The sequence below is a fragment of the Candoia aspera genome, chromosome 4 (assembly GCF_035149785.1).
Source record: "Candoia aspera isolate rCanAsp1 chromosome 4, rCanAsp1.hap2, whole genome shotgun sequence".
NCBI classification, from domain to species: Eukaryota; Metazoa; Chordata; class Lepidosauria; order Squamata; family Boidae; genus Candoia; species Candoia aspera.
The window spans coordinates 21,260,292-21,404,470 of NC_086156.1; the positions used below are offsets into that span (position 1 = coordinate 21,260,292).

Sequence of the window (144,179 nt, forward strand, 5' to 3'; positions counted from 1 at the left end):
CAAAAATAAGGGCTAGCTTCCTCATTGCCCTAAATCACGATGTGTTTGGTTTGATTTAGCATATGGTAAGAACCCAGCTATTGTGGCTTGTAAACTGTAGTTTAGGACTCAAGATTTTGTGCCATGCAAATAATGGTGGTTTACTCAATACAATATGCTTAAACCATGGCTTTGCACAATTAATTCTATCACTGTGAAGTGTTAGAATTCTACCCTCTGGGTAGAAAGAGTTGATGATGATGATGATGATGATGATGATGATGATGATGATGATATCTATTTGTTCCAGACAACAACATGAGGAGAAACAGAAGGTAGAGAGATGGATTTGGTCCATAAACAGGTACTTTTGTCTGCGGGAGAGACAAAGAGGTGACATTTGCCTAAATATATGATCTATAACAGTATTTCTCAACTTTGGCTCCTTTAACATATGTGGATTTCATCTCCCAGAATTCCCCAGCCAGCCTGGCTGGCTGGAGAATTCTGGGAGCTGAAGTCCACATATCTTAAAGTTGCCATGGTTGAGAAACACTGATCTGTAGCCTCCTTCCCTAACAGCAGTGGCCTTGTTCTGGCCTCAGCATGATTTATGCTGCCTTAAGCTGTTTTTCTTCTGCATCACAAAAGACAAGAAGAATGCAAGGAGAGCCAGGGCAATGTATCATTTTGTTTCTATTGGTGGGTCTTTCTATTGCCCCAGGAAGAGCTAGGTTCTGAGAAGACCACTCATGAGAAAAAGCTCAGATGCTGCTTCGGTCAGCAGAATGTCTTTTAGCTTCAAACAGAAGCCATCTTGCACCATTTGAAAATGATGCATGCACCCCTGGATCCTCCTCCATTACTTTAGTATCACAGTTCCTAAGAAAGCACTAGTTCCAAGACAGTCATGCATACAAACACCACATCGTGGAGATCACAAAACAAGAGCTGTGTTCGGGCCTCAGAAACGGGACATTTAGCACATTTGAGGAAATGAGAAACGTAAAGTTGAATACCACTGAGTTAAAGAAGATAAAAGCAAACTGTGGCTACAGGCATAGGAAGAAGAATGAATAAATGCAAGACCTTCATACCAGGATGTGAAGGAGAAAGCAGCATTGTGCAGAAAATAAATCAAAAAGGGAACCTCTACTGAGAATGGTAGACTCAGATCCACAGTTCTTTGAAACAAAACCAGGGTTTTTCATCAAAGCTGCAGTCTGATCAGAAACAGAAAAAGCAAACACTTTTTTTTTTTTGGTCTTGTTAGAGAACAAGGAATTAGGACAAGTTGAAGAAAAGAGGAAAAACCCTCAGAAATTTAAAAGGAACCTTCTGGCACTCAGAAGTACAAAAACAAAAATGAATGCTAATATTGTTGATCAGTTTTAAATGGATGAATTTACCTTCCAGGGATTAGATTAGATTAGATAAGATTAGGATTGTAATGGAGGATATTCCTTTTCCAACAACCTAAGAGATGGCTTTATACATGGACTTCACCAGATGGACAACACCGAAATCAGATTGATTACATCCTTTGCAGCCAAAGGTGGCGGACATCTGTACAGTCGGTAAAAACAAGACCTGGAGCTGACTGTAGTTCAGATCACGAACTTCTTCTTGCACAATTTAGGATCAGACTAAAGAGATTAGGGAAGACCCACAGATCAGCTAGATATGAGCTCACTAATATTCCTAAGGAATATGCAGTGGAGGTGAAGAATAGATTTAAGGGACTGGACTTAGTAGATAGGGTCCCAGAAGAACTCTGGACAGAAGTTCGCAGCATTGTTCAGGAGGCGGCAACAAAATACATCCCAAAGAAAGAGAAAACCAAGAAGGCAAAATGGCTGTCTGCTGAGACACTAGAAGTAGCCCAAGAAAGAAGGAAAGCAAAAGGCAACAGTGATAGGGGGAGATATGCCCAATTAAATGCAAAATTCCAGAGGTTAGCCAGAAGAGATAAGGAATTATTTTTAAACAAGCAGTGCACGAAAGTGGAAGAAGACAATAGAATAGGAAGGACAAGAGACCTCTTCCAGAAAATTAGAAACATTGGAGGTAAATTCCAGGCCAAAATGGGTATGATCAAAAACAAAGATGGCAAGGACCTAACAGAAGAAGAAGAGATCAAGAAAAGGTGGCAGGAATATACAGAAGACCTGTATAGGAAGGATAACAATATCGGGGATAGCTTTGATGGTGTGGTCAGTGAGCTAGAGCCAGACATCCTGAAGAGTGAGGTTGAGTGGGCCTTAAGAAGCATTGCTAATAAGAAGGCATCAGGAGACGACGGCATCCCAGCTGAACTGTTCAAAATCTTGCAAGATGAGGCTGTCAAGGTAATGCATGCTATATGCCAGCAAATTTGGAAAATACAAGAATGGCCATCAGATTTGAAAAAATCAACTTATATCCCCATACCAAAAAAGGGAAACACTAAAGAATGTTCAAACTATCGAACAGTGGCACTCATTTCACATGCCAGTAAGGTAATGCTCAAGATCCTGCAAGGTAGACTTCAGCAGTTCATGGAGCGAGAATTGCCAGATGTACAAGCTGGGTTTAGAAAAGGCAGAGGAACTAGAGACCAAATTGCCAATATCCGCTGGATAATGGAAAAAGCCAGGGAGTTTCAGAAAAACATCTATTTCTGTTTTATTGACTATTCTAAAGCCTTTGACTGTGTGGACCATAACAAATTGTGGCAAGTTCTTAGTGGTATGGGGATACCAAGTCATCTTGTCTGCCTCCTGAAGAATCTGTATAACGACCAAGTAGCAACAGTAAGAACAGACCACGGAACAACGGACTGGTTTAAGATTGGGAAAGGAGTACGGCAGGGCTGTATACTCTCACCCTACCTATTCAACTTGTATGCAGAACACATCATGCGACATGCTGGGCTTGAGGAATCCAAGGCTGGAGTTAAAATCTCTGGAAGAAACATGAACAATCTCAGATATGCAGATGATACCACTTTGATGGCTGAAAGCGAAGAGGAACTGAGGAGCCTTATGATGAAGGTGAAAGAAGAAAGTGCAAAAGCTGGCTTGCAGCTAAACCTCAAAAAAACCAAGATTATGGCAACCAGCTTGATTGATAAGTGGCAAATAGAGGGAGAAAATGTAGAAGCAGTGAAAAACTTTGTATTCCTAGGTGCGAAGATTACTGCAGATGCTGACTGCAGTCAGGAAATCAGAAGACGCTTAATCCTTGGGAGAAGAGCAATGACAAATCTCGATAAAATAGTTAAGAGCAGAGACATCACACTGACAACAAAGGCCCACATAGTTAAAGCAATGGTGTTCCCCGTAGTAACATATGGCTGCGAGAGCTGGACCATAAGGAAGGCTGAGAGAAGGAAGATCGATGCTTTTGAACTGTGGTGTTGGAGGAAAATTCTGAGAGTGCCTTGGACTGCAAGAAGATCAAACCAGTCCATCCTCCAGGAAATTAAGCCAGACTTCTCACTTGAGGGAACAATATTAAAGGCCAAACTGAAATACTTTGGCCACATAATGAGAAGACAGGACACCCTGGAGAAGATGTTGATGCTAGGGAGAGTGGAGGGCAAAAGGAAGAGGGGCCGACCAAGGGCAAGGTGGATGGATGATATTCTAGAGGTGACGGACTTGTCCCTGGGGGAGCTGGGGGTGTTGACGACTGACAGGAAGCTCTGGCGTGGGCTGGTCCATGAAGTCACGAAGAGTCGGAAGCGACTAAACGAATAAACAACAACAACAACAATGGTCAACTTTTCAACTATCTTGAAAAGCTAGTCAGATCTAGTTAGGGGGGAGATCACAAGAATTATTGAGAGGGTAGCCTCAAAAACCAATTAATTAATATCCCCAGGTTGGACACTAGTCCAAAAAATAAATAAATGAAAAAGGACACCACACCTTGGAAAAAGAAAATGGCAAATAAATTCTGTATGTTCACAAAGAAAAATACATGTACTTGTCTATGAAGTCACCAGGAATTGAACTTATTTGAATGAGACTTTATCAAGCAATGAATTACCATGTCCATATTTGGGCTCATGTTAGCAGGACAGAAATGAGAGAGAAATAGTATCTGCTTGATCCATGATTCCTTCCTAGCTATTTTTAAAAACTGGTTTCCTTGTGCATCTGTCTGCTTCAACAAGACTGGGGGCTTATTTGTATCATGCAATTGCCCAGTTATCAGAATGGACAGGCAACCACTTCTGCAGGACATAAATGGATAAGGTTTCTCTCTATTTATACCACCCCCCTCGCTGTCAAAGTAACCTCACAGCATGATTTTCTGCTCCGTCTCTCATGTACACTGCTATATCATTTTGATACTCTTATCCATTTAGCATAATAAAGTCCAGCATTTGATTAGTTACTTTACAGAGGAAGGAATGCTTCTTCAACTGAATCAATGGTTATTCTGTACTGTTATACCTTCTATACCTCCCTTTACAACAGTGCTGAAATAGCACAGTAACTATGATCCTTGCCTAAAATATAGAAGGTTACTAGTTTGAAACCAACACCTCCCCTTTTTAATTACTTTTCTTTTTTTGAGTTAGGTAGTTTCCCCCCTAGGTTTGTTTTTATTTTGTTTTATTTTTAAGTCTGGATATACACCATTTTATCAGTACCCTGAGGCAGAAGAGCTTTACCATTAGCTCCCAAATAGCCTATAGATTTTGCACTGGCAACCTTCTATAGGCTAAACAAAGATCATAACCATTGTGCTATTTCAGCATTGTTACAGAGAGATATAGAACCTGGAATGGAACTGGGTGGAACAAAGGAACACTTTTTTAAGATAGATATTGTGCCAGTATATGCATGCACTTTGATATTTTTGTCCTGTATATGTAAATGTAAATGTAATGTCATGTATGTATGTATCTGTATATATTTCCACAATAGGGAAAGCAATTGTCCAACAGAAGGATGTAGTTGGCAAAATATCTCAGTTCAGACAGGATTTTCTTAAGTCATCTTGAAGTCAAGCCAGCATGAGCACAGGATAGGACAAGCTTAAATGGTAAATGTGGATATGCTCTTCAGTGACCATTCAAAATTGTGGTGGTGCTGAACGAGTGGTACTTATGACCAGTGTTCAAACTTCCGGCCATTGCAGCACCGCCATGGTCACATGATTGCAATTTGGACACTTGGCAACTGGCTCACACTTATGACAGTTGCAGCATCCCACAGTCACGTAATTGCCATTTGCAACCTTCCCTGCCAGCTTCCCACAAGCAAAGTCAATGGGTGTCAGGCTCTCAGGGTAAACCAGAATCTTGCAAGTCTGAAAGTACAATTCTCCCCACCTTCTGTGCAGCCCATGAAACTAGGGAGGATGTCTTCTGAGCCTCTTGCCCCACCCGCTATCCAGCTACGGGCTATGCTATCTCTTATCTGACCATTTCCTTGGCAGCATTTCTTTGCCTAGTCTCCCAAGGTCTTTCCCACATACCATTACAATGGGGAAGCCCCCCCCCCCTTCCTGTGCATCATGCTGTGATCTCCTTCCCCGGGCCTCCCTGCACTTGCATGTATGCACCCATGCTCTCCTTCCCTGAGCTTCCCTGTGCTCATAAGCATGCACCTGCACCTGCAGCTCCCCCTCCCCAATTCCTGTGCAGGTTGTGCTGGGCCTCCCAGGGCCTCCTCCACCCCCTGCAACCCTGGGCTTCTTGCCTGGGACTCGCCCCACTTCCCGCTTAATGACCCATGCATCTTGGGGTTACAATGGCAATTGGGACTGCCTGGATTGTGGTTGCTAAGTGGTGCGGTCACTTGACATCATGCTTTACAATCACATTGCTTAGTGGTGGCAATCCTGGTCCCAACTGCAGTTGTAACTTGAGGACTGTCTGTGCAACTGCCATCTATTGGTTAAGCTGTTTCATAATGTGTGAACACATTTTCTTAAAAAACAAACACCAGTTTTTAATGCTATAATAAGGAAAATAAATTAAAGGGATATCTTGTTGGATATTATTTCCAGGTGCTTTGCCTGATACAGGATTGAACTTGGGCCTCCAGAAATGCACAAGGATGTTGCTGAACAATTACTCACAGTAAATCCAGCCAGCACAGCTGATAGTGAAAAATGCTTTCTAGTTCAGTAATGTAGTTCACTATTGCTGGCCTAAATAATACAGTTTTCTCTCATGAACCCCCATGAATTGTAAATGTCTGCCCAATTCAGCCTCCTCCATTCTAGTGTCCACCAGTAATGCTAGAACTACAATTAGGAGAATTCTCAGCCAGCTTGGCTGGTGGGAATTTGGAAAATTTTAAGAGATGTCCATTGGAAAAGTGTGCCATAATATAATATGTTGTATAAAAGAAGCAGTATCTTTGCTCAAATCCTGAATTGGGCACACTTTTAAAAAATATAAACAAAAAGCCCTCACTGAGTGTTTCTGCTCCAGTATTTGGCTTTATTAATTTCCTATGTCCTTCCAAAATGTATTCCCGCACCTTATGTAGAAAATGTGACAATGTGGTATCCTATTTCAAAACAGGGCAGGATGCATTTGTCTTCTAAAGTTTGTTTTGCCATAACCTATGGACAGGCCGCTTTGATTTAACAGATCTACAGCTTTCTTTAGGGCAGTGTTTCTCAACCTTGTCAACTTTAAGATGTGTGGACTTCAACTCCCAGTATGCTGAGAAACACTGCTTTACGGACATCAGTTTTTTTTTCCCATGAACAGTTGGAAAGTCTTCATCAATCATCAGATATGACCACAGGAAACAGGGAAAGAGTCAAAAGAATCCTTACTGAAGTCTTAATCCCAACTGAGTTCTCCTTCTGCCATTTCCTCCCAGGCATATATTTATGACCTCTTCACTCTTCTCCTGATAAGCTGCAGCTATGTTGGTGCTAGGCTTTGCCCATGCCTATAATGTATTTCCCACAAATAAATATCCTACTTCACTATCATAAATCCTACTTCACTATCATTGCTCAGGTTAGATTCCCATTCCCAGGAATGTTCACATGCACAAACAGAAGGCCTCCCCCTCCAACACACAGAGGCAATCTCTGAGGTGGTTTTGAAGAATCCCAGGACTTCAACATCTCTATCAAAATGCAGCTGTTCATTTGGTTCTCTCTCAGGACTTCATGGTCACCATTGGGTGTCTCAGAGTGTTATAGGCCCAATGCATATTGCAGGCCATATTCTCATTCTGGCTGGGGTTGGGGTAGGATATCTTTCCTTAGTTTCCTTCTTTGCCAGGTAAAATTTCTGGTTGCTCTATTCTTAAGGAAGCTGTTCTACCTCCTCCCCAATCATTGTAATCCTTGCTTATTTCTTAGCATCAGTTATAACACGGATGTTAGGACATCACTTATGGATATAAATTTGACAATAGTTAAATAGAAATAGTAATTAAACCACATGCAACTGTTTAGCCTTTCTATTTGCTCTCAAGTCTGATGAATACATTTAGGAGCCAGGAACAGTAGTATACTGTTAAGCAGGCAGTACACCCCAAACATTATCCACAAGATGTCACTATTTAGTTCCTAATGTATGTTGCTGAGCCTTGGTTGAGCTTAGAAGCTACACAGGGTCACTCCTGATTAGTACTTGGATAAAAGACCTCCAAGGAATTCCAGGGCTTTAGGCTAGACTATGAACGTGAAAAATATCTCATAAGATGACAGTGGTAAACCACTTCATTACTAGTGCCAAAAAAACCTGTATGAGTGTATCCATGAAGTAATCAGGAGTTGAACTCAACTCATAGGGTGCCTTAATTTTTACCAGCTAGTAAGTACTCCCCAAATGTGGACTTCCAGACCAAGGACAGGCAACTTGCTATCTTACAGATTTCTTGAACCACTCAAATCAACCCAAGTTTCATGTTGAATGGCAAGGATTCTACAAGCTATAGTTCAAAAAATAGGCTACCTGGGTGTCTATTCTTATTCTAGTCTCAGTACTATTTGAACTGGAATACAGTTACTCTTTAGAATTTAGACTTACTTGAACACTGCAACATGGTTTCCTTCATGCATATAGAGATATTAGGGGAAAGCATTTTAGGGAAAAGCAGGCACAATATTGAGTATGTTACTGAAAAAAGTACAGACCTTTTACAAAAAGGAAAGCTACCTTCAAAAGCATATCATATAAAACACTTCTGTAGAAAATGCATATAATTAGGAAAAGCACACATGGATTTGTACTGAATTTTTGTGAGCACTCTGGAAATAGGATTGAACTGAAAATTGAAAAAGGAAAAAAACCAAATTGATTTTATCCAGACAGAAAAGAGGGCTTTGTATAATAAGAAGTCATATATAGTGACTCACATGTTCATTCTTCAAGTTTCTTTGCAATTGTACTATTGCCATTTCTTAACAGCTGTGCCTTCATGTGCTACGTTCCTGACTATTCTCCATACACTGTATTTGATTCTTCAAGATTTACAGATAAACTACCAAAGAATCCAGGGTATCCTGGAATTTACTTCATGATCTGCTTCCCTGTATCTGGATACATAACCTCATGGATAAATGGGCATGCAGTTTCCCTCTCTGGATTAGCAGCTGCAGTCTTTTTTGAAAGGTAAAGTCCTGACACGTGGCTCTTCAGGGTATAGAAGGGGGGCAGATTGGACCCTTCTCCTTCTCCTCCTTAAACACCAGTAACCACTATTCACTGGAATTTTAGCTTTATTAAAGAAGCTACAAGCATGAACAGGGTGATCATGAATCCAGAATTTCCAGGCACACGGTTTTGTCCTAGTGATAAAATCCAGGAAGGAATGTTATCCTGAAATGTTTGAGATTGGGTACAGCAGGGCCAGGCAGAACGTTCGGGGTCCAGGAATGAAAAGGAGGGGCTGCTTCCCTTGGATTGTCGCTAGAAAAGAGCACCACTCCTGTTGCACCCTGAGTAGTGTATGACGGGAATGCATGTGGCCAGCAAGAATGTAAATGGAGGTGGTGCTGGCTGTGAGGCAGCAGAGTCTTTATCTGGGCATTGAGGTAGACTTCTTTGAAATGTATTGAGACAGAAGGAAAGAGAGAGATCACTTAAACACCTGTTCAAGGGGCTTTTGATTCCATACACAGCAAACATGGGTTTAGTAGTAGAAACTTGTCATTTCATACCTCAAACACTGGTTTAGGTGCAGAACTTTTAATTTTGAAACCTCATGTAAAGTTAGGAGATGGGGCAACTGATGGGGTCAGTCTGATGGGGGCAACTAAAGGAATCATAACTAATTTAATGAACCATTTACCATTCACTGTGGTAGATGATCTTCAGTAAAGACATAACTTTTGTATACTGTTTCTGAAGTATGCAGAAGAACCTTGTCTATATCTTCTTTTTTGAAAATTGAAATAAGGTAAACCTAAACCTAAACTGTCTACTGAATTCTCACAGCCCCTTGGTTGCCAGTGAATTAGGAGATGATCCTTATTTTTTTTTTTTTAAAAACTTTAATTTGAAAATATACTGTACAGAATATGTTTTTACTCAGTAACTGTAATATATTCAATACTTTTCATATCATGGGTCTGGCCAATACATATTATTGATAGGGTCTAATATTTTCCAAATATTTTAAAGTATTGATTTATTAACAGTGCAGTTCAGTACCTTGAATTTTGAATGTATTGTGTCCAATGGGCTTTATCCTCAGGTAAGTTGCCAGTTATATTTGTTCATTTAATTCTTTTTTGTCTATAAGAGATTGTGAGTCATTATGAAGAATAACCACATTGTCACTATACAAAGAATTGTCAAATCCAGCAGAGACTTGTGGTCTGTTTCTTCTTTTGAAGAAAATATAGGCTGCGATTCCTGCACCGATGAGTATGAAGATAACTGGGATAACTACCATCACAACTGTGCCATGTGCTGATACAAGTGTCTTTTTTTGCTGTTCTAAAACATCAGAGAGAAGAAAAAGCATGGAGTGCGTGTATATTATGACGAAACTCTGACTTAACGTTCCTTAAGTAAGAAAAGCCAAGAGAGATTTCATGCTCATCGAGGAGAAGCCTAATAAAAGCAGCACTAACTAGAGTCAACAACCAACCCCAGAAGTTTGTCAGTGGCAACTCAGTATAAGCAGGTAACTGCAATACTCTGCTCTTCCCCATGCCATTAACATCACAGATTCCAAAGGAAATTGATGTGTGTTGCCTACTGAAGATAAGGACTGTATTAATATCAGTCTTTTGATATGAAGCTTGATGTTAGGAATGTGAGTTCTTCTACAGCAAATATAATTACAAATTGCTATCACTATAGCTTATGGATTTGGCAACAGAAAATCATAATTATTTAATAACATCCACTGAAGAAGGTGGATTTTCCAGACTTGGCTTCATAACATATAAATATAATGAAATCATCCAAATAATCTCATCTATGGCAGGGGGAGTTGGGAATACAATTTTGGACTTTGACAGTGTGTGGAACAAATTTCTTAAGAGATTCAGTGAGGCTTTATATTATCTTTGGCAGGCTTATTCTTAAAAAATCTTTTCTCTCTCTCTTTCTATGCTGCAACAGGGCATGTTAGAGAGGCTGCTATTTTATTTTTTCCCAAATGTGTAAAGCTACGGTGATTTGAGGATGTGTCTCTAAAAATATGGCAGTTTATGATTGACAACTGTTATATTTGGGTAGCAGCTGCCAAATTTCTCTCAAGGTTCTCTAGAATACTATTATCTCCAGTACATTCTGAGACAAAAAGAAAATGGCAACTGGCAGCCACCTCAAGGATCTTCATGGCTTCCATGCCATTAATATAGGAAAAATTACATAAAATAAAACTTAGCTATTGTAACTTAACAACTTATTGTAGCCAAAGTAAGTCTTCACAATATCTCTTAAGAAATTCTGCTGTCATCCAAAATCTTTTAATTTACAAAAGTGTGTTCCTCTATATTTGAGCTATATATTAGAATTTTCAGCTCAGAGCTATGGAAAATTTATTACTGAACTTTTAAAATAACATTCTTATCTCTTTTAAAATAGCATTCTTACCTGGTAATTCTGTAGACTTCATAGTTGACTCTTCAATAACTAGAAAATTGACAAAAATGTTTTCAGTATGTAATTACTGTTTATGCATTACTATACACCACTAAGGTGACAGTGTGGAGGGATACGCAAAGCAATTTTAAAGCATGAATTCTCTGATTCACAGCAGACCTTTATGAGTTCAGAAGAAATTATACACCTTAGGACAATGTCTGAAAATATTTTTTTCACAGATATTTGGGTTTCCATTAGAAGTTGATATTGTTTGGGTATGAATCTGAGTTCATTGGGGTATCCATTAGCTTAATGAAATTTTCTTGACTGCGTTTTAAGTATCTATCAGGAATGATTTAAGACACAAAAAGTGAAAGTAATATTTTGATCTATGGGTAGAGTAGCCAACTAGAGATACAAAATTTCAGAAGTAATAACAGATACAAAGCAATCCAAAGTTTCCTACTTCAGACATTTGTCTAAAATGTTTTGAAATAAACTTTGGGTAGCATCATCCTTGGCTGATATTCAATTTATTCAGTTCTGTGTCCTGTGACATAAAGGATCAATTCATTAATGCCATAAAACAGTTGACATAAAAATTAGGGGGCAGCAAATGATGGAAAGGAAACTTTGCTTATTAAACCTTTATCAACTGCTAATAATATAATAAATTATCAATATTAAAAATATGTCATTCAATCACTAATAGGAAAAATCAATATACTTTGCCATTGATTCTATTTTTACTCCTTTTATTTTACTTCAGATAATGCATTATTTGAAACAGAAATACACTGAGGAGAAAAATAAATAAATAAATAAATAAATAAATAAAAGAAAAGAAAAGAAAAGAAAAGAAAAGAAAAGAAAAGAAAAGAAAAGAAAAGAAATGTCAGTAAAAAGGAAGCGAGGGGGAAAAAGATGACTTCTGCTCTACAGCAGGTAAATTTTAAGAACAGTCTAGAAAGACTGTCATAAGAACATTGAGAATAACAACAAAAGGTAGTAAGGATAGGTCAAGATGAGGTCTTTTAAAATATGTAGGTAGAAAAACCCTCCATCAAGATATTAGAAACACAGGAAAACTATCCTTGGATATATTTAAAAAGTGAACAGATAATGACATGCTAAGAATAATTCCAGGGAACACCCATCTAGGCAGAAAACAGAGGGACTAGGGTATTTTAGGAAACTGCAAAATAATGTTTATTCAGTACAAAAATATTATTTTCAATCTAACATGATAATAGTAATAGTAATAATAAAGCTTACTTTTGTTTCTTTTACAAATAAATCCTTTTAAGATATAAGATCCACAGGACGCCCTGAACCATTCTCCAGAAAGACTGTTCATGAAAATGCAGTGGTCAAGAAAGTTCTCATTGCTCTCTTCACTGCCATATTCTCTGTGACCATCTGAGAACTGTTCTTCATTCCAGTTGACAAAAGCAACTTCACTTTTATCTTGCCATATCCATTCTCCTAATGATAAAACAAATATATGGTATAATGATTAAAAAGGGAAAAAATGCACTGTGATGAAAAGGTATATACTATGGAAATATCACTTGCACTGATGATGTTATCTAGCCGGGTAACAAAATGTCTGCAAGAAAGCCAAGCTCAGAGAGCACCAAGGACTCCACAGTTCAACCCTGAGCTACAGATATTCTCTTCTATTGGATTAACATCTTTACTGAATGTTTTTTTCCTTTCAAGCCTTTTCAACTGGTTAAAAAAAATACAATCAATCCCCTTTATAATACTCCGATTAGGTAAAGGTAAAGGTTTCCCTTGACGTTAAGTCCAGTTGTGTCCAACTCTAGGGGGCGGTGCTCATCTCCGTTTCAAAGCCGAAGAGCGGGCGTTTGTCTGTAGACACTTCCGTGGTCATGTGGCCGGCATGACTACATGGAACGCCATTACCTGCCCGCTGAAGCGGTACCTATTAATCTACTCACATTTGCATGTTTTCAAACTGCTAGGTTGGCAGGAGCTGGGACTAGCAACGGGAGCTCACCCCGTCACGTGGATTCGAACCGCTGACCTTCCAATCGGCAAGCTCAGCAGCTCAGCAGTTTAACCCGCAGCGCCACCGCGTCCCTTCTCTACACTAATAATGTAAGCAGAGTCCTTACATTTTCTGCTCATGAAAAGTTCCTGTGTAGGTCAGGGATTCCATGAAGAAAGTTTATGCATCCCAAAGAGAATGAGTAAATTAATTTCTATTTTCTATTTTCTCTGTCATCCTCATTGTATCCTCATTAGTTATTAATGATTTCATATTTTTATCAATGTTATAATCACCATCATCATACCTCTCAACATGATATTCATGAAAATATAATGTAGTGTTGTGGCTATGTAGCGCTTTTTCCATTTTTTTGCCAGTGGGGAATGTGCCTTCAAGTCAGTCTTGACTGCTGGTGACTGCCTGTACTAGTCTCTGCAGATTTCTTGGCAAGATTTTCAGAAGTGGTTTGCCATTGCCTTCTTCCTAGGGCTGAGAGAGTGACTGGCCCAAAGTCACCCAGCTGGCTTCATGCCTAAGGTGGGACTAGAACTCACAGTTTCCCGTGGTTAAGGCAACTCACTGATGCCTTAACCACTAGATCAAACTGGCCCTCTTTTTCATACTTGCTAGTTTATTCCTGTTCTGACACTGCTCTCATATTAGTGTCCCTGATAGACAGCCCGACTGATTGCCCCTCAAATAACAAATAACAAAACTTTCCATTTTGTTATTTGAGCCACAGGGCTGGTGAAGCTGTGTGTGCGCGTAGTCTTGGTCTTACTTTTTTTTGGAATGTAGATTCTGTGAGTGTGTTACTTACTTTCAGCCCTTTGAGGTCAGGCAGGTCAGGAAACAGACACCATAAATATTAGAACTTTGCTTTATTGATATAGACCAGTGTTTCTCAACCTTGGCAACTTTAAGATATGTAGACTTCTACTCCCAGAATTCCCCAGCCAGTCCACACATCTTAAAGTTGCCAAGATTGAGAAACGATGATATAGACTATAGTAACAGTTTCCTCTTCCTAACCTTTTATACCAAAAAGAATCAAGGCAGGCAAACCTTAGTTTCTTTCTCATGCTTTTTTGTTTTCCCAGGCTAAGTTCCTGTTTTATTAATGGTCAACGCATATCTTTTCCAAGGCCATCTCTGTGCTCTTCTATACTTGCACGCACACAGTTATTAAAAAGAAGGAAATCTGCAGGATTGGTTTCAGCTGCCCCTGGTTGACAAGGCATGAAAATAGTCACAGGATTTTTGTATGTTTCCCCATGCCAGTCAAACCTTCCTTTTTGGTAGGGTTTTAAATTTATTAGCAGGGGTATTAAGGGAATGTGATATTATATCAGTGTGATATAATGATAAAAGCTCCACCCTTAATACTTATGTGTGACATTATGATGCATGTACAAAAGAGGTGGAGTCTGCATTGAGACATCACACACACACACACAGGTGTTTATTTGGGCAATGCTAACTGGTGATTTCTTGTGTAGAAAGCAGTATATTGGTAGGTTTTATTCATGGAGGGTATCATTCAAATTTATTTATAATTTTAGGAGGTTACAGCACCACACAGTTTAAGAGCTACCTGACTTCCAGGTGCAGTTTTTGAACTCACATAGCGCATGGTCAAAGCCACTGATTACCAAAAAGTTCCCTTAGGGAGTCTTTGCTAATTGCTGTTAGTTTTTTTCCCCTTTTCTTAACAGATGTATTACACATTCTCATATCTGAAATCTCTTCTAGAAAGTTCTTTTGTAAAAAGCTCTTTGTGAAGTCTTTTTAAAACTCAGCTGTTTCCTTATTTCTTCACAGAATGAATCTTGCTTATTAAAGAGATGCATTTTCCTAAAAAGCTCTTTTATGTTTCTAAGAGTGCTTACTTGGCAATAGCACAGTAAGAAGACTTTTGTCAGGTTTATGAGAAGAATTTGGGATAATAATGTATTATTTAACTAATCAAGTTGCAGGATGAAACCGTTTTACATTTAATTTTTCATATTTCATTTACAAAAATCTGACATATTTATTTTACATTTTAAATAGCTGCATTAAGCAACTTTGCATAACAAAAAGCAACATCAGGAAAATCTGTATTATTTTATTTGTATTATTATTCAAATTTATGTTAACATCTACATAATGTAAATGTCACAAAGGAAGTCTTTGTACAGTAGGAAAAATTATGAATACAAATAGATAAGAGTGTTTAAGGTATCCCTTTAAATGATCTGGGAAAAATCTGTGTTACCCATTTACTTTGTTTTGAAAAAAATGGAAAGGGCATATTATTATTATTATTATTATTATTATTATGCATACTGCTATATGAATAAATATTAGTTAAATAATTACCATCTACATTGCGGTACAATCCTAGCCAAAACTCTGTAGATTCAAGTAGTTCCATTCGTTCCTTTAAGAAATGTAATTCAGCTGAATCTTTGATTGAAGTCAAGGTGCCACCTATGAAACATGAAATGAGTTGAAGAAGCTCATTAAAAGTTTCTTCCCCCACCACCCCAAAACTAGGGGCCACTTCATAAGGCAAGACCAATGATTCACTACCCAACCCAAGCAACAATTTCAGATTCGAATGCCTTAAAGAAGCATATAATCTTGTTTCAAACAATTATTAGATGTATATTGCTTAATATGTTCATGGTGAAACACCATTGCAGCTTATTCTTTGGGTATAATGATAGAAAAAGTTAAACTTGGTAATTTAAGCAAACATTCTGCAAAAATAGTATTTTGCACAGTGTATCAAAAGACAAACTCCTTCTCTTCCAAATTCTCGATAGTATTTCAGAGGTCCCACCCAAAAGAATCTAAAAGACATTATCAAGTCTTCCAAAGTAGCTTATATTTCAAAATATTCTATATTTATATGGTATTTTTTTTAAAAAAAGCTTCCAAAAGAAAGAATTATTGCTTTTCAATATCATATATGCTATTCTCTCATAAAAGCTATAAAAGAGAAGATATTAAAATGAATATCAGATGCAATTTGGTGGATGCATGTGTCATTAGCTATAGAAATAGAAGAAGGTGATGGCAAATGATAAATGAAAAGCAGGATACCAGGCACATTCTGTGTGTTGATGAGCAAACCATCTCTCTGGATTCACTCCTTGAAGCTGATCAGCAGATGCTTGAAGGCTCAGCCTAGCTGGGTCAAGGTCCTCCTTTAGCTGGGTGAATGTGAACATGCCCAAAAGATATTTCTACCAGGTCAGCTAGTATGATGAAGCCACTGCCACTTTGCACTTCTGAACTATCATGTGCAGATGTCTTCTAGACATGTCCACACATATCCAAAAGACTTCAGAAGGGCCTTAATCAGCCATACCAAGTCTCAAATGACTACAGCTGCTGTTTGGCTTCAAGGAATGGATCCAGTGATGAATGCTCCTCCCAACATTATCTTTATAATAAATAACTTTCTAGGCTTGTATCATGAAAATCAAAGAAAGTTTCTGTGTGGTGAACTATGTCGTTTTTCATCCCACCAGAAGGTTTTGCTGAGTCGAAACCTTGCTTTTAGTAATTATTTTCAGTGAACATGAAAAATATAAAGGTACTTATTTCTCTTTATGTTGTATTCATTCTACATGGCACCTTCCTACATACTCGTTCTGTTCTTTCAACAATTTTGTAGGGTAGAATATAATATGTTAAAAGATGGGGTTGCTGGTTGAATTTGACACAGATTTGTTTATTCAAAATACTGTAAATGTAGACCCTAGCAAGGTTTTCACAAGCATGGAAAATTGCAGTTATTATTACATGGCTCAAGATGATACTAACCTAACTGAGCACACTTCAGGGATGCTTGAGGCCAAGATTCCATTAAAGGGTAAAATCTGTAGCAATGGCCTCTGAAAGGAATCCAAGATAATTGGCTGTCTTTGGAAGTTGGGCATCTTCCTGGCAATTGTGGAGTCTCAGTTGGCAGTATACCTGTTATGAAACAAATAGGTTTCATTCATTCATGTACATATACATATACATATACATATATTGTATATATATAAAATTTATATATAATTATAAATATAGCAACTAGCTACTAAGAAAATTAATAATAGTAATAATCATAAGCCATATATGCAATAACTACAACACAATAATACAGTAAGATATAAACTAAATTTATCATTTTATGTTTGAAACTTATTAAACATCTATTGTTTTTTTAAATTTAGCTTATCACTTCGTTGATATAGTTTATAGGTATACTATACATATAGTTTGCCACTTTTAGTAATTAGGGACTAACTAAAATTAAAATTAAAACGCAAACTCTATTAAAATAGACATATTTTGCTTACCATAATATTTCTCGCAAACAGAGAAGTACTTTTCACTGCAATTTCCTGTTTTCCAATAGCCATCAGTGTCTAAGTAGACACAGGATATTTTATGCTTTGGTTCTTCAGCAGCCCAGTTAGTGTACACTACCCTCCAATTACTCACCCACCTGTACGTAGCATCACTCTAAAAGCAAAGTGCATAAAATAATAATTACAGGAAATGCAAGAAAAAGTTTTATTCCTTTAATTTCACTACAGGTAGTCCTCGCTTAATGACCCTAATTTGGACTGGACTTTCCATTGCTAAGTGAAGTGGTCATTAGGCGAAACATCACGTGACCACACCACGTAGCGATGGCAGTCATGCGGTGGTCCCGGTTGCAGTCTGAGGCCAAGACCTCATACTGCTACCCTGCTGTGCTCGCCTCTGCTTCAGCTCCCCCCACCTGCCTATCTGCACCTCCCTCTCTGCCCTTTTGGCCACCCGCACTCTGCCTACCCCTGCCGTCCCCCGCTGGCCCCCGCTGACCTTCACTGTTTTCTTCCTCCTGCTGCTGCCAAGGTGTGCCTGGCCAAGGCAGCTGCTGGCCCTTCATGAAGCCTTTGCAATGCCCATCTATCTCCCCACCCGCCCTTTCGGCCACCCTGCACTGCGCCACCGCCACCTGTCCCTGCCAACCCCACTGCCCCTAGCTGACCTTTGCCTTCTTCTTCCTCTCACCGCTGACAAGGTGCACCTGGCTGAGGCAGCTGCTGGCCCTTTGCAAGGCCCCCCTGAGGACTTGCGAGGCCTCCACAATGCCACACAAGGCTTCCGCGATAGCCTTGCAAAAGGCCAGCAACTGCCCCAGCCAGGTGCACCTCATCAGCAGTGAGAGGAAGAAGAAGGCAAAGGTCAGCTGGGGGCAGTGAGGGGTGGCAGGGACAGGTGGCGGCGGTGGCGCAGTGCAGGGTGGCCGAAAGGGCAGAGGGGAGATAGACGGGGAGGGAGTTGAAACGTATGCTGCAGTCCTAAATGTGGGTGGGCTGCCAAGTGCTCAAATTTTGATCACATAACTGTGGGGGCACTGCAACAACTATAACACGAGGACCAGCCATGACTACCATTCATTCAGCACATCAAAAATTCAAATGGTCGCTGAACAAATGGTAATTAAGCAAGAACTACCTGTAGCCCTTTTTCATTCCCAACTAGACCTCATGTTCTCCTTCCTTAACTGTAAGAAATTCTATGAAAGCATTTAGTCTTCAAGGTCCATTTGGAAAATTGTCACATATGTGTAATGTCAGATACAGGTGGTCCTCATTTAGCGACTGCCTCATTTAGTGACCATTCAAGTTATGACAGTGATGAAAAAGTAACTTTATGACCAATTCTTGCATTTATGACCTTTGCATGTCTGTAAAGCAAAGAGAAGCTGAAGTAAGATCATTAAGCACAGTCCCAGTTTCACTTAGCAACCATTTCACTTAGTGACCAATTTGCTGGTCTCAATTGTGGTCTCTAAATGAGGGCTACCTGTACTCATTCTGCTTTCTGGTCTTACAAAGTCCTGTTCTTGCATTCCTTATCTATGTGACAATATTTTCTAACTATGCCATTGTGAATATAGGATTTCATTGTGAATGAAATAGATTATATTCTTACCACTTTGCTGCTTAGTCCAATCCATACAGGCTCCTTATATCTGAGCACTTGTAGCCATATGAATGAGTCTACGTAGGGATCTATAATGCTGGCAAGTTTTGAATTTTCAGACTCACATTTCTTCTCTGCTTCTTCCCATGTCATTTTGGGACTAAGAATAGAATAGCTGCTATTTCCATAAGTGAGATAGCCAGAAACTGGAACAGTTGTTTCAAAGTAAGGTGATGGACCTATTTTTTTAAAAAGTAAAAGTATATAGTATATAATAAAATATAATAAAAGTATATATCAGTCAAGACTGTACACAGTCCTAAAATGAATATTGCTTTCATTTGATTCTGAAAACCCTTAATATTTAATTCCTACTTTTTCTTAGAATATCCTCCCAATTCCATATCATGACCAAGGTTCATACAAAAAAATCAGGAACACATTGAACGAATAAAATATAAAGTACAATGAGCCACTTTAAGGAGAGCCTCTTGAGGTATTTTATTTTATTTTATTTATTTATGTTATTTATTTACTATCCTACCGTTATTATTTTTATAAATAACTCAAGGCAGTGAACATACCTAATATTCCCTCCTCCTCCTATTTTCTCCACAAATTTTCTCCCTGTGAGGTGAGTTGGGCTGAGAGAGAGGGACTGGCCCAAGGTCACCCAGCTGGCTTTCATGTCTAAGGCAGGACTAGAACTCACAGTCTCCTGGTTTCTAGCCTGTTGCCTTAACCACTAGACCAAACTGGCTCTATTCTTGGCAGGTAGGCTGGGCTGAATTAAATGTATATATTTGGTAGCCCCAAGTATGTGACTTCATGAACTGAGGACATCCATTGAATGTCAGTAAAAAAATAAACTTGAATATTAGGGCTATATGAAATTTCAGTCTAGATACTGGTTTCAAAAACAATTTGATTGACTTCTTGCTTCATCAAATCTCTAATACAATAGCAGGATAGAGCTTCTCTTTGGAGAATACATTTGGCCTTTTGGCCGAATAAGTGATTCAATGGTACTAAAAGCCTTTATTTTGAACTTCAGATATTTGGTATTTAGGCAGTTTTCTTGAGCACAATTATGTTTGCTAGTTCACTACATTTCAATACTTACAGGTAGTCCTCGCTTAACAACCATTAATTTAGTGACAGCTCGGACTTATGACGGTACTGAAAAAACCAGTTCTCACACTTATAACCGTCGCAGCATCCCCACAGTCACATGATCACGATTTGGGCATTTGGCAACCGGTTCACATTTATGACTGTTGCGGTGTCATGTGGTCACATGATCGCCATTTTCAACTTTCCCAGCCAGTTTCTGCCAAGCAAAATCAATGGGGAACCACGGATTCACTTAACAACCATGTGGTTTGCTTAACAACCACCTCAAAAAAGGTCATAAAATGGGGTGGGATTTGCTTAATGACCACTCCACTTAGCAACTGAAATTCTGGTCCCAGTTGTGGGACCAGTCCATTAAGCGAGGACTACCTGTACTGAGCTTGATGGTACTGTGATTTAAGGTTACAATTTCTATACAGTCCTTCACAAGCCACTTTCTTGGTTAGCACATCTGGCTTGTCACAGACTTAATTGGCTCAAACCTGTTTATTCACACAAGTTTTTCTTAAGCATCTTTCTGAAACTTACAATCTCAGGTCAATAACACTAATAGAATGCTCAATCTACCTTCATTCCATGCTGTTTTTTCCTCTTGGCAATGGAAAGCCTGGCACCCCTGTCAATCCCATAAAGGTATACAGGATTTTTAATGGGATGTACATGAAGAACAGGTGGCGCTTTGATCACATCATCTTGAGTTTTTTGACCATACTGTGCAGACACCCTTGACCAGAAACATTCCAAATGTTTGTGTCGTGGTGCTGTTTTTGCCTTTTCCCTTCCCCCTTAATGACTTCCTGCATAATTTCAATACTGGGACATTTCATATTGATTCTCCCAGGATGTTTTCCTAGGATATACTTTTCTACCAATTCCTCTTCCTCCAGGATTCTTCATACCAAGCCTTTTTCATATTATTTCTGCCCTGCATGCTGTAAAACCATCCTACCTGCAGGTGATTAGTTAGTTTCAAAAGCTTGTGTATTTCTCTTCTGCTTGTGGTGGCAAAGATGAGGAGACAGAACAGACTTTTGGCCTATTGGTCATTAAAGGGCAGCGATACTTCCAGCTCCAAGCCCTTGCCACTAGTTCTTTGCCTCGTAGACAGTAAAGTCAGGGAGTATATGCGGTTTTGATCAACTGCCTACCTTGCTTCATAAAGATCTATGTGGTGCCCCCAGAAGATAAGTAGATGGAGGTTGGAGGAAAGGGATGGCTTCTAGAAAGTGCTTGTTTGCATGTTTGTTTTCTTTCAACACAAAAAGAGGATTTTTCCATTCTTAAATCAAAGCAGTTACAGTATGTCTGCTGCCATGTATTTTTATACAACTTTTTTTACCCATCTGTATGCTTTAAGGTGACGATGTCATTTTCTCTTTGGCCTAGAAAACTGATATTGAGCTATAGAAGACAATCTGAATTATATGTCTTATTTTCCAAAACTTCTAAACACTTACCAGTGTTTTTTTGGCAGATGTAGGTTTTCTCAGCAGAGCAGTGTTCATCTCTCCAACATCCTGCAAACTTTTCAGGTTTCCTCGTCATAAAAACACAATCACCCTACAGTGTTTAAGTACAGCAAGAAAGCCAAATAGAGTCATTGGTATCATAACTGGAGCCATCTTTCTGGAACCCATCCTTTATAGTCTCAAAAGAGAAGACACGTTTTTTTTTTGGGGGGGGGGTCTCTGGTAACTATATAAGATGACCCACATATGAGTATCTGTCATTTGTCATTATCTCCTATAGAGCCTAGCACAGACTCCTGCAAAGAAGCATATTGAGGCTCCATCACTGGATGACATCGCTTCTTTAAAGGAAGATGCTGCTGCTGGCTATGGTATAGGAAGAGATGAAAGGAAGTCAGTGGACTCTGAAAACAACCTGAAACAAACAGTCTTAAGGCATCTTTATAGATTCCTTTGAACATTAACAGATCACATACTAAGGCTGTACAGAGCATACGGTCATAGGCACAGTAGCCACTTAAACATCCATCTCTTCCCAAAAGTCTCACTGAGGCTACTTTACTTCTTTGGCAATCCCAACAGAAGTGATATCTGCATATATATGGACATGGAGACAAACTGGAAAAGCCTTCAAAGATGTCACACTGAGCCTTCCAGGCAACAAGATGGAAAAGGAGGGATCTACCTACCTACCTACCTACCTACCTATCATATTTTTATTACCGCCCATCTCCCCCGCTTGGGAGTTATTTGCTCATGCCACTGAGCTTTGCCCTTTTGGATGCTGTGCACAGCCTATTGCATGTGTCAAAGATAAGCAACAATGAGAAGCAAATAACTTCTGTGAATTTGAAGGCTATAGCAGGCTTTATCTATCGTGCATCCCACACTTGGGCAGGGCCATTTTTTCCCCATAATTATTTTAATTTTATATATTTTTAAGTTTTAGTTGAACTTTTTTTAAATTTCATTTTCCGCATCGTTAAAGCAATGGTGTTCCCCGTAGTAACATATGGCTGCGAGAGCTGGACCATAAGGAAGGCTGAGAGAAGGAAGATCGATGCTTTGGAACTGTGGTGTTGGAGGAAAATTCTGAGAGTGCCTTGGACTGCAAGAAGATCAAACCAGTCCATCCTCCAGGAAATAAAGCCAGACTGCTCACTTGAGGGAACGGTATTAAAGGCAAAACTGAAATACTTTGGCCACATAATGAGAAGACAGGACACCCTGGAGAAGATGCTGATGCTAGGGAGAGTGGAGGGCAAAAGGAAGAGGGGCCGACCAAGGGCAAGGTGGATGGATGATATTCTAGAGGTGACGGACTCGTCCCTGGGGGAGCTGGGGATGTTGACGACCGACAGGAAACTCTGGCTGGTCCATGAAGTCACGAAGAGTCAGAAGCGACTAAACGAATAAACGACAACAACATCACCGCCCATCTCCCTCCCAAAGAGGCAAGGGCTTGAGGAGGAGACCTGGAGCTGGAAGTATCACTGCCCTTTAATGACCAATAGGCCAAAAGTCTGTTCCGTCTCTTCATCTTTGCCACCACAAGCAGAAGAGAAATACATAAGCTTTTGAAACTAACTAGTCAGCCTGCAGGTAGGATGGTTTTACAGCATGCAGGGCAGAAATAATATGAAAAAGGCTTGGTATGAAGAATCCTGGAGGAAGAGGGTTGATATTCTCCAAAAAAATAATCTGTATGGCATATTTTTTCATTCATCAGTAGAGGGAAGAATAACACTGATTTTTTTTCCCCAGTGTTAAAGCACCCTCTATTGATGAGGAGAAAGCACATCAGACTTTTCTTATCTTTTAAGACAGAAAACCTCTGATATATCACCATAAAGGATAGGTCTGAGGGCCTATTATTTTATATCTTAAGGTATGCATTTTGCCTCTTAAAATGCTATAGAAGATTTCAGATGGGGTGCTGGTAAGCTGCACATTTTGCCTCCTTTGCCTAAGACAAGCTAAACACTTGTGCTAAAGAGAAGTACTGTATAGTGTGTACAGATGCAGTACCGTTGGGAAGGAGGGAGTTAAAACTGAAACTTGATAAATTCTCCTAGTGAAATTCTTATCCCATTGGCAAAACAAAAAAAGAGAAGAAAAATCTCTAAGATACTTTTGAGAGCAACTTTGCAATTCCAACCTCTTAGCTTAATTAGCGCGTTTTGATGTTTAGATCTAATTCTGAACTCACTTGGTTTCAAATTACTTTTTCCCCAATAAGGGCTCTTTGTAAGCTCTTCACAATTCTAATTCTTGTTCTAGATCACATTCATTTATTTATCCATCCATCCATCCATCCATCCATCAAATTTATATGGCCGCCCATCTCACAAAAAAGTGACTCTTTTGCATATATATTCCATTTCATTGCAGGAATTCAACATCAAGGACATTAATTATACCTTTGTGGGGAAATAGAAATGAAAAAACCCGAACAAGTTGGACTTACATTGCGTATATGAGGTGACCCTTTAGCCCAGTTTGTAAAATAGACCCCACTTCCATCAGTCCAGAGGAAACGGCTTTCCCAATTCTTATCATTCAATCCAATCCAAGGATCGGCAGCAGCACTTTTTAAATGCACAGTGAGAAAAGCTGTGGAGAAATACAGATATGTTTTACAGTAAAATATTTGGCAGGCCCTTCGCTCATTATATTTTGTCCATCTTTTTTTAAAGGTTATTTTGATTAAACCAGTTTTTAAAAAGTGCCTTGCTGTACCAGACCAAACACTGCTCATATATCATATTTAAGACAGCCATCATTTCTTTTTTCCCATCTTAAGAACATTCCAGGTACAATTTGGAAGGATGTCAGGAGAAAAGGTAGATACAATTTTGTCCTTTCTGAGATTCAGAATCATCTCATTTTTCCAAGGCCTTTGGTGCTTTAAACTGCCACCATAAATTGGGTTATCCAGATTGTAGACTCCATCTTGTGTTCTTGATGCTTTAGTAGCCAAGAACCGTGTCCTCTCCACTTGGCTGCCACTATTTTGGGGTAAGAGTTGTTCAGAGGCTGGTCCATGGCGTGGCTAATATATATCTCTTCCCTGCATGCTAGTGATGTAGGGAAGGGAGCTCATCCCATAAAAAAAGTCATCTGACCTCCCTTCTCCTTGCCTTCTTTCTCCTCTTTGCTGTGGCAAAATCCCCTTTGCTTAAGCAAGAAAAAGCAGTTGCTTTTCAGAACAAGAAGGATTGGTATAAAAGTATTTAAATTATAGGCTGAAAACAAGATAAGGCTAATGATTTTTAAGGGGAACTTTGGGGCTGCAAAGGTGATATGGTCCTACTATAACCGGCAGAATACAGTCTATGTAACAGTCTATGTAGACAGCTTTCTCAGAGTTGACACATTTGTTACGGTACCAGGCTTTTGTGTACTGCAGTCCACTTAATCAGATGCATGGAACATTACCTCTTGTTGAAAAAATGTATGTACATCTATGTGTTGGTAGGGCAGGGGAAAGGTAATAAAAGAGGTCAGATAGAGACAAAATATTAATGGTTTGGCATTTTGCTGTACTGTAGCTATCTTTGAAAAAAAATGAATATACATTGTAATATACATATATATCAAATTGGTTTGATTAGCTTAGGTGTATAGGATAAGTGCCTCTTTTCCTCCTATAAGCTGACAAGTCACTGGATATCTCTAGAAGATGCAAGTGCTGTCACTATCAGATGCCCAACTGTTTAGCAAAGTTGGTTATTTTAGTTATGTTGTTGTTATGGTTGCCCACTCCAGCAGACTTGTCCTTGACCAAGGGGGGCCAAATAGACAAACTGCCATAGCCACTAGTCTTGTCAGGAGTGAGCTGAAGTCTGTTCTGCCCCACCCAGGCTCAAACAGCCTCCAGACAATGGGTCAGTACATCAGTAGCTTTGCCTGTGCAGCCCAGGGTTGAATATAAAGCTGGATATCATCAGCACACAGTACTGACGATACTGTGCCCTGAACCAGTGAATGACCTCACCTCACCACATAGCCCATATGTTCTGTGTAAGTTCCAGTTATCTACAGGATTTTTTGTTCTTCTTCAATATGACTGTTAAATTAAATAAATAAAATGAAAAGATATGTGCTGCTTCCAAAAAGGAACGTTTTACCAAACTCTGTTTGAAAACAATCAAGCTAGGCTCTTGTAACTGCTCTTAAGTAACACTTAACCCATACATTATTGCCAATGCACACTTTTTATACTATTGTAAAATTACTTTGGGATCTTACTGCCTTTTTATTTTCAGCATAGCAACCTTTGCATCGGGAATTGGCTAATAACTGCCCAGAGTACCTCCTTTTGCGGGGAGATGGGCGGTGATAAAATTTGATAAATAAATAAATAAAATAAAAATAAAAATAAGGGACATGGAGTCACCAATACCCTATGGATTGCTGCAGCATTTTCATATCCTCCAGCTCCCCCCAAGTGGCCAAAGCCTATCATATAAACTGGAGGTTAGGAAAGAAGATAGGACATAATAACTCCTATAAAAGTAACTTGAGAATAGATACTGGATTTAAAAGAAACATTAAGCCTATATATCAATATGGTTTAAAGAAGTGATTGTACCTTGAACAGCTTTGTTTGGTATAGAAGCCAGGTTTCCTTGTAATTTTTGGCAGTGATCCCGTGCAGCGCTCCAGTTTTTCCTCTCCTCTCCTTTGGATATTTGGAAGCACTAGAGGAATAAGAAGCCCTCCAAAACTCCATCAATCAAGAAAGGATTAATTAAATAAAAGATAATGGAAACAACAATAGATAATCATCAATCATGAAATGAAATCACAAATCTTTAGCAGAACTTATGAAGTAATTCAGTACTAATAAAATCAAATTCCCCACTTTCTTCTGGGAAAAAATGTAATCAGAGCAGTAATAAAAGATAACATTTTCTGAGTTAATTATATGCTGATTCACTGTCTGCTTTTTCCTACATAACTGACTTCAACATATTTTTCTATTAATGATAGTTATAGAGCCAGGTTTGTCATTGCCCTCCTATTTCTGGTGACACCCAGGAGAGGGACTGATGACAAAAGAAAGCGCAGCAATCTTTGAAAGTCTTGGTGGCATTTGAGATACATTTCAAGGGAGAAAGACCCTTCAGATGACATTGCTTATAGATGTTTTCCCCAAAACTGTAAGTTAATAAATATTAATAAAAGTAGGAGGGAAAAACAGTGCAAAAACATATTTAAAATTCCATTTAGATTTTATCGCAGCAGATGCAAGAATGGCAGTTACCTGAAATGCTAAATCTATTTCTAAAAAACATGGCTCTTTTTGTATTGATAGCATTTATATTTTTCATTTTTACTCTTACAGCTATTTCTATTTTGTAGCACTGCACTATTACTCTATTCAAATATTGTACCATATACAAGAGATGTGATTTAGACGGGATGTAGCATCATGAAAATATCTCTCCCTGAACGGCCTGTGTTCACTGGGAGATCTAAAAAGACCACTGACTACCTGTGGCAATCTCCATGTGTTCAGCATACATATTACCCACAGGATATTTGAACAAAGATGGTATAGCAATATATTTACAATTACTACATCAGTTACCTTGTCATTAAACCAAAGCCAGCCTTCACTGCACCCTTTCTGAGGTGCAGGTAATGTGGGGGCTGCAGTTGTACGAACAGAACTGTTGTGTCTTTTGCAGATGAAGCCATTCTCAACACCACAGTTTATATCATTCCATACACCTGAACAAAGAAGTTATATTGTCAACTAGGAAGATTAAATTATTCTTAAAATAAATACCAGCAGATCAGATGTATGTTGCAGTTGAAATGATGAGGATGAGGACAATAATGATCAAGTACAACATACTGAAATCCTACAGTATTTCTGAAGCAGTACAGGTAGTCTTCACTTGTAGTCTTCACTTATTGACCACTCATTCAGTGACCATTCAAAGTTATGACAGCACTGAAAAAGGAGACTTAGGACTGGTCTTTGAAGCTGCAGCCATCGCAGTGTCCCTGCAGTCACATGATTGTGATTCGGGCAGTTAGCAACCAGCGCACATTTATGAGGGTTGCAGCATCCCACAGTCACGTGATTGCTGTTTGTGACCTTCACAGCCAGCTTCCGACAAGCAAAGTCAGTGGGAAAGCCAGCAGGAAATCACAAGTCATGGTCACGTGACATGGAGCTTAATGACTGCAGATGATTCACTTAATGAGCACAGCTGGAATTGCTGCCATAAGTAGGGTGCAGTCACGTGTCTTTCACTTTACAACCACATCGTTTAGCAACAGAATCACTGGCTCCAATTGCGGTTGGTAAGTGAGGACTAGTGTATTCTTATTTTTGTAGTCTGTATGTCAATAATTCCAAAATATGGTTTTAAAGAGGAGATTGGCAGGTGACTGTCCAACTATTTTGGAATGCAATTGCCTTAATCCCTGACCATTAGCTAGACTATTTTGGGTTTATGAGAATTGCAAATTGCTTTTCCCTGGGAATGATGATACAATAACTAAGTTAAGTAGGATTGGATCTGTGGATGCAACCTTTAAGTTCTTGATTGGTAATTAATAGGCTATAACACTATTAAATATTTTTAAAGTCACTAATTTATTAAAATACAACCTAAATTCAGTCTTCAGTTTGTCAGTGTAACATTTCTCAAGAGGTTCTTCCAGGCTTTCACTATTATTCACATAATATTAACATATTAATTAGAGTTATAAAATATAAATTTTACAATACTTTAATGATGGAATCTATAATAATGTGTGCTAATTAGCCCAAATTAAATGATGCCATGTCTTATCTTGAACATATACATACAGAGATCTGTTAAAAAACCTGAAGTTTATTCTACTTGCCTGAATCATAATACATAACTACACAGTTTTCATCATCATTTGCAAAGTTGGGTTCACCAGAGCTCCAGGCTTCATATGTCACTGGAGTTCCATCCATCCATCTGAAGAAAAATATTTGACAGTCATCTACAATGCATGTATTTATTAAACTGAAGTTTTTTGCAAGGCTTCTTTTTAGCCAAAGAGATAGCAACTTGAGAAAAAAATGTAGCTATTGAAGTGTCATGTGTAAAATGTTTGGAACTTTAAATATCCTGAGTTAATACACATATATCACTCAGTTATCCTGAGTGATATATGTGTATTTTGATCCTACCAGGTGTGCCCTGAAGCTGTTTCTGACTATTCTGGAAATATTCTAAGTTTTGGAAAAGTCCTGTTTTAAACTGAAACTTCAAAATCCAAACAAAGCCATTTCAGAATCAGAGCAATTCCAAAATGGTTTCCACGGTGATAAAACACCCTTCGTGTGGTCTGAATAGGTGCTCTGAATTCAAAACAACTGTTTGAAGCTCAAGAAGAGGTGTTCTGAGCTAGGACACTTTGAATTTGAAATGTTTTGTGCATTTCCATTATTCAACCTCTATGATATTTCAAGACAAAATAACCCCACCAAGTGGACAATACTGACAATGTAAAACAAAGGTAACTGAAAGAATGTAACCAAACTGGTATGACATGCTTACAAATATTGAGAAATTACAAAAGCATATTGGATTGTCAATTATCTAGATTTTTTTAAAATATAAATTATGGGGCTCTAATACCTAGGATTTCCTAGTAGTATGGCTACACTATATGGGATATCACTGGAATTTTCTTTAGGGGAATATTTATTTTTGGCTTCCCATTTCAGTGAATGGACTTATGAACAAGCCAATTATGAAGATATTTAAATAGATTTTTGAGAAAGCTCTTTTGCATTGAATGTGTTAAAGGTAAAGGTAAAGGTTTCCCTTGATGTAAAGTCCAGTCGTGTCCGACTCTAGGGGGTGGTGCTCATCTCCGTTTCTAAGCCGTTAGAGCCGGCGTTGTCCGTAGACCCGTCTGTGGTCATGTGGCCGGCATGACGACACGGAACGCCGTTACCTTCCCGCCGAAGCGGTACCTATTGATCTACTCACATTTGCATGTTTTCGAACTGCTAGGTGAGCAGGAGCTGGGACTAGCAACGGGAGCTCACCCCGTCGCACAGATTCGAACCGCCGACCTTCCGATCGGCAAGCTCAGCAGCGCAGCGGTTTAACCCGCAGCGCCACCGCGTCCGCTATTGAATGTGTTAGGAGCTAATAATTAGTTTATATGCAATCAACTATAATTTATCATAAAGAAATATAATAGGTTAAGTGCTATATGTAGCACCAGCTGACAAGCTCTTGTTCTGTAATTTACAACATGGATAGCAAGCTATTGCAGAAAGCCAAAAAAGTTTTATTTAGGCTGCTAGTAACATAATCTCTATCATACATTTTTCCTTGCATAGCCTAATAATATTCAAAAGTTTGAAGTATCACATGGCAAAGTCCATTATTGGATTGAGTTAAATGTTTGTGGAAATGTAGTAACTCCAAAAACTTGTTGTTTATTCGTTCAGTCGCTTCCGACTCTTTGTGACTTCATGGACCAGCCCACGCCAGAGCTTCCTGTAATTTTTATATTGTTTTTGTCATTTTCTTGAAGTTATATTGTGTGCCACCCAAAGTTGTAATGGAGTTGGGGGGGCTATACATTCACAAATCATCACAAATACCTAAAAGGCTCCCTTTGTCTTTCAGACCTAGTTGAGCAGTACAAACATCTGGAATGGTATTGCTATGGTATTTTGTGGTTACTCACAGGCAGACATTCTCTGTGATGACATATTTATTCTGAAAGACCTCTCATTCAGAAAACATCTAAATGAGAGGTTTTCTTCAAGTCAAGATTGACTTGCGACTTAATGGACACATCCAGATAATATTCTTGACAACAGTATGAAAGTAGCTTGCTTTTGGTTTCCTTTGGGATGAAGCCTACACCTTGGTACTCCCTGGTAGTTTCCTATCCAAATGTTTAAAAGGCCCAGTTCTGCTTAGCTTCCCAAACCAAAGTTGATCAGGTGCCACTTGCACCTTTTAGGTACCTCTTGAGGATCTTTATCTTCACTGAGGCCTTCCCTGTATGAATATTGGATGGATTCTGTTTGGTTAGTTTACCTCCCATCTACATACCTTTTTGATAAATATATTTTGTAAAATATTGTTTTAATTTATTATTTTATTAGTGTATTTTAATTTTTTATTATAATTTTTATTGCATTCTACACAGTAGGTTTTGATGCTCAAATACAAGCATCTCGGGGAAAATTTATTTTTATTGCCATGGTAATTTTTAAAAAGATGAATTCTCATCAATATTCTGATAATCTATGCAATTATTTTTACAACATTAGGTGCAATATACATTACTCTAATGTTTATAGCTGGATATTGTGAGAAATATGGCATGCAAAAGGTGTAATTTATTTTTGGTAACTACTTGGTAAAATGTTACTATAATATATTGACGTAAAGTCCAGTCGTGTCCGACTCTAGGGGGCGGTGCTCATCTCCGTTTCAAAGCCTTGGAGCCAGCGTTGTCCATAGGACACTTCCGGGTCATGTGGCCAGCATGACTCACGGAACGCCGTTACCTTCCCGCCGAAGCGGTACCAATTAATCTACTCACATTTGCATGTTTTCGAACTGCTTGGTGTGCAGAAGCTGGGACGAGCAACGGGAGCTCACCCCGCCGCGCGGTTTCGAACCGCCGACCTTCCGATCGACAGCTCAGCGGTTTAACCCGCAGCGCCACCGCGTCCCTACTATAATATATAGTATAGCTATATATAATACAAAAATTCAATCTAAAGTAAGAAATATGCAGACTCATATATAAACCATTGCCGTACTTATAACTGAATCATTATTTGTTGTTGTTTATTCATTCAGTCGCTTCCGACTCTTCATGACTTCATGGACCAGCCCACGCCAGAGCTTCCTGTCAGTCAACACCCCCAGCTCCCCTAGGGACGAGTCTGTCACCTCTAGAATATCATCTATCCATCTTGCCCTTGGTCGGCCCCTCTTCCTTTTGCCTTCCACTTTCCCTAGCATCAGCATCTTCTCCAGGATAACCCCAAAAACTAATGCTAGTTTTTTTTTTCCTAATGGCTGGAATTTATTGCCAGATCTGTAATGGTATGTTGAGAGCTTGAGAGATATTTTTTATTTATTTATTATTCAAATTTTATTACCGCCCATCTCCCCCAAAAGAGAGATATTCACAGCCTGCCTACCTGCACATTCCTTGGTGAACCTCCTCCTTGCTGGTTCACAGATAGGCTATTAGTAAAAAAAACTGAAAAAGTGTTTATCTTAAGAAGCTGAGAAATAACTTGTGTTCCAAAGTGAAAGTGTTGCAAAGAAAGTTGAGATTTTTTAAAATCTTATTGCTTTCCCTTTCAATACATTTTGTTAAAGAAAACCCTGGCAAAATCTTGCTTTCACGAAAAGTTGGCTGTCAAGAGCTTAACAAAATCTTTCTTATTTATATTTATTCCATTTTATTATAAAAAATAATTTAAATACAAAATTATGCTGCATACTGCAGAATTTGTTAATCAGTTTTATGTAATTTATTCACTTACCTAAACTTTTTGTCAAGACCCAAGATTAAACCAATATAAGAATCATCATGAAGTCCATAAGTAACAGCCTAAAACATAAAAGAAAAAATAGGAAATAAAAATAGTTATTTACTTCCATATATAAAGTAATAAGATAGTCTACCAATGAATCTAATTCAATTATTCTATAGAGTTGCAGACCAAACTATGCAATATTGGAAACAGTTTATAATGTTGGATAGAATCTTTCATAGCATGCTTGTGTTTTTTCAAAACACAATTACTATGTGTAATTAAAAATATTCTTTGCAAATCATGTTGAATAGAAGCAACTAAACATAAAATAAATGACATTTTGAAATATGCTCTGCGTTTTAACAATGTCATACTCTTCTCTTTGAAAATTAATTCGAGTAAAAAGGTAGCTTCTAACTTACATAAATAATTGGTTTCCAACTAACTTGGCTGCACCAAAGTTCCACTGTGGTTAATTTAATGGCCATCAACATATTATGCATTTTATCCAAAATGGATGTATATCACCACAAAAGCTAGAAAGAAATTCTTCTGTCTCTGAAAATTTGTGGTGTGTATATAATACACACACATATACATATGTGTATGTATGTGTGTATTATATACATACACATATACACCCTTTGAAACAAGTTATTTTGGATATGTAATTATTGCATATATTTCTTACATATTTCCACAAGAACACTTTTTCATGTTTACTCTCAATGGTGGTAAGATCACCACCATGTTGTTTGCAGAACTTCCGGGCTTTTTCTGCAGGCAGTGTTGTATTACTGAAATAGTACTCATTGCTTTCAAATGCAATCCAGCCGTCTTCAACTGTTTTATAACTATAGTCTGCAAAAGAAGAAGAAATAGAAGAAACAACTTATATGTCTATGCAGTCCCTCTGGATCCATTCCACAAAACCATGAAGCAAACAGAACCACTTGAAGATCCTGTGCTGTACTTTGGGGCAAAGTTTTTCCTTCCAGTCTTCTGAACATGAATGTGCACACCAAAAGACACATCCATTGTAATAGCTGGCAAACGGACCTCAACTGGTTGCTTCTAATAGCTGGAAGAGGCTTCTATGCAAATGTTCCAGAATGCACAGAGGTCTGTTCTGGGTATTAGAAATGCTTTGTTGAGGATGCAAGACAAAGCAATGTAAAGCAAAGCAACGAGGAAGCCACTTTACTTTGCTTTCAGAAATGGGTGGAGGGAGAAATGGGTTGTTGCCTCATGGAACTGCTTAGATCACTTGATTCAATCAAATCACTGTCAGATATAACCACTTCATCAAAACTTTGTATATTTGGGAATGTTTTCTAAAATGTTCCAATGATTGCTTATGGATATTCAAAATAATTCAGTGCCCTACTTTTTAGTAACTCTTCTTTTGTTATAGCCATAGTTCTATGTATGGTTGGGAAGCCCCTAGTGAATTATTGCCTATGAAGAGAAAGTCAATCACTTTCTTTCATTTAAGGCAAAACACAATGTCTGTTCTTCTACAATGGCCAAAGCCAGAGTCTGGCTTTCTACAGTGCTCTGAGGAACTGGTTTGCTTATAAACTAAACCAGCACGCATCACATTTTAGGAGTGCTTCTTTATGTCATACAGCCAGATTTGGCTCAAAACAGCCTCATTCAAATCAGACTAAATTCAATGCACAGTCATAGTTTCTAGTAAAGATCACATATATTATAATATTATTGACATTAAATTGCCCAACATACCAAAGTTGTTGGTTGGTTCTGGATTTACACGTGAACCTGCAAAACCAAATATTTTAATTACAAGGAATTCAAGCATAACCTTATCATATTACATTACTCCATATTGCAAAAGGCAATCCACGAAAAGAGAAATGTTGTACTAGCTTAATGTATTTCCACATTTACAAGCAAATAAAACCATAGGAAACTGGATCCCAGTTTCCCCCAAGATCCAGGTGGCCCCACTCTGGTGTTGCTTAGAAGAGCCATGAAGACCTGGCTCTTCACCCAGGCCTTTGGCAAAAGAGAGTGAGTGTCAGATCCCCCGATCAAAGGTTTTACAAAACCCCTTATCAGAGAATCTACCATCATTTCCTTCTCCAAGGAATGGACTCCGTGTCGCCAGATGGGAGGGGGTGTGAAGTTAGAGTGTGAAGTGGTTCATTATGGCTATGGCAGACATCAAGGACACGGGGTTGAGATATGCCAGGAATACCATCTGGATGGGAGGGGGAGTGACATGGTTTCATGGGAAAGGGGACTAACTAAGAGAATGTAGTTTTTAAGTTAGGTTTGAGCCGGAACTCTTTATTCGCAGCTTGCCCTCTGTACCGTTCATTACACTTCGTTAAAACAGTTAAAGGAATCCCAGCCTCCTGACTGTGATTGTGTGAATGCTCGAATGATCAGGTGCTGACAGTGAGATCCCTTGTTTCATCACAGTTGCCATCTTTTATCTTTATCGTTTGTTGATTTTATTGTAATTTCTTTGAATGTTGTGAGCTGCCCAGAGTCATTGAGAGTCAGACAGCATACAAGTTTAATAAATTATTATTATTATTATTATTATTATTATAAAAGAAAAGTGTTGGCATCCATAATGCCTTCAGTGTACTAAATTCTTGAGAGTCATACAGATATTTATATTTGACAGTGACTGTGTTACTTAAGTAGTCATATATAGGAATTTAAAATCTGCAATGTTAAAAATAAAAGAAAATTGTATTTAAGACTCCCAAATTCCTCTCCCAAAAGAAAGGAAGACCATCATGTGAATGCTAAAAAAATAGATTTACAAGTTGTGCAATAAATAAAGTCTCTGTTGTCTGTACAAATAAACTAGTTGAGAATGAAAAGCATATTACCTCTTGTAATTTGACAAATCCAGTTAAGTAACCTATCACATCTTGCTGAGTTCCAGAATCCAATATTTCCCCATATGTTTTTGCATTTTTCCATAGCTCCATGCACTGAAGACCAATCAAACAATGGTTCATAGTTTACCTTCAGTAAAAAATAAAATGTACTTACATATTTACTTTCAAAAAGCCATGAGTTTTAACATTTGGAAAAAGAAACAAATGTACCATAATTACCTTTTAATTATTTGTATCTGCATGTTTGATGGGCTGTTAGCAAAATTTTGCCAATGTGGTTCTGAGTACTGAAATGTGAGGGAGTGGGAGCTGGAATGTACTTTTCATATTAGCCTGATCCGCTGATCCAATATTTTTATATACAGCTTTGCATATTTTAACACAAAAGATGTCATAACCCTAAAAGAGGAGTTAGCAATACTTGTAACTTTTACAAGTTAGCTTTACCCTGGTCTTGTTCCAGAAGTCCTGGGATAGGATGCTTGTGGAACATTGCTGATTGTGCTTTGAATTATCGGAAATACGTTTGTCCGGATACATGGGATTTTTAAAAATTGTTTTCTATTTTTAGTATAAGTTGCTCAGACTCATTCTGGAGTCAGGCAGCCTCTAAATCTCATAAAAAGATAGGATAGGATAGATAGGATAGGACAGGACAGGACAGGACAGGACAGGACAGGACAGGATCCATCAGGAGAGGAGGGGACAAAATGAATGGTGTTATATTTTCAGGTACTGGACACGAATGACTTAAAACTTTTGAACAAGAAAATATTTTTATAACAAAAACTATTTACAGTTTAAATGTGATTACTGAACTTAGTTGTGAATTACTATATACTGTGTTTTTTTATGTATGTACCTACGTGTAGTAACATATGCAAACTTCTTAACACAATTTCTAGAGGTTTAAATGGTTAACTAAAGGTTTAAATTAACCATGCTTTGTTACAGTGCTGGCCTTGGCTTGTCTCTTTCCTCTGTCTTGTTCTGAAATAAGAAGCTTTGTTTATTTCATGTTCTCTTAAACTGCTCTTAAAATGCTACAGCTTGCAACACAGTGACAGAGTTTATTAAGCTGAGGCTTGACTTTTTCAAGCCCTTTCTGACTTCCCACTCTTTTTCTTCTGTCTGTCTGTCTGTCTGTCTGTCTGTACTTACATGTCATTCCAGTCATAACCAACTGAGTGGCTTACATACCCAGTTCCATAAAATAAGGTTAAAAATGTACATAAAAATCAAAGTAACAGAGAATTCACAATTCTATGCCAGGGACAATAAACAAATTCAATTCAACAGAACACTACTTTCTGAGAGGGAATACTTCATAACACTTCATCAGACCTGCAGAAAAGCCAGGTTGTAATCACCTTTCTAAAACCAGTAAGGCTCAGGCCATATGGATCTCAGGGGAAATGCTATTCCAAATAATTTTATTAATAATTATAAATAAGAAGAATAAAAGTCAATACAAACAAAAAAAATACAAACAAAAAAGGGGGAGGGGATGGAGTGTAGAAAAGGAAAAAAGGGAAGAGAGGAAAAAGAGAGAAAGAAAAAAAAGAAGCAATTTCTCCCTTCATCCCAGCAAGTAAAAACAATTTTAGTGCCTTATCACCATCTCTGAATAAAACATAATCTCTCTTCTCCCCATAACTTATCTCTTAAATGAAAACAAAAAACAAATCCAAATGCTTTGTCTTTCATTCTTTGTCAGCAAAAGGACAACCAGATATAACTATTTTCTTCTTTTACCCCTGGTCAAACAAGCCAACCTTATAAATCTTCCCTGAATTTTTAAAATTATTCTTTAAACCCTTCAAGAAAAGTCCCAGAGGTAATTTGCTGGTCATCTGTGTATCCAGGCAAAAATCCTTCAGACCTTTAAGATGTTTGTATGTCCATTAGGTAAAGTTTATCCTTTTGTTTGTCACTTCTAAAAAAAGTCTTTCCAAACCTTAGCAAAGCTCTTTTATATATCCAGAAGAAAAAAATTATCCACATCAGTTTCCTGGTTTGATGTCTGTTCATCTCCTTTAGGGAATAAATCATCCATCAGATCCATTTGTATTACATTTAAATCCCCCTTCAAATTAATTTCATAAACATCCATTAGAACTTGTTCTTGTTTTACTACTTCATTAGAGCATATTCTGTCCAGTTTCACAAGCAATTGATCCATTCTATCCAATAATTTAGCTGAGAGGTATTCAAAAGTTTGCACTAAGGATTTCTGCTCCATTTTCTTCATCCTCTGGCTCCCTGTAAAGTCCAACCTTCAAGGTCTCCTTATCATAAAAATGCCAAAGCAATTGCCATTTTCCCATGAGAAGATACCTTCCATTAATTCAAAACATAATTCTAAATCCCTCTGGCCCCTTCATCCATAATTAACTTACCAAAATCCATATACTAAGCACCCTTTTGCTGCATAGTCCAAAAAAATTATATATTTTCAAAACTTTTAAAATCAAATTTACACTATCATCTTTTAAGGAGGCAGAGACTCACCCGATGAATACAGTAAGACCTTGCCAGCATGAAGGGTCTTAATCTCTCTAATATACAAGAAATAAAAAAATTAATCCAAAAAAGTGATTAAGATATAAGGCTTGGTCGAGCTTAGTGTCCATAAGGCTGCTTTGTGAGTGTGAGCTTGATGTAATCCTGACTCCCAGTCACTCCATTCATAAGCCAACCGTAAAATGGCAGTTTCCATGGTCTATTCACAAGTAGCAGCTGTCCAGAGTCACATGGATGCTCTCAACGATCTCTCCTTTGTTCTGGAGAGATTACACCAGCCTGGATCCAGCATCCAGCCCCGGTCTCCCTCGCAAAAGCTGTCTTGCTAGTGAGCAAGCCAGCAAGACGTCAGCTCACCATGGGTCTCCCAGGATGTCCCCAGGGGGAATACTATTCCAAAAAAGGGGAGAAGCAGTTGAAAAGGCCTGTCTCCAAGGTTATTGAAGGCAACATTCCCTGAATGAAGGGATCCAAAGGGACCCTGTTCTACCTGATCTTAGCAGACAGGCATAAAGAACCAGAAGAAAGGAGTCCCAAAGATACCCACGGTTTCAGCCATGCAGGCCTTTAAAGGTGAATAACCAGCACCTTGGATTGCATGCAGGTAGTAACAGTGCAGCTCTCAGAGTACAGATGTTATATGAGTGAATCATGACATACCCATTACTACCCAAGCTGCTGCATTCTGGACCAACTTTAGCTTCTGTGTGGTCTTTAAGAGCAACCCCATGTACAGCACATTTCAGCAGTCCAAATGAGAGATCAAGATACGTGTGATTGTGAATGATGTCTCCCATTCTTGGAAAGGCTGTAAATGGCACACTAGGTGGAGCTGTGCAAAAGTCCCTTCTTGTTATAATTGCCACTTGTTCGTCAAGCAAGAGTCATGAGCCAAGAAGAATACCTGGATGACAAACTAGTTCAGAACAGGAGAGTGTGATCCCATCTAGAACTAGAAATGGAATTTCTTAACCAAAAGCTGCTCCATCTTGCTGGGATTAAGCTTAAACTTGTTTATCCCCATCCAGACCCTAACATCCTCCAGACATCAGGAATAGGGCCTCAACTGCATCACCTGTTCAACCAGGGATTGAGATGTAAAGTTGTGTATCACTCACTGATGATACTTAACCCTGTGTTAAATGGATCACATCCCCCACCAGTTTCTTGTAGATGCTAAATAAAAGTGGGGAGGGCATCAGGCCCTGAGACAACCTATTATACAGGGCCTAGAGTTGGATCTTTCTCCAGAGCAACTGGAACCACCCCTTCAGAAAGAAGAATCATGGCAATAGAGTGTTCCTCATTCCCAGTCCTCAGAGTTGGTCCAGAAGGATAGCATGGTTGATGGTAATTGAAAGCCACTGAGAAGTCAGGTAATATCAACAAGGCTGCAATCCCTATTGCAAAATCATCCATAAGTATGAGTAATGTGATCTCGGTTCCACTCCCAAACCTAAAGCCAGACTGGAAAAGGTCCAGGTAATTCATTTCTTCCAGAGCTCTTTGCACTGTAGCAAAGAGCTAAATAAGGAAAATTGGAGATAGGTTAATAATTGTCTGATATTTCTGGGTCAGTCTATACTTCTGCAAGGGTATAACACACCACTACCTACTTCAAGGCATGTGGCACTGGTCCATCCCCCAAGAATGCATTCATCGCTATTCTAGCCCATGTTCTTGTCACCTCTCTGTCACTTCCCTTTTGTCCTGCATACTGATGCAGTTTCTTCTGCTAGCAGGGAGAAAGAATTGGATATGAGAGATTGGGTACTTAGAAATGTTGCTGCTATTCTTTAACTTGCTCAGTTCATTCCTTCCTCCCCAAGCTGGATCTATCTTCCTTGCATTGGTCCTATCTCTGGGTCACCACCACCATGATGAGCTTCCATCTACCTCTTTGATCTCTCTGGATCTCTTCTGCTCTTCAATTGCTTTGGAGTTTTTCAACCTTTTCTCCAGGGGCTCAGACAATATGATGATACTTCATCAGGCACCATGCCCTCTGTTTTTTTCTGCTCTTCAGATGCTCTGGAATACTATCTTCTTTATGTAGCAATAGCATCAGCAGTAACAAATGGCTCCAATGGTGATCAACAGCAGTAACAGCAGTATACACAAACATAACACATGAACTGCCATGATTTCCTGTATCCCACCTTATCATCCCCCACTTGTACCTTCATGACCATTAAGTGTACATGCCATATTGGACAACCAACTCAAGCTTTCAGGTGCTAGCTATTACCCAAACATGATACTTAGGGAAAGGACCACCCAACTGTTCTTAATTAGCTGGACATCCTCTCACTCCAGCAAAAATGGATAAAGGAAAAATTAGCAGGATGTGGAATGAAGGTTTTCAAGTAGTTTGTCTGCTTTTATAAGAGCAATGAAATCAAACTGTTTTCAACAATAGCCTGAGGTAACTCCAGAGAAACTGTCAAAATAATCTGAATCAGATCAAATATCAACATCATATTATATTAAGATTTTTACTACTTGGTTAACACTTGGCTTAACATTTAGAATTAATGTTATATGTCTGAGAAACTTCACTAAAAGAAATATTACTAATGCCTATACTCCATTAAATATTGTGAATACCAGCAATTTCAGTTACTAGTTATATAAGGCAAGCATGTTAATCATTTACTTACAGGAGACCCATCACTCCAAGTGAATCCTGTGCTAGTGTCCAAAGATCTAAAACCAATCCAGATTTCTTCTCTTCCTGATCTAAAATGTAACAATCAAGAAATATGTTAAAATGTGTTTTATGCATGTGTCTTGCTTAAATACAGCACTGCATTTTTCTCTCCCTGTTTTCTTTCTCACACACAAACATAAGCATGTCAGCAAATGAATAACCTCAGAAATATCCAGGCCCTTAAATATGGCATACTGCTTTAAGGCTGCAATATGATACCCACTCAAGTGAGAATAAGTTCTGATGACTACAGTGGAATTTATTTATTTATACTATAAGCCTTGTTACTTTATTGAGATGATGATGATGATGATGATGACTGAATCTACATTTCTGACCATTCATTATTATTTCTGTTGTAACCACTGAAAGAGTTTTGTTTGTTTTTTTTAATGATGATGATGATCATCATGATCTTTTTCTTCTGCATGCAGTTATTGACATAAAATTAAGCATTGGATCTCTAAATCTAACTAGAATGCCCTGAGAGAAAACTCAACTACATGCAAAGTACTTCAGAATGAATATATCTAGGATTATGAGGTTGATACTTATTTTATATTCCCTGAAGATGTATTCAATGCTCCGATAAACCTTTTGCCAGAAGTGTTTCTGCCTTGAGATTATGTTAAGAAATAAGCAGTTTATTAAACTCACAGTTGGTTTATTAAGATTTGCTCTTCTTCACTATGAACAGAAGTCAGGTCTCCTCCAATTGATTTACAAAAGTCATATGCATCATACCAAGATTTCTTTTCAGCTTTCTTCTGTATATAGGCCTAAATGCATATAAATGTATATCATCACAAATGAGCTTTAACTCTGTAGTTGTCTGCTTCCCCTCTTGGCTCATGTTTAATTATCTTTTTAATCAAGCCTCTAACTTTCATATTTGATTCTTTCACTTTTCATATTTTTCTAATCTATACAACAATTCTTGATGTTACAGAGAAATAGGAGAAGTTAAAGGGTGAGTTTTTTTGCTGCTGCCATAACTAGAGCTATTCAAATCATATGTACAAGAACATTTGCTGGCTTTTCTGAGAGAATATCTATAGATATTTCCCCCCACCCCTGGATTATGATTATGATTACTTTATCCTGCCTTTTTTATATATAACTCAAGGGGGAGAACATACCTAATATTCCTGTCTCCTATTTTCCCCACAACAACAACCCTGTGACATGGGTTGGGCTGAGAAAGAGTGACTGGCTCCTGGTTTCTAGCCCAACACCTTAATCGCCACACCAATTGGTTCATGTGTACTTCAAACATATCTTTAGATAAAATCTGATGCTTCTTTTAGTTGTTATGTGAAAACTGGCACTCATGAATCTCACAGTGGAAACTGTAATTTATACAATTCTCCATTTTGGATGAAAAATTGATAGGAGGTAATTGATAATAGGCTGTATTCAAATGTAGAGCAAGTTTAATGTAGTGGTTAAGGTGCTGGGCTAGAAATGGGGAGATTGCAAGTTCTAGAGCTGCCTTAGGCCAGCTGAGGGATTTGGGCCCGTTACTCTCTCCCAACCCAACCCACCTCACAAGGTTGTTGTGAGACTACAGGAGTCAGGAGCTTTAGGTATGTATGCCACCTTGAGCTGACCAAAAATAAAGGTGGGATAAAAATTAAAGTTATCATGACTGAACAAGCAAGAGAACAAATCTCCCCCTCTCCATCCCTGCAACCCCTACACCCAGTACCTGACACTTTCCTTAAGTTTTCCCCAGATGTTATTTATTTTTTAAAAAGTTGATTACTTTCAAATAGCACACTATCTGTTTTAGGCTCAGGCTAAGCCCCTAAATCAGGGGGCCCCAAACTCTTCAGCTCATTGACCCCTTCATGAAGTTTCAGATTGTTCATTGACCCCCCCAAACATTTATTATATGAAAATAATTTAATAAATATTACTTTAACTAATAGTACTACAAATGATGATGATGATGATGATGATGATGACGACAACAACAACAACTCAAGGCCACTCTCAATAGTGGCTGACCATCCAACTCAGGGTACCCTGTCACCACTAGCCACCTCATCTTCAGGACTAGGGACTTGTGTGAAGCTCTACAGAGACCCCAAAAAATTAATTGACCCCAATCAACTTTCCATCATTTATCAACCACCAATTGACCCCCAGACATTTACTGACCTCCTTTTGACTACCAGACATTTATTGACCCGTAGGAGAGACCCATCAACCCTTGGGAGTAGATATTGATTACTTTGGGGAACCCTGCCCTAAATCAATTCGTGATTTATAAAAGCCATATGTTTGAATAATCCCCCACCACCCACCCACCCAGTGGCCAACTGACTACCTAATCAGATTGTTTCCTCATGACTTCTCCTTTGGAATATACTTTCAAAGGAATCTAATCCCTTCCTTTACTACAATTCAATTAAAATTCAAGGCAATAATGTCAGTTCCTGTAGCTTACCTTTAAACTAGTCTAAAAAAGAGTTATGACAAATCCACACAAATACAGTTGTGAAAAGCTAAAAAAATATATGAAGCAGAACTGCTTCTTGGATGAAGCAAAGACGACTGCAGTGACTGCAAGAAAAATGCCAACTTCTAACCATTCTTCTAGGGCCATAACTTTATTAAACTAATTCAGTAATAGTCGTCATCTTGTTTGGATTGGTTAGACCAAGATTTTTTGGGGCACGGTGCCCCAGGGTGTCTCAAAACAATTAAAGGGGATTTCAAAGAGAGGGTCAAAGATATGCTGGCTGCAAAGGAACATGACCCAGTTTTTAGACTTCTATATGATGCCTGAGCATTTTTGGTTATTCCAAACATTATATTTCCCTTTCAGAGAAGGGTTAATCATGGCTGAAGGGCACCAAGCTCCCTCTGAAGGGGAAGGGAGAAGGGGCTGTGATGCCCCAAGAGCCCCTGCTGCAGTGTCTGCCTCTTGACCCGGCCTGTCTCGAAGGGCTGACCCTGTTTGAGCAAGTAAATGCTTTGACTCTGAAACCGCCTGACCCACTTTGAAGCAGACATTCCTCGTTGGACTTGCAGCCCATCCTCTGGGGCACGGCAATGAGGGCGTCGTTCTCGGGATTGGGGGAGGTGTCACCCCTGCGGCCAATTGCTTGCAGAGGAAGGCGGCCCTCTCCTCACAGGGCACAACATCCCACAGTCCAGCCGCATCTCCTGTTCTCATGGCAACGCAGCCAGGATTTGGGCCTGGCAGGATGGAAGACAAGAGCCAGTTAAATTTAATGCATCTCCATATACAGGCTAAACAGGGAAAAAGCTTTCATGCCAGGATATATTTGCTCCAACAGACTCCATACCAGGCATTTCTACGTTCCAGTGAGTGAACTGAACAGGGTCTCCATTGGTCCAGTTGAAAGTCCCCGGATACGCTACATCTGAGAGGCCGATCCAGAAATATTTTTCAGAACGGTGTCCAATCTGGCTAGTCAGGAAGGCCTGCTCAAATCTGTTATAAAAATAATTCAGATCAGGATGGTCTCTCATTTACTCAGTTTTCAGATTCTGCAGATGGTTTATCTTAGGTCCGATTTGCAGCCATTACCAGGCCAACTCACCTCACAGGGTTGTTGTGGGGAAAATAGGAGGCACGAGTATTAGGTACATTTGTCTCCTTGAGTATATATCTATATATAAACAGGTGGGATAAAATATAATAATAATAATAGTAGTAGTAGTAGTAGCAGCAGTAATCCTCTCAGACCTGGAAGTACAGCACCATCTTACAAACTCCTGATCAGGGCTAAGGAGTCTGCTCCTATAACATTTGCTAAGGCCAGCATGACTGGAGTTGAAATCTTTCTTTCAGCAAAGACTATGGGGCGGTGTTCTCCTGGAGGTTGAATTAGTTTAAGGATAAGGGCAGGCCTCCATCTTGCTGAGGCCTCTTAGCAAATGCTGCCTGAGGTGACTGGCCAATGAAAGGGGCTGCCCAATCCCTGCCATAAATACCAAAGCCACACGGTAGCTGTCTCAAGACCTAGACCGCAATTGTACCATATCGTTCTCTAGAGCTGTTTTTCTCAACCTTGGCAGCTTTAAGATGTGTGCACTTCAACTTCCAGAATTCCCCAGCTGGAGAATTCTGGGAGTTTGAAATCTACAAATCTTAGAGCTGCCAAGGTTGAGAAACACTGCTCTACAACAGTGATCCCCAAACTTTTTTGATTGTGCAACCCTTATCAATAGAAAAATTAAGCATGCACCCCAATATATCTATGTTTATTTATTTATTTTACTAGTATATTATGTACATTATAAAACATAATCCCTGAAGTATATTATGCTCTGTATATTCTTCATATTAAGTCTTAGTATAGCTTTTTAATTATTATTTTTGAGAAACTAAATATAAATAGACATCGTAATATTTTCTTCTTGCACAACAATGGATCACTTTTTGGATCCCACTATGATGTATGCATCCCAAATTGGAAAGCACTGCTCCAGAGGATTCTTCATAGCATAGTAATACACATATCTATCTGGAACACCTTAAAACAGGCTGCTTTAGAGCAGGTGTTGCAGAAAGTGCTACATAGTGCTACATACTCTGAAGCATATTTTGGAGATTGAATACCAAACACTGCAGAGCCAAATTAACATTAAAATACACCCTGGAAAACATGTATTTTGAGATGTTCATTAATCACAACAGCAGTCAGTAAGCCCATATAAAACTCAAGAAAATGAACCAAGCTGCAGATGATATGTCAAATTAACTCATGTAAAATTAGATTGCGTAATTAGACATAATTCAGAAAAGTGAATAATCTTACAAACAGTTTAGAATCCAGGAATGAAATATGTGAAAATGTTTTCTATGCTCAGATAAAATATTTTTCATCTGTCTCACTAGGTCTCACAGCACAGTTTATGTTAAAGGAAATTAATTTAAAAAGCAGATAGAGGCAAGAAATCTATTTAGTCTTTTCCTTGCTAAGTAAGGTGGGAAAAAAAGAGGAACCCTCTGCAAACAGTTGGTCTAATTATCTTCCAGGTGGTTGGTAAAGAAGATAAAGAGAGAGAGAGAAGAGAGAAGAGACATAAAGAGAGAGAGAGAGAGACAGATGATAGACAGATAAAATTATTTTGTTTTGTTCTTTCCACCATATTTTACCTATTCTCCACAGAGATCAGAAATCCTTGGTTTGTTTCACAAGATGTCTTTGCTTCTGAAAAGGTTCCAGGTATCTGTCCAATTAAGTAACAATAGAAACCATATCTTTTCCAGCCCTGTTGACACAGCATACACACACAGAGAACAGCATTAGCCTGGATTTATTTATTTTTCACATTTCTATCCTGCCACAATCCAAAGACTCTCAGATTCACTGTGCTTTGATTACAGTGCAATTTTAATTATTTTATGTTTATATTTTATGTTGTGTAATTGTACTCTAGGAATGTTTGCCTCTGCATAATGATAGTTTGTCTATTCTATAATACCTTTTTGGACCCAGAATCTAAAAGATGCTGTGAAATCAATAAATGTTGATAGATATAAACTCACAACATTCCACTTCTGTATTATTTTGAATCAGTTTAGATCTTGCTTCAGAAAACATCATTAACTACTACTGGAAATAACTAGGTACTTTGGGATGGTTTTTAATAATGAAAATTTGAGTCAGAAATGTTATAAATAAATGAAATATATACAGAATATTTTAGAATAAAAGCCCCATATTATTCTAAATCTAGCATTTGCCAAGTGATTATCCATGTGATACTCTCAGATCCTATAAACTCTACTGACCTTCTTATAAAATTCCTGCCCCTGCAAGAGAACAGAAGTCCAATCGACTCTATGATCAATATTCTTCCAAATAATGGCTGAAGTTGCTTAAATTACACAGACTTGAACCACTCCATTTTCTCCAGAACTCTGGTGTTTTCCTTAAATTAAGAGGTTGAGCAGAAATCTTTGCAGACATTTTTTAAAATGTCTGAATTCTTATGCATCTCCAGAACACTAGCTAATTTCAGAAGGATTCGACTTCAGATTTGCTTAATTTTGTAAGAACATTGCTTCAATTTGGATGTCCAACAAATCTGTCCAGTACAAATCAGCATTATTCAGTTTCAGATTCAGCCAAATCCAAACACATTCCTATTCATAAAAATTAAATCAGAACCTATTTCTTCTGCTTAGCCATTACCTCAGGTAGTTTTTCATTTTTTCATATAGTAGAGATGAATAACTTGTCTTCTTGCAATGCCGCAGAGAAAATCTATCGATGTAGTTGCTAAGAGTTGACACCAATGTTATAGAGAGGGGAATGTTCATCTCAAGGCAAAACCAGCTTTCTGGTTGGTATCTCCAAAATTTCATAAGAGGGAAAATTAACTATTATAAAAGATCAACAGCTACACAATTCTTTAGACTTACTTTTTGGCATTTTGGATCAGCAACATCATCTGTTTCAGGTAGAAATTCTGAAGGCTCTTTTTTACAGATGTACCCTAGTTCCTCTTCACAGAAATTATCTGCCCAGTATCCATTCTGAGGGTGGAAAGGTGAAGAAATACAAACCTCACAGAAAAGGAATCCTTTACTTTTACCCCTTCTAATTTTTGTAATGTTTTATATCGTTTTTGCTTTTATTTTTTTCATGAGCTGAACTACTGCACAATACTTGTTATGTCTGCTTTTCTCTAAAATCTGCAGCCATACTAACATCTTGCAAAAAGATATAAGTATTTAAGTTGTAAAAGGTAAACATAGTTTTTACCCTACAGAAAAGTAAATTATTTAAAAATATAATTCATAGATGTCCCCTCAAGGTTCTAAAGTATAAAATGAAATCATACTACTATTTATTTTTCACCAAGTAAATAGCCAGTAGTACATTTGATCAAAATTTAGCATGCCTAAATAAGCTTTTGTAGTTCAGTCAATGCAGATTAAAAGTTTATGCACAGTCTTCTGAAAAGAAGCTCAGCTGAACACAGGAGAATTTGTTTCTGAGTTTACTTACACAAAATTGGGTAAATATAGTAGAATTCAATAATACATTTTAAAACAAAGTATTAATTACATAGTGGCAATCCTATGCAATAGGAATGGACAATCAAAGGATCTCAGGGCCCATGAGGCCTCTGAATCTATTTATTTATTTGTTTATTTATTTATTTATTTATGTATCAGTCTCCAGAGCCCCATCTGATTACAAAACTATAGAATAAGCAAAAAAAAAAAAGATTTTATATTGCTTTTTTTAAATCAAGATTTTCTCCCCAAACAAAAAATGGCTGCCTCCATGAGTGCAACTAACCCTGATCACTTAATAGAATTAATCTCTTTGCTATAATCTTCATTGTCCCCCCAAAATATTAAGTGATCTCCCTGACCACAAAAAGCCCACCCTTTCAATATAGAGTTAAGTACCTTAAGTATCCATTCCTAACCCTGCATGAGTAATAATGCCTTTACCAAAGAACAATATTAAACAAAAATACAATCATTACAAGTCCATAAAAATTAGCTCAGAACTTAACAGCAACTCAATAAGCAAATATTAACACTAAAAAACCAACACAACCACAATGCATTTAAAACAATATTCTGGGATGAGCTTCAGGATATACACATCTGTAATAATTTAAAGAGCCTCATAATTTAGATAATTATGATATTATTAATATAATTATACAATTAATAGGCTCTAAATTATTATATTATAGTTATATAATCATATTATATAATTATATAATTATAATATAATAATATAATAATTTAGAGCCTTGCGTTTAGCCTCCTCACCCTGCTAGAGTCTGCCAGGAAAACTTCGCAAAAGCAGCCTCCCCCCAAAGGGTCAGACATGACTCGGTGCTTGCACAGGGGACCTTTCACCTTTCACAATAATTTAAAACAGGTGTTAACTTAGAACTGTCAGATAAATTAGAGTAGAACAACCAGTCTTTACACTAACCCACTAACCAAATAAAAAAGCCTTTAACACCCTTTTAAAGGCTCTCAAAATGGGAGTATTATCTAAAGCAGTGTTTCTTAAAGTGTGGTCATAAATCCCCTGGGGGTCCTCCAAGACCCTCTTGGGGTTCCCTCAGGACCCTCTCAAGGATCTGCAAAATCAAAATTATTTGCCAGCCCATGTTGAAAAATAATGCAATCTTAAAATCCAATCCAACAATTGTGAGAAGCAGCAGCAAATGTGTCAATTTTAATTTTTAATATGGTAAATATCTATATATATAATCCATACAAACAAAAGCTTTTTAGGGGTCCTCCATAATTTTTAAAAGTGGAAAGGAGTCCTGAGAGAAAAAAGTTTAAGAAATACTGACCTAAAGTATAAATTATGTTATAGAAGAATAGATTTTATCAAATATATTTGTAGACACAAATTTCACCCAAAAGAGAACCAAAGAGAAAAAAATCTCCATCTGTCAATTAGGGGTTCTTATTGTTACCTCTCCAGTCATGATGACACAGTCTTCTTGCACATTGCTTATAAGTGTGGGTTCTCCTTTCTGCCATTTGATGAATCTCACTGTAGTACCATCACTCCATTCAAAATACGAAGGAGTCTTCTGGTCATTTAGTCCTATCCACAGATTATCTGTTGGTTCTAAGAACATAAGTCCATTTTATTCATTTGCTCCCAAATTTAATGACAGGAAGGTTGTATATAATTTTCCAGCCCAGAACTTTGTGCTATGTTGGCATGGATATAGGAGAGTCTGTATGCTACATAATTTGTTGGCAAATGTCTCTGCTAATCTGTCATGGATGTATACTATGGTTGTAGTGTGATTTAAACCACACAGGCTCAACAGATTTTTTACAAATATTCTGCGGCCTCAATAATACTCTTTTTTTTCTTGTGATGGCAGCAACAGCAATTATTTCTTTTCCTGGCATGCATACACCCACATACATACAGAGTATATACAGTACAGGTAGAACAGGAAGTAAACCTTCTAAATATACTTACTGTAGCCAAGCTGAGAAAAGACAAAGCTGTATTCCTCAATGTTGTGTATACTTATTAAATGTCCACCATACTTTTGGCAGGAGACTGATGCATCCTTCCATGTTTTGCGATCTCTATTAAGATGGTAACAATGCTTTGCATATCCAACCCAGCCATCTGGACATTTAATTGGCTTAAGGTCATCTAAAAAGACAATAATTATATGTAAACCATCAAGAATTGGGGGTCGGGGTGAGGGGAAATCCTGATCTAGTATTATGAAGTAATTAATTCAGTAAATAGAATTTAGTAAAAACAAATATGACAATCCATCTTAAGGATAAGGGTGATGTCCTAACAGCTAGAAATCACGCTGAGACGAGGAGTAGGTCTCTAGTGTTTATTACTGCTACATTAAACAGAATCCTAACAAACTGAAGAAGCATGGGAAAAACCCAGACAGATAAACCTCGAAAGTTAAGGCGGGTCTGATCTGTGTCTCTTTGAATGGCTGCTTAATTCCTCAGTACTACGCATGCATTTTCCCCCCTGGATAGAGGCCCCCTCCTGCTCGCCTCTCATGACAGGTAATTTCTCCATTGCCATGAGGACATTTGCCAGAAGAGTCATCAGGATTTAGTATAATCAAATTTAATTTTTCAATCTAATTTTTCATGGATCAGGCAGGTTCTAAAATAGCACCTGTTCCTGTCCTGTACGATTTTGTAAGTGTTCTGAAATTATTAATGCTTTATTACAGCACATGTTTATTGGTATAACTATTTTTTACCAGATTGTTGCTTTCCTTCAGAGCTTCCATCTACCCCCAAATTTACAGGGGGTAAACTTCCTTGAAAATAAATTTGTGTAATAGTTGCCTATTCTAAAACACTATCAGACTCATGAGCAGGAATTCAAAGATATCTGATTTATTAAAGAATAGTATGCAGGATCACAGAGAAAACTGAGAATGATAAAAGCGCACCAAATGCAAACTAAAAACCCTCGGTGTAAATGAGACCCCTCCCCCTGTAGAATCTTCCCAAGTTCACAATCCCAGGTGCTCCTAATGGTTTCTGATGGTCTGCGGGAAAAGTCCTTGAACAGAGAACATAACCCAAACACATTCCATTGTAATGAACACAGAGACAGAGCTTGGTACAAGGTTTCACAGCAGCTGCCTCCCAAACAGAAACGCGCATCAGCGCCATGGCATGTGAAACATTATGATGTATACTGTACATTGAAACAGTGAACATGACAATTTGTCAGTAAGCCTAAAACTACCCCAGTGAGGGGAGAAATGCATATATAATTCATAAATAAGGATCTCTCCTGTGCATGCATATCTTTAGCTGTGCAGGTCTTCGGGCTTTAGTTCATCTAAGAGGTGAGCTACATTTCACATTAGAATTTTCTGAAATAAATGCAAATATTTTTTTCTATTTCCTCAGGATCTTGGACCAGCAGAACAATGATGAGGAATTACCATAGAATTTAACATTCATAATATTCCATGAATATCTGTCTGAATTTGTAGTATTTCGCCAGGATCTATTTTGCTTTTGCTTGTAATTCATTATATTCAATGCTTATCTATTTATTTAACTGTACTCTGGCATCACTGGCATCACCTTGCCAGTCTCAGAGTAGCTGACATACATAAGTAATCAAACAACATTGGAAAGCTATGGTACAGACTATAGAATTCAAAATTGGTCTAAACCTCATCTGGAAATTTTATAATTATTACTACATCCATTCTGTTTCCCCACCCCCGCTCCCAGGCTAGAATGGTAGATGTGTACATAGGATTTCTAGGCTGCCTTGCATCCTGCCACTGAGTAGACCATTTTGGCCTAAGCAAAATTGTTTTTGCATACTGTAATCTGCATTCAGAACCTGAGTTTCTGCATGTTCTCCGCCTCAGGCAGGTCTATTCTTTCACATTACTCTACATAGATTGCTCTGGAATCAAAACTATCACTAGGAAAAGAATGTAAAAATGTTATTTGGGGCATGAGTGCCATGCATAACAGTGCAATAATATTTATACAGTTAACTTAATTTCCAGTTTGCAACCTACCTGAAGGAGCTGCAGAAGCCTGTCCTGAAGAGTTCATCCTTTTACAAATGTATCCATATTTCTTTGCACACTTACTATTTGTCCATTTGCCATTCTTAGCCTGCATCAATCCACAGTTTTTTCCTGTTTCTGAAGATGGGCTACCTGTAAGAGAGAGTGAGCCAGATTAACCTATCACTGCTTGATGTCCAAGATGATAACATTTTTATCTGAAAACAAATCAAAACTCTTTTTCTTCCTTGTTCTTCAATTGTATTTCAAGAACACATGTATCAATATGTATGAGCTTTCCTATATCTGACTATGGGAAGTCTCTCATTGTCACTGTACACTTTCATTTGGGCATGACACTGGATATTCTATCCGATTAGCCATTGTGTGATTTTATGATTTATGGTACTAATACTGACATGTGATAAGTGCCACTTTTCGTATTGCTATAATGCTGAATATTAGGGCAGTGTAGACCTTTGAAAGGACACTTCATTTCAACAAAGCTTCAGTGCAGTCCTTCAGAGCAAGACAGTCAACCAAAACTGAAGGTACTCTCCTTCAGTGAACTGGATTGTAGTGGCTGCCTACCTTCAACCAGAGACCCCTTTTTATCTGATCAAAGGAGCCAGACAGATCACATCTGTGCTGAGGCAGAACAATTTTCTGAGTCCAGGCAGGGCTTCCAACTCAACTGTCATGACAGTTTGGAGTGAAGTGGCACTTCAACATGGAGTGGAGCCACCTTGCACAGGCCTATTAACCCTACCCAAGGGGAATATTACCACATGCAGCTAAACACAGCTACTGAGTCTCCTTTTAGAGTTTTCTGTCAGCATTGGGCATCTTCAGGGGGATCAAAAAAGTGAAGATGGCAGTACTGTGAGAATCAACTTTTTATATAATGTACATGATATAAGAAATGCCAGCACACTTCTAGAGAAAGTGTTGATTAAATCAAATATATAATATATATTTTAATGCATTATATATGTATTAATTGTTACAAGAAGACTACAAAGTATTGTTTCTATATGCTACTTCAACCTATTTAAAATGAACTATTTTGGGTAGGACAATAAGAGTTTTCAAATATTCTAATCTTAATATCCCATAAATCTTTACATTTCTGTTTATGAAATACCAATGGCTTTCTAACTGTACATATTTACTCACCTGGAGCCCAGTTTAAATATCTTAAAGGTTGGTCAATAGTCCACTGCCATCCATTGCCAAAATCTGGATTATTAAGACCAATCCAGTGGTTGGCTTCTAAAATACTTGTTAATCCTATTTGAGAAAGAAAATTCACATAATGTTCAATTCTGTATGTCTGAGGCTGACGAGAAAAATAGACAGGCAGACAGTGCAATTCAACCTGAAGTGCAACCATCATCTTTCTTTTGGTCTGAAGCTATACCTTTAATAATTATACAGTATGTTAATGACAAATCAATCAGATAAACTTTCCTCTTTGGAATGCAGATTCAGATGATGAATTGCAGTTTGATAAAGGCACAAGAAACATGTCAGAAAATTCAGTTCTTGGAAGCGGATTATTCAAAGTGAGATTGTTTGAAAGTGTCAAATATTTTTCAGATTAATTCATCTAGCGAAAAAATGATACTACTTATATGAAGCTTTCAAAATTGCTCTGTACAGATGAGAAAATATTTATTATCAGTAATGTCTTTAGAAGCCTTTTAAGAAATGTTTTGTTACGTGATACCTGTCAAATATGCTTGTTCATGTAGTTCTGTGATGCTCAATAATTCTGCATTTTGTTGCTGACAGCTTTTTCTTGCTTCACCCCATGTTAGAGCTGAGGGGGAATTGATCTGGTAGAGATCTCCTGTCCAGTGATTTTTGATCCAGAAAAAGTCATCATGTTCATCTGTAAGCATTATTAAAAAGAGAGTCAGCTCATTAGTAGCAAAAATAAATGCAGGAGATAGATAGATAGATAGATAGATAGATAGATAGATAGATAGATAGATAGATAGATAGATAGATAGATGGATGGATGGATGGATGGATGGATGGATGGATGGATGGATGGATGGATGGATGGATGGATGGATGGATGGATGATCTATATAGGTTATATCCTATATCTAGGATGTGAGCATCTTAGACCAAGCTAAATCCAAAAATGCTAGGGAATTCCTTGAGGCTTGGCACTTAGACAAGTCAGCCATCAACAGGCACATAGAGGTAAACCACATTTACCTACCATTCAAAAGAGACAATAAAAAAGCTAAAAGGGAAACAAAAAGACCAGAACACCTCCTTGCCAGCAATCAACATCCAGATAAGCAAAGATTAACACCAGGATTAACACCAGACAAACAATCAAGCATTAAACAATACCCTAATCAAGGAACTACCAACTCAGACAAACAGTCAAGCAGTAAATGACAGCCTAATCAAGGAACCATCAAGGAGAGAACAACACCCCCACCAACACTGTCAGGGCAATCTACTGTATATAAACAGAGAGCAAACTCCACTCCCTCCTAGCACTGAAGATGTTGCCTAGTAGGGCAATGAAACATCTTCAAGAAAACAACAAGGCTCAGAGAGCACCAAGGACTCCAAAGCTATATATGATGAAAGGTGAAAGGTCCCCTGTGCAAGCACCAAGTCATGTCTGACCCTTTGGAGGGACTCTGCTTTCATGACGTTTTCTTGACAGACTATAGCGGGGTGGTTTGCCATTGCCTTCCCCAGTCGTCACCTTCTCCAGCAAGCTGGGTACTCATTTCACCAACCTCGGAAGGACGGAAGGCTGAGTCCACCTGAGCCGGCTACCCAAGAGAGAATCCAGCTTCCGCTGGGATCAAACTCAGGTCTTGGGGAGAGTTTGGGTTGCAATGCTGCTGCCTACCACTCTGCACCACACAAGGCTCAAAGCCATATACAGTTATTGAATAATAGTGACACTTTTCTAAACAGTAACTATAACCTGTACAGAGTTTATTTACATGAAGACTGTTTACTCAGACAGAAATAGGGTGAAGTGACTGATATGACCAATTAGATGATATCCATTCTGGTCCATGACCTCCACACATTAAATGTTACTTAATCTCACTTTAGGTGGGGGAAAGCCTACATGTATAAGTCACAGCACATACAACTTTACCAATACGTGTGGCTATGTTCAAATCAAGGTTCCAGGTGCCAAGAAAATCTACGTCTAGTTGTATAGAGTTTAGACATTACTGTTTTCACAACTTTGGGGTCAGCTCTGAACCAGACTGAGTTTACAACATCTATTTTGGAGAGGCTCATATTCCACAGTACTCTGTTGTGCCTTATGGCAGCTATCCCCAAACATGTTTATGGAGAAGACTTCTTTATGTCTTAGAGTGCTTACAGTGGAACTGAAGTCTAGGAGTAAAAGGTGATACTACTATAGACCTGCACTAATGTAGAACTATCTGTGTTTATACAGTGAGGCTAAAAGAAGATAGCCTTGATTATATTGTTATAGTACTGTATTGGAAGTTGGTGTTAGGGAATTGGAAGACATCAAGCTGATTGAAACAGGAAAAAGGGACAGGGACAGGGACAAGGAAGAATGTCAACAAATTAATTAGCAGTGGTAATTATGATTTGATCAAGCTTTAGGCCAGGATTATAAAACAAGAAAAGAACAGTTAGTTGCAGCACAACAGTTGCTAAATTGTAGTTATTTCCTTTAGAAAAGGATAGTTGAGGGATTACTGTGAAGGTCTGGGCTTCCAGAAACTTGCTGGAAGAAGAACTAGAGAACAGGGAGCTAGTGTTTAATGGGAAACTTTCACAAAGAGACCTGAAAGAATAAATCACAGCAGAAACCCGTATTGACAGCAAGGACTTAAAAGCAGAAAACGGTTACTAGACGGGCTGTGAAGGAACTGGCTGAGATGAAGCCAGATTGAGCTCTGGTTTGAAGAGAAGACAATTGAAAGCTTATTTTTAGGGGAGATACTCTTAAATAAAAAAGACAAAACTGAACATGTAAGAGATAAGTACAGTTACAATTTGTTAATGTTTTACTCTTTAAAAAAACCATTAGCTAATTTCCTAAATTCCGTTAATCTAGAAAGGATCCAGTTGTGATATTAATTCTATGCCTCTTCCTCAGTTTACTGAAATTCAGTCAGGTTAAGAGAAGCTATTTTGGAACATTTTTTTAAAAAAAGTTCAGGTCTAGGTGGAACTGGTGACAGGGAATTATCTAGGGGTCGCCATAACTTACTGCTTCAGAAATTGAGGATCTTAGCCAGGCTTTCTCTGACTGTTGCCGATATCAAAGCAGATATTAAGCAGATTCTTTCTGATTCCTGCCAAGTTATTCTGCAAGATATTCGGAGCATTGTGGAAAGTATGTGGTTTGAAATGTGCCATCTGGTTGGGGATGATGCGGATGAACCTGAAGAATCCAACAGCAACGGAATTACCTCTCCTAAGAGTGAGATTCGGGCTTTTGTTGAAATCCTGGGTGAAATTGGCAATGCTGAACTGAAGAACTTAAACAGAGAAATTGAGCTGCAAGACATGAATGAATTTGACTTTCTGATGGAAAGTTATGGAAAAGAAGGGGTTATTATGTATGGGAGGTATTTTGAAGAGAAGTCTGTGTTGGTGAGGGGAGCAGTTGGGCTGTTTGATTTCTTTAAGAAAATAACTCTGTGCCTATTATGGGGATGTGTAAATGTCTTAGTTTATTTTGAAGTGGGTTAAGGGACCAAAAATATTTATTTGGATGGTCTCATGGCTTTGGCTTACTTTACTTATCATTAGTGATTGGGATAATGATTATTAAGGTTTTTTCTTATTCATTTTTTTATATTATTAATTATAATAGTAGACAACTTACATGCTTTTTTAATTTTCATTTTTATTATAGTAGACAGGAATGTATAGAATAGTAGTAGGAAGTAATAATTGTTACTGGGGGGGAAGTTGATTGGGTGATTTATATTTTTTTCTTTTCTTTTAATATAAAGGGAGGGGGCAATGGTACTTAGTGAGTTTTACAATGTGCTAAGGGGTTGATTTGTAGAAATAATGTGATTTTGGTTTAATATAGAGTAAGGGACTGATTATGGAAAATTGTTGCATATCCTTGATGTTTAAAGTCGGAAGTCACTTCTTTTTGTAATCTATCTAAAAAAACTTTCTCTTGTGTTTTCACACTTTTTACTTCTTTTTTTCTTTTTGTAGTTTTTTGTTTCTCTGTATCTTTTATCTTTTTCTGAAATTTAATAAATTCTTTTTTTTTAAAAAACTGACTGGTCCTAACTGTTGCTTCATTTTTGTCTCCTTAGTCTGAGAAACTAATTGTTTTCATAGCCATCACCTGCACCCTGGACAACTACTTTTGGCATTTTTCTTTACTTATAATTTCTCTGATCTAGAACTTGGCGGTGGCCTGATTTCTCTGGTTCCTCCAACAGAGACAATAATATTGACTAATATTTGCTGATATTTAATGGCCACATTCATATGACTAAGTGAGCCATGTGAAGAGTTTCTGGTTTACCACAAAGGAATCACCTGACCAGTTTTGCATGCAAGAGTAGCTAAACAAATCAAGAATAGTTCATTGGTCATGACATGTGAACCATGATTTCTGATTTCTGTGATCAAGCTTATCCACTACTCCTGGCAGAAATGACTGCAAACTGTTTGTTTGTGGTAAGCTTGAAATCTGAGATGTGGAAATATTACCATTAAGTTCGGACTCACTGGGCAAAGATAAAACCCTTCCTCAATGCTTTACTTGCAGAGTCTGTGAAACAGACTATTGTAGAAGGCTTGTTCTTAAATACAGATTTGTATGTTTTATTTATTTATTTATTTAGTATTCAAATTCCTATTACCGCCCATCTCCCCCCAAAGAGGGGGACTGCTTCCTGTTCCCTTGCACGTATCACCAAATTAAGAGTTTACCTTTTACTGGACAATATCCAGTTAAAGAGTCTTTGTCCACATCTGGAGTTGTTCCACACCAAAGCCGTTTGTGTTCATCGTCATTAGCTATGCATTTAGCATACCATTCATTCATATACTTGAAAGGAAATACACAAGGAGCTCCAAAGGCATTGCCTTCTATGGTAAATAGAGCTGTAAAAAAAAATCAAATATATTCATGTTAGACTGAGAACTGCTGAAATGAGAGGAGAAATGCTATACCAAACTATCTCAGTATAAGTTCTGAGGTAAACATACAGTTTGTGTACAGTACAGGTAACCATGTTTACCTCATTCAGGGAACAGTTTTGAGCACTCATGTCTTAGGATTAGTTTTCTGATATTTACCTTCATATTTTCGGGCACACAAGCTCTCCTTTGTTCCATAGATCTTCCAAGCACTTTTTCTGGTGGGGTTTTTTGATAGTATAATCCCATCCTCATGTCTATCAGCAGGATGTAAAAATAGATCTTGTTTTTCAAGGGCAAGAAGAGTGTCATTTCTGCATTCCCATTTCTGTAATTCATTGGTCTCATTACATGGTGACAGTGTAACTGGAACCAAGTTTGACTCTGAAGGCACACTCAGGCATAATTTCACTGCCATATTCAGTAACTGATAATCGGAAACCCACTTAAAATTTTGCCACTCATTTTTCTTGTTGCAGTAGTCGAAGATGAAGGAACGAGATTCTTCAAATTTTAGACAAAGATCAAGATTTTCATTGTATATCAAAAAAGTGTCACTTTCTATAAAATGAACCAAATATTAGTATTAATAATAATAACTACAGTAATAACAGTCATGTTGTTGATATCTCTATGAGGTTATCATTTTTTTCCATGAAAAAGTATGCTTTTATATGATTGGTTTCTTACTGCTCTTCCCACCTACTATAGAGTTTAAATGTTGAATCAATTCTATAGAATCTCAGATTTCATCAATTTAAATTTAACTCTTTTTATTATTTATCCTTATTATAATATACAAGCATGTAGAAAAGAGGAAAATATTTTTTTTAAAAACTTATAAAAAAAAAAATACTTTATAATCTTAACTTCCAAAAGATTGTAAGTAATCAGTAATTATGGAGAATGCATCCATACTTTACTGTTAAGAAAATAACACAAACATAACTGAAGTACTGTGATATTCCTTTTAACAAGAATCAGAATAAAAATAGTTTAATAAATTAAATAATTGAATATATAAATAAAGCTTACCTGATATTTGAAAAGCTGGCTGAATGAGAAATAAAAGGTTTAGGAACAAAAAAGTCGGCATTGGAAGCAATAAAACCTTCCACAAAACTACTCTGAAATTAAGAACTGACTGAGTTAGCTTCTTTTGGGGAACTCCTTTACATATGAGTAAAGAAGAAAGAAATTTTTACTTCTGGCTTCAGCGTTACGAAATGTATATTGTAATAAGCAGGACTATAAATAGTATTTGGATACTGTGCAAAAGACCTATTTCCATAGAAATTGCTTCAGGAATTTACGGTGAACACTCATCATTTGTACGTCTGTTCATATGTACTGTACATGCCTATTAAACAATTCCCTTTGAGAATAAGAAACATTATATATGAAATAAAATGAAATGAAATACTGTTTATTTAATCGATGACCAGCAAAATTTGAAAATATACCACACAAAAGTAAAATCAAATGGGTGAGATAAAATACTAACATAACAAGGAGTCTCTATTATAAAAACACAACACGCTACTATGATAGCATCTTAATTACCTATGCAAGTAAAAATACATATCATCTAAAACAAGATAGCTAAAGAATAAAGTTCCTCATACATTTATCCATAAATATATGGAACAATCAAGAGGACACCATAAATCCTTATTTTACTTACTTTTTAGTGATGATCTCTTTACAAAGCATTTGCTTTATTATCTCACACTTGCATTATATACTGCTTTCATCCCATTCAGCAACCAAATTTCTGTAGTTCAAATGAAACTTCATTTCTCACATTCATACATTTCTTAGTGACATGCTGAAGAGCAAAACTTTGGTCTTCCTACTCCCTGCATGGCATAAAGCTATTTTACACTTTCAAAATTTCATTAATTCATCTTATATGCTGTCCCTTTTCCAAGCAGCTTACCAATAAATATCATACATAAATATTAATAAAAGAAGGTTAAAAATAGAACTATTAATGAGAATTATAATACCATTAGCCTAATAAGCCACTATTTGCAGACTTTTTATTTGTCTGCAAATGCCTTCCTGAAAAGCAATGTATTTCCTGGTTGGTAGGATATGAGCAACAATTTTTGTCTTGAAAGGTGTCTTCTAGATTAAAGAGCCTAGCTTGCATAGAAAAGTTTGGACATACTGTCCAAAATGTGCCCAAACTGACCAATACTGTTCTTACCATTAGCGGTGAATGATACATGGGTACAATTAAGGCTGATAATCTGTTCTGCTCTTTCCTTTTTTACGAAAAACCATTATATGGTAGTTGTCCACATAATACCTATTCTCTTGGATTTCTACTCCTTCAATTGACTCAGTGGAAAGAGAGAACACCAGTGTCTCCTTGGGGTGTTGAGGTCCATTGGACAATGATCCTCCTCATACAAACTGCTTTGATCATCCCCTCCATCCTGGGATATCTCTTGGGGAAGAAGCATCAAAAGGACTTCTGAAACTTTGCCTTCAACTCTATTCTTCCTCCTTTTTTCTCGGATCAGCATGTATAATTTGGTGAGCCTTTTTTTCTTTGCCTGCTGTCTAGCCTTTACACAACATAAAGAATTTGTAATTGTAGTCTGCAGGATGCTTTGGAAACTATCTGCTTCAGGGCATCTCTCTCTTGATTGAATGGGGTTTCAAATATGCCATGCCAGATCACTTTCCAGCAGAAAACCATGGGTTGGCCATTTCAGTCTGGACAAGCATGTTGATTATGTCTCTTTGCTGACTGAGCCCCTGCTGCATACATAAGGTCCCATTGTTCAAATGGTGACCTGCAATGAGATCTTTGTATACCTGTAAGATGTGTTCTTGAGCATCTCTGTATGCCCCAGCTGATTGACTGGCACTCTCTAATCCTCTGGGTTGACTTCCACCCAGATCTCAGGTAGACTGGGTATCAACACTGAACTGGGTTCCTGTGAATAATAGTGCACACAGTTAATCCTCAGCCTCTAGTCCCTCCTTTTTCCACTTCTTCCAGAGAGAATTCTAAGCACTGTATAGATGTTTTACACAGTGACATATGCATCTATTGTTACTGTTTCACATTTGCATTCAAGAATTCAAAAAGAGCAAAATGCTTTTGGAGAACCCAAGTATTCTACCTTAATTTATTCTACCATCTTCATGGACACTTACTATTTGCATAGGTGTTTCTGAACTGGAAATCTGGACATACAAAATGATCAGTGTATCATAAATATTGGAGTAGTATTAATGTTATATAAACCAAAGTTTCCTCTTGCAATGCAACATTTACCCCCTTCTCATTCCATCCAGTTCCCTTACATGCCTTCAAAATCTGGAATCCCATTCCTAATGTCACCCCACAATCACCAGCTTTAGAGATTAAGCCCTGTGGAGATTCTACTCCTTTGGATATTTACACATCATTTAGGCTTTTCTGCTAAACAGTGTGTCCCTGGTCAGAGATAAAATGAGGACTGCTAAATACCAGAGAGCCGATTTGGCCTAGTGGTTAAGGCACTGGGCTAGAAGCTGGGAGACTGTGAGTTCTAGCCCTGCCTTAGGCACAAAGCCAGCTGGGTGACCTTCGGCCAGTCCCTCTCTCTCAGCCCTAGGAAGGAGGCAATGGCAAACCACTTCTGAAAAACCTTGCCAAGAAAACTGCAGGGACTTGTCCAGGCAGTCTATGAGAATCGGACACAATTGAATGGATTAAAAAACAACAACGTGTGGATGTTCCAAGAATTTGCCATTAAAAGTTCTGCCTGCAAGCAGACCTGCTTAAGTTTAGGACAGCAAGTTCATTGTTTTAAAATCCACTTAAATTAGAAAGCAAAAAACAAACTTTGCAAGAAATGTATTTTGTAACAGGATGTAACCATTTTCAACATCATGGGTGGAGAAAACTGTAACCAGGAAGCATAGCATGCCTCTTCTGCTGTTCAAAGTTCAGTGAAGTTGTCTGTCAAACTTGAAGTCTTTTTATGAAAGCCACTTCTGCAAAAATACTCAAGACCCTGAGAGGCCCAGAAAGACAGACATACACATTTCATTATTAAATAGAAGGCTGTGTTTAATACTTTATCTTGCTTCCTATTTTTAAATGATATGTTAATGAAATAGCATGAGCTTACAGAGGTCTGGGAGGCATCCAAAATGGCTTTGGTCTGCCTGCAGGACATTCCTATAATATGGGGCAGCCGTGAAGCAAGCTGAAGGTCACCAATTCTCGTCCTTGAGGTTCCCAATATTGACAAAAATGGGTTTGCTTGTGCAACTGCCTCCCGCTATTCCTTTAAGCACCTTGGGTCTATAGTGTAATGGCAATAAGAAGAACAGCAGGAAGGAATCTAACCAATCAGTTTATTTGGGTCAAAGAGAAGGCATAAGCCTGAGAAATTTCTATGATAGGCAGTTGGTGGTTAGGGAAAGATCCTATATCTGTATGACCAAGCAGAACTTCTTTAGCTGGACTTCCAGGATCCAACAGAAAATAATTATTGCCCTTGGAATGCAGGGCTGAATGGCTACACACTCTGTCCTAAGACAGGGGACCAAAAGTAGAATCACAGCAGTTGGAAGGCCAGCCTGACACTCATCCATCACCAGAAAAGGGTCAGTGGCAGGAACTTCTTTCCCTGCTACCTGCAAGGAAAACCACTCATCTCCAAGTACTGGGATCCTGAGAAAACTGAAGGAAAGCATGCTTTGTCTCCATTCGTTGGCTGGTGATTAAGAGGACTGCTGGACTGTACGTGTCAATGTCATTGCTGGTGCTGTTCTTTGCCCTCAAATTTTTTGATGAAAGCTGGTATAAATTAGTACATTCATTTTGGAAGTCTTTGCACTACAAGTGCCTTCAGGACTTGGATGTGTCCATAAGAGGTTCTGCTTATCCATTTGTAGAAGATTTGTGTAGACACAAATGTGGGAAAGATGGAACATCAGGCTGCAGCCAGCAAGGAGAAAAGTCAGATAGATAAATTGACAATTGTATTAAAAAAAAACGTATAGAATGGGTGAGGTCTTTGCAACAAGAAAAAGGAAGAGGTCTATATCCAGCAGATCAACCAGCTGATAAAAAGGTGACCTAATATGAACCAAAAGTCCATATTAAATTAATCTATCTAAACATGTGACCACTTTATGACCTATCTGTGTGATGCAGCAGCTGATCTTCAGAAGGGCTGTGCAAGCACTTTAGCCCTCGCCCAGTGAAGGGAGAACCATATGCAAGCTAACTAGTCCTGGTGGTGCATTGCCTTTATCCTCTATGCACTGGAAGGAGAAATGGGAAATACTGTTTTTAGGCATATAGGCTGTCTGTGGAATTTAAAATCCTAATATGTATAGGGTCACGGGGCCAGGCAACAATGACTTGATGGAAGATAGAGAGGGGAGCAAGCACATTTCCAGTCTCTTATCTAATTGGATGACAGCATTAAAGACTGAATGCGTCTTGTTCTATTCTATCTAGAATATAGTCTCAAGTCTGAAATGCCAGATTTTAAAGAAGAGTTCTTTCCAATACTTCGGAACAAATTGAATGGACATAGTCTCTCATGATCCAGAGGACAGCGCTAGAATGAAAAAATGGAAATTAAGGTAAAAGTTAAGCTAAACATTTGGACAGGGTGCATATTTCTGTGACCTCCAGTTGCTGCTGAACTATAGCTCCCAACAGTTCCAATCAGAATGGTGAGTGTTGAGGTTGCTGGAAATGGATGCTTACCAACCCCTAGAGGACCTCCGGTTCCCCATCCTGCTAGGAGAAATTTCCTGAAAGCAGGAGCTCTTGGATGGTGGCACAGATTCTTTGGAGAAGTGGTAGGTCCTCAGTTGATGGAGATGTTTAATCTCAAGCTGGACCTGCTTTGGAGTGGTCGGTTATGGCGGGGGAGGGGGGAAATGCAGCATTTGGCCGCAGTAGTCTTTTACAGCAAATAATGCTTCTGAAGTAATGCCTGTTTCCTGCCTTCAGAAATCTGAACCACAAACCAGAAAGGGAGAAAGAGGAGAGTGAGAACTGAAAGTAAAAAAGCTTCCTGAAAAATTGGGAGCTGTTGTTCAATATGACGCAAATGGCGGTGCTTGTTTTTCAGTGAGTGTTGTAACACATCAAATGATTATGGTATAATTCCAATAATTCTAAAGGGAAAAAATAGTCACAGAGACAATAATTTCTAGATTGGTCAGATGGTGACTAAAACCCAGGAAGAGTCTGGTAGCACCTTTTTATCAAAAGGCATAAGCTTTTGGGAGCTGCAACTTACTTCATTAGATATAAGATCATGAAAGCTTATGCCTTTTAATACAATGTGTTAGTTGGAAAAGATGCTACCAGGCCCTTCCTGATTTTTTGCCACTAGAGACTAACTGGGTTCTCCTCCTACAGTGTCAGGAGGTGACTGTGTCAGTGTGCTTCCTAAACACATTTAGGAAGGATTAAGCCTCTTTGAATGCAATAAGACCCAAAAAATTTTAGGCGCACTGTGGAAATTCATAATAGCATTTCATATCCGTTATCTCTGTAGACTTGTTAATTGTATGATCACCATTATATAACAAGATTGACCAAAAGTTCCTGTTCAGTTAGCAATTATGTTTTGTTATCTATATTTCAGGTTTTAAGCTGAAGGGTACTTTTGAAATTAAGGCTGCATGTTCAGTGTTTGCTTCTGAACTAGCTACCTTTGGGGTATTTATATTATGAATTCCATAGGAAATAGAATAGGATTAACACTTCAATTTATTTTGTATATTATATTATTTACTCTCCAAGGCTTATAAACTCCTTCAGATGGAGCCATCTCTGGGTATTCTCATCTTCATAAATTCAGACGAAAAGCAAATAATTAAGCATAGCAATATAAATAATAGCACAAGAAGAAATTAATAGGGAAAAAAAGAAAAAATGTTTTAAAAATTGGGAATATTGCTGTCAATGGCCCAAATTAAAACACATTCCTCATCAGAGGGAGCTGTTGTAACATTCCAGCCCCTATGGCCAAATGGAACATTGTGTTTAATGGATTTTCCAGATGTAATTGTATGTGAAAATGTGAACTTGGAAGACAAGTGGAAGAATCGTAGACTAGACAACTGTCATGCAAAAGGTATCTCAGCCCACAGAAGGAAAAAAGGGGTGTGGGAAGCATCTCAGAAGGGACCCTCCCTAGTTTTCCAGGAAAGTAAAAGTAAAGGAGGGGAGAAGGGCTTTCAGACTTGCAAGATTCTAACACTGTAACCTTACAATAAAGGTAGCATTGGTCCTCATGGTTGGTGCTCCTTGTCTGGACTACCTCAAAGGTCTGATACTAAAAGCCAGGAGGGAAGGAATCATTCTGATGCCTGGGGACAAGCTATTCCAGAGGAAGGGCGCAAAATTGAAAAGGCACAATTCTGAATCACTGAAAACGGCAAGCCAGGTGGGCAGATATTACTGAGAGAAAGCAGTGCTGCAGATATCCAGATATCTGAACCACGAAGGGCTTTCAAGACAGCCACCACCTTGAATCGAACTGGCAATCAGTGAAGCTCTCAAATTAGGAAACACACAGACCCATGCCCATAAGTACACAGGCCACCACATTCTGGACCAAGTGTAGCTCCCAAATGCTCATCAAGGGCAGCCTGCTTCAGCTATTGTGAGCTAATTACCATTTTAAATGGGGAGGGGATTCACATTTAAAATATTTGTCACAGTTCTTTACACTATATTTCCAAAAGATGTTATGGAATTGGAAAAGATTCAGAAAACAGCAAGAAAATGATTAAGGGATGAGAATAACTCCCCTCTCAAAAAAATTACAAAATTAGAGGGGGGGGGGAGAGTTAAGTAAAAGACAATTGATAGAAGTGTAAGGAATTTTATATGATGCAGAGAAAGTAGATAGGCATAAGCTTTTATCTCTTCTTCACATAACTAGGACCAAGAAATTTGAATGAAGCTGAATGATGGAGTCACAGGGCAGATTAAAGAAAATATTCCATCACATAGTAGGTAGTTAAGCTATGGTATATGCATTGGCATGATGCAGTACCATTGATTAAATAAATTCATGCAGGATAAAACTATGCAAGGCTATTGGACAGAATGATATGATAATGCAGTATCCCAGATTATACAGCTCTGGTAGACATGCAGGAAGTGACATTATTCCTCCTATGTCATGTTTACGGTCTTCCCAAGTACATTGTGGAAACAATGCTGGACTAGATAGGCTTATGCTGTGATCCAGCAAGGCTCTTCATACATCCTTAAACACAATAATAGGTCAGCCTTTTAATTCATACTGCATCCATGTTACGTTCCATGCATATAAGATACAGTCCAACTGTAGTCCAACCTATTTTCTAGTGGTACACGTAGTAAGCAAAAATATAATCCACCTAAACATGAAAATACAATAAAAGTGCAAAATCATGTTTTTGGTTTGTAAGAACTTCAAAGTTACAGCAGGTAACCTAACTGATCTTGGCTGTTCATGAAAAAAGCTAAGTAGGGTTGGACCTAATTAATGCCGGGATGGGAGACAGCCAGAAACCCCAGGCTGCAAGCTAGACTGGCTAGCTGAAAAAAACAATATGGAAGATGGCAATGGCAAACCACTGCTATATGGTATTGTTGCCAAGGAAGCTTTGATGAAAGTGTTCCTGCTTTCACCAGGAACAAAGCTAATCTTGAGGGAGTCTACTTTTGTATACACTATAGTAAGCAACTGTATATTAAGGTTTTTCCAAGTTTAGTGTTCTAGGTTTCTTACAAAGTTTAGTGAAAAATGTTTTATTCCATAAACTATACAATATTTCAAAATAATAAAAACATCCCATCATAACATGAAAGTTCAGGTTCTAGTTTTTCTCCTGTGCTGATTCAATGCTTTATCATCAAGTCACTAAGGGTGATACCAGAGAAAGGGGAAATAGGGATTACATATCCATTCCTAAGAAATAAGAAAAAGGAATAAAAAACGTATCAGTGGTTGAAAATTATTGGCCTACTATTGGTTCCCTTCAGCAAAGGATCGTTACCTTGTCGTGGTGCTGGAGCTTGAGCACCTCAGTGATGCCATGAGCTAAACCGTGAAGGGCCACCCAAGACGGGAAGGTCATGACAGAGAGGTCAGACTAAATGTGATCCCTAGGGAAGGTAATGGCAACCCACCCCAGTATTCTTGCTGTGAAAACTAAATGGATCAGTACAACCAGAGATATGTGGGTATACCATCGGAAGATGAGACCCCCAGGTCAGAAGATGGTCAAAATGCTACTGGGGAGGAACAGAGGATGAGTTCAACTAGCCCCAGACGTGATGATGCAGCTAGCTCAAAGCCGAAAGGATGGCTAGCAGCCAACGGTGCTGGTGGTGAACGGCGAATCCGATGTTCTAAGGATCAACACACCATTGGAACCTGGAACGTAAGATCTATGAGCCAGGGCAAATTGGATGTGGTTACTGGTGAGATGTCAAGATTAAAGATAGACATTTTGGGTGTCAGTGAACTGAAATGGACTGGAATGGGCCACTTCACGTCAAATGACCACCAGATCTACTACTGTGGACAAGAGGACCACAGAAGAAATGGAGTAGCCTTCATAATTAATAGTCAAGTGGCTAAAGCAGTGCTTGGATACAATCCAAAAAAGGATAGAATGATCTCAATTCGAATTCAGGGCAAGCCATCTAACATCACAGTGATCCAAATATATGCCCCAACCACAGATGCTGAACAAGCTGAGGTAGAGCAGTTCTATGAGGATCTGCAGCACCTACTGGACAACACGCCTAAAAGAGATGTTATTTCATCACAGGAGACTGGAATGCTAAGGTGGGCAGTCAAATGACACCTGGAATTACAGGTAAGCATGGGTTGGGAGAACAAAACGAAGCATGACACAGGCTGATAGAATTTTGCCAAGACAACTCACTCTGCATAACAAACACTCTCTTCCAACAACCTAAGAGACGGCTTTATACATGGACTTCACCAGATGGACAACACCGAAATCAGATTGACTACATCCTTTGCAGCCAACAGTGGCGAACATCAATACAGTCGGTAAAAACAAGACCTGGAGCTGACTGTAGTTCCGATCACGAACTTCTTCTTGCACAATTTAGGATCAGACTAAAGAGATTAGGGAAGACCCACAGATCAGCTAGATATGAGCTCACTAATATTCCTAAGGAATATGCAGTGGAGGTGAAGAATCGATTTAAGGGACTAGACTTAGTAGATAGGGTCCCGGAAGAACTATGGACAGAAGTTCACAACATTGTTCAGGAGGCGGCAACAAAATACATCCCAAAGAAAGAGAAAACCAAGAAGGCAAAATGTCTGTCTGCTGAGACACTAGAAGTAGCCCAAGAAAGAAGGAAAGCAAAAGGCAACAGTGATAGGGGGAGATATGCCCAATTAAATGCAAAATTCCAGAGGTTAGCCAGAAGAGATAAGGAATTATTTTTAAACAAGCAATGCATGGAAGTGGAAGAAGACAATAGAATAGGAAGGACAAGAGACCTCTTCCAGAAAATTAGAAACATTGGAGGTAAATTCCAGGCCAAAATGGGTATGATAAAAAACAAAGCTGGCAAGGACCTAACAGAAGAAGAAGAGATCAAGAAAAGGTGGCAAGAATATACAGAAGACCTGTATAGGAAGGATAACAATATCAGGGATAGCTTTGACGGTCTCAGGGAGCTAGAGCCAGACATCCTGAAGAGTGAGGTTGAATGGGCCTTAAGAAGCATTGCTAATAACAAGGCAGCAGGAGACAACGGCATCCCAGCTGAACTGTTCAAAATCTTGCAAGATGATGCTGTCAAGGTAATGCATGCTATATGCCAGCAAATTTGGAAAACACAAGAATGGCCATCAGACTGGAAAAAATCAACTTATATCCCCATACCAAAAAAGGGAAACACTAAGGAATGTTCAAACTATCGAACAGTGGCACTCATTTCACATGCCAGTAAGGTAATGCTCAAGATCCTACAAGGTAGACTTCAGCAATTCATGGAGCGAGAATTGCCAGATGTACAAGCTGGGTTTAGAAAAGGCAGAGGAACGAGGGACCAAATTGCCAATATCCGCTGGATAATGGAAAAAGCCAGGGAGCTTCAGAAAAACATCTCTTTCTGTTTTATGGACTATTCTAAAGCCTTTGACTGTGTGGACCATAACAAATTGTGGCAAGCTCTTAGCGGTATGGGGATACCAAGTCATCTTGTCTGCCTCCTGAAGAATCTGTATAACGAACAAGTAGCAACAGTAAGAACAGACCACGGAACAACGGACTGGTTTAAGATTGGGAAAGGAGGATGGCAGGGCTGTATCCAACTTGTACACAGAACACATCATGCGACATGCTGGGCTTGAGGAATCCAAGGCTGGAGTTAAAATCACTGGAAGAAACATTAACAATCTCAGATATGCAGATGATACCACTTTGATGGCTGAAAGTGAAGAGGAACTGAGGAGCCTTATGATGAAGGTGAAAGAAGAGAGTGCAAAAGCTGGCTTGCAGCTAAACCTCAAAAAAACCAAGATTATGGCAACCAGCTTGATTGATAACTGGCAAACAGAGGGAGAAAACGTAGAGGCAGTGAAGGACTTTGTATTTCTAGGTGCGAAGATTACTGCAGATGCTGACTGCAGTCAGGAAATCAGAAGACGCTTAATCCTTGGGAGAAGAGCAATGACAAATCTCGATAAAATAGTTAAGAGCAGAGACATCACACTGACAACAAAGGTCCGCATAGTTAAAGCAATGGTGTTCCCTGTAGTAACATATGGCTGCGAGAGCTGGACCATAAGGAAGGCTGAGAGAAGGAAGATCGATGCTTTGGAACTGTGGTGTTGGAGGAAAATTCTGAGAGTGCCTTGGACTGCAAGAAGATCAAACCAGTCCATCCTCCAGGAAATAAAGCCAGACTGCTCACTTGAGGGAATGATATTAAAGGCCAAACTGAAATACTTTGGCCTCATAATGAGAAGACAGGACACCCTGGAGAAGGTGCTGATGCTAGGGAGAGTGGAAGGTAAAAGGAAGAGGGGCCGACCAAGCGCAAGGTGAATGGATGATATTCTAGAGGTGACAGACTCGTCCCTGGGGGAGCTGGGGGTGTTGACGACCAACAGAAAGCTCTGGCGTGGGTTGGTCCATGAAGTCACGAAGAGTCGGAAGCGACTAAACGAATAAACAACAAACTATTGGTTCCTACCAGTTAGACATGTAAAGACAATTTAAGCTCTTTGGTTTCCTCTCTCTGCCATCCCCAGACTTCTCCTCCATGACATCCTCATCTTCCATGAAGACTTTTGTGTAATCCCTTGCTCCCTGTATTCTCTTAAAGTTTAAGCTTTTATAACATGGCTTTCTCCCACCCTACCATATTCCAATTCTCCTACATGTTGAATTTGTTGTTCTGAATTTCCAGCCTTCTCTTCACTTTCTGTCCTGTTCAGACTATGAGATAGCCTGGCAGAATTATAAAAGAAGATCTTTATTAACAACCAACTATTTACAACAGAAAAGAGTCCTTATTAATAGGCAATATAATTCAATCAATTCCACCCAGGCAATGGAGGAACACAAGGCAAGGCTGCCAGATCAAGAGTGGCAGGAGATTTTGGCAACACAGCAAGACAGAACTCAGCTAACTTTCTCAATGAATCAGCAAGACCAGGCATGTCTAGAGTGCATGGAAAGCAGGTAGCTTGAGGGCATGGCATGGAGGCAAGGCTAGGCTTGGCAATGGAGACTAGGCAAGACTCTGCTGGAGGAACAAGACCAGACTTGATTCTGGAGGCAAGGCTGAACTCAGCTGGATCAACAAGACAAGGCTTGGAATTGGAGGCAAGGCTGGACTTGGCTGGGTCGGGGTGTGAAGGAGGTAGGTCCATGTTGGTAGAAGGAGCTAGCACTGATTCTGTGCTGGCTACAGGCGAGGCTCCATTTCCTGGTGAGGATTCTCCTGTCGAAGCTGTTGGTGCAGTAGAACGGTTGTCTCCAGCAGTTTGCTCTTGACGCTGGTGCCTTTTTATGTGATCCTTTTCATGCTGTTTCTCTGCCGTAGCCAATCGAGCCACCTTTTGCTTCACATGCTTCTCTGCTCTCTTTTCCCACGCACTAATTGGAGGATTCAAATCTCCCTCCAGATTCTGCCCAATCAGCATTTCCTAATTCTCCCACTCTGCTGAGTCACTACTAGTTTTTATTTCCCCAGCTCTTTCCCGATAAGTTTCATTTTCCCCTTCTGGCTCAAGATAAGTTTCATTTTCAGAGTCAAGGTCAGATTCAAACCTCACACTTTCTCTGAGAGCTGCTTGTTAGCCCACTTTCCCTTGTCTCAATTTCATTTGGAAACTTTTCATTAACTCATTAACTCCTATCTGTGGGAGTCAAGTATCTAGGGGGCACCATAATCTACTGCCTGAGACATGGAGGATTTTAAAGAGGATTTTTCAGAGTTCTGTTGTAAGCTTAATCAGACCTTCAAAGAGATCTTTTCAGAGTGCTGTCAAACTATTATGCAGAATATTCAGGACATTGGGGAAGATATTATCAGACCTTCAAAGAGATCTTTTCAGAGTGCTGTCAAACTATTATGCAGAATATTCAGGACATTGGGGAAGATATTATTTCTACAGTGTGTCATCTGGCTGAATAAGTTATGGAGGAAGATGAAGATTTTGGCAAAGATGGAGATGTTTCTACTGACAGTGAGATTGAAGTAATGCCAGGTGAAGACCACATTTTGGTGCTGAAGGGGTTAAAGTGACAGTCTGCAGTTTACAAAGAGAGTTGTTTTTCTGGGGGAATGTTATGGGAGAGAAGAGAATTTGTTTTGTGGGAGTTTTTTTGCTGAGAAGTCTGAGTTTTTAAGGGAGGCAGTTGGGCCTTTTGATTTTTGTAAGAAAAAATGCCTTATGTGTAATAGGGAGATATGTAAATGTGTTGGTATACTTTGAAGTGGGGTAAAAAATTAAGAATGTGTAATTGGATTGATAATGAGGTTAATATGATTTCATTTCTCTTTAATGATTTGGATTAAGATTTACTGAACTTCTTTTAAGGTTTGTTTGATTTGTAATGTTTATAAGGTATCTATAAGGTATAATAATAAATTGCTTGGTTTTTAGGTTTAATAGGGTTAAGATTGTTATAGTATTATTAATTATAAAAATACACAATTTATATGTTTTTTATAATTTGTTTTTTATTATAGTGGACAAAATATATAGAATAGTGGTAGGAAGGAAATAATTAAATAAATGTTGTTCCTTGGGGGAAGGAAGTTGATTTAGAAATTTATATATCTATTTTTTTTCTTCTTTTTTTTATAAGGGGAAGGAACAATTACATTAGTGATTTGTATATGTGCTAATATAAGGATTTATAGAAATAATGTGATCTTGGTTTGATATAGAGTAAGGGATTGATTATGGAAATCGCTGTATATTCTTGTTGTTGAAAGTTGAAAGTCACTTCTTTATGTAATCTTCAAAACTCTTTTTTTCTTGTGTTTCGCACTTTTTAAGTTCTTTCTTTTTTCTTTTTGTAGTTTTTTGCTTTTTTGTAGTTTTTATTTTTGTTTCAAACTTAATAAAATTCTTTATTAAAAAAGAATGATTGCAGAGGAGGTGTGTCTTTACTAAGCTAGTCCTAGTGTAGATGTACTTACAATCTGATTCTCATGAAAAAGACGCACTTATATTTAACTACCCTTGATTCTTGCTATGGGAAATTTCACCATAGATCAACACTGTTCTGCTTGGAAAACATCTGTCTTTCAAATATTTGTGAATCATAGTTTCCATAATTTCTGAACAAGTTCTTGATCATTTATTTAAAAACAATTCTGATTTGTTCTGAGGAACTAGTCCCTCATATCAGTAAAGTCTGATGAGTTCTTCAATGCCTTCATTACTACATTAAGCTAGCTCAGTGTCTGGCTGGGGAATGCTGGGAGTTGAAGTCCACACATCTTAAAGTTGCTGAAGTTGAGAAACACTGAGCTAGAGAATTGTGCCTTTGGTTTGTCTACATTAGAGCATTTGGTGACCATGTACCCCCTGAAAAAATTCAGATGGATTCAACTAAAGTTCAGTCCATTTTGCCTTGGGAGCACCTCACAGCATTCTGAAAGATGAACAGTTTTTCTTAGGCTTTGTCAATCTTTACCATAAATTGATTTCTAACTTTCAGCACTTGACCATACCACTGAGTTATCTCACCAACAAGGGGATTTCTTTTAGGTGGGATTCTGAAGCTCAAGAGGACTTTCTTCAACCCAAACAGGCATTTACTTTTCAACACATCTTGCATCATCCTGATCCTGCCTGTCCCTTTGTGGTACTTATGTTGTCTTGGGTACTATGCTTTTTCAATCCACTCCATAATTTTCAAGTAATCTCCTCCCTTCTACACTCTTTTCTTGGCAGCTGCTACCAGTCAATAAAACTATTATATTTTTAACAAGGCTGTTTTGGCCATTAAAGAAGCCTTTCACATTTGGACTACACTGCCAAAGTGTAAATGGACCTCAGAAACTAGAACATTACAGATTTCTTAAAAGCCTACCCAATACCAAGTCAAATTCATTTATTCCTTTTGACCTTTTAATCTATGACATTTCAAGCACACCGAACAGGCTGGTATGTGCTCACACAATGCAGAATATTTCTAAGTTTACAACTCTCCCTGCAGTCTCCATTCTGCCAGACAACTGTGGAGCCCTCCCTTATTCCTTGCCAAATTTGTGAGTCTCTTGTAGCTGATAGTGAGATTCTGCTCTTAACTGAATGAATCTGTGTCAGTAAGAAAAGGACCCTTATGTGCAGGTTAAGATCTCAACCTTCAAAAAGTTCCTTCGCTGACACCTTCCCCCTTTCCCTGGGAACAGGTAGAGTTGTGCCACAATGGCTGGCTATCAATTCCTCCTTCTTTAAGGAAAAGCCAGACAAGGAAAAGCCATGAGATTGCCCATTTGTGCTCCAGAAGGCAGCTCCTCATGCATAAACCCACAGGATTCAGAGGGACCCTGTTGGCAACTTGCAGTTGTACACCAGGAGCCAAGGAAGAAAGATCAAGCTCACAGCCTTAAATGGAGTTTGCTTGAAGGACACCTAAACCACCTGGTGAGTATTCCTCTAACTCAAAGGATTAAAGTAAAAGTAAAGAAATAATTATACGGATTTAAAAAGAATTAAAAGCAAAAGGTTTGCCAAGAATGGAAACTAAGAAAGTTTAAAACAGATTAAGATTGCTGCTTATCTATCCAAGTTGCAATAGCTGGCCTTGTTTCCAAAGATTTGTTCAAGCCAAGGGACATATCCTAACCGGCATCTTTCCCCACTGTATTTCTGGCAATGTTTTAGGTGGACATATCATGGAGTAAATATAAAGCAGCAGTCAGCAAGACAACACATCTGGGGTGGTTTCTGCATAATCCCCAAAATAAAATAAAATAAAAACTTTTTAATTGCCTAAATATGTCAGCTGTTTGGTGGAAGGACACTAAAATCCTCCATAAAGAATAATGAACAACAGAATACTGAAAGATTTTGGGCCATTTTAAAAAACGATTCTAAATTCTTTTTGAAAAAATTGCAAAACAGTGCAGTATGCAAAGTCATTTAATGGCACCTATGGCCCAGCCATACACCACTCTTCATGAATGACATAGCTATGGAGTCAGTTAGTAGCATTAGGTTCCTGGGGGTGCAGATAACGAATAGTTTGACTTGGTCTCTAAATACTGCATCCTTGGTAAAATGGGCACAGCAGCGTTTGCATTTTCTGCACCAGATGAGGAAGGCACACCTTCTACCTCCCATCCCCCTTACTTTCTATAGAGGCACTATAGAGAGTGTATTGGCCAACTGCATTTCTATCTGGTTTGGAAGCTCTAGTGCCTCAGATAAGACTTCTGTGCAGAGGGTGGTGAGGGCAGCAGAGAGGATAACTGGGATTTCACTTCCTCCCATTCAGGATATAGAGTATACATGATGTGTGTCCAGAGCCCAAATTATTGCCAGTGACTCCTCCCACTCTCATTGTGGCTTGTTCTCCTTGTTACCCTCTGGGAAAAGGTTCCACTGCATTCGTGTAGAACAGCTAGATTAGGCAATAGTTTTGTCCCCTGGGCTATTAGATTCCTGAACTCTTAATAATCCCCTCTTACTTAGTGGTGGTACCTGTTGTATGTAGGACCATGATATTTATTAGGAATAACGATTAGGGGAGTGGAATGATAAAGAATACATATTATATATTATAGTAATTATTTTTTGTGAGCCAATTGCAACAAAATTTCATTTTAATGTGCACCTTGGTGTATAGTGGAATGACAATAAAAGTTCTAGTCTAGTCTAGTCTAGTCTAGTCTATGATTCTACTCTACTCTACTCTACTCTACTCTACTCTACTCTATTCTATAAAGGTTGCTTCCCTAAAGCCTAGTCAATATTGACAGGTTAGAACAATTTCAGACAAGGGTGACATGTCATATTAAGACAGGTGGAAGAAATGAAATCCCAGTCTGGAAAAAAAGACGATGGAGGGGAGACATACCAGTGTTCAAGTACATAAAAGTGTGTCATAGAGAAGATGTTAAACAAATAACCAGCATTTCTGCAGAGAAGATGGTCATGAACTATTCTGCACTATCACAAAAACTAGAACCAGAAATAATGTGCATAAGTTGCACTGCATTTACATATAAATAAATAATTTGTGATGGTAGTATCTGTAGAACAGTGAAACACTCCACCTACCAAGGTTGTGGGTTCTCCATCTCTGGAGGTTTTTAAGAAGAAACTGGACAGCAACCTCTCAAGGGTGGTTTAATTGGTTTTCCTGCATACAACAAAGGGTTGGACTAGATGATCCTTGGAATCCTTTCCAATTCCACAATTCTATGATTCTGACCTGACATTCTTCTTATAATGCTAATATAATGCCAATACTTTGGTATGCAATTTGCAGGCTTCATGTTAGTGAACAATTTGAGCATATGATTATATCACAGAAATGTATCTCAGACATATTTGCATTTGCAAATTTGCTACTGCTTTAAGATGGGCAGCACATTCAATAAAACAATTAAATAACAAATGTGGCAGTAGAATCTACAATGCCAATTTGTGAGTGTGTCAAAATAGATATCAGGCGATGTTATCCTATTACTAATTTAGACTGGGACAACTTTAATGGGGCAAACAGAGGGAAGGAACTGCTTCCCCAGACAAGACACTTCTTTGTCATACCTTTTATTTATTATGCCCTTCAAGTTTAATGTAAAATATTCCACTGTTTTTGTTTCAGGAATTCAGCATTGGGATATAGCTTACTGACTCAGTAATGTACTTCTGTTGTTCTATCCCCTCCCTCTTGCCTTTTTTCTAGTGCCAGAAAACCCACCAAATTTAGCACTTTTCATGCTTCCCTCAGACTGCACTATGAATCTGGGAACAGATCTTCACTTAAGCGCTGTTAGCTATCAGTAGTGCTGTTTATTCTGAACCCAAAGCTGCTGCATTATTCAGTGTCTGAAATGACATGATTGTTGCTTTTAATGTGCAATAAAGATGCTGAAACAGATGGACTCATTATAATTATTTTGCCAAGTCAACATTAGAATTTGGTAGTATGTTTATTAAACAAGGCAGTTTAGACTGTCATCAGACTAATTGGTTGCCTGTTCATTCTGCTCCATGTTCATGACCAGATCCATCCCATCACTAGTTGCTGGAGTGGCTCCTCTGGTAAAATAGAAAGAATTCTCAAAGTTTGCATCTGTCAAGCCATGTTGATTCCTTTTCTTGTAGAAATAGAAACCTGTGAGAGCAGCTCCAGAAAGAATGAGGATCACCAGCACGACCACAATGACGACTTTGTTATGGGTTGGTGAAGGAATGACATCTGTCTTTCTTGGTTCTGTAAAGTAATGCATAGTAATCACAACACAACATTGATGGAAATTCTTATTAGTATAGTTGGATCTTGCCGTTTCTTCAAAGAGCTCTGGTTATCATTCCTCCCCATATTACTCTCTCAACAACACTGTGAGGTAGGTAAACTAGAATCCAATGATCTTTGTGGTCATGTGGCATTTTGAATCAATTTATTTTGGTGCTTGTCCAATACTGTAACTTCAACACTAAGGCAGCATCATACAATGACCTTGAGCCAATATGAAGCAAACTCCAGACCTATCTAACCCCACTTTGGCCCAGTGTTCTTCCCTTAACTCGGACCAGTTTATCTGAAACTGGAAAAAGCTGGGTTTGTTTGTTTTTTCCTGTAATGCTGCAGCCGAATGGGGCTTATGGATGGTTTGTGTTCTCACTGGTGGGAACTCCAGATAGGTCATGCCTCCCAGCTTCTGTGCATAAGTGACTGTTAATTCTTTCTTTCCTCCTCTCCCAAGAGTGTCAGTGTCTTGCTCCTGGACACTGAAGTTCTTTCTCTTTCTTTCCCTTCCAGGTACCTGCAGCTTCCCCACTGAATTTCATGGGGCTTATCCTTGAGGCGAACTTGCATTATAAATAAGAATTAGGAAAGTACAGTATGGATGGTGATGCAGGTTGTTCCCAGATTTTTTATTCTTCTTTTCCCCAAAGAATTTAAATCAGAATCAATAAGTGCTGTGATTTTGCCTAAAAGTTATTTGCTGGATGGCATTCTGACTCCAGAAGATAGCAATATAAAGCAGTATCACTAACTGGTGCACTCCAATTGTATTAGATCAAAGGCCATGTGAATTAGGAATGATGTGTATTTTGGTTTAATACATCTGAATACATCAGGGTGAAGAAAACTGAAACTTTAATTTCCTTGGCATTGTATTTTTGGAGAACCAACAAAAGCAATCCGACATCTTAATTGGGAGGGAGATGGGCAGTGATAAAGTTTGATAGATAGATAGATAAATAAATGGTTTATCATCAAAAGAATATTTAAATTTTGTCAGCTAGTTGAGAAGCTGAACTGAAAATGTAATAATGTAAAATTAATTATTTTTAAAAGATATTCAAAAGATAGGTAGGTAGATGATAGAAAGATATTTTTCTCATCTGAGTTTTAAAACTTATTTACTGTGCATAAATTCTTACCTTTGCTTTCTATCGTCTTCACGGTAGGCACCATTTCAACAACTTTAAAAGAGGAGAAAGATAATGAATTATGGTATGCTCAGAGTCCTTTACATTTCAGTGATACAGGGAGCACAAAATGTTGTTTGGAATGTCTGAAATAATCTCATTTGGATACTTTGACAGTGGAGTATAAGACGGTAAATTTCCCATATGCTGACTTCGTGACTTTGAAGAAATTTTAAAAATGGCCCCAAACAGGAAGTAGTTCGATTTTTTTGAAACCAATCTAACTCCAAAAATTCTCTAGACGTTCCCCTTTCTTTCACTTATCAAGCTTCACTTTTCACCCTAAACCAAGGATAAACAATGTGTAGGCTGCCTGCAGACCTCAAACTCCCTTTTTGTGGCATCCAGTGCAACACCACTGAACTCTGGCAGGAACTCTATTGGTTTTCAGTAACTGACTTTTTTTTTTGGAAGGAAAGGAGAGGAGAGATAAAATGGATTGTTAAAGCCCTGCAAGACTTAACACATTTATTTTGTATTCAAAACTTCAGCCTCTACAACAAATTTATAAAAGAGGACCTCCCTAAATGAATTAACATCAATTAACTTAATTCCTACAGTCTTTAAAGACAAAGAACAAACAAGAGTTTGGTGGGTTGTTGTTTTTTTAATATGCAGGACTTGGAGGATAAAGTTGCCCATCACTACACCAAATCCTTGTCCTTTTCTTTCTAGCCAAGTTTACATGGTGGCCCTCTAATCCCTCCACAAAGACCAAGAAGAACGAAGATGTCCCCAGATTGGTGGAACTGGGAAACTCAAAATTCATGGCCTTCATTATCATTTCACAATGCTCAGAGTATGGGAAATAACAAGATTAGGTTGAGCTCTCAGTACTTGAAAGGCAAATAGATTTAACTGGCATATCTGAGATGATTCTTGTAATTTGAATACAGCAACAGAAGAATGCCACTTGTTCCAGAAGAACAGAAGCAATAAAAAAGAGGAGGAATGCACTATATATTAATAATATCTACATCCTAACTCATCTTGCTGACAATTTTCTCCTTCAAATGGCGGAGGAAGACACAAGAGGATCGGCTGTCCTTGATTTGATCCTAATAGGAAAACTTAGCATGCAAAGTGGAAGTAGTGAGAATTTTGAGGACAAGTGACCATGTAACCCTGGAATTCCTGATACCAAGGAAAACTAAAGCTGAATAAAACTTTATAATAAATAAATAATACTTCAAGAAAATAAGAATAGAAAGGGAGGGAGGGAGGGAGGGAGGGACCATAGAAACATACCTGCATGCAATTTCAGGTCTGTGCTGCACTGCTGTCCACACAATTTTAATGTGTAACATTCAAAGGAGCATGAATTCCAGCTGAAATTCCAGGCTATTTCAATATCATCTACCAGGTGAAAAGCCCCCTACTGCTCTGGTTATTCTATGCACTACATTTTTTCCATGTTTCCCTTTCCCATTGTTCCATCAACCAATTTAATTTTTTAAATTAGTCCTTAAAATTATGGGTTGACCAGTCAACTGTTTGACCTATCAACCAGAAGATAGCAACAGAATGCCTGACATTTTTTTTAAAAAAATGGCTGATATCTAGAGGTTTCTGGATCTGTACAGCTGTTGATAAGCTGCTGAATTTTTAGGAAAGGATTTTGTTGCAGAAATTGGTAGATCAGCTGTAAACTCTGCTAGGAACATTACATAAGGAAAGGAACTGAGCTATCAGAGCTTCTGGAATTAGGAGCCATTGGCACCAAGACGGAAAAATACAGAAGTACCCACAATGGAGGAGTGGATTGTGAAGATGGCAGAACTTGCAGAGATGGCAAAATTGCCCTGTTTGATTATAGACCAAACAGTAAGTACTTAGACTTGAAACTTTTTATGGATTTTTGCTGAAAATAGATAAAATGTCTGAGTTCTGTGTTTGTTGATTAAAAGGGGTTGAATATGGGAAGAAGGGAACAATATAATGTAGTTCTAAAGGGGGAGAAATGATAAAAGTTTGTTTGAAACTGTCATAAAGAAGATTGGAAGCTGCTTCTTTAATTTTTCTTTTTCTTTTTCTCTTTCTCTGTTTCTAGCACTTTTTCTTTTATCTTATCTTTTTCTACTTTTCTTTTATACATTTGTTCTTGTTTATCTTTTAATTATGTAAAAACTTTCAATAAAAAATTATAATGGGATTAGCAGCTATTGAGAAGGGAGTTCCCTGCCAGGCAGGCTACAGATGTAAAAGAGATGAGGTTTCCAATTACACTTCCAATTACATGTGTGAGCCAGGGACAGATTAGTCCATTTCAGGGCTTCATGTTCTGTAAGATGACCAGTTTTTTGTTTTTTTTTAAAGGCAGAGAAGCTGGTTTTCTGATCTTCCTCCCAGCCCAAAGAATATTGAAAGGCAGGAAAGCAGTGAGGGGCCAAGTAGAAGTGGGAACCAGCAGAACTAATTGGAGTCACTAATTTGCTGACACAGAAATTCTATTTTTAGACTATCTCCTCCATGTGTATTAACATGCCCTACATTGTCCATACACAAGGTATGGAGGGAAAACACCACTTCCAGAGCAGAGCATCTAATGCTATCCTCGGGCTAACTCAGCTGTGGGTGGATGAGGAGATACAGACAAGTGCATGCAGACATGTCTTCTGGAAATAGTGGGCCATCCTCTTCTAAGGCAAGGAAGCTGTGTGAATTTGACCCTGGAGCACTAAAGGAAGTTGTTGATGATCTAATCAAACCTCTGTCTATTATAGCTGAGAAGTTCTGGAGAATGGGTGAAGTACCAGATGACCAGAGAAGAGTGAATGTCCCTATTTAAAAATAAAAGGGGAGCGGGGAGATCTAGACAACTATAGATAGAAGATTCTAGAGTAGATCATAAAGCAACTGATGTGTAAGCACCTTGAAATAGCACAGATTATGCAAATCAGCATGGGTTTGTCAAGAACCCATGATAAGGTAAAAATGGATTGCAGGAAATATGTGGACATAATGTATCTTGTCGCATTGTTAGAGTTTTCTGAGCTAGGCCTTTGGGCTGCAAATGTTTCATAGCAAAACTAGGTAACATTATGAGTGTAGGAGGTATGTAAAATTGAGGTTTGTTGGTTGGGGGGAGATTCCATTCAAGAATAAATTTTGCCTACAGCAAAGCGAAGTACCCCTCATCATTCTGATTAGCAATATATTTAAATATGGTCTGAAAGGCAAGTTTAGATCCACAACTGGCTTGAAAATGATAATCAAACCATAATCAAACATAAACAGTTCCTCATCATCCTAGAGTGTGGTGAAAAATGAGATGCCACTGGGTTCAATCCTGCATCCAGGACTAAACAACATTTTAATTAATTACTTGGATGAAGCGGTGGAAGGAAAACTTATCAAATTTGCAGATGACACAAAGTCAGATTATTTTTGTTTTACACAAATGGGCTGAAAATGGCAGACTGAAATTTACCAGAGACAAATGCAAAGTTCTACTCTTAGGGGGAAAAAAAATCACACACAAAGGTGTGAAATGGGGAATATCTGGTTTGGCAGTAATACTTGTGAAAGGGATTTTGGAATTATCATTGATCACAAACTGAATATATATAGCAAGGAGATATGATAGCCAAAAAGGTAATTGCAACTTCAGGCTGTACCAATTGAAGTACAGATCACAGGAAGTAATGATCCCACTACATTCTGTACTGGTCAGACCCTTTCTTCAATATTGGGAGATACTGCTAATGCTTAGCTTTGAGTGAAAGAAACAAGAGCTGAGGAGCGATGGGAAAGAAGTTTTCAACTAGCTGAAGGGTTCTTACAAGTCCAAGATCTGCCCTCTATCATGCCCAGGTGCTGGACAAAAAATAGTGGCATTAAATTACAGAAAAGCAGATTCTGACTGAACATTAGGAAGGACATCCCAACAGTAAGACAATTCAGTACATGACCCAAACATCAAGGATGCTCCCCTTCATTTGATGTATTCAAGCAGAGGCTGGACAGCTATCAGTCTGGATGCTATTGGGATTCCCACATTGAACAGGATCTCTATGGTTCTATGAAGAAAGACCCAGTGGCTCCTGAGAAAAATAGCTTCTGCAATCAAAACATTGCTCTATTGCATTGTGTAGGAGTGGGAAGAGTGTGACTTTTTTTCCACTGTAGGTGACTCCCCACCATGAATCTTCTTGCTTGAAGGATCCTCTGAGCAGACTTATGATTCACCCCTTTACAGAATTTCAGACATGTAGATTCTTCTTTCTCACCCTCTTCCTATGGATATCTGTTATTGCCACTACAGGTCAGATTAAATACAGGAAGATAATTTGGTGTTCAGGGGAGGTGAATTAGTTGGGAATTCTTTTCCAGACTGATTTCATTCAAATTGAATATAAGCATGAAGATCATCACATAGTTTACTAATGTATACTGTACATCCCCTTTGCTCTCATTCTCCCTCCCATTTTCAATTACTTTGGGGCCAGAGAGTGCCAAATCGTGGAAAAATAAAAATATAAAATTTACTACTTACTTTTTGGTTTTTTGCAAACATATCCCAAATATGAATTGCAATAAACATTATTCCAAGTCCCAGATGAAGCAAACATTTCAACACACTCTTCATTACTCTGACTTGAAGGCTCTCCAATGTTCCAGTCGACAAAATTCACAACAGTATTGTCAATCCATAACCAATCACCTAGTGTTGAGTTAGAAAATATACCAAGATAATCAACTCTAGCAATGCCTTCCTTCCTTCCTTCCTTCCTTCCTTCCTTCCTTCCTTCCTTCCTTCCTTCCTTCCCTCCTCCCTCCCTTCCTTCCGTAAGTAGGCCTATTTTATGATTAAATGCCTGTTTCCATTTAAGTCATAATGTCACAACTTGATGAAAATTTGTCATTTGGATGAAATCTAGGCTTATTATAAAACAAGTGGCTACAATAAAATTGAATTTGATCTGGTTTCATGTTAAGTTATACTTAATTAAAGTTATATTAATTAGCTTTTGGGGAAACTCTAGGGGCTACTCTAAAAGCTTTCAGGGGGCAGATAGAACATTTTTCCTTTAAGCCAAAAGCAAATTTTGTTATAGTTTAACATAATGGGTAAATCCACTCATTGAATACAAGATGCACCTTTTTCCAGAAAAGGGCATGTAACAAAATGCCCCATGGTGCACTGAAACTGGGCTACAGCCTCCAATTTCCAGCGTAATTGATGAAACATTTTTCTGGTACTTAAATTGTGAAAGCCCACACACCACCTACTGATTAATGCTTCTTAAGAAACTCCTCATTGAATAATCTGTCATCTAGCTAAGCAGACAAATGATGCTTCATAATCAGTACTGCACTGACTCATCTGTCAGTTAAATAAATTAATAATGCATTTTATCTTGATCAGCATTAAAATATGGCAGTGTGAAATATCTGAAATATGTTTTTTTATTTTTTTCCCCCTAAGCTTACCTAAGAGAGTTATAATCAGAAGTCATGACAATGTCTAAACCTTTCTCCTGGTTTCCTCTTTTTTTTTTTAAACTTACTTACAAGAAAGATTTTAAGGAACAACCAAACCTGTGGTATTTGCCAGAGACGGAGATGGCATTTAGAGGATGTGGTTAAAATAAAATATTCACTATTTATATAAACAAACATTGAGCTTAAAGCTTAAATTAGAAACATACCATTTAGATTTTTGAACATTCCTATCCAAAATGCTTGGGATTTGCTTTCAAGATTTTCTATAAGTTCTGTTAGAAAGTTTGCTTCAGCTGTATCCGTTACTGAAACCAGAGAGGCATCTGTAAAAAAATCAGCAAACACCCTCAGAGAAAATATTATTTGAATAAGTTTTTGACCTAAAGCAAGTTAAGTAGATAATTAAAACAAAAGTTTTGTTTATCACCAGAACCTGATTTTTTTTTCTTTGATTCCCCATTTTTTTATGTTTGGCTACACTGATCAAGCCAGTCACCTAAATTTTCTTTTGAAATAAAGAGCATCCATGCATGTCCATCATACTGTTCCCTTTCAGACATTGTGCAAAGTGCACAGAAAGTGTAAGCAGTGGTAAACAAAAGAAATTAAAGCAGGAGATAAAGGGGGGGAACCTATATATTTAAATAAATCTAGTTTATAGCAACACTATTTACTATATATCCTCATAACTTTCTACTTCTGCAAACCATCCTTGCTTCCTCTATGTCCACACACCAATTTATAAATTGCCTCTTCTTTAAAATTCTCTCTTTCTGAGGATCTCATCAACTCCATCCATTGACAAATTTCTTGGGCTTCCCCTTCCTCCCCACCCATTCACTTTTACCTCATGTCAAAAGTATTTGTTTTGTGATTCAATCCTTATTCATTCCCTCTTAAACCACCTGATGTTCTTCTTTCGTATTTCAATCCCCACTCCTTCAGCACCCCATTTCAACTGGATTCAATTTACTCTAATGTTTCTCCTTACAAACCCAAATCTCACTTCCGTATAACAAAATAGTCAGAGGCGTGCTCTTATAGACAGCCATTTTCACTTCTTTTGGCAACCTTCATGCCTTGCAACACTAACCCACATTCTTTCTATTAAAATTTTGCAAATCTTAATATTGCTACTTTTATTGTAAACTGCCCAGAGTCCCCCTTTTGGGGGGAGATGTCAGGTATTACAGTCAGTGAATGGGGACACTTGCCTAGTTGTAAACAAGCTAATGACGCCCTTGGCCAATTCTTCTTTGATGAGGCCTCAAAGTGATAGCAGTGACCACGGAATGGTATCCAAGATTTCTCCACTGATTCTGGGCACTTTCCTGGTTCTTGAGGTGGTACCGTAGGTGGCAGCACTGTTTTTAAAAAGCAATATTATTTTTAATCCAAGTTAATTTCATTTAGTTTTTCATTTGAGAGATTATTATGAGGAACTTTATCAAAACTACAGTACTTTCTAGTAAGCATCTATGTACTTTTTATGTTTTTTATTTTACTGTTTAACTAATTTTTAGTTTTACACCAACACATGTAAATAAGGGTAGAGCTTTGACCGTGTGGTTGTGGCCACCATCTTCACACTTCTATGAACATACATTCCCTAATACAGTATTTCTCAACCTCAGGGACTTTAAGATGGGTGGACTTCAACTGCCAGAAGTGCTGAGTGTTGAAGTCCATCCATCTTAGTCCCTGAGGTTGAGAAACACTGCCCTAATATATGCACTGTTGTGTGTGCAACTATCCCTAATATGTACTTTTTTGTACCCAGTCATTGACGTCAAATATGGATCGCAAAATTCAGAGAAATGCAGCATCTGAAAGATAATTGTGCTCCAATCTGTACAGTAGTCGTTTTAAGTCAGACTGCTTAAAGGGAGACTAGATTCTCCAGCCTCTTTCCTACGTAAACACTGTTGTAGTTCTCATACTGATTTAACTGGCATAAAAAGCGGAAGTCCTCCCATCCAGGTATCACAGCTTAAGGGCCAGGTCTTCTCCTATGACATGATCCTCGCCATCCTGGTTGCATTTATGATCTCTTTAAGTTTTTGAAAGCTAATCATGAATTCCCCTACATCAGAGGCATAGAACTTGTGATTCCACCCCTCTCCCCCCATGTTGCTGAATTACAACTCTCAGCAAGCAGCCATATTATCCATGCTGGCTAAGTCTGCTTGGGCATGTAGTTCAGCAACATTTTCCTATGCCTACCCTATGATATTCCCCAAAGTCTTTAAAAATGAGACCTCTGCAAAATTTCACAGCTGAAATGGAGGTCTATTCCCTGTGAAAAGTAACCTAAATATCTAGTGCACAATTTCCAAATTATTCCAGTTTGTGGCATCCCAGCATATCTGGAGGATGCCAAGGCTAGAAAAAACTGGTTGGTTGATGATATGCTGCTGCTGTCTGAATGAGAAACTGTTAAGAAAAAGCTTTGCCTTTCCTTGAACTTACCACTGGATTGTTTACAAAGGGGAAAATACTTTTTATTGCATGAGTCTGTCTTCCAGGCCCCATCCAAGTCCAAATAAACACAGCCAAATTTTTGTTTTGGTTCATTTGCTGCCCATTTAGTGTACTTCATCCTGAACTTATCAATCCATAAGTATTGCCCGCCAGTCTAAAAAAGAAAAGTAGCACATACTGAATGAGAGACATGTTCCTTATCAGAGATCATTAATCTGAGCAAACTGGATTGAGTTAGGTATGTTACATTATTGCTTCACTAGAAATGAATCTGAACTGACTAAATTCCTGCTCAGAATTTAGCCTGTATTTGAAATAACCTACAGCAATCCAATCTGAAGTACAAGTAGTAAAGTAAATGCAGTGTGGATTGTTTTTTATAGATGATTTCACAAACAGCACTAAGCCTTAATGTTTGCTGTCGTTGTTTTACTTTGCTTGTCGTATGAATCCAGCTGTTCTGGTTGAATGGTTTACAGCTTAGTAGACCAGCACTGAAAGGAAACTAGATTCCATCCTCTGAGATCTGATACAGAGGCAGGGAAGGGCCTGGTTGAGGTTTCTACACCAGGCCTTGGACTGAGGCTAGCAGTGGTTATTTCTCCTATGGAGAAATAAAATAGCTTCCATCAGTGGCAACGTTAATGGCCAAGATTCAGGTCTAGCAAGAATGGCTATGTCTAGAATTAATCAGAATCTTTTAGACAATTTGTAATCCATGAAGTCCAGAATGGTTAGGTGAGTAAAGGTAACATAAATCTGTTGTTAGTACTGTAGGTAAAAATGTGTCTTGATAATTGCTATCACAACTGTGCTATTGAATTGAGCTGAATGTAGCCATTCAGACAAGCAGTTTACATGTATAATTCTCTGTCCCCCATTTATCTACATTCTTTCTGTTCTCTATGGAAAATAAATGTCAGAGCTGTTACTTCTGAAGGTAATCAGAAGAGCTTCTGAATCTAGGTACTATCCTACTGCCCATTAAGCAGTTCATAATAAATACTTTCCAGACTTTTTGCCATACTGACCTAGTTCACAGACCATGCTAAGCTAATCATCTGGGTGAAGGGAATCTCTCTTCTTCTAAGGCCCCTTAACCAAACTTAAGACTAATCATACTGTGGGAACGCAGAGTAACTATAATTTCCAGCTGATGCTAACTTGGATTTGAAACCAAGAGCAGTCTTTGGTTCCAAATTCTACTACCCAATAACTAGAAATGGCAAATGTTCTGGGTTCACATAGTAAGTTTAGCTTCTAGTAAACTCTAATCTTGGTTAAAGGCTGTAAGTGATGGAAAGAACAAGATGGTACCAGCCTGGTACTCTGTCATGCAAACTGCTTCAGAATAAGGTTTATTTTATTACTTAGTCTGTTCTGAGAATCTACATACTATAGATTAGTATTATGTATGAACCTTGCCACTAAAGTGGATTTAACAAACAAATAGTTAAAAATCCTGGCGTATCAGTATGTGTGAATATAGACTCTAGTCTGGGAGGGCAAAGTAACATTAGACTGACTGGAAATATAGCAAATAGTCATTTCATTCATCTAGTTTTCTAATTTTCATTTCTATTGAATTGAATAACTGCCATCCAAAATTAATCGCATATTCTTGAATACTCCAAGATAAATAAACAAATAGAAATTAGAATATGTGGAGCTTTATGGACTAATACAAGTTGCATTTACCAGATTGCTGTTGAGGCCAAGCCACACAATCCTTTTTTGTTTTAATAATTTTAGCCAGAGGTATGAGAGGCCAAAGGGATCTAAAATACTAGCAAGATTTGAGTCTTTCCTTTCACAGCTTTTCTTCGCATCTTCCCATGTCATTTTGGTTTCAATGATGAAGTAGCTGCTATTTCTATAATGGAAATGCTGTTCTGGGGTGGTTGATGGAAGAAAAGAGTATTTGGGGTCTACAACAGAAAAAGAAGATTGTAAGGCTGTTTTAAAAAATGGTAAGACATAAAATGCAAAAGTGAGAAAAACCCTTTACACACATATGGTGGCAATGAAATATAGTATAAACCGACATTTGCTTTGGGCAGGGAGGGCATAAAATGGGAAATGTGGTTTTTTTTCCAAGCTCAAAGCAACTAGCACCTCTTGAAATGCATTCAAGTATTTTGGTCATAGAAAACAATGGGAGCTTGAAACAAGCCTGTTGCTCCCTTGTTTTTTTTATTTCAAGACCAGGTGATAAAGGTGAGGCCTCCATCCCTTCTTGGCTGGACTAATGCAATTCACTCTACATGGGAGTGTCCTTGAAAACAACTCAGAAGTTACAGCTGGTTCAAAGTGCAGCAGCTTAAATAGTAATGGGCTTGACTCAGTTGCCATGTGATATCTTTACTTTAAGAGCTGCACTGGTTACTAGGTACAAATCAAGATGCTAATTGTCACTCTTAAAGCACTGCATGGATCAGGACCTGAGTATCTTTGAGACCATCTGCTCTGAGTAAAATTTGCCTGTACACCAGACTTGCTTCAGGTCTCACCACCAAGGACCATGTGGGAGAACCTTCTCCATGGTCACATCTCTCCTCTGGAACTGCATACACTCAGATTCAAGGCTCACCCATCTTTGCTAGTGTTCTGGAAGGTGGTTAAGACGTGGCTTTTCCAAGATTTGTGGGATGATGTGAATTTTGATTACTCACAAAATAAATGAAGTAGAGGCAGTTACTGACTGATGGAATTTTAAATGAATTTATTGTACATTTTAACTTTATTACTCTATTAATCAAATGTTAAGCTTCCCAGTCATTTTTCAACTGGAGAGGCATGTAAGTCTTAGTAAATAAATAAAACACATAATTATTATTCTGCACCACAGTTATGCTCTGAGATCAAAAGCCATCATGAGCTGGTTGTCTTACTGAAACATTGAAAAAAATCAGAAATTTCAATCAAGGTATGGATTTTCTTTCAAAAAGAAAAAAAGAAAACGTGAGGAAGCGAAGGAAGGCAGAAGTACTCACGAGTGTTGGTTTGGCATATGTAACCTTTCTTATTGGAACAATAAGTATTTCTCCAGAAGCCTGCAACCTTATAAGGTGATGTTTTCATTAAAACACAGTCTTCCTATATGAAATGGAAAACAACAACAAAGGTTGAAAGTGGTATGGATAAACTCCTTAGTTCGTCAGCCATGCCAATTTAACAGCCATGTTCAAGCACGGAAACTGAGTGGACAAGGATGCAGAATGAGTCACCTTGACTTCTGGCAGCATGGAGAAGCAAGAATGTTACATGCCATGTTGCCCATGATGTCACTTTTGTCACAGATGAACTCATCAGCTGTGTGCTGCAAAGGGTAACACACACACACACCCCAATCACAACTCAGGCCTAGCTCCCACAGGATGTTCCTGGAGACCCAGTTGGATGTATTTGTCACAATAGGACAAATCTGGGACAGAATCTAGAAATGTCAGTTGTAATAGCTGCTCCTTATATGCTACCTTATTACAAGCCCTGCCATGCATCAAGGCAATTTCATTCACAGAGGCAGCCTATTTTTTTTTTCCTCACAGAGAGCATTAGCCAAGATCAGAGACTGCCTGGGTAACAGTCAGAACAGTCACCTGCCCAGCTGCTATCCTTGACTCTTTTCTCCAGTCTGCAGGATGCCCCTTACTTGCTCCTGCCAGCTGAGTATTTAGATCCTACTCTCAAAAGAAGTATCCTTGGGGTTTGATTTGCAATATTGCCTCTGCTGATTAATTCTGCTAAAAGGAATGTCCAACACTTTGTATTTGAGGTGAAAGGTGCTACAGAGTGCTAACGTAGCTCCTGCCTGCAACTTCTTAAAGCAGCCATATCTTTTCCTGTGATTGCATGGCTGCCCTTTGCAGCTGCAGCATAATCCTGAGAAAAGAAACATTTAGTTTTCAGAACTGCAAAGAGGTGTCCTGCGTGTACCACTATGTGTTCTGAAGTACATAGGAGCATACTTTGCCTTCAAATCTAAATCAATCAAATCAACAACTGCTAGTAGTTTACTTCTCCATTAAATTATTTTGCCTGCTCACGTTGCCTTTTTTCTTCTAATCATGTGGCTCTAACTTCAGGCTCATACAACAGAGGCGGAGAGGAAGTGAGGAAGATGGGAGCAGTTCCCAGATTCCATCATGTACATCATGTAGCCAAATACCTACCCTGCTTGATCCATAAGTCCCCGGGAATCCTTTGTCCCAGTTTGTGTAATGGACTCCTTTTCCATCCGTCCAGAGGTATGTTTGATCCTCATTGATGTCATTTAGTCCTATCCATACATCCTTCTGGAAATTATTTAAATGGAAGGTGAGAAAGGCTAAAAAGAAAAAGAGTGGTGGGAAAGAATGTAATCTGAGATGGGGAAGAATGTCATCTGAGAAAGCAAACATATCTAACATTTGGGCAGCACGAAACCAAAGCAAATAACTTCACTACAAGAAAGAAGAATTTTGAAATGAACTAAAACATCTTAAAAACTACACTTAAATAAAAATACATAACAAGTATGAGAAGTAAAATTCACAAACTGAAGTTTGAAATTTTGTGTGGAAAATGTAGAGAGAATTGTGGGAAGTAAACAGGCACACCTTGAATGTTGTAATTCCACCGAGATACTGGCTGCATTTAGATAATTTGCCATTATGAATGCAAGCAGACTCAAGCTTTTATATCTATATGTACATTTATTTTTATGTATTGATTAAAATATTTTAACCTGCCTTTGATCCTAGAGCAATAGAACTGAATCATAAAACATCATAATGTACGTGTATATATTTGTTTGTATGTGCTTATTTATTTAATCAATTCGTATGCCACCTCAATCACAGAAGCAACTCTAGGTAGCTTACACATTATATGACTGCAAAAATCTGTAAATATTATGGCTGTGCATATCTTTGGAAGGCTATGCTTTTGAACATTCAAGAGCGCATATAAAGCATCTTTTTTTCAAATTGTTAAAGCAGCCATGTCTTTTTCAGGACTGTTCCTAGCTGTCTTGGCATGTACAGCCACCAGGGAAAATCTAAAGCAAAGGCTTTGCACAGCTCTAATAAATACATATAGTAGGTACATTATTTCTCCTTTCTTCTTAGTATGAAGGGGGAACATCTGAAACTTTCATCTGTAATTTCTGCCAAATCACAATTTTCCATTTTATCTTGAAGATGCAAAATGCATTTGTACAACTACATTTCCCCTGGTTCAGGTTTGCAGGCAAACCTAGGTGCACCATTACATCTAGGTTATAATAAGAAAAACGAGGAGGAGGAGGAGGGGGAAGGAAACAGCTGTAATAGAAGTAGTAATAAGGGGGAAAATATTAATAAAGGTATTATAACCTCTCATTTAAAATTCTGGGTTCACAGTGGTATTGTAAGACTCCATAGAAGCAGGCAGGTAGGTCCATCAATGGCATATTCATACCATAAAATATAGTCACCCCAAAGATTATGTAAAACTTCAGAAATAAGTAAGCTTTTATTTATTAATATGGTGCTTATATACCTTGTGCCCTTTCATTGGGTATAGTAGCCAGGTTTCCTCCAAATTCATCTTTCTGACAATCTGTCCGTGCATTTTTCCAATTTTTTTGGTCCTTTTCTTTAAATCCAAAGAATTTATAGCACTTTTTTTTTTAAAAAATCCAAATGTAAGAATAGAGACAAATAAAGTTGAGGTGAATCTTTTGTGAGGTCCAGGCAATATGCAGCAGCTTCCATATATCAATTTTCTTTTTTTAATTTTGTCCTCAGTTCCATTACCCTACCCCCTTCCCATACTGTGGCTGCCTTCACCCAACATGCTTAACCAAATCAAGATAGGCCTAGCAGATATATTTGCACAACTCGCTAATCTTGGTTTATGTCAACCTTGGTTGGATTTTTTTGTGGCTTACCTTAAAAGAGCCAATTTGGAGCCAGGCTAGAAACCAGGAGACTAGGAGTTCTAGTTCCACCTTAGGCATGAAGCCAGATGGGTGACTTTCAGCCAGTCACTCTCTCTCAACCCTGGGAAGGAGGCAATGGCAAACCACTTCTGAAATCTTGCCAAGAAAACTGCAGAGACTTAGCCAGGCAGTTGCCAGGATTCAAAAACTGACTCAAAGTCACCAGGAAAAAAAAAAACCCACCCTTGAGAGAGACCAGCTCATTTGGTGAGTGCATAGTTAAATAAATTGTGTGCACCCATAAAACTGATTAATTGAATATCTATAGTATGATTGCAGCTTTCTGTGCCAAGCAGAGCCCCAAGTGTGTTTGCTCCCTTCCTTCTCAGAATATGAACATTGTTTACTAGTGTATCTCGGTGCTTGGAGGACTTTAGGAAGTAGGATGGCTATTTGTGTGTTTGTGCCAGGTGTCTGCATGAACACATTGCCCTTGAGCTTTCATTGGTGACTCAATGTACCCCTTGGGACCTATAACAGATTTCCCCCTCATGAGTCAGAACCATGCTCTCCAGTAATATCCCACGTGTCAGTGACTTTGCATTTTTCTTTTTCTTGGCATCATTTTCAGAAGTGGTTTGCCATTGCCTCCTTTCTAGGGCTGAGAGAGAGTGACTGGCCCAGGGTCACCCAGCTGGCTTCATGCCTAAAGTGGGACTAGAAGTCACACTCTCTCAGGTTCCAGCCTGGTACCTTCAACCATTACACCAAACTGGCTCTAGCTGTGCATTATGAATAATTCATTTCATTTTTAATTGTTTTGGAAATGTATAAGGTCTCAGACAGTAAAAGCAATAATAAAATACAATTTAAAAACCAAACAGCCAGAAGAAAAGCAAGCATTAAAAATCAAACACACCACCCACTCTGCCACCCATCCTAACCCAAATCCTGGGGAAAGAGGCAGCTCATCAAGGCTCTTTTAAACATGGCCCAAATGGGGACCACACATATATCTCAGCCAGGAGGCTGTTCCAGAGAGCGGTGCTTGTGACAGAGAACAATCTTACATGTGTTTTTCTAAGGCCTGCTCACCTTGATTCTAAGTAGGTAGCAGCATCTAACCATATTGGCTGATTTTGAAGAAGATACCCAAGATTGGATCTGGTTGGTACTTGGAGAGGAAACTGACAGGTAACGTCTACTGGGAAATCAGAAACAATCCCAGAAAACTGCTAGGACGAAGTGCTCCCTTATTGTGCCAAGGAAATGGCAGTAATTGACATTGGAATCTATGGGAGGAGGAGCAAGGAGGGCCAAACCAGGGTAGCAATGCAAGCCCCACCCGTTTTCATACATGCATTGCAACGGTGCACCCACGGATGAAATGCACATTGCTTGCAGGATGACAATGTCACTCTGCTTTTGTCATTTCAAGAAAAGCAGCAACTGGGAGTCAAGCTTAATATGAAGGAGGCTTTACCTTTATTTTATGTATACCTGCACAAAATTCCTTTGTAGTGCCATCTGGTCAAGACACTTATTTTTATCGTCTAAAATAAATCCTCCACAGAAAGTCCCTCCTCCTCTCTTTATCCTTTTGTTTCCTGGAGTGGCTTTTTTTTAAAGGAAATAATTACTACACCTTGTTTTCAAACAACAGCCAAGATTCGGGGCATCCTCCTTGCTTGGAAGGTGGTGTGGGGGCAACAGTTGCATTGATTGAATTGTTGTGTCTTTCACATATGGAAGCAGATGGGTAGCCACAGTTTACATCATTCCAAAGTCCTAAGCAAGAGAAAAGAAATGGTTGAATGTGAGTGGCGGGTAGGGGGCTGCAGGATGGTCAAAAAAGAATTCTAACATGTGTCATGATGGTAGCTAAAATCAACTGTCACCTTCAGCTTGATGAGCTGCTGTTGCATCCACTGACAGACAAGCAGATCATTAGAGGACCATTTGCCTAGGAAATCCACAAACCTGGCTTCATCCATGCTAGGTGTGAATTGAGGTCACTATGTTAATGGGTTTCTCACAAGACAGGTGTGTGCTGTCCCCAAATGCCTCTTAGCCTGCATGTTACTCATCTGCATAAATTGCCCAATTCATAGTAAGGTCCTATATTGGGAATCAGTTCCTTTCTACTATACTTGCTATAAAAAAGTAAAGTTTTTTTAGTTTTTTAAAAAATACTGGAAAGATAATGCTATCTGACTAATGAGATTCCAGATTCCAGATCCACATATTCTGAGCTCAGAATAGTAAAAAGAGGTTTAAACACAGCTGACTGTTGGCAAAGTAACCAGAAAAATGATGTGACTAGCATCTGAAACAAAATCTGGCATTCATATGTTAAATAGCACTGCAGAGAGTCAGACAGCTCCTCCCTTTAGCCAATCAGCCTACTCCGAATGCCTTTCAAGTCTGGAAAAGGAACCACAGTGACCACAGCTGGCTGTCCAACCCTAAAAACAGCAAATCTCAAGCCTTTGAACAGGAATCTGAGTATGCTAGCTTGAATCACATTCAAATAACATAGGCATACTACAACCACCTTTCCAAAGCCCTTTATACTGATAGGAGACCATGTTGGTGACTTAGATGCTATCTAATTAACCAGATTGCATGTCAACTGCAGACTCCCCTATCGACCAACTTGGGAATCACAGAACATATGAAAACCAGACTTCACCATAACCCCAGATGTCCCTAGTTTCCAACTCAGGAATTGCAGCAACTAAATAAATCCAGTTAGAACAGTGCCACTCAGCAACAATGAGCAAATTAGGAAAACCAAATCTCTCCAAGGCACCACAGAAGCTAAACCAAACACACAGACCACAGTGATCTCCAAGGCCGGGGAAGGGCTAGAAGATCAGACCCTCAAGCAAATGTGAAACAGCCTGGAAAAAGTGGAGAAAAATCTAGAGATGTTGAGAATGCTATAAACCCAGACCAGCTTATCAAAGCTGAGTCCAGCCTTGAACACAACAGACACAACCTACAGAACACAATCCTATAGCATGGTATTGCAAAAGTACACTTTCCCACAGGGAAAGTCTGTTCTTATCTGTACCCTGATTGTCAAGATATTGAAACGCACAAAAGTCACATTTATTATATGCAATTGGTACTGTATGTTTCCTTACCATATGCATTTTTGTATATATTCTGTGTTGTGAATTATGTCACCATTACTCCAAAACATAAACTTTAGCATGCATACAGATTTGGGGGTTCTTTTGTTTTTAAATACATCTTAAATTGGTATTGTCAGCTAGCAAGCCACATACCTGTATTTCTGTAAATGACCACACAGTTTTCATCATTGTTTGCAAAGTTAGGCTCATGTGGTGCCCAAGCAACATATTTGACAGGAGTTCCATCCATCCAGCTTTAAGACAAGTTAACATATTATTGTCAATCAGTGAAAAAAAAAAAAGCTTCCATTAGAACAGTGTTTCTCAAACTTGGCAACTTTAAGATGTGTGGATTTCAATTCCCAGAATTCCTCAGCCCCCATGGACAAGAAAGTATGTCATGTGAACCAGTCCATTGTATTGGGTTTTCTAGATGTAAAATTCTAATTGTCCATATCAGGATAGCAAAACAAGCAAGGAGATACTCATATAATAAGATGTAATGTTTTCTGTTTACCTACCTCACTACTTTATCAAGGCTCAGTTGCAATCCAATGACATAAGCATCCTCCTGTTCATTTTGTGAGATCTAAAGCATCAAATCAAAAGGCTATCACATATTTTCGTAGACTGGGAATTATGTCTCAAGTAAGTATATATTAAGTTCAAAAAGTTATTTCAGAAAACAACCTCATTCCTTTAAAAACAAAGCAATAAGAACTGCTAATAATCCAGTTATTGGCTCCTTAGTAAAAATAGAGAAATATCAGGCAGGGACACTGGTTAAACACTCCAGCTCCACCCTTTTCTTCTTAAACCCCATAATATGGGCTTTTGTTACTTTAAGCAACAGCCATTGCTTTATCACAACCATACTTGATGAATTCTTAGTTCTACCCAAGGTAGAAACCTGGCAGTTCCTGTTTATCAAACTGGGTAAGACCAAGGATCAGTTCATTTCGGCAGTGTGATTTTCCCCAGTTAGGCAGACCGATGCCTTAAGGAGGTTTGCGAAGGAGGATTATAAAGAACCACTCTGCCAACTCAGACTAAAAGTCAGTCTAATCTGGCAACAGATGTGTTGGGATGATTTATTGGACACAACTGCAAATCTTAGCAATGAATAAAAAGACCCCAGCTTTTAACTGCAATCATCTAACAGATGGAGCTTTTGTCAGGATTCAGTATTTGTTAACCTAGAACTTAGCTCCTTGATTAAAAAATACAAACAACTTTTCTGATTAGGAGGAACGGCTTTTTTATGGAGGTAATTCAATAAAACTGTTGTTGGAGCCATAGGATAGAAGATGACTGTTATACCTGGAATATAGAATAGCATGTCTGAATTTTAGGTCAGGTTGTGGACATCAAAAGCTGTCCTTCCATACTTTTTCCAGCACTTTTGGAGTATTTTGATGTGAACAGTAGTAGAATAGATACAATTTGTATGTTATTTAAATCTTAATTCCCAATGGCGGGAAGCTCAAATGTACCCAAACTTCCATAATATAAGTTTTGTGCTATAAATTTCTGAAGAATAGCCACCAAGAGCTTGGTTTGGCAGCCATAGAAATGTTTTAAATAATCTAAGAAATAAGCGAATAATATACATTTATTTCTCTCATATCAGAAATAATAAATGAGCACCTTACATATTTCAGTATAAACTTCCTTTCACTGTTGCCTTCAATGACAACCAAATCCCCAAAGTTTTTCTTGCAAAATGCTTGGGCTTCTTCCATTGGAACTTTGTTGGTGTTGAAGTAATACTGCTTGTCTCCATTGATGAGCCAACCATCACTAGTAAATTGAAAATCTATGGAAGTAAGAGATTCATTAGATATTCTGCAGTCTCAGAATAGGCAAGCCAGCCAATCAGCAAACAGTCTTCAGTTTATGAAAAGATCTGACAATACTACAAATCTGAACACAGTTTCAAGACTCTACTCATCCACAGACCTCACTGGTTTGGGCACATTCTCTTTCAGTTCAGATTCATTTATAGGGTTGTTGTGGGGTTCAAATTAGGAGAGCATCTCTCTCATGTACATTGTTTCAAAAAGTGGGGCTTAAATAATATAATATAAGCATGCAAGGTGGAAATGAGCCCTTTCTTCATGCAGCACAGCTAATAACAAATTGGGACTCTGCAACTTATTAGGAAATGGTGTCACTATTTTCAGCCAGCAGTGTCCTCAGCAAACTGCAACACCAAAATGACAATATACATACTATGACATCATTATATAAATGCTGCCTTTACATACTTGTGTCCTACATTTAACACAAGTATATAAGTAGCCGCATTTGCATGATGATGTCACACATTTTCTCCCCTCTCCCTCAAGAAGATTACCGTGATTTTAGCTTTAGCATCGGCAAAGAACCATTTCATCACAACAAGCCATAGGAACTTACTTGGAAGGGGTGGATTTGTTGGTTCCATCTTCAGTTGCACACCTGAAAAAGAAAAGTTATAATAAAATCTAATTTACATGTGTGGTTTCTCATATTAAAAGGAAGAAATTGGATAATACTAAGACAATGAACGCCACTTGCTCCAAAATCACAGAATTCACATTACATCCATTTTATTACTCAAACCCAAATATTACCTTCAGCTCAATAATTGAAACTGAACATGCATCTTTAAAATATGCATTCTCACAAGGATTTATTTTGCCATATTTTGTTCAATATGGCCTAGGTAAAATATGCACTGGTGATTTTTATCCTTTTCCCACCATATCAACATCTTCCATCTTTCTCACTCCTTAACATCAATGAGAGGAAGGTAATTATGCCAGCTCCAGATATGCCATAAATGTAGGTTCCTTGAAGGGAGGTGCAAGGAACTAAAGGAGTTTTTGGATCTGGTAAGTCCACCACCATCTCCAATGTGCTCCCAACTTGCCCTGTTAAGCCCACAGTGTGTCCTAACAACCAGGAAACACACTGAGACATGGAACTGGTCTCTAATATTTATTGCTAGTACTTAACAGGAATCCTAACAAACTGAAGAAGCGTGGGAAAACCCAGACATATAACCCCCAAGGGTTAAGGCGGTCCCGATCTGTGTCTCTTTGAATGGCTGAACAATTCATCAGTGCTATGCATGTGCTTGACAGTCTGGATGGGAGCCCCCTGCTCACCATCCTTACTCATGACACAGTGATTGGTCAATGACTTCTCACCAAGGAATAAAATACCACTAGTTAATTTCATTTACAGAAATTTTAAACAAGGATACCCAATGTTTATTATTCCCAAAATCCAGCCAAATTACAGATTAATTATTAATTTAAAAAAAACTAAACACATTGTTAATTGGTTAGTGATACCTATTAACCTGATACCAACCTCATGATATTACGGCTTCATATGACAAAGAAACTCGTACCTTTTGTAACCTGGCAGATCCAGTAATATATATCCTCACAATGTACATCATTCCAGTACATGTTACCATCCGGATTTAACTCTCCACAGTGCTCTACTCCATTATAATTATTGGGTTCTCCATATCCCCAGTGGACATAACCTAGCTAATATAGAAATATGGGTTATTCTTTTGCTGTAAAAAAAAATATACATTTCATGCTACAAAATTCAATCTAACTGAACAGAAGAAGGTCCGTGCTCCTGCATCAGAAAACTGGTCCATCTCAGCCAACATTGCTTACGCTGACTAAGAGTGGCTCTCTAGAGCTTTGAACTGGAGTTTTCCAACCCACATTGGAGGTTTCAGAGTTCAGTCTTGGGGTCTTTATAGGCTAAGCGAGTGTTCTGCCATTGTGCCAATCAACTACAACAGTCAAGGGAACTTCCTAATTTCTCAGGGATTTTTTTTTTAAGAATTCATTTTGCTTGAGCTTTAAGATGTTAATTATATCATTTCTCTATCAACAGACTAAACCAATATCAGGGCCAGGCAGGCTTTTCAGTTGGAGGCCACACTTCATTATTACCATTTATCAATATCATGGTCACCTTCTTTTGGCCCCTGAAGGCTCTGGGAATGGGGTGATACAGTTACATCGCTGGAGAGGGCACGGCAGATATTTCTGACCTTGGTTTTTGACATTGTGAGGGGTGGAATGGGGTTAAAGGTGAAAGAGATTCCATTATATACCATAGAAATACCTGAAACAAATAAATAAGCAAACCATCCATGTGGGGATTTAATACCTATTTTATCTTTACTTAATTTAAAAAGAACCGAACTTGCTCTTTTACCAGCAAATTTTGGCATGGTGATTTCTGGAGGGAGAGGGCTACAGTATGTTCTGGAGGTCAGTGAACCATTCGATTCCAATCTAAGTCATGGAGTTTGGTGGTGGACTTTTTACCTCAGCTTGCAACCAAGGCAGGACAGTGGTCACATTTTTTTTACCATCCCTGTTTGTCCTGAGAGGCATGCTTGTCAACCAATCTTGATGAAATCTTTAGGGCAAGCTTATTTAGGGCAAGCTTGTTAGGCCTAAATCAACTCAGGGAATCAAATTAACTTTTTTTTTTTTAATGGCCTATTTAAATTTATTTTCAGCAACAGTGTGAGACTTCTACAAATGTTGTGAAATCAAATGTGAAGAACTTTAAATGACACAACTTTGTATGTGCAAATCATTCTATGAGACCTTGGGCTTCTGCAAAATTGGAATTTAAAGCATCCAAAATATGTGTTAAAAACATCTATCTCAGGTAAAATAAATTAACTGCAGAAAAGCCAAAATGGGATGCTCATTCTATTCAAATTATTGGTTATTTCAGTGCAAAATCCCAGACTTTTATTTTTTCATCTTTGCTAAAGTGTATAAGAAAACAGGAGGAATAATGAGAAAAAAGTTGAAAGCACTCACTGGTGAATCATCACTCCATTTAAACCCTTCCTGTGGATTTATATAATTTAAACCAATCCAGAAATGCAAATATATGACTCCAGAGTTCCTAAAATATAACACAAAAACAAATAAAACCAAGGGTTTTAAAAAGTGAGACAGGCTGTGTTATGGTGGGTTTTCATTAAAAACTGCCCCTGAACATGTTTGAAAATTTCCATAAGAGTAAACCAATAAATGCTTCTGATAAGTATATTCACTATGTCATGAAAATGCAAACTAACTTTCAAATGTTCTTTTTGGCCTCTTGAAATAAAGTTAATTTTAATAACCTGCCAGCATTGTCTGCAGGAGGCGTCAAAACAGGTAAGGTGGAGAATGCAACATCATAATCCGAACCTTTCCTCTTTTGGACATGCATGTTACCAGCATATGAAAAAGGAGAGGGGTTTGGATCATGGCCTCTCTCCACCAGCTACTAGCATAAAAAGAGAATAAAGAGAGTGTCAGAATGAAGAACAGTGAGAAAGTGAAAGGACAACCAGGCCAAAGGAAAAATGGGTGGATGCCAGACAAAAAGGAAAATTAGTAATTCCTTCTACTTTGGGCTTACTCTATTCCCCCAGCTGGCAGGGAATAGTCTGGCCCAGGTAGAAAACTTCCCTGGGAACCTGATCCTCAGCAGGAAAAAGGTTGGCCACCTCAAAGAGAATGTGTTACGTGTTATAAAGGCAGAGGTCTGACCCTTCCCTTAATGTTTAATTGTTCTGTCACCTCATTGTATATCTCAGCTCTCAGAATCTCCAGTGCAGTATTAAGCACTGGTGTGTGGGTCAGGGTATGTGAATTCCAGCTTATACCTTATCTATTTGCAACAAAACTGGATTCAGTTATGGGGTTCAAAGGCATTTTGACACTGCTCCTAGAATGAAAGGGTTTCAATTGCAGGGATAGGTCCATGTACTCACCGCAAGTAATCCTGCAGTGTGTTGGATTCTTCGGCACTGGTGATGGAAGCCAGATCACCTCCAATTGCTAAGCAGAAACTCCGAGCCTCTGCCCATGATTTCTTGTCATGTTTTATGAAAGCCTAATGACAATATATTATTTTGCAATTAGGCAGGAGAAAAAAATGTGTGCATGATAATGTTGAGAAACCTATCATCAGCAAGGCATGGTAATGATACCAATGTACTCACCGAAGTCGCAACAGAACAAGAAATGTGGGAAGTAACAGTCAACATTAAAGCTAGGTATCCCTGGTTCAGTTATGTGCAACTATGGATTATAATTTTAGCTGTCTTATACTGGCCCACATAACTCTTTCTTCCTCAATCTGATTCTCTTCAATCCGTTGGAATTCAGTTCCTGAAATTCCCAAAGCAAACCTGATTGGCAGCAGTTGGGAGAAGATGATATTGTTCATTACAGACTATTCTGAACAGATGCTGCTTCCCAAAATCTTTGATTTATCTACCCCTCAAATTCCTTGTAACAAGCATATTGCTGTACACCACCCAGAGTCGTCTTGTGTGAGATGGGTGGCCAAATAAATGTGAGTAATAAGCAAACAAATAAATAAATACGAGGAATTAAAACTCAGGATCTTGGGCATCCAAAATTGATACTGTTCCATCAAGCTACTGGGCCCTCATCTTTGTCAAAAGTAAAGAATGCACAAAAAACTAAAGCTAAACAAATAAAACCATTCTCAAGCTACAGAATGCACACAATCTCACCTCCACTTTTTCTACTTTTGGGAAAGAACGGATTTTTTTTTTTTGGCCAGGCCTGAATTAAACTCCTTTCTAAATCAGTTCTAAATTGCTTATATTTAATTGTAGAGGACTCCCTTAAGCTTCCCATGGATAGAAAGGCAAGGTAATATTAACAACAGCAATATAGAATAAGAGAAAACTCAGTTTTTAGTAAAACAGACTATCCACGTTGAGCACAAACACCTGGTGATTTCGTGGACATGTAGCTTTCTTGTCAACAATACAGAAGTAGTTTGCCACCGCACTCTTCCAAAATGTCTTTCAAGCCTACAGCTATGGAATTCCCTGATAATCTCCTATCTAAGTACAAAGTCTTCAGCAAAGGATCGTTACCTTGTCGTGGTGCTGGAGCTTGAGCACCTCAGTGATGCCATGAGCTAAACCGTGAAGGGCCACCCAAGACGGGAAGGTCATGACAGAGAGGTCAGACTAAATGCAATCCCTGGGGAAGGTAATGGCAACCCACCCCAGTATTCTTGCCGTGAAAACTAAATGGATCAGTACAACCCGAGATATGTCGGTATACCATCGGAAGATGAGACCCCCCAGGTCGGAAGATGGTCAAAACGCTACTGGGGAGGAACAGAGGATGAGTTCAACTAGCCCCAGATGTGATGACGCAGCTAGCTCAAAGCCGAAAGGATAGCTAGCAGCCGATGGTGCTGGTGGTGAACGGCGAATCCGATGTTCTAAGGATCAACACACCATTGGAACCTGGAACGTAAGATCTATGAGCCAGGGCAACTTGGATGTGGGGACTGGTGAGATGTCAAGATTAAAGATAGAAATTCTGGGCGTCAGTGAACTGAAATGGACTGGAATGGGCCACTTCACATCAGATGACCACCAGATCTATTACTGTGGACAAGAGGACCACAGAAGAACTGGAGTAGCCTTCATAATTAATAGTAAAGTGGCTAAAGCAGTGCTTGGATACAATCCAAAAAACGATAGAATGATCTCAATTCGAATTCAGGGCAAGCCATCTAACATCACAGTGATCCAAATATACGCCCCAACCACAGATGCTGAAGAAGCTGAAGTAGAGCAGTTCTATGAGGATCTGCAGCACCTACTGGACAACACGCCTAAAAGAGATGTTATTTTCATCACGGGAGACTGGAATGCTAAGGTGGGCAGTCAAATGACACCTGGAATTACAGGTAAGCATGGGCTGGGAGAACAAAACGAAGCAGGACATAGGCTGATAGAATTTTGCCAAGACAACTCACTCTGCATAACAAACACTCTCTTCCAACAACCAAGAGACGGCTTTATACATGGACTTCCCCAGATGGACAACACCAAAATCAGATTGACTACATCCTTTGCAGCCAAAGGTGGCGGACATCTATACAGTCGGTAAAAACAAGACCTGGAGCTGACTGTAGTTCAGATCACGAACTTCTTCTTGCACAATTTAGGATCAGACTAAAGAGATTAGGGAAGACCCACAGACCAGCTAGATATGAGCTCACTAGTATTCCTAAGGAATATGCAGTGGAGGTGGAGAATAGATTTAAGGGACTGGACTTAGTAGATAGGGTCCCAGAAGAACTATGGACAGAAACTGGCAACATTGTTCAGGAGGCGGCAACAAAATACATCGCAAAGAAAGAGAAAACCAAGAAGGCAAAATGTCTGTCTGCTGAGACACTAGAAGTAGCCCAAGAAAGAAGGAAAGCAAAAGGCAACAGCGACAGGGGGAGATATGCCCACTTAAATGCAAAATTCCAGAGGTTAGCCAGAAGAGACAAGGAATTATTTTTAAACAAGCAATGCACGGAAGTGGAAGAAGACAATAGAATAGGAAGGACAAGAGATCTCTTCCAGAAAATTAGAAACATTGGAGGTAAATTCCAGGCAAAAATGGGTATGATCAAAAACAAAGATGGCAAGGACCTAACAGAAGAAGAGATCAAGAAAAGGTGGCAAGAATATACAGAAGACCTGTATAGGAAGGATAACAATATCGGGGACAGCTTTGACAGTGTGGTCAGTGAGCTAGAGCCAGACATCCTGAAGAGTGAGGTTGAATGGGCCTTAAGAAGCATTGCTAACAACAAGGCAGCAGGAGACAATGGTATCCCAGCTGAATTGTTCAAAATCTTGCAAGATGATGCTATCAAGGTAATGCATGCTATATGCCAGAAAATTTGGCAAACACAAGAATGGCCATCAGACTGGAAAAAATCAACTTAGATCCCCATACCAAAAAAGGGAAACACTAAAGAATGTTCAAACTATCGAACAGTGGCACTCATTTCACGTGCCAGTAAGGTAATGCTCAAGATCCTGCCAGGTAGACTTCAGCAATTCATGGAGGGAGAATTGCCAGATGTACAAGCTGGGTTTAGAAAAGGCAGAGGAACTCGGGACCAAATTGCCAATATCCGCTGGATAATGGAAAAAGCCAGGGAGTTTCAAAAAAACATCTATTTCTGTTTTATTGACTATCCTAAAGCCTTTGACTGTGTGGACCATAACAAATTGTGGCAAGTTCTTAGCGGTATGGGGATACCAAGTCATCTTGTCTGCCTCCTGAGGAATCTGTATAACAACCAAGTAGCAACAGTAAGAACAGACCATGGAACAACAGACTGGTTTAAGATTGGGAAAGGAGTACGGCAGGGCTGTATACTCTCACCCTACCTATTCAACTTGTATGCAAAACACATCCTGCGACGTGCTGGGCTTGAGGAATCCAAGGCTGAAGTTAAAATGGCTGGAAGAAACATTAACAATCTCAGATATGCAGATGATACCACTTTGATGGCTGAATGCGAAGAGGAACTGAGGAGCCTTATGATGAAGGTGAAAGAAGAAAGTGCAAAAGCTGCTTGCAGCTAAACCTCAAAAAAACCAAGATTATGGCAACCAGCTTGATTGATAACTGGCAAATAGAGGGAGAAAATGTAGACTCAGTGAAAGACTTTGTATTTCTAGGTGCAAAGATTACTGTGGATGCTGACTGCAGTCAGGAAATCGAAGACGTTTAATCCTTGGGAGAAGAGCAATGACAAATCTCAGTAAAATAGTTAAGAGCAGAGACATCACACTGACAACAAAGGTCCGCATCGTTAAAGCAATGGTGTTCCCCGTAGTAACATATGGCTGCGAGAGCTGGACCATAAGGAAGGCTGAGAGAAGGAAGATCGATGCTTTTGAACTGTGGTGTTGGAGGAAAATTCTGAGAGTGCCTTGGACTGCAAGAAGATCCAACCAGTCCATCCTCCAGGAAATAAAGCCAGACTGCTCACTTGAGGGAATGATATTCAAGGCCAAACTGAAATACTTTGGCCACATAATGAGAAGACAGGACACCCTGGAGAAGATGCTGATGCTAGGGAGAGTGGAGGGCAAAAGGAAGAGGGGCTGACCAAGGGCAAGATGGATAGATGATATTCTAGAGGTGATGGACTCGTCCCTGGGGGAGCTGGGGGTGTTGATGACCGACAGGAAGCTCTGGCGTGGGCTGGTCCATGAAGTCATGAAGAGTTGGAAGCGACTGAACGAATAAACAACAAATGTACAAAGTAGTTCCAAACTTGCTTAGTTTTATCTAAATCAGCCAAGGTAAGCCTCCAGTGAGACAATTTCAAAAGAAAGAGACCTGGAATTGTATTGAATTGCTAGGATTTCCCTTGATAGAAGTTTAGGTATGAGTACACTGTCATCAGATACCAATATGTGTTTAGGTATGTCATCTGTCCTAAGGAGCACCCTACAGATATAAAAATGAAAGGAAAGATGCATTTATTAAGATTCATATACATTTGGTGTCTCAGCAGGTGGCAGTGCTTAGCTATGCTTGTCTGGTCTCCAGAAACATCAGTAGGGAAGGGACCAAAATTGTCAAGATGGCAGTGTGGTGGATTTCGGCAGTGCCGCTGGTTCTCAAGAAGGAGGGAGCACATTCCAAGGAGGTGGAGGAGATGAGCGGAGGCACAGTCCGTGAGGCAATGGTGGGAAAACGAAGAGGTTCAGGAGAGCCCCGCCCTAGAGTCTCCCAGGTTATTCCCCCTTCGGTTAGGTAGAGTTGCTTTAGTCTGGAAAGATTCTGTCTGTATGGTGAAAGCAATAAAGAACTGGAGTCTGGAATACACTGACTCAGCATTGTTCTTGGGCTCAGCCTGACAGGCAGCTGCAATTATGCAATCAAAGCCTCGCCCCTTTTTTATGACCACAAAGCATGTAAAAAAGGGTGGGGCTTTGATTATATGGTTGGGGCCACCATCTTCTCTCTCTTTCTCTCTCTCACACACACACACACAAACACACGGATACCATTGCTGGTCTCAGAAGTTATGTTGTTTCAACCATGTGTTTGGACTAGAGTCTTTGATAGGAGGAAAAAAAGGAAGAAAGGCAAGAAGAAAGGCAGGAAGAAAGTCAAGTAGGGTATATCATGGTTGTCACCTAGGCTGGAAAGTTGAAAAACCATCCTGGTAGAAGGCAATGGCAAACTACTTCCATATTATTGCCAAAAAGATTGCATGCAACATCCATGAAGCTATCAGGAATTGAGCTTAGCTTTTCTTACTCCATGCATTCTACAATGAAGGGGCATACTTTGAAGCACATGTTCCTTTTATTGCTTGAAGTCCAGTCTTCAGGGCACTGAGGGACAGGTGTTGTAGTTGGTATGGGTGGAGGTGTCACTCCATCAGCTAAGCGCTTGCAAAGAAATTTTGTCCTGGTCTCACATTTCAGAAGGTCCCATAATCCAGCTGTAATTCCAGTTGTCATTGCAATGCAGCCTGGCTTCCGACCTTCAACACACATTGAGCAATAAACACATCTGTGTCATTTAAAGTGAGATGCCTCATTCAAAATACATACATGCTTGCCTCTTGATTTATTTTAGTATAACCTCCCAAAGCATTTTCCCAAAGAATGCCATCCTTTTTTTAAATTTGAGATTATGTTGTTCATAAAGATTAATGAAGAAGGAAAATTATTTTTAAAGAAGACATGACTTCATGCCCAGTTGGTATCGTACCAGGCTTAGATTTGCTATCCTTATCTTCAGCAGGACAGAAAAGTTGAAATCTGAGTAAGAATCTTTCAAAATATTGCACATAAATTCACTTTTGGATTTCATCAGATCAACAGACAATTTTAAGAAAGTAAATAATTAACAATAAGCAGACCAATTAAATAAAGCCACCTTGGAAAGTCTATTTGCATTTCAGTGAATTCCAAAGATACAAACTTTCAGTAAAGAAATCTTCGTGTGACTGAGAAAAATAAATAAATGTCCCTTTAGAATTCAGTGTAATCAAGCAATGAAGTGCGAATTTGGTCTTAAAATCAAATCCAGGGATAGGTTAGAGTAGAGCCATCTCCAGACTATAACTGTACGTACCTGGCATTTCTGAATTCCAGTGGGTGAACTGGACGCGTTCTCCACTGGTCCACCTGAACACTCCTTTCTCTTGTATGTCAGAAAGACCAATCCAGATGTAAGGTTCAGGCCTGAACCCAACCAGACTGGTCAGAAAGGCTTGTTCATATCTGTAGAAAGGGGATAAATGGCAAGATTTATTTATAGCAATGTTTGATTTATGCAAAATATTAGTGGCAAAAGTGATCTTAAATGCTTTAAAGCAATTGCACATATATTCACAGTTCACAAACTTTTTACATTAATTATCAGAAAGAGAGCACGTTCATTGCTGTGGGAGAATTATTGTTCCTGGCCGTCAGTAGGGAATTGCTTGAGCAAACATTGCCTGGGAGATGAGGAGAACAAGTTTCTTTCAGACTCCACAGTAATAGTGGTGTTTGAAATGGAGATGGGCATTGCAGAGTTCCAAGGGGTAGGCAGCTTTCTCCATCCATACAAGCAATAGTCCAAGCCAGTACAGCCAATGGCAATTAGTGTAGCTCAAGCATTTGAGAAGTATCATATGGTATGAACTGAAGGTTCCATCCTAAATTGAATAGATCACATCCATGAAACAGAAATTGTCTGTTTTTTCCCCTTCTCTTTGGAACCCCCTCTGTCCTTCAAAAATTGCTCCTGGCAGTTGGAACAATCTTGGATATTGTGTGTCTTTAAATTTACTCAAGAGTTGCACCAAAACTAGTCTCAATGAAGGTAAACAAATGTCAGCTCCTTGAATATCTGTCCCTTAGATCAGCTGTCCTAACTTGAGGACCACCAGATGTTTGGACGTCACTCATTATTTCCAACTAAACTCAGGGCTGCAACTGGGGGGGCAAGCGGGGCATGTGGCCCGGGCGCCGCGCTGGGGTGGGGGTGCCAAAATGAGCGCTGGGGGGGGGGCACCAAAATGGGCATGGAATCTATGTTTGCCCCGGGTGACACAGACCCTAGTTGCAGCCCTGACTAAACTGGGCTTTGCTCATGCAGCCTGGGCATACTGGGAGTTGAAGCAGAGCAGGGTACCAGACTAGGGAAAGCTGTCTGTAATGCAGAAGACACTGGTGAAATACTGTATGTAATTAGTGCTCTTTAAACAAAGCCATTTTTCAATCAATGTTTATTACCTATCTTCAACAGAAGCTAAAGTAGCCCCATTTTCTGCACACTTTTGACTTGCTTGAGCAAATGTTGAAAATGTACTTCCAATCATGTAGCAGTATAAATAGTATCTTTTCCAACCCTGGAGAGAGGGGGAGAAGAAAGAGAATGAAACCCAACCATAAGTCTTTATGTTATAGATAGGCTCTCCTGTATAGTGTTGTGTAAAGCAGTGTTTGTCAACCTTGGCAGCCTAAAGATGTGTGGACTACAACTCCCAGAATTCCCCAGCCAGCAAGCCTGCTAAGGAATTCTGGGAATTAAAGTCCACACATCTTCAGGCTGCCAAGGTTAAGAAACACTGGTGTAAAGGTTCACCTTGACCATTACCTGAACCTGAAGGCTAGCAGGCAGAGATTCAATGGCACAGCTTTTGTTAAACCAGTTTTATTACAGATACTGCAAAAACCATAAATACAGCAGAAAACCAGCAATGTCAAACTGTACATTTATCTAAACTATAAATCCCTCCCTCTCTCTCATCCCCCAGGTTCAGATCTGACATCTCTTTTTCCTATGTATTCTAACAGATGGAGAGCAAGTCATTTGTTACTAGGAAGGGCGGTTAACATCTGAGCATTGTTATTGCAACAGACCCGTCTGGTCTCATGCTCTTTGCTCCGACCTTGTTCCTTCTAGCTTCACAGTATGCATACTATATTCTTTTTTTTTTTAAGTGTGGAGGATCACACTGCAAATATGTTGAGAACTTTGCTTTTGAAGCAAAAGCAATACACAGTTTAAAGGGAGAGGGAGAAAACTCAAGCAGATACAAAAATAATTCTGCTAAATACTTCCTTGAATGAAATGTGATATAAGCTTAATCAGTGAAAAGGCGCTTTCCTGTTGGGATATCCGTGTTGTTAAGAATGTGTTTTTTTAACAGGGATATTAAACTCATAGAACATATTATTGTGGAACAGATAACGTTTGCTCTGTTTCCTTCTGCATTTTTAATATATATTTAAGTGCAAATTCTCTTGTTGAATTACTTCTGGGGACACTCAGAAGTTTGAAAATGGTTTTTAATATTGTATAATGATTTGTGGCTCCCTCATTTTAAAATAATTGCCTTTACAGTTATATATCTTTGTGCCTTTATTAATTGGCCTTTATAGTTATTTGTTTTATAACAATAATATAGGACACATTTTAATATTTGGCTATATCCCATCCAAGATATTGACGACAGCATTTAAAAATTCCTTCAAGAGGCCTGTGAATATCAACAACTGAAGACATAAAGACGAATCGATAATCAGATAAAGTTTTTCATTTTATCCTATTTGCATACTTCATAAGTACTGCTAATCAAATGAAAGTAACAATTGCACTGAAGGAATTACAGAGAACCAGGAAGAATAAACACTCAGCACTTTCATCTCACCAAGCTTCTACTTACTTTACCGCACCCTTCATCGATTATATCCTTTTCCGGTGTTTCTTTCAAAGGTTTCCTTTTACAGATGTATCCATATGTCATATCACAAGGTTCATCTGCCCAATAACCATCCTGTGTTGGACAGAGAAGAAAATGCCAGAATTCCTCTATCAATATTCTAACCGGGAGATGTGTGGGCTTTCTCTGCAGAGCTGATGGCTGAGCTGCTCTCTTTATGGCTTGCCCAGCTGACTTGTTTTGCTGACAGCCCCTAGTCTTTCTTACCCTTAAAATCCCAAAATCAAGGTAATCCCCATTTTAAAAAATTAGATTAAATGGATGCATGAAATGCAATGACAAACATTGAGGGGTGTGCTTCTTAGCCACTGGGTTATTAGAACAGAACAAAGGTTGTCTGCTTAAGCCATGCTGTTCTGCTAGATGGAAAGTCAAGTAATTAATGGAAGCCTTTGCCAAGATGCCCCAGTTAAATGAAGTTGGATGACTATAATAGAGAGAAGCCCTTGACATGGACATGCAAGGAGAACCATCAGTTATCTTTTTTTATGGCATTTAGGAAAAGATAATCTTTTCCATCCTAGCTTAGATTTTAATAGTTCAGTTCAAACATTTTAAAGTTTCTGCCCTGTAATTGTGTAAAAGGCTAGCAACTTTTACACAATTTTCTTCTTCCTTTTATAGAAACAATAATTTTTATTATTGAGGGAATTAAAATTATAGTAACAAATTAAAGAAATAAAGTAAAATACAGATCTTTCCATTCTAAAATAATTAGTTCATTCCAAATAGTACAGGTAGTCCTCATTCAGTGATTACAATTGGGACTGGCAACTTGGTTGTTAAGTGAAGCAGCTGCTAAGTGAAACCATGACTGTGCTTGATCTTGCTTCAGCTTTCCTTTGCTTTACAGACCTGAGAAGGTCATAAATGCAAGGACTGTTTTTAAAGTTACTTTTTCATCATCGTTGTAACTGAGAACAGTCACTAAATGAAGCAGTCGCTAAATGAGGACTACCTTATATCAAAACTAGCTGTGGATATATAAATATATATACACACACACACACTCACACATACATACATACATATACATATGGATATACACATATACATACACATACGGCAGTGGATATATATATATATATACAGGTGTATACACACACACACACACACACACACACACTCTACTGTATATCAAAACTAGCAGTAGTGGAGTGGTGTCAGAACTGGTGCAGGTTATATATTACAGAGTTGAACCTCAGCATTGTTTCCCATTGCTGATCTACCATAAGTTGTGTGTTCTTCTGTAGAATACTGCCTTAAAATAAGGCAAATCTATTACCCAATTATCGTAGTATTCTCTGACTGACTAGCTTACTTGGAGATTATCAGTGATCAGATCTGGGACCTTCTGTGTGCAAAACATGAGCTCTACAACTGAGCTATTGACCTAAAGAAAGATGGGAAGTAATTGATTAAATAAAGTCATTATCTCAAAGAATGATGAAGTAAATTCATCTTAATGAAGTCATGGATTGACTACTACTGGTCATGAGTGTGCTGTCTTCTGATTAGTTTTTATAGAATTGACTGGTAAGAAAGTTATCTATGGTTAATGTGGGAATTAGTATGTAGTAGTCCAGTCCCTAAAGCTCTTTATTTTTAATGCTGTTGCTCTGTTATTGTGTTTCCATTATCCTTATTCAGACATTTCCTATCTTCAATATCCCCACCCAACCTGGTGATCTTCAGGTACTAACTATGAAGATTCCCCATGCACATTAGGTTCGATAAGCTTAAAAGTCTCTCTCCAGTCAATTAGTTGACTACACGTAGTTCCTCTCCTTAGGAGGACTCTAAGGATATTCATCTTAGGATCTGTCTTTAGAACTTCATGGTGAACTTGAAAAGGTCGGGTGTTGAGAAGACAGGACACCAGCTATGGGCCAAAATGCATGTTCTTTCATTTCCTACAGTCTGATTCCTCACACATTCTTTCATGCAGCCAAACAAGTTTACTGAATGGCTAGACTTGCTTTAGAATTATTGTTGCTTTGTTTGGAGCCTAGAGCTCCTGTCTGAGTAGATCTGTCAGATTATCCTTTGAAGAATGCCATTGCAGTGTACCTTTCTAATGTCTCTACCACAACACATTTGTCAAAGTGCTACAAGAAACGCTCCCACTGGAATATTTTAAAGTGATCCTTTTTAAAGACAACGCTGTGATTATGATTTTCAGAGGACCATCTGAACGTTGAACTTTTAGAGGGAGAATACAAACAAAATTAGGCAAGACATTTAAGCACAAGTACTGCACCAAATTGGAGAGAAATGGACTTGAAGAATGGGAGTCAAATACTTAGTGGGAGATGTCAAAATTACCGTTACCTTTCCTTTCATGACCACACAGTCTTCTTGCCTGTTGCTAGCATGGGTTGGCTTGCCACGGAGCCATTTGGTGTATGTCACAGGAGTCCCATCTGACCATTCAAACAGCATCTGAATCTTGAGATCATTCAGACCAATCCATAATTCATCACTTGGTCCTAATTCATTGCAGTTAAACCAAAAGTATATTAATATTTTAAATGTATATGCTGCAATAAGTCTTTCTCAATAATCAGTCTGCTACTTACACTTCTACTGTTTATACCTTGCATTTTTAATGAATATTTTAGCATGTTGTTTAATGTGTTTTTTAGCAGGTTGCAAGTGATTTGGGAATGATGGGTTTAAAGGATAGTATGCACGTTTTAAAGGTAAAATAAGAAATAAAATTAAAACAACGATATACTTTTCCTAGGGCATGATAAACATATATCCATCATGGATGCGGTCTCCTGTATTCAGGCATCTTGCTGGTTATGAAAGATCATATGGGTCACTTTCCTCAACCTGGCACACTCCAGATGTGTCAGGATTACAACTCTCAGAACTCCCAGCCAGTATGATCAAGTCTCCCACAAATGGTCTCAAGCACACAGGGTTCCCACCACCTCTTCCCTCCCACTTCTGGGTTATATGCAGGGACATCCACAAGGAAATCAAAAATGTCAGCCCCACTAGGTAGACCAGACCAGGAAATCAACTCCAAAGGAAGGCTCAAACTACACTTATTAAGATTGGCTATAATAACAGAACCTTGCAAGTGTGATTGTGCTGTTCTTCCTCCTCCTTCTTATAGTTCAGTGAATTAGGGATGTGTCTGCCTGATCCACTTCTGAATGTTATCTTGTTGTTCTGGATTTAAAAGATACTTCAGGCCCTTTTGCCTAGGCAACGGAGCCTGCATGTTTCCATCAAGGTCATCTTCCTTATTCTCAACAAGCATTGCCCATTATGGGCAATGATTGATCATGGTCCAGGGTAGGAAAAAGTTGTAAGGCTGGGTGAAGATATCTCTACATCTTCCATCCTGCCAGTCGCTCCACATTCCTTTGGGTCCAGGAGTCTTTGTAAGTGCTACATAAGGGATGGTCTCAATGGGACCCTTTCCTCATTGAAAAGCACTGAAATATGAAATATGAAGGGACTGATTTTCAGTGGTAGTTTTCTAATGGGATGCCTCAGGCAGAAACATTTTATACTAATCAATCAGTTAAGCAAGAGCAGATGTTAAGGCCTAACTTCAAGTTGTCCCACATAGAAGAAAAGCCACTACTAATCTGATCCTATGCCAGAAAACAGCAGGTGTTTCCTTTCCATTGGGCTGAAACACTACGGCTAAGATGTTACTGCCAAAATATGTACATACAATTTCCTCAGACTTGTACAAAATCCAACCGAGCAGAGTACAATATACTGTTTGGCTTCCTGCTCTTATTGTCATTTTGATTGTTGCCTCATGACAGACATATCGCTTTTTAAACTCCTGACATTTTCACAGAGTTTTCCTCTTTGCTCCCACGCTTCTGTCCCTACACTTCCTATTACCAACCACAGAGATATTGTGCTGCAAGAAGCAGAATCCTGTTCTCCAGTGTGGAATAATGTGGTCTGGGCAAATCTCTCCGTGTTTCACATTTAGTTGAAACAGTTTCTGGATTTGACACACATAAAGAAAATGGCACAAAAATACCTATTTTTTTGCAACCCACTATGAATTTGTTATCCACCACAGTTGTTGTGGTGCTTGTATATGGAGAAGTCCCACAGTCGTGGTATCTCTGACAGAGGCCAAATATGTTCCTAAGGAACAGATGTCTTCCGAATTAAATGTCCTGCATCACATGAATCTTAATCCTTTAGTAAGAAAACCCTAATTTTTTAGCTTGTGTGAACTATGGAATTTCAATATTTTTCTGCTGCTTCTTTAGCATTACTTATTCTGCTCCTACTAGCCATTGACAAAGCATTGATACTCATCGGTTGAGCATCAAATCGTCCTTTAACAAATATTGCAAAGAAGCAAGCAGCTTTAAGCAAAACCAGATAGTCCAGTTGCCTTGAAATATTTAGACCCATTGGCAGTGGTTCTTCAAAATTCCAGGCTAAAAATAGTTTTTTCAATCACTTAATACCTGAACTTTTCAGCTCACTTGCAGGAGTTGAACCTGGGACCTTCTGTATCCAAAGGATGAGCTGTGCTACTGAGTACAATTCCTCCCTTCTGATTTCCAAAAGATCAGTAGGCATTGCTTGCCACATCTTCAAGCATAGCTTTCTAATCATGATGACGGATTGGATAATGTGCGTGCAATTAATGAAAGCTAATAGTCTGGCCTAAACATACAACAGATTGAAGTGACAATGCAACCGAAAGAAGGGCTACTTCAACTGCCAGCTGGGAATTCAAATTTTGAATGCTACCTCCAGCTCCTAGAGTTCCCAGACTAGTGCCCCGTGGAAAAAAAATCTGTATTTTTTCTCCTCCCAGTTCTCCTTCAGTTGGATGAGAAAAAAATTGCTTTCAAATTTTCTTTCAAAGGAAAAGAAAACAGTAGTGAAATTCTCAAGGGTGGAAGTAATGCCCTAGAACTTATTTAGTTCTAGCCAAAGTGTGTGTGTGCACATCTGTGTGACTGTAGAGTCTTTCTGATTCTACACAGGCCAGTTAAGTCCCAGAGGAACCTCTCACGGAACTGGGAAATCCAAGCAGCCCAGGTTTTTGCAGAATGATAGAAAGTTGTATAACAGAAAACAGTGACACCAGCTTCAGACACCCTTCCCCAGCTTCAATGGTAAAGGAAGTTCAACTCTCCCACCGAGCACCCTGAGAATAAGAAAGAAGCAGAAAGGCTTCTTTTGCAGGGGGAGAAAGATTTTGAGCAACTGCAAGTCAGATTTCCACATAGCTTGACTACAGATACAAGGTTCCTCCTCCCTCAGATCACAGTCTTTCTGCAGGAGTGGCATCGTTCCCACACTCACGAGGAGCCGCTAAATCAATGCATCTCTCTCAAAGATAGCAGGAGACACACCTACAGAAAGTCCTGCCAAAAGCTGTTAAAACTCTAAATGGTAATATTTCTTAATCATTTAGCAAGATGTATCAAGCTGATGCTGTCTAAATAAACCACTGCTGTTAGTTACAGCCAAACCAAACATGGTATGTTTTGAAAAGAACTGAACAGTAACAGAACCCCACACAAATACTCACTGTACCCAAGCAGAGAAATGATAAAGCTGTACTCTTCCACACTGTGGACGCTCGCCAGGTCACCACCTTCCTTTCTACACAGAGTAGAAGCATCATGCCAGGAAGTAGTTTCTCTGCGAATTTTATAACACTGACCCGCATAAAGTATCCATCCTTCAGGGCAATCAGCCAGGATATCAGAAGCTGAAAAACAACCACCACACCAGCAATAATCAAAAGCTATGCTTTGTATGGATATTTGTTGATTGATTGATTGATTGATTGCATTTATAGGGCTTCCCAGCTCAAACAAATGACTCTGGGCAGCATACAAAAGTTAGCTACAGCTACAACCTTAAACAAAGCAACACAATACATACATTAAAAGCCAACTAAAACCATAACATGGCAACTAGACTAAAATATACTGGGGTTTGCGTGTGAACTTTCAGCCAAGCATTTTAGCTATCTTCTTAGTTGTCTGAATTACAAATTCATCATTCAATCAACTGCAACTTGCTACTGTGGGATTGCTCAGGCTAGGACAGAAGAGGGGTGAGGTGAAGATGGATAGAGCCAGAGGTACTCTTCCTGTTATTTTGGGAAACAATCCAAAAGCAGAGGAGTTAGACTGAATGTATTACTGATTCACCACAACCTTTCTTGACATGGGCTTACTTATCTTTAAAAATGCACATTCCTCTGTAACACATGAAGTGGCTAAAAGAGAAAGGCAGGGGCATTCCTGGCAAGCAAGACTGGAGTTGTCACATTCAACTTCCTAAAACCAGGATAGGGCTTTTATAGCTCCAGCAGCAATATTATACCACTGACTCACTGCCATGACCAGATTATTGACATGACTGGGGAATCAGATAACTGGAAACTTCCCAGAGCAAAATACAAAAACACTGAACTTGGATTTAGGAAGAACTAATCAAAAGATGTGAGAGCCAGTGTGGTGTAGTGGTTAAAGGCACCAGGCTAGAAACCAGGAGATGGTGAGTTCTAGTCCCACCTTAGGCATGAAGGCAGCTGGGTGACCCTGGGCCAGTCATTCTCTCTCAGCCCTAGAAAGGAGGCAAGGGCAAACCACTTCTGAAAAACCTTGCCAAGAAAACTGCAGGGACTTATCTGGGTGGTCTCTGAGAATCGGACACAATTGAACAGATAAAAAAAATAATAGAAGATTTATGTCAGGACTATCTGAAAATCAGCTAAGGAAGAATGGTTGGGTACCTAAAAGTAGCTCACACAGTATTAGGGGTTTGAGAATGAACTAAGAACTCATAGATGCCTGGGTGTGTGGGTAGTGTTCAGTAAGACCTGACTGCCAATATGCCAGTAAAGAGATACAGAAAATCTAACAATTTGCTACCATCTTTTTTGCTGGAACTTGTCTTCACTGGCTGCACTGCAGAGCAATCATAAAACTGGAGCATCTTTGGCAGCATTCATACAACGTGCTTCGCTAGATCAGGGAGAGGCTAGCAGTTGCATGCTTCTCACGCTTCCTGCTCCTGATTTGTCTCCATTTAAACAGGTAGTTATAAGAACTCAAACAAAGGCCTGGTTTTCAGAACACATTTCATCCACAGCCACAATGGGGTCTGTTTCACTTTCAAATGGTCTGTGAACTTAGATACTGCAGTTTTCTCATTACATTAATGTTCAGCTAACCATAGCCTACTAGATAAGTGAAAGGAAAGCAAATGCCAATCACTTTCCTCCCTGTGCACAGGCCTTACTGATCATATGTATTTTTATTTATTTTATACATTTACAAAGTTAAATTGAAGTTAGATATACAAAGTTAAAAAATCAAAATACACACACATGCAGGATATCAACTTTAAAATACAGGTAGTACTCACTTACTGACCACTTGGGACCAGCAACTCTATCACTAAGCAGCATAGTCATTAAGTGAAATGTCATGTGACCACACTGACTTATGATGTCAATTTCAGTCGTTAAGCAAATCACTGCAGGTCATTAAGTGTGACATCACGTGACCATGACTTGCAACTTCCTGCCAGGTTCCCCATTGTCTTTGCTTGTCAGAAACCAGCTGTGAAGGTCACAAATGGTGATCACGTGGCTGTGAGATGCTGTGACCATTGTAAATGTGCATCGGTTGCCAAGTGCCTGAATTGCGATTGCGATCACATGACCACAGAGACACTGCGACAGCTGCAACTTCAAGGACCAGTTATAAGTCAGCTTTTTCAGTACCATCATAATTTGAACAGTCACTAAGCAAGTGGTTGGAAAGCGAGGACTACCTGTAAACATTCATTTATTAGTGCCTGATTGGACTCTAACGTCTTCTAGAGCTACTGTTACCATTAATGTTATAATAGCATAGTAGCTGTAATACTTGCCTTCCAAATAAAAGGTTTCTAATTGCAAACTCAAGAAAAATATGTGTGATTCTTAAATTATTTATTAAATAATCATATAAATATATCTACTTTTCTCTGAGTATGAGAATATATATGTGTATGTATGTATGTATGTATGTATGTAACCTCCAGCAGTACATTCTTTCATAGATTTTTGCGTGATTGGAAAAACTATGAAATGGTATACCACTTGACTACTTTTTTTTTCGAACACCCAGGGAAAAGTAGGAAGCTCAGGGGAAGAAAGACTCTATTTTAAAAAATTCTGCTGGATTTTGAACCAACAACTTTCTATTTATAAGGCAAGTGTTAGAATCAATGTTCCATTATGGCATTACTAATAAAAATAGGTCCTGAAAACATTAGAGATGGGAGCAACTCGACTGAGGGGGTGTTTGTGCCTCTGCGGAGTAGTCAATAAACTGCTGGGTCTAGCCTGTAACAAAACACACCAACCAAAGCAGACCAGGAGCACTTGAGGTGACAGTAGGGAGAAAAAAGTGATTTAAAATGGCAGCAGGAAAATATAGCCAAATTTTGCATTGTAATGAGAGGGGTCAGTACCGAGCAATGTCTTTTGTTTCTACCTTCCAAAAATGGTTGCAGGCCTGTTCAGGCAATGAAGCAACCAGGCAGTGCAGACAAGCCCAGAGAGAAAGCATGCTATAGATATATTTAGGAAACACCTGGATCTGTTTTCAGGGAAAGCCAAGAAGGAATTAGAGGAAGCCATGTCAATGGATTGGCATGGTACATTGGGATAGTTAACAAAATATGTTTTTACAAGCAAACTGGTCTTTTCCTGATCACTAGACCTGATATCTCTGTCATACATATGAAATTTGCTACCATAACTTACTGGAATTGGGATGCTTCCTTCTCAAGAGGGAAACCCTCTGCCTACCACATACCTGCTAGTACTAGGGAACTTCCATGCCTTGGGGGATAGGACCAGTAAGGCCCAGGAGTTCACGGCCTCCATGGGCTTCTTTAGGTAATCTCAGGTTCAAGACACATAGGTGGACATACCACAACAAACCTCGTTTTTGCATCAGAGTAGTTGTCTTGTGATCTGATAGGGAGGGAATTTCTATCACTCCTTTGCCACAGTGGTCCCTGGTCCAGATGAGATTGTCAGCTACCAGCAACCTCTGGAGGACAAGACCTATTCATCTTATCCACCACTGGCATTTAATGGATCTGGATGGTTTCCAACCATCCAGATCCATTAAACGGATGGTTTCCAACCATTAAATTTAATAATTAATAAAAAATTAATGATTTAAAAATAAATTTTAATAATTAAATTAATTAAATTAATAATACAATTTAATAATTAATAAACCATTAAATTGGATGGTTTCCAACCATCCAGAAACTTAGGGGTGTGTCCCAACAATCTGGCAGGCAAATCCATCAAGAGCCTGGTTGTTCACTGACAATGTAAGGCAACCCATACTCTTGATGAAATTATTCCCAAGTGCCCTTTCTCTGTTGACCAATTCTAGTTGGCTCCTTGGTTTACTGAGAATCTGGAGGAGATGAAGTGGCAGAAGCAATGAATAGAAGGAGGAAGGCAAAAAGTAGATCTGACCAAGCACAGGTATAGACTATATTTGGTCTTACACTGTGGTGATAAGACAGGCAAAGCTTCTTTTGCTTGCATTTGTCTGGTCATATGCAAAAAAATCCCAGCAGTTCCTTGAGCAGAAGCTGCAAAGATCTCAACTCCTCTTTCCCCTTGATGTATCTACTGTGATCAGGAGCCTGGAAATGTGGTGTGATAAAAATTCCTGACAGTGGAAAAACAGAACAGCCACAAGTCCATAGCAGAATTGTAGTTGTTTTAATTTTAAACTGTGGTTTAAAATAAACTGCAGATAAGCCAGAATTAAATAATTTCTACCCTTGCACGCAGCCACTACTGTGATCACAGAGATTCACAACTGTTTTCTGAATTGGTGCAATGTCCTCTTTTGAAAACACCTTATGTGCAAACTGTTGTACACAGAAAACTTGGGCTGCCAGAGTAATAGGCCCTACTAAGGGAAGGGTACAGATTGTTAATAGTGAGGGCAGAAGGACCAAAAGGACAGAAAAAGATTGTCCACATGATCAGGATGGGAAGGCAGAAAGGAACTGTCCGGATGTTTTGCTACAGATAGCAAAGAGTTTGACTTCCTGTTGTCTAATTGTAGCAATAGAAAAATACTTCCCTCTGCACCCTGCATTATTATAGTGAAGAAATGAAGAAAGGAACCGAAACATTTTCCCATCAGAGGACAGACAACCATGTCTGGTCCTAAGAACACATTGTGGGCTCAGGTTTTTTTTGAACCTAAATGGATGTCTTTTGCTTCACGCATTTGTTGATAGATTTTACAGTTCCAGGAAAAAAATGATGAAGTAATGAGAACCAGTGTGGTGTGGTGGTTGAGGGGTTGCACTGGCATCAGGGGGACCCAGGTTCTAATCCACCCTCAGCCATGAAAGCTCCCAGGAGGGACTCAGGGCCAGTCACTGTCACTCAGCCCAACCTATCACAAAGGGTTGTGGTGGTGGGGAAAAACAGGAGAAAGGAACTCTTTGTAGACCATCCTGAGCTCCTGAAGGTAAGTTGGGATATAAATCTAATGAGGAAATAAATGAAACAATTGAGACCATAAACCTGAATTACACCTATAGTTCCTCTACATGAGTATCTATTGAAACAATTGCTATTACTGGAAGTTAGAGGCTTCTGTTCATGGAATAGTTGAATGAATGAATGAATGAATGAATGAATGAATGAATGAATGAATGAATGAATGAATGTATATATACACACACATACATACATTCCTGAGTTAGCTTGTATCGGTTCTTAATGCTAAACTTCCCCAGGGCTAGACAATTTAGATTTCCCTCTGTATGAACTTTCTGAAAAGACTCACAACTGCATTTTTAGAAAATTTACAAAACACCATATTTTCCCATCAAGGCACCACCACTTTTGTCAACTTATCTCCATGTTACATTAACTAACCTACCTGAAGGAATAATGAACTTGTTCAGAGTGGCATTTCCTTTTTTACAAATGTAACCAAGTTTCTGATCACATTCACGGCTTTCCCACTTGGCAGCTCTACCAGGATTTAATGTTCCACAGGTCTTCCCAGACTCTGGGGAAGGGCTTCCTTCAAGAAACAAACACCAGGCAAGAAGGGTATTATTAACCTCTCACATAATATTGTAAAACTTCATTGAAGTTAATGGAGATGCAGATATGGACAAAGGCTGTGTAACTGTTTCAAAAGAAGATCTTTGGAATGTGCAAGACCCCATAGAAAGCCCACCTCTTTTGAAGCATTTGCACAGCCCTAGTAAGTTACTATGCATTTGCACATAACAGCACAGCAGCTTAATGATATATGGTGACCCGTCTCTCCTTCAGCCCTTTCTTGCTCTCCCCACCCTGCCCCGCCTCCCCAAGCTGTATGGGTTGGAAACACAAAGTGCAGGCAACAGCATTCCACAGTGCTGGGCAGTCAAAAGAAAAACCTATGCTGGTTTGTCTGTGCAAGTTAGAACTGAAGACACAGTTTGCTGATTTCAACCTATAGTGGGATTATGGAAGCAACAATGCTGGCTTCATATTTCACACTGAGCCATTGTCTGTTTTGGGGTGGGCTATATGCAACATTTGGGTCTCAGATGATGCAACTTGAATTGCACAAGTTTATAGCAAAAATGCTAGTCAGCAAACTACAGTGGCTGGATTCATATATTATGCTAAGCCATCAAAGAAGTAAGTGGATGGGATCAGGGCAAAAACTCAGCTGGATGTAGATGTAAACATTTGAGTTGACCATATTAAACACAGTATAGGATTGCTTTCCAGGTTTTCAATAATTTATCCTTTTAATCACATTAAATAATTGACTAAATCTGGGGAGGGGTGCTCTGGAAGGCCAGAACTAAGCCCTTAGGGGGACCACACATGGCCCTGACACCTCCAGTTGCACATCCCTGATTTAGAATTGTTGTAAGTCAAAATGGACAATTTGAATTGCACTTATGAGCAAAGGTTTGGAGATTAAAGCATTCAGGAACAGTAGGTAGAAGGAAGAAGTATACCAACTGCTGAGGAAGACATTTAAAAGCAATTTTTATCTAATCATAATAGGAAAAATGAGATGATGTAAGCATTTTAATGTAAAAAAAAACTAAAGTAAAATTTAAATGTGCATATGTTCACATAAAAGAGAAAATTACCTGGTGCCCAGTTTAGATATCTGAAAGGGTAGCCACCACTCCACTGCCAGCCACTGTTGAAATCCAAACTGTTAAGACCAAACCAGAGTGCAGAACTCAAACTAGAAGTTAACCCTGAAAAAGCATCAACATTTAGCAATGCATCTGTTTAAGAAAATATGCTGAACGGCAGGCAGCAGCAACTGCAGTTTCTTGGGAGAGACAAAGCATACGCTTAGTTGCTTCTCATATTTCTGAAGCAACAACGCCATAGAACTTGTTACATCTTAAATTGTTTATTGTAGAGGAAGAACAAGGGTGTCACCTCCTCTCCCAGTCACTGCACATTCATAGCACATGGGGAATCGTGAGTCCTGATTTTCCAGAACTACCAATCAGGAAAACAAGAATGGGCAGATAATAACTGTGGGCTTGTTAATGCTTGATGTAGGCAGGATTGGGAAGTACAGTGAAAATTTAAGACCTCTACTTCATTTTAACTCTGATGTAATACATTAAATCCTAGAAAATATTAATGGACTTGGGTTATTTACCTGTTATGTACATTTGTTCATGTAGCTCTGTGATGCCCAACAAATTAGCACCTTGTTGCTCGCAACTTTTACTGGCTTGGAACCAAGTTAGAGCAGCTTCTGAGTTTATTTGATACTGGACACTGGTCAAAGGGTCTGTAGTCCAGTATGTGCCTGCTCCATCTGCTAAAAGAAAGATGCACCAATGTTTCCAATAGTTTTAAAACAATATCAGACTAATGTTTCATGAAGACTAAAACCACATTCCTGAAATTGCCTGCATAATTCATTTTTAACTAAGAAATGTGAAATATTTCTTTAACTAAGAAATATTTCAAAATAAAGTTTGGTCAAGCAGCTTTGGTCAAGCATGACGCTGCAATACCGAAAGACTGAATGTCTAAGTAGTGGTTTATACAGAGAAAAGAGGCAGTTTTGCACTAACCTCTGAACCTGGTACATTCCAGATGTGTGGGCTATCTCCAGATGTGTTAGACCATGGCTTCCATGACTTATTTACTTATTTGTGCCTTTGAGTCAGTCTGGACTCCTGGCGACTACATGGACACATCCATAACGTTAACAGAGTTGAAGGTCATCAGAATTGAGAAAGGCTGCAGTAGCCATAGTTAGGTGCCATGAATTGCATTCAACTCTTAGTGAAGACCTGGACAAATGGTAACCACCGTATATATGCATGTAATGGCAGCCTTTTCTTCATCTAGGATCTAAAGCCTAATTTCATTAGAACACATCATGTTAAACAGCTTTAGTTAGATGGGCTAACAAGTTGTAGTTAAGCCGTAATGCTTTTTTTTTTACTTTAACTGAACATAATATGTGAAGCTAATTGTTCACAGCAGCTATAGATGAACAAATCATCCCTTAGTTTGATGAGCGAGCCATAGAGCCACAGCTTCTGTGTTTATTTGATACTGGGCACTTGTCATAGGTTCCAGTATCAAATAATAAGAAAGGAGAAGAAGGCTGGTTGCTGATGCATCAATTGCTTAATACCATCTGCCATCTGCAGAACAATACCTCTGTTACATTAATATTCACTGAAACCCCAAAAGAAGAGGCAGACCCCTCAGTAATGAAATGCTTTTGAATGAAAGCTCTTCAATTACAAAATTCAGGAGAGAGATGAGAACTATTTGTCATGCTTCCTGTACACTAGACAGTTTTGCAAGGGCAAACAGAAAAAAGACAATGTGCGAAACAAACATGTCAGAAGGTCAGGATGCAGTTCCACATTTTCCTGAATTAGATTTCACCATCTAAACAGTGCTATAGTTGTTGTTTATCATACCACCCAAACACATACTAGTAACGTATGTGTTACTTACAATATATGGCCTCTACTTAATTAACTGATGGCTTACAATGTAGTGTCTAATCATACAGCATATTACCTACATATACTGTATATTACATTATCTACACTGAATTCATGGTACTGATTGAATTATTGCAACATACTTGATGTGGGACTTCTCTTATATACCTTCTAGAAGCAATTGGTCCAGAATGCAGTAGCATGAGTAATTACGTCTGCATGACTATACTCTGTGAGCTGCACTAGCTCCTAATAAGCTTCTGGGTGCAATTCCAAAGTGCTGCTTATAACCTATAAAGCCCTACATTGCTTGTGTGTATGTGTGTGTGTGTGCATGTGCATGTGCATGTGCATGTGCATGCATGCACCTTTGGGTCACTGTTGACTCCTGATGACTGCCTGGCCAAGTCCCTGCAGTTTTCTTGGCAAGATTTCAGAAGTGGTTTGCCACTGTCATCAGGCTGAGAGTGACGAGCCCAAGGACACACAGCTGGCTTTGTGCTTAAGGTGGGACTAGAATTCACAGTCTCCTGCTTTCTAGTCTAGTACCTTAAACACCACACCAAACTGGTCTCTTCCTACAGCCCCCTAGGAGAGGGCTATTTGTAGGACTGCCTGCTCCCAAATGCTCCAACAGAAAGGGCACACTCCAGGTTCCCTCACTGAAGCAATGTCACTTTATGGCTCCTAGGAGGTGTGCCTTCTTGGTGGCAGCCCCAGTCTGTGGGAACAGTCTTCACCCTGACGTACAATTGGACCCAATCCTACAGGCTTTCAGACCTGGCTCTTTCCCCAGGACTCAAGGTCCAGATGGCCAGAATTCCCAACTGGATGAGCTATACTATATTTTAGTTCTGGTCACCTTTTATTGCTTTAGTTGGTTTTTAATAGTACAGTAGACTGTCAGTTAATTGGAACTCAAGCAACCAGCACTCTCAAGCAACTGGCAGAAAAATCGAACCAGTACTCTCAAGCAACCTGCAAAAAAAATCAGTATCTCTCTGCTGCCATCTAGTGGGTATTAATAGTAACGCTCAAGCAACCAGAAACTACATTTATCCGGCATCTACCAATCCCCACGGGTGCCAGTTAACTGAGAGTCTACTGTATGTACTGTTTTCTCTGTATTTGTTGTTTGATGATTTTTGTATACCACCCGAAGTCACTCTGCTTGAGTTGAGCAGCCATATAAAGCCTCTAAATAAATAAATAAATAAATAAATAAATAAATAAATAAATAAATAAATAAATGGCTTTTTTGAAAAAAGCATTTCTACAACATTCCACCATACAACAGTGAAAGTCAGGTAAGATGAAATAAGTGATGGCCATTCTGTATTTGGCTGCTGGAGAATTCTCCTGTCTACTTCATATTGCTACTTTTATAGGCTGAGTGTTCAGTTGATTAGATGGCACAGGAACACACCGCTGCAGTAGGGAAAATCTTGTGCAAATCACTTTGCTGAACAGTAGGAGATCCAATAGATCTGAAGCTTTGTTTGATAATGCCACAAGAAAAGTCCAAGATGTCTATCTTAGAACAACAGTATATTATTGTATCTCTTTGTTTTACTTTGTTTTTGTCCTTTTAAATTTTCCTTGTCATTGACTGAATAAATATTATAGATTGATATCTTAGAAGAGCCAATCAGCATTCTGGCTACACATTAGGGGAGCATACAGTAGGCAACACTTGAGCTGTTTGCATCCAGTGGAAGCCCCAAAGGTGTTATATGCATCATGACATAATTGTACAAATGACGTAATCTGCTCCAATTGTACAGTGACAACACAGCGCATGCAACCTCATTTGCTCCACTCCCACTCCTATGGATACCCAGAGGCTGAGCAGGGCTTTTAGTGGGATCCCTCTGAAGATATATTGCGAATATGAATAGATCATTGGTATAACCAGGTTCGTGCGTGATGATAATACATCCAAGAGAGGTGAAGTTTAGCTCAGTTTTAACGGATAGAGCACAGTTCAACATACTTGTACCCTTTGAATCTAGTATGCAGATGTAAAAAACAATGAAACATGAAAAAGATACCTTTAACAACCGTAGGGGGTACTTTTGTTTGCACTTCCTATTAAACAATTAAAAATCCTCTATAATGTTCTTAATTGGTAGATACTTTTAGCACATTACATAATAACACTTCACGATTTTAAACTTTTCTTTAAAAATCCTTACATTTCACAGGACAGAGTCCGTATTTCTTGTCTTGATCATGAGTCCTTGTAGTTGAACACCACAGCAAACCGTCTGACCTTCCATCAGCTGTACACTCTGCATACCATTTGCTAACATACTGGAAAGGGAATACGCAAGGAGCCCCATTGCTGTTGCCTTTTAAGGTAAATAAGTCTGGAATGAAGGGGAGAACAAATAATTGAAATATTACGACCACTCATGCAAACGTACTCATTCCTAGAAGAAGAAAAAGGAAAGGTCTCCTGCCAAAGCTAATGGAGAGGCGTCCAAAGGGGACACTGTGGGATCTTCAGCGTATCTCTACTTCCTGCATACGCTATAGCAGTGTTTCTCAACCTCGGCAACTTTGAGATGTGTGGACTTCCAACTCCCAGAATTGGAGCTGAATTGGAGAATTGGAGAATTCTGGGAGTTGAAGTCCACACATCTCAAAGTTGCCGAGGTTGAGAAACACCACGCTGTAGTGTGCAGAAAGAGGACAGTCAGCAAGAGCAGTGTGATATGGCTCTTTGGATCTGCATGACAATATCAAGGGGTGCAGTATTTGGTATAGAGAGCCAGTCTGGTGTAGTGGTTATGGCACCCAGCTAGAAACCAGGAGAGACTAGTCCCACCTTAAGCAGAAAGCAAGCTGAGTGACCTTGGGCCAGCCACTCTCTCTCAGCTCTAGGAAGGAGGCAATGGCAAACCACTTCTGAAAAACCTTGCCAGGAAAACTGCAGGGACTTGTCCAGGCAGTTGCCAGGAGTCAACACAGTCTCAAAGGCACACACACACACGAACACAATTTGGTATGGATGGAATTGCCAAATTTCAGGGTGATTCTAGTAATAGGTCTCTCAGTGTTACTCCACTGCTTTCTGCCTATTCATCCTGAAATTTATTTATTTATTAAATTTTGCCACCACCCATCTCTCCTCAAAGGGGGGACTCTGGGCGGTTTACGATAAATTGCCTTCCCCTTTCCCTCTACCAATTTCTTTTCCAAGAAATTAAAAGGCAAAAAGATAGCACTGAAGTGTATTACTCAGTTGTAATTCTGTGTAATGTCATGAATGAAGAAATGAGTAACCAGAAGACCTGCACAAATATCTCTGCTCAGATACAAATAGAAGTGCGTAAGAGAGCTTTTGATTATAAATAGCTTATTTCAAGTATAGAACAAGTAAAAAAGTTTTTTTTCTTTTAATGATTTGTAATTTTTAATGTAATTTTAATGTTTTGTATATTTTTAATGGATTCTTGTTTATTCCTCTTTCAGAATAATAAATAAATAGCTTTTTTATGTGCCACCATCTTGACTTTTTTGACCACATTCTGTGGACCCCTCTGGATGCAAGAGGGAGAGAGTGAGGAAGGGGAGGGAGAGGGAGAGAGCCAGTCTGGTCTACTGGTTAAGGCAACGGGCTAGAAACCCGGAGACCGAGTTCTAGTCCTGCCTCAGGCATGGAAGCCGGCTGGGTGACCTTGGGCCAGTCACTCTCTCTCAGCCCAACTCACCTCACAGGGTTGTTGTTATGGGGAAAATAGGAGGAGGAAGGAGTATTAGGTATGTTTGCCGCCTTGAGTTATTTATAAAACTAATAAAGGCAGGATAGAAAATAAAGAAATAAATAAAAATTAAAAAGCATGTGCGGTTTACCTTCATAGCCCCGAGAGCATAAATCATCTTTAGTTCCATAGACCTTCCATCTACTCCATAAGCCTGATCCTTGGTACAGCATAATTCTTCTTTCATTTTTGTTGCCATAGTTGAAAAACAGGTTTGCTTCTTGGATGGCAAAAAGTGTGTCATTTCTGCATTCCCATTTCTGGAGACTACTTGCTGAGTCGCATGGGTACAGTTCAACTGGTGTCCAGTCAATTTTTGAAGCTACTCCAAAACATAACTTCAAGGAAACGCTCATCAGCTGGTATCTGGAAATCCACTTGAATTTCTGTGCCTCATTTCCAGAACTGCAAGCTGCAGTTGTGACATAGTTGGCAGCCTGGGCATGTACACAGACCTTGTGCTCTTCATTATATATTAGAAATGTGCTTGTATCTATACATATAAAAATAAGGTAATGCATAAATAAAACAAACATTGGCAACAGAGTTGATTAAAAAGAATTAGTATTTCACAACTATCATGAGCTCTGATGGTGAGCAGGAGGGGGCCTCTATCCAGGGGGGAAAACGCATGCGTAGTACTGAGGAATTAAGCAGCCATTCAAAGAGACACAGATCAGACCCGCCTTAACTTTTGGGGTTTATCTGTCTGGGTTTTTCCCACGCTTCTTCAGTTTGTTAGGATTTTCTGTCTTATGTAGCAGTAATAAACACTAGAGACCTACTCCTCGTCTCAGCGTGGTTTCCTGACTGTTAGGACAACAACACTGAATTAAACATACATCTTCCCAGGGCTGCAACTAGGGTCTGTGTCACCCAGGGCAAACATGGATTCCATGCCCGTTTTGGCACCCCCCCAGCGCTCATTTTGGTGCCTCCCAGCGCAGCACCCCACATGACCCGCTTGCCCCCCCCCCCAGTTGCAGCCCTGCATCTTCCAGATTAGAATGAATATACAACTCCTATTGAATTTCCAACAATACAAGGAAAATAAGCCTTTTCCTTAGCTCATTGGCACGCTCTCCCCTCTGCAGTATTGGCGGGTAAATACAAAAAAATACCATTGGCTGCAAGGCTTTGTCCTTGTGACTTCGGAGAGTTGGAAACTATAGACCATGTTCTTCTGCATTGCATATTTTATAGAGACATTTGTACCAAACTCATCATACCCCTGATTAGTAAACAGCCCGGTTGTACAGATTCTAACTATACTCATTTGCTTATAGATGAAAACTCTCTCGTCACAGCGCAGGTAGCAAGGTTCTGTGCTGCAGCAACGAAGATTCGTCAGACCTGGATGGGCTAATTTCTGTAATGTATTGTATGTAATAGATGTCATGAGTAAGGATGGCGAGCAGGGGGCTCCCATCCAGACTGTTAAGCACATGCGTAGCACTGAGGAATTGGGCAGCCATTCCAAGAGACACAGATCGGGACCGCCTTAACCTTTGAGGTTTATCTGTCTGGGTTTTTCCCACGCTTCTTCAGTTTGTTAGGATTCCTGTTAAGTACAAGCAATAAAACATTAGAGACCAGTTCCTTGTCTCAGCGTGGTTCCTGGCTGTTAGGACAATAGTAAATCATTTAAAATTTATTTTTATATATATAATATAGTGGTAATTTTAGATCCTCATGTTTTACAATTTATACTTAATATATTCTTAATGTCTATATTCTTATTTAGTATAGGCTATATCTTAGATTGCACTTATAGAGTCTAGTTAGATAGCCTATAAAAGTATTTTAATTTTATTTTAATCTTTATCCTATTTTATCCTACGTTGTTATCCTTTTAAGATAGACTATGTATATTTCACAGAACATTATCCTTGTACTGGTCCAAGACTGCAATAAATTAGGGCTGACTGACTGAATTTCCAACAAGTGGACTAAACATTTCTAAAAGTGCTTTAAGGATTAACACATTGTATTTGGCCATTCTAAACTTTTATAGGATTGGAGGACATAAATAAAATTAAACAGTGTAACCCCTACTAACAGCTAATGGTCAGAGATTTGCGAATTGTAATAAACTGTAGTTAATCTCTCTTCATGGTGAGATTATAATCCCTACGTGTTTTCCTACAGACCATGGTGTACAAACATGCTAGTCCTACCTGGGAATTTAAAACAGTATTTTTATTTGCATTGTGGTTACTGTACTGGAGCTCCAAAAATCTGAATAACTACTAGATGGCTGCAAAGAGGTTTTGGTTTGCTTTGCTGCTTTCTACTGGTCTTTAGAAATTTTATCGCCAGATAAAGTAAAGCCAGTTTTTATTCTCTATATTTATCATGTAAATTATTTCTAAACCAAATGCATTTTATGTTTTCTTCCTGAGTTGCAGTAGGTAGCTTTTCTGCAGAATTATGACCTAGAAATTCTTCTGTTTCAGTTAAAAAGTTGGCCCACACTTATCTCATCCATAAAACAGTTTCCGCCTCTTGTTCTGCTTGGCTTAAGCCATTTGGAAGCAGAACATAACTGATGAGAAGGAAAGACATCGACTCTTGCTGTTCGACAGTTAGGTTTTCCTACTGACAATACAAGGAAATATACAATTATCACCAATAGTGATAAAGCCTCCTATTGCATTGTTATAACAATACTTAAATTAGTTTACACAAACTAATACTGAATATGCAGTGTTTGCAAAATGTCATGTTTTATGGAGATATCTAGTGGTAATTTTTTTTTAAGGTTTGAGAAATTGTAACCAATTGATAGTGCAATTTTATAAATCATTCCTCTATGCTGGTCTATGACCATAACAAATATTGGTTTGATTAGATGATTATTCAGAGGTAAGAACCACTGAAACAGTATGTCACTCTTCAAACCTAGGTTTTTCCTACAGTGGCATATAAAACACTAAAATCATCAAATAAAATTCTGAATGATTTAAAATACACAATAAATAGCTTAAAATAGTTCATCAATGAACTAATTAAAATGCAACGATAATAAAAGCAGTAGAGTAAGTAAAGGGATTATTATCAACTCAGCAGATGAAATATTTTACTTTGAATTATTTTACCAGGCACAAACATTCATTTCTAGAAGTCCAGGCTTTTGCTGATAGCCAGAAAAGGCTATCTTCTAATGGAAGAAAACAAGTCATTATAAACCTGTTATTCTCTTTTGATAGCATGAGCAATCTGCAGACCACAGATAGCCTCCCAGCAGGGGCACCCACAGGCTGAGGGGGTGAAAAAAGTCAAGATGGCAACTGCAGCCAAAAGACTGAAGCCCCACCCTTTTAAAAATATGGATCGATGCACATAAAAAAGGGCAGTGCTTCTATTGTGCAGTTACAGCTGCCATCTTGACTTTCTTCACCCACCCCTGAGGATGCCCCTCCCTCCCAGCAGTATGGCCCCAGACTTTGCAGCTGACACAGCTGAAAAGTGTCAGCAAATTCTTGTTTTTCAGAGGACAATTGTTCTTGCTTTTTGAAAGAAAATAAAGAGCAAACTAGGGATGCCTAGCCTTTGCTAGGCTTAAAATATCTGTTTTGTTTTAAAGTAACCTTGCCTCAAAGGCCCCCAAAAAATCTAAAACGTCACCCCCCCCTCCAGTTACATCATCACGTCACCACCATACCTAGTGCATCCCCACCAGCCTTGATTTCGAAGAACCATCAGTGTAGCAGATGATCTCTCTTAATGGAAGTGTTCCTCCATCAGAGAACCCTGTGGGGAAGGGAGGGATCTATTGCACACTCAGCTACTGGGAAGAGGGAACATGGCTGGATAACACTCCTGATCACATGTTTCATCTGTGCTTGAGAGGGAAAAGCAAACATCTGTTTCTTCAAGAGAAGGAGCCAGATGTTGTGCCTCTTTCCAATGTACCATTGGCAGGCTGATTGGGCAAGTCTGCAGAGCAGGACTAGGCTGGAAAATTCTAGAGGTATAATCCAAAATACAGGAGACACAGGAGACTTTCTATGGGTGGGAGGACAGATACCATCTCAGGCTTTTAATTTTCCACAGTATTCAAGAGTCCTCAATGTCCTATAATCCTGGAAGATGGGGAAGTTTAAGTGGAAGCTTGCAGACCCACCTTGTGAAGAAGGTCTGATTTAGGCATAGGTGCTGGTGAGTCCCAATAAGATACTGGGGTCCCAGTGTATTCAGAGTCAGCCACTTTCTGGTTCTTGTAAGGATAAAATGGAGGGAAGTGGAGGTGATATTGTACGACATCTTCATCTTTTGAGAAAGGCTGGTATAACCTTTAATTTAATCAATGAATAACCTATTCCCAAAGTTAAACCTCATCATCTATAGAGCACAGGGCCGCAACTGGGGGGGGCAACCGGGGCATGTGCCCTGGGCGCCATGCTGGTGGGGTGCCAAAATGAGCGCTGGGGGGGAGCCAAAATGGACGCGGAATCCATGTTTGCCCCGGGTGACACAGACCATAGTTGCAGCCCTGGTAGCACAGGAATAGCCTGGCAGACATAATGAATGCATCTGAAAACCTGCCTTCTAAAAATTCTGAGAAACAGATTGTTGAAATCTGAAGAATCACAACTCTAGCAATTTACATTACTAAAAATTAGTAAGAGGCTCTTTTTCAGTTTCTCTGGAAGTTTAGTGTTAAGATGTTTACTCACTAATGAAATGTATACCCCGCCTTTCTTCCTGAGACTGGAGAGATACAGATTCCTCAGATTTCAAGTAACTTTGGGCTACTCCCTCTTTCTCAACTCTGATACAAAGCTTTTGTAGGGATAGAATGAGGAGAGAATTTCATGAATGCTGCCTTGACCTTCCAAAAGAAAGGCAGGATACAAATGCAGTGGGGATGATTGTGGTGATGGTCCTAACAATGACAATTATTACAGCAGTGCATGTGTCAAAGAGATGCTTCAAAATGCACAGGGGTATCTTCTCAAGATGTCTTTAAAGCAGTCACATCTTTTTTCAGGCTTGTGCAGGAGTCTGAAAAAAGACATAGCTGCTTTAAAGAAGTGCTCATGTTCATGCTCACCCACAATCTGAAGTATCTCTTCCAAGCAATAAAAACTTAATAATAACAATAACCATAACCATAATCCAAACCTTATATAAAAGATACTGTGCATACCAGCAGACTGTGGAAAAACTATCCCCAAGAAAGTTATAGAACAGCTATGGCCACCCAGTTCCTCAGCCCAGCAGCAAGAAACTCAAGGTTGTCTTCAAGGCTGTTATACTATTCCAAAAAAAGAGTGCTTGTTGTTCAAACTGACTATGAGATCCACAGCTGACCACACAAGAAAATGGAACATAACCATCTCAGCTTCTTCTTCAGGACTTTCATGAGCTCTGCAGAAGCAACCCAGACATCTGCATAGAAGGTCTCAGTTGAGGTTCTGTGCAAATGTCTACACAGAGAAGTTGAGATCAAGGAAAGCAATGTAATTCCTTTTATTCCTCCTTCTATTGATGGAAGCCGCCTTGCACACCAGGATTACCTATGGCTGCTAATCATGAGGATAATTATATATTACTACTATTAACAGAGATAGTATGCTGGGAAACACAAGCAGGACAGTCTTCTGTTGCTTTGGTTCTGCTTTGGGGCTTCTCATAGGCATCTGCATGGCTGTCATAAGATGAAAATGCTGGGCTAGATGGGTCTTTGGTCAGACCCAGCAGAATTTTTCTGATCCATAGAATACAACGTGCCAGACATGTCTTGCCGCAGAAACATGGAAACAAGGATGAATCTACAGACCCATACTTCTGCATTTAATAAAAGTGGGTTTGGTTTTCATAAAAGAATATAGTAGGTTCCCAACTTTTTAATTATGATTCTGTGGAGGCGAAAGAAAAAGCAAAAAGCTTTTCAGACGTTTAGGTAATGCGTTAAACATATACATATAATGCATCTTGGCATTACCCCAATTTCTGAAAATCCTAAAAGCTTTCTTTTGCAATCATGTACAAAGTAGTCATTTAAAGAATGATCATGAATCAATCATTCCGAATGAGTTCAAGTGAGATTATTCAAAAAGAAGCAGGCACAAGGTTGTAGTTTAGTGAAGTGCTCAGGAGCTAATTTTATAAGAGATAACTATTTTTGCCCTCAGAGTTAGAAACGCTAAAGTTACCATGCTGCTGATTTAAAAAGTTACTGTACCCTTTCATGTGTAAAACTGCATCTTAACAGAATGGCTAACTACTAGTAAAATATTCATTTTCTTTCCTGATATGCATCCACATTTCATGTAGCATGAGTTTATTCTGTGTTTGTAACAACACCCACCCACCCTCCAGTCTTCACTGATTGCATTAGAGGTGGTGGGTGGGTGTTTTGGTTTTTTATTTATTTTATTTAATCTTCAAACTGATGGAGCAAAGAATGACTGGCAGAGGAGAGCCTTGTGCTGCAGAAACCTCTGCTGGACTATTCAAGCAGACCCGTCTCCCCATCCTATTGCCAGCGTTATATATGCACATCAAATCACTGCACTAAGTATCCATTGGAAAGTCTGAATTCTCCTGAGTGGGAAAAAGGTAATCAAACCCTGCGATTTCATCAGAATATCCCCATTCTTGGCAAAGAGCTGAGAGTGACTTACCCACTAGTGAAAGAGCGCTGTGAAGAAGAGAAAAGAAAAGGAGAAGCAAAGGAACAGTCATGGTAGCCAGTTCCCACTCTCTTCCTTTCCACCACTACATGTCAAGTCATGGGCTCCTTTTGTAGCGCATCTTGTTAAACCCAGCCAAGAGGAGAGTTGGACTCATTTCTGAGAACTGATAGTTCAGTGAGTACGTTCTAGTGCTCGAATGATAAGGAAATGTGGTGCTGTGTCGGGCATTTTGGAATAACAGGAATTTCCCATTCAAACTTTGCTTCCCTAAGCTAATTTCGCTGCTGAAGGGAGAAAAGGAAGGAAGAGCGGCTTCCACAGAGTCACAGGTGATAAAGCAATGACTGTTCAGCATTTTTTGCCTCTGGGATTCTGGAATCAATGTGGAGGCTAGGATCCACCCTGGGAAGGGGGCAAGATTTTCATCATGCTCACTGAAAGAAATGGGTTAGGTATACACTGTTCAGATTTTTTTCAGATTTTTTTTCATCCCACCTTTATTATTTTTATAAATAACTCAAGGCGGCAAACAGACCTAGTACTCCTTCTTCCTCCTATTTTCCCCACAACACCAACCCTGTGAGGTGAGCTCACCATCAGTGCTCATGACAGTTGTGAAATACTAATTCTTTTTAATCAACTCTGTTGCCAATGTTTGTTTTATTTATGCATTACCTTATTTTTATATGTATAGATACAAGCACATTTCTAATATATAATGAAGAGCACAAGGTCTGTGTACATGCCCAGGCTGCCAACTATGTCACAACTGCAGCTTGCAGTTCTGGAAATGAGGCACAGAAATTCAAGTGGATTTCCAGATACCAGCTGATGAGCGTTTCCTTGAAGTTATGTTTTGGAGTAGCTTCAAAAATTGACTGGACACCAGTTGAACTGTACCCATGCGACTCAGCAAGTAGTCTCCAGAAATGGGAATGCAGAAATGACACACTTTTTGCCATCCAAGAAGCAAACCTGTTTTTCAACTATGGCAACAAAAATGAAAGAAGAATTATGCTGTACCAAGGATCAGGCTTATGGAGTAGATGGAAGGTCTACAGAACTAAAGATGATTTATGCTCTTGGGGCTATGAAGGTAAACCGCACATTGTTGTTTATTCATCTAGTTGCTTCCGACTCTTCGTGACTTCATGGACCAGCCCACACCAGAGCTTCCTGTCGGTTGTCAACACCCCCAGCTCCCCCAGCGACGAGTCCGTCACCTCTAGAATATCATCCATCCACCTTGCCCTTGGTCAGCCCCTCTTCCTTTTGCCTTCCACTCTCCCTAGCATCACCATCTTCTCCAGGCTGTCCTGTCTTCTCATTCTGTGGCCAAAGTATTTCAGTTTGGCCTTTAATATCATTCCCTCAAGTGAGCAGTCTGGCTTTATTTCCTGGAGGATGGACTGGTTTGATCTTCTTGCAGTCCAAGGCACTCGCAGAATTTTCCTCCAACACCACAGTTCCAAAGCATCGATCTTCCTTCGCTCAGCCTTCCTTATGGTCCAGCTCTCGCAGCCATATGTTACTACAGGGAACACCATTGCTTTAACTATGCGGGCCTTTGTTGTCAGTGTGATGTCTCTGCTCTTAACTATTTTATCAAGATTTGTCATTGCTCTTCTCCCAAGGATTAAGCGTCTTCTGATTTCCTGACTGCAGTCAGCATCCGCAGTAATCTTCGCACCTAGAAATAGGCGATTTCTATATTTCTACATTTTCTACATCATCCTGGAAGAAGGTAATTGCAAATCACAACCACGGCGTTACTAAGAAAACAACATCACTGAATCCATGTAGTTTCCAAGATGTTTAACCTGAGTGCATTTTTATCTTTTTTGGCAGTGGGGTGACTTCAAGTCAGTTTTTGACTCCTGGCAAATGCCTGGATGAGTCCCCGGAGTTTTCTTGGCAAGATTTCAGAGGTAGCTTGCCATTGCCTCTTTCCTAGGGCTGAGAGAAAGTGACTGGTCCAAGGTCACCCAGCTGACTTCATGCCTAAGGTAGGACTAGAACTCACAGTCTTGCAATTTCCAACTTGATGCCTTAACCACTACACCAAACTCTCTCATCTTTATCTTTATCTTTATCTTTATCTTTATCTTTATTGTTTAATTTGAGACAGCTTGTCCAGAGACAATCAATATTCCGAAAACATCCAATTCTCTGAAAACCTCTTCTCAGGAGGTTGCAAAGTTCTGAATTTGTGTAACATCAGGAATGGATAAGCTATTTGGCCAACAAAGCAGTAAAATTTTCCAAGTCTTATTTTCAGCTTTCAAGAACTTCAGTCGGTGGTTTGGAGAATAGGGCTAAATTTTAGGTTGATTTTCTTTTTTGATGGGGAGATTAGCCCTGCCCCTGACTTTCCTATTCACTGTTGATGCTTCCAGCTCCATACTACTGAGAAGCCAAGGCTGTCCCAGCATGTAGAGGGAAGAGGGAATGGCCTTGAGGGACTGGAGGAAAAGCCACTGCCAAAGTAATGGTCAGCTAAAAGAAACCTGGGTCCAGGACAGGACTGTAACATACGCAAATGTCTTAGATAAGCCCCTCCCTTGTTCACAGGAAAATTAAGGGAGGGAAGAGGGAGGCGTATTCAGGCTTGCAAGATTCTCTTATTATAACTTTACATTAAAAGTAGTATTGGTCTACATGACTTTGATTTCCTAGTCTGGTGTCCACAGCACCCAATTCACCTACCTTACTTTTTCTTTTCAAAAAGTTGGTGAGAAAGAAACAACAACAAAATCTTTCTATTCAGATGCATCTTTATGTTTTTCTATTGCTGGAATCTGCCAGATGAGGGGTGGGGTTGGTGTTAAATCTTCCTCTACTACAGAGAGCAATACCTTTCTGGGCATTTTTATAATCCTGCATTAGGCATCCTGGGTTTTGCGGAACCACTTGTGGCCTGGATAGAACTGCTGAAATATAAATAATTTCAAATTTTTGGGCTCTCAATAGGAACCCTCTTCTTTTGCAACTGCCTGTGAAGCAAATATATATTGTCTGACAGGAGGTATTGTAAACATCATGCTTCCTTTGTCAGAAACAATGTTCACGAGGACAATAAAAAAGATACTCTTCACTAGAAGTTCCTGCCATTCATTTCCGTTAGCTATAAAACCCAACCACATTGAAGTTTCCCATCTACATTAAACTACACATAGCTTTAATAATTTCAAATCTCAGGCAACAGTGTAACAACTTTATTACAGTCCCGGTGCACTGAAAATGCTTGATGTTCTTCAACAATGTGGAAGAAACTTGCTTAATGGGAGACCACGAATTCAGAACTGACCAAAAATTTTAATTTGGAGCACTGAATCTCCTAGCTACCACTCTTAATCACTGTGTATCTAGCATTCAAGATAGGAATATTTTAGACAATTTAGCCCAATAATATTTGCATTTGTTTTAGTTTGATCCCTCTACAGTTTGTCCACAGGGTATAATCACAATGGTGTGATTGAGGTTCTGCCTGATTTTTATGTGTATTGCAGCTGCCATCTTGACCTTTTTTTACCACAACCTGCGGATATATCTGTTTCAGTACAATTGCTGGGTTACTAAACAATTAACTACTAAGTTATTGGTTTTAGCTTAGCATGCTCTGCATCTTGCCATGGTGGCTTGGATTTAATTGATGATTTTAATTGATAAACCAATAAGACTTCTATCATATATAATAGCAGTCTTAACTCTAACACACATAACTAGAAGGAACACTAACCAATGGCAAGATCATTTTTGATATTTTTTGTCAATAGACAAAAAACAACTTTTGTATCAGTAGGAATGTTCTAATAGTGTGTGTATGTAAGATTTATATATGGAGGTGCATTTTGGAGAAAGGAGCATACTTGGCCTTTTGAGTGGTGCACTGGAGGTCTCACTTAAAAAAAAAAGTGGGGCCAGGGATAAAGAAATAGCCAGCTCCAGCATTAAACTACATTTAATTTAATTGAAACTTAATTATGTGGTTCTCTCCCTCCATTAATTTTATATCTTTCCCTTTACATATATTAAACATTAAAATTTGGTGGTGTTCTAGTGGCTGCATACCAGGCTTTGTTGGGGTGGGGTGTGTGGCTAGGGCACATAAAGCCCTGGAGCCTAAGCATGTCCACCTCTTTTATATAGGACTCAACCAAAGGAGGAAATGTTAGATGTGAAATGACCATATCCCTGCAATTCAGTCATTCAGGTGGTCAAGGGCCTTTGGCTAGAATCGAAAGAGATCCCAGAAGAAGAAAGAATTTGTTCCATTTAAGGGCATCCAGGGAGGAAAGTCAATATGGCAGACATGACCACATGACCACATAGTTGTGGCCACCATCTTGAATTTTTTGAATGCCCTACAGGCACCCTGCTGCAGTTTCTATGGATTCCCCCACTCAGCCTCATGTCACATTTCTCACAAGGAGGAGCGTCCCTCAACTGTCCAGTCTTTCATTTATTTATTTTAAGGTCAAGTGGGGAGGGTGGACTAACCTTCTCCATATGCCTGTAATTCTGCCTAACATCTATAGTTCAGATTTCTTTCAGCATAAGGTTTTAAACTGTCAGTTTTTATCTGATTGGCCATAAAGTTAAGGATGGAGTGCTTCAGATTACTTAGTAAATTCCTGTTAATTCTTATTATTTGGGCTGTTTTTGTCCACTGCTGATTTGATTCTAGTATCAGATCTAAAGTGTTATATAATTATCTTTATATTTGTTTCAAGTTAATGTGACTTATAAGAATAATAGTGGAATTGGTTTGTTTCTTTAATATTCTGCAAAGTCCTTATGCATTTTTCTCTTTCTTTCCCCTATTTCTTTTCTCTATTTTCACTCTTTTAAACATGAAAAGAAAATAAATAGCAAGTAGGAATATCCAGTCTGTATCAGAACCCTGGGATGGAAACAGGGAAAAATTAATACTTTACTCTGCATTATAGCTTTCATCTGAATCTGGACTATTTGCATAGGATTAAAGGCTTCCAAACATGCCACTGTAAACTTTCTTCTGAGGAAAACCAAAGGGGTAAAGAGCCTATCAGGATTTTAACCACAAAGCCCATCGAAGGATCTCAATTCAAATTAGCACATTGTGCTAATTAGGGAATCTTGGCTGATCTTGAAATACTAAGCTGGGTCAGACCTGATCCATACTTGGATGAGAGGCCACCAGAATATCTAAGGCTGAAGACTAGATTGCAACATTGAAAAAACATGCTGGGAGAAGGAAATGTCAAACCATTTTGCATTGTTCTTCCCTGAGTCACCACCCAAAACCCCGTATGAGGACATGTCTGCAATTTCACCATCAGTTAAGCTCAACTTGGAGTTTTTTAACTTTCTTGTTTGTGATTTAGATATTAAAAACTCATGCATCCAAAAAGAGCGGCATCTTGTTACTTTAGTGCTAATTTTGCCCATGACAAATAATCACATGTAGCTAGAAAATACTGATGTGATAGTAGCTTGCTTGAAAAAGTGAGTTCATGTGTGTATTCATTGCCATGATAAATGTTCTACTTTATTAATCTAATTCTTTTTAAAGGAATTTACCTTGGCAAGTAATATATCCTTTTCTGAAAAAGGAACAAGTATGTTCATTTCACTAAACATAATTATTGTTCAGTAAACAGTAATCTTCAAGAACCTGGATAGGGAAATCTGTTCCCTTGCTCAAATCAGTGATTCATCACATTGCGCAATGATACTGCTTTTATTTCAGGCATGTGCACAAGCATCTGTTGCAAATTGCAAAACAGGAAAGATGGTTTCCTTCTGTGAAAGAGCAGTAAGTGAATGCCATGGTGTTTCCACAGAATGTTCTTACGTTTCTCCTGAACCACTGGTCTATAGTGAATATGTAAGCAAGCTGGGTTTTAGAAAAGCTGGGAGGATTTTTTTGAAAAAGAAAGAATGTGGCCTTTTATATTTTATGTTTATACTTTTTGCAGTGAAGATTGGAAATCACTTCTTTATATATTTCTTTTCTTTTTCTTTATTTCACTCTTTTCTTTTCTTCTTTTTTACTTTTATTGTTTGTACTTTTAACTCTCTCTTTTTCCTTTTGTTTCTCTCTCTGAGTTTAGTTTGTATGAGTTTGTATTACTGTTATTAAAATCTTTTTTAAAAAATCCCTTCTCACCCCTATGGGTGGTATGTGTCTTCCTCAACCTCAGGCCCTATAACAGAGGCCTGGGAGTTTGAGGGTTCTGCGCAGTATCTTAGCTGTTCCTAGCACTGCACTCTTCTGGACAGAGAGCTCTGATGTTGCTCCTGGGATCTGTTGGAGCCACTCTCCCAGCTTGGGGGTCACAGCCCCGAGTGCCCCTACCACCACTGGGACCACTTTGCCCTTCACTTTCCACATCCTCCCTAGTTCTTCCTTCAGGCCCTGGTATTTCTCCAGCTTCTCATACTCCTTCTTCCTGATGTTGCTGTCACTTGGCACCGCTACATCTATCACCACCGCTGTCTTCTGGTCATATATATAAAGAAAGAATGTGGCCTTTTTCTAAAAAGCTTTTACAACAGCATTCCACAGCCTCACACTATCCTTATTTATTATTTAACAACATTTCTACCCTGGTTTCCAATACAAAGAGTCTTGTGGTTTCATAAAGATTCACATTGTATAAGATTCCATGGACAAAATCCACTTCATGGGAGGCATGGAACATAGTCTGGAGAGAGGCAAGGTAGATATTCTCATAATTCAGAGCAGGAAGGGGAAAGAGAGAAAGGGAAAGAGGGAAATGGTCTTTGTGTGACACAGATATTCTTGCTTTGACTATGTTGTGTGATAAGAAACTTGATCCGATTAATCCATTAGAAATATCTTCTAATGCATTTCAGCTTGGCTGTTTCTAATTGAAACTGATCTTTGTAATTCTTCTTTTCAAGGATTGTCATAGTCAGTTCAGAGACAAAGTGTCATGGAAAACCTGAAAAGTGGTTTGGGGATATTGCTATTTCAGAGATGTCAGATTGGTGTCCACTTACTCTTTTGTGTGAAGATCAGCCAATTTGTCCTATATTGAATAAAGCAGTGTTTCTCAACCCTGGCAACTTTAAGATATGTGGACTTCAACTCCTAGAATTACCCCAGCCAGACATAGTTCTTTCTGTTCCTCAGCCCTGTGATTTAAGAAAAAGATCGCAATTTCTGTGTGAAATTCCTTATTGTTCCCCAGTGACTTACTTGGAGGGAAACAAGTTAAAATTAAAGTAATAGCAAGCTAGATGGGCTAATGATTTGATGTGGAAAAGACCATGTTTCCTATCAAAACATGCACATTTAAATGGGTAGAAATTCAAGAGTAGTAAGTGAAATTAATCACTTAGGCTAGGATTTGTCAGTGTATCAATGTGATTATATTCAAAAGTTCATCAGAGTTTGAATTCTCTTTCATTGAGCAATAGCATAGACTGTGAACTATACAGCACTGCTCTGAAATCGAGCACCCCACGAAGCCCTGAAAAGCAGAACATTTCAGTCATACAATGCAAAGTATGGGGAGCTTCCACTCAGAAAAGAGCAGAAGCTGAAGTGAAAAACTGACTATATTTTTGTTCTCTGCTCAAAAGCCTAAACATCCCAAAGGCCAGATAACCAAACAACACAGCTGTCATTTCCAGGTAGAACATCTCTTCAGGAAGCAACATTCTATAATTTATGATAGACAGTTGTTGATATTACCTGACATTTTGGCCACTCTAGGTTCATATTATTTGACTTCTAGCCAATTCCCTCTCATAAAACACACAACTGCATACTTTCAGTTTTGGTCCCTCCTGAAATAATAGTTTCACTTGAAATTCACACCGTTATTGGCAGTAGCGCTTTCAGGATTCAGGATTGCCAAACACAATGCCCTCTGCAGGCCCTAGTCCTCATGTCTTGGCTATTCCATTGATCTAACTACCTTGTCACCACTGTCATTTTGCTTATTTGGCTAGCCAAATCACCTGACTCCTCATTCTAATTCTCACTGCCCTGCTGCTGTCCAACTCAAGCATCTACTGGATTATAGGGGTCTGAAAGTTGCTCCTTCCATTTCACATTATCACCTGCCCACCATAGTGCTCACCTTCTCCACTTTTGGTTGTGTTGTAGAAATGAGGCCAGTCAGCCAATAGACCACTCAAATCTTCCCACTGGTTTTGGCAGCACAGAACCAAGCTAATGGCTTGAATAGAGATTTTTGACCATGAATTCCTGACCTCTTTCCAGGATGTACCTGGTCATGGGTCCTTCTGCCAAGACCACAATTATTAAGACTCCATGACAGTTTTAGCTTCTACCTTATTTGGCCAGCCAGGCAGCAACAGGCATGGATTAGCCAGAGCTATCAATCAGTGTTTGGGAAATGTGTTCTGTGTCTCCTGGTCTTGGCAGCAAGCTCTGTAATGGAAAGGATTGTGTTTTTCAGCACTTTCTATCTCCAGTTCTTTTCTTGGAGGACTAGATAGACAAATTGATCAGCTTTGGTGTTCCCACAACAGAGCTGACTGGACTGAATTCATGTAATCCCATGCAAGATTAGGTTTACTTTAGTTTCTTGGAGTTAGTTGATTAGTTCAGCAGACTCTTTTTTGGTGTTTCCATGATGTAGTAATTTTCCAATGGGCTCAGCAGAAATAGGGCCATTATGTGTATCAAACACACCATTCAATCATGTGAAGGTCGATGGATTAGGCTGATGCTTTTACGTCTACATGCTCAGAAGCTCTTGCTGAAGAGGCATCTAAGTAAGGGGCTCCAGACAGAGGCCAATTAAGCTATATCAGCATTCTGTTCTGGCAGGCCTTTATTGAGCATGTTATTTGGTTATTAGAATCTGCAAGATATGCTATCAACAATGTTACTAATAAAATATGAAGTTTATTAAGAGTTAGACTCTGGGACTCTCTGAGTAGATCCTCTATTGACAAAGACTCTTGTTCCTAATTCATAAGTTACTGTATATGATAAAACCAGCCATAGGGTAAGATGTAACCAGGGAGGGGACCTTTTTGACTTTATCCAGACTGTCAAGAGGATGAAACAAGGATATATTTTAGCACCATTGCTTTTTAACACATATATCAATTCTCTGATTAATACCCTTCAGAGAGTTGATACCCATGTGCTTAAATTAGCTGACAGACATCTCCCAATTCTACTCTTTGCTGACAATGCAGTTCTTCTCTCTTTGTCTTCTGTGTTAATATGTTTTCTACTACAGATTAAGGTTACAATGGTAACTAATCATTTTGGTCGGTTGAAGAGGTTGAATTTGATTGTCCCCTTTTCACATGTTAATGGTTGCATTGCCTAAGGAGAGGAACTTGCCTGGACTTGTTTTAGTTTCAGTTTCCCTTCTGTGCAGGCTTGCAGAGAATATGCAGCTGAGAGAAATCTCTCCTCTCAGCAAACAGCCTTTAAATATGTTTGTTTTCTGTAAATAAAATTATTTTTATAGAAATGCCTGGTGTGTGACTTTTCTGATCTCTCCTGGGCCAAATGCTTTCTAGCACTCTGCCAACAGGTTATGGGCTCAGTAAAACCCAGAGAGAATAGAGAGATCAGCTTCATACCTCATGAACAATTTAAAGGCAAGTAGCAAAGACCTGTGAAGATTTTCTTTGGAGCTGCCTGGAGATTTTCCAGCAACTGCTGGTCTACAGGACAAAGAAGCCAGCTGAGGTGACTTGCAAAAGAAGGAAGAAGCCATGGCTACCTCCCAGCCCTCAGTGATGCCTCTGGAGTGCCTATCAGAGACCAACTATTTGAATTGGGCCCTGAAGATGGAGATTATCTTTGCAGAGAGAATCTTTGGCTGTCAATTGGTGAGCAAACCCCCCAAAATCCCAGTGCTGAATGGCTTAGACAGGATGAGCGGGCTAGAGCCACCATTATCCTGGGAGTTGAGGACAATCAACTAGTCCACGTGCAAGGTATGCAGTCTGCAAAGCAACTTTGGGACGCTTTGAGAGACTTGTATGTAAAGGCAACAGCAGGGAGTAAAGTTACTCTGACAAAAAAGCTGTACAAAGCCTACCTTGCAGAAGGAGATAGCCTTCCTGAGCACCTGCATTATATTCAGCAGCTGTTTGTTGAGTTGCAGGAGAGAGGAGTGGAATTTACACCTCTCACAAAATCCTATATCTTCCTGTCCTCACTGAATGAAACGTGGGACACGCTGATTTGTACCCTGGAGGCTATGCCTGAAACAGACCTCACCCCATCGTATGTTACACAGCGCTTACTCGCTGAATGGGAGAAGAGAGAGGAAAGATCCCCCCCATCTCTTCTGGAAAGCTGCAGTACCAGAAAACAAGGGAAAAGAAGGGAAAGGAAGCTGAGGCCACAGCGCTAGCCAGCCAGCGATGCTTCACTTGTGGTTCAGCTGGACATTTGCAGAAAGACTGTGCCTTGAGACCCAAGAGTAGAAAGACAGAGAAGAAGAACACAAGGGCAACACAGAAGAAGGCTCTTCAGACAACCCAAATTGCACAGGTTGCTGAGAAGGGTAATTCTGATGTATTGGTGTTAGATTCTGGGGCCAATTGTCA

General features: G+C 39.0%; 2 protein-coding genes across 2 annotated transcripts; both read right to left on the reverse strand.

Moving 5' to 3' along the window:
* Positions 1-9,446: 9,446 nt before the first annotated feature.
* LOC134496281 (macrophage mannose receptor 1-like) lies at positions 9,447-58,564 on the reverse strand. Its single transcript, XM_063302019.1, has 30 exons — positions 58,443-58,564; positions 57,567-57,968; positions 57,198-57,371; positions 52,984-53,148; positions 52,431-52,544; positions 51,264-51,407; positions 49,199-49,381; positions 48,675-48,832; positions 46,633-46,746; positions 45,361-45,476; positions 43,541-43,689; positions 43,231-43,430; positions 40,881-41,002; positions 40,174-40,252; positions 38,738-39,037; positions 33,855-33,933; positions 32,800-32,969; positions 32,115-32,182; positions 28,448-28,548; positions 27,174-27,316; positions 26,172-26,280; positions 24,045-24,190; positions 21,566-21,668; positions 18,984-19,213; positions 17,354-17,519; positions 16,830-16,982; positions 15,375-15,485; positions 12,272-12,481; positions 11,006-11,044; positions 9,447-9,895 (listed from the first exon to the last, which is right to left on the reverse strand). Exons 1-30 carry the CDS (start codon positions 58,501-58,503, stop codon positions 9,663-9,665), a joined length of 4,542 nt encoding a protein of 1,513 aa, XP_063158089.1. The 5' UTR covers positions 58,504-58,564; the 3' UTR covers positions 9,447-9,662.
* Positions 58,565-76,052: 17,488 nt separating this feature from the next.
* Positions 76,053-133,721, reverse strand: LOC134497705 (macrophage mannose receptor 1-like). Its single transcript, XM_063303549.1, has 30 exons — positions 133,605-133,721; positions 127,064-127,465; positions 125,401-125,574; positions 121,888-122,052; positions 121,355-121,468; positions 120,130-120,276; positions 114,717-114,899; positions 111,506-111,663; positions 109,118-109,228; positions 107,682-107,797; positions 106,534-106,682; positions 105,738-105,937; positions 100,356-100,477; positions 99,409-99,496; positions 97,950-98,094; positions 96,968-97,009; positions 96,202-96,365; positions 95,071-95,138; positions 94,703-94,803; positions 93,055-93,197; positions 91,028-91,148; positions 89,680-89,834; positions 88,501-88,603; positions 87,206-87,435; positions 85,496-85,661; positions 84,241-84,390; positions 83,233-83,349; positions 82,077-82,244; positions 77,534-77,575; positions 76,053-76,355 (listed from the first exon to the last, which is right to left on the reverse strand). Exons 1-30 carry the CDS (start codon positions 133,663-133,665, stop codon positions 76,105-76,107), a joined length of 4,356 nt encoding a protein of 1,451 aa, XP_063159619.1. The 5' UTR covers positions 133,666-133,721; the 3' UTR covers positions 76,053-76,104.
* Between the last annotated feature and the right edge of the window lie 10,458 nt (positions 133,722-144,179).

What these genes read in the sequence shown, in the direction of transcription:
- LOC134496281 (XM_063302019.1), bottom strand. Translation starts at nt 58,503, where the DNA reads ATGCCGACTTTTTTGTTCCTAAACCTTTTATTTCTCATTCAGCCAGCT. An exon ending in CTGATCTCTGTGGAGAATAG is followed by an intron (nt 43,690 to 45,360) that starts GTAAAATATGGT and finishes TTTTTATAACAG; the next exon opens with ATTTGAGCAGGCCTTCCTGA. An exon ending in GGTCTTGACAAAAAGTTTAG is followed by an intron (nt 28,549 to 32,114) that starts GTAAGTGAATAA and finishes ATTTTTCTTCAG; the next exon opens with ATGGATGGATGGAACTCCAG.
- LOC134497705 (XM_063303549.1), bottom strand. Translation starts at nt 133,665, where the DNA reads ATGACTGTTCCTTTGCTTCTCCTTTTCTTTTCTCTTCTTCACAGCGCT. An exon ending in CTGGAATTCAGAAATGCCAG is followed by an intron (nt 105,938 to 106,533) that starts GTACGTACAGTT and finishes TGTGTGTTGAAG; the next exon opens with GTCGGAAGCCAGGCTGCATT. An exon ending in AATGTTCAAAAATCTAAATG is followed by an intron (nt 82,245 to 83,232) that starts GTATGTTTCTAA and finishes ACTCAACACTAG; the next exon opens with GTGATTGGTTATGGATTGAC.